This window comes from Carettochelys insculpta, chromosome 6, assembly GCF_033958435.1.
Source record: "Carettochelys insculpta isolate YL-2023 chromosome 6, ASM3395843v1, whole genome shotgun sequence".
Lineage (NCBI taxonomy): Eukaryota > Metazoa > Chordata > Testudines > Carettochelyidae > Carettochelys > Carettochelys insculpta.
In genome coordinates, this window is record NC_134142.1 from 84,878,089 (window position 1) to 85,022,267 (window position 144,179).

The 144,179-nt window shown below is 45.0% G+C and overlaps 1 protein-coding gene across 1 annotated transcript; it reads right to left on the reverse strand.

Annotated features, from left to right (window-relative positions):
* Nucleotides 1-4,548: 4,548 nt before the first annotated feature.
* LOC142015117 (uncharacterized) lies at nt 4,549-74,931 on the reverse strand. Its single transcript, XM_074998535.1, has 3 exons — nt 74,908-74,931; nt 71,660-71,795; nt 4,549-5,117 (listed from the first exon to the last, which is right to left on the reverse strand). Exons 1-3 carry the CDS (start codon nt 74,929-74,931, stop codon nt 4,549-4,551), a joined length of 729 nt encoding a protein of 242 aa, XP_074854636.1.
* Nucleotides 74,932-144,179: the final 69,248 nt, after the last annotated feature.

Below are 144,179 nucleotides of genomic sequence, written 5' to 3' on the forward strand. Positions count from 1 at the left end.
GCTGTGGAATTGCTGATGAGAGGCCATAGGTTCCAAGTGTCACGAGGACCAAAAAAAAAAAAAAAAAAATACAGCTGCAATAGGCCTCAAAACAACTGTCTCAAGGCTCAGTTCTAGCACAGATACTTTTCAGCCTCCTTCAAAAATTACATTCCCAGCATCACTGTCAGGCAGTTTGCTTGCACAGATGGCATCTGTCTGGCACAGCAGGACCAGGATTTCTGCCAGGTATAAGTTCTGAATGCTGACATACAATAAAAATAGAGACTTTAACCAAACAAAGAGTTTCCAACTGTTTCCTTCTATTCCACACCACAGCCAAACAATAGGATAATTCAGGACACTGGCTATACCGTGACCCACAACCTGTGTGTTCAGGTGTTATACTGAACTTCACCTTGACTTTCAAGGAACCTCATTTTTCTGAAAAATAAAGACAAGAAACAGCTTGCTTAGCAAACTACCTGGTGCTCCATGGGTAGCCAATGCACAGATGCAAAGAACTTCTTGCTTGCCTTGGGCTGTTCTGCAGCAGAATATCGCTCCCTAGTGTTGCTCAACCTTTTTACACACAGGATTAGCAGACATAAAGCCAAATGAAAATATCTGTATAGTACCATAGGATTGACTAACCTGGTCTGGCTTCAGGTCTTATTGAACATCACTCTGCTGACACCAGGTGATTGAGCATGTGACAGAATTTATTTCTTAAGGTGCTAGTCATGCCACATCTAATCCTGTTTAAAGATGTGTTTAACCTATTCAGCCACTATCTTGACACAGAGAACCCCTCTTGGATAATTCTCCTAAGAACCTTGCAACCACCTTAGAGTGGGAGACAGGTTGTCAAGAACAAGCCTCAAACATAGCCTTTTTTTTTTGTTTTTTTTAACCTTGTGGTAGAGCTAACTGTGAAGCTCTCTAGGTTTTGGTAAAGCTCAATCACTTCAGCTATTGAGCAGTGAGATGTGCTGCTAATGACTATAAGTGTGTCTCCTTTTTAGGATTTCTGGGACCCTTGCTAACTTGCACAATGCCCTTCCTTCTGCTGTTTGCTATATTTTTTTTTCATACTTGATCCTGCAAGCTGTATGATCAGCATACCAAAAAATTGTTCAGGACCTGAAAGCTCATATAACAACTTGTACATCATTTTGTCCCTGCCTCTCCTTATCTCTATTGCAAAAGACTTACCTAGATCTTTTTGTGTTTCCTGCCTAGACTAATCTCTGGCCTACTTTGCTTGCCCACTTCCATCATCCAGTCAATTTGCAATACTGACAACAAACCTATTGCCTCTATTAGCACTCAGATCATGTTGCCTTCTCACTGAGGCCTTTTGCTTGCTCATTATACAACCCACCCTATCATCACTTCATGACAATTAAAATCCTGCTCCCAACATACACTTCCAACATTTCCTGCATTTTCCCTTATTTATAGCCACACACGCTTACATTTAAAGCTTTATCACACCTGAGTCTTTCCAGGCCCCTTTTGTTTCCTACTCCTGGCATTGTCCCAGGACGTACCCTATCCATGGACTATGCGTTTTGATTCCACTTACGATACAAAGCTACCTCATCATTCTCTCACTCATGGGCCGTTTCTGCGCATGCCACTTTCTCTGAAAGTAGCATGTTAATAAATGGCCTGAAATACACTATTGAGGCATGGATGTAAATTCCTGGCACCTCATAAACATAAGGTCACATAATTTGAAGTCTGGAAGAAGCTCTTCCAGACTCTAAAACAGTGTGTAGAAGCGAGGCCTCTGGGGGAACTTCCAGAAGGACCTTCTGGAGGTCCCTTCGTCCAAAATTTTTGGGAAGAAGGGGCCTCTCAGAGCAGAATTTCCTTCCAGAAGATCTCCCAAGGGCTGAGCTTTTACATGCTGTTTTGGAATCCGGAAGACCTTTTTCCAGACTCCAAACCATGTGACCTTATGCTAATGAGGTGCTGGGAATTTACATCTGCAGCTTATTAGCATATTTCAGACCATTTATTAGCATGCTACTTTTGGAGAAAGTGGCATGTATAGAAATGGCCATGCTGGGCATAGGAGCTCAGCAAGGCAGGCTCCTTCATTAGACAGAAATCAAATGTGGTTCGAACAGGACTTAGGAACATCAGATTACAGTGGCCCCCTCCTGCAAACCACCATATCTAGTCTATTTCTGTCACTCCTGGGCTACGTCTACACGTGCAGCCAACATCGAAATAGTCTATTTCGACGAATAACGTCTACACGTCCTCCAGGGCTGGCAACGTCGATGTTCAACTTCGACGTTGCGCAGCCCGACATCGAAATAGGCGCAGTGCGGGAACGTCTACATGTCAAAGTACCACACATCGAAATAGGGATGCCAGGCACAGCTGCACACAGGGTCACAGGGCAGGCTAGCGCTTCCGGGGCAACAGCTAGCCGCTCCCTTAAAGGGCCCCTCCCACATACACTCAGCCTGCACAGCACGCGGTCTGACGAGCCAGATAGGCACACAGACCCCGAGCGCCGCAGCCATGGACCCCCAGCAGCAGCAGCAGCAGCAGCAGCTAGAGGTCCAGCCAGCCCTCCTGGCAGGAGCAGGGCTTGCCCTGGCTCTTGTCATGTTGGGGGCAGCTGAGCACCTTCCTGCCCCAGGGGAGGAGATGCCCCCGGGGCAGCAGGGCTCAGCCCCTCCCCCTGCAGCACCCCGCTCCACCCCCTGCCTCACACGCCGGCGGCTGTGGAGCCACCCCACCAGCACTGACTGGTGGGAGCGCCTGGTGCTTGGGGAGTGGGACGACGAGCACTGGGTCCGCAACTTCAGGATGACCCGACAGACATTCCTGGAGCTGTGCCAGTGGCTCAGCCCCGCACTCCGGCACCGGGACACTGCCATGCGGCGTGCCCTCAGTGTGGAGAAACGGGTCGGCATCGCTGTCTGGAAGCTGGCCACTCCGGACAGCTACCGATCCGTGGGGCAGCAGTTTGGCGTCGGAAAGGCCACCGTCGGGGCTGTGTTCATGGAGGTAAGAGAACCCACAGGGGGAGGCCAGGCCAGGCCAGGGGGGCCAGGGCAGAGCAGGGCAGGCCGGGGGGGCCAGGGGGGCCAGGGCAGAGCAGGGCAGGCCAGGGGGCCCAGGGGGGCCAGGGCAGGCCAGGGCAGAGCAGGGCAGGCCAGGGGGGCCAGGGGGGCCAGGGCAGGCCAGGGGGGCCAGGGCAGAGCAGGGCAGGCCAGGGGGGCCAGGGGGGCCAGGGCAGGCCAGGGGGGCCAGGGCAGGCCAGGGGGGCCAGGGGGGCCAGGGCAGGCCAGGGCAGGGCCATGCACACCCTGCTCACCCCTCATTGAGGCTGTCCCATGTGCTTTCCCTGCAGGTCGTGCGTGCCATCAACTCCATGCTCCTGCACAGACTCGTGAGGCTGGGGGACCCAGATGCCACCATCGCCGCCTTTGCCACCCTGGGCTTCCCCAACTGCTTCGGGGCTCTGGATGGGACCCACATCCCCATCCGCGCCCCGGACCACAGCGGAGGCCGATACGTGAACCGGAAGGGCTACCATTCAGTCGTCCTGCAGGCCTTGGTGGACAGCCGGGGATGGTTCCAGGACATTTACGTGGGCTGGCCTGGCAGCACCCACGACGCCCGGGTTTTCCGCAACTCGGGCCTGTGCCGCCGGCTGGAGGCGGGGACCTACATCCCCCAGCGGGAGATCCCTCTGGGGGACACCACCATGCCCTTCTGCATCATTGCGGATGTGGCCTACCCCCTCCGGCCGTGGCTTATGCGCCCCTACACGGGCCACCTCTCCGCCAGCCAGGAGCGCTTCAACGAGCGCCTGAACCGTGCGCGCCAGGTGGTGGAGCGCTCCTTCGGCCGCCTCAAGGGACGATGGAGATGTCTCCTCACCCGCCTGGATGCCAGCCCCAACAACATCCCCCAGATTGTGGGTGCCTGCTGCGCCCTGCACAACCTTGTCGAGAGCAAGGGGGAGACCTTCCTTCAGGGCTGGGCCGCCGAGGCCGGCAGGGCACACGTCCAGCCACCTGCTGCCCCCAGTCGGCAGGTGGACCCAGAGGGGACCCGGGTCCGGGAGGCCCTGCGGGCCCACTTCGACAACCAGGCCGCGGGGTGAACTCTGCCCAGGCCCCCGACTGCCTGCCCCTTCCTCCCCCACACTCCTGCCTCAACGCCCACACCACCATGGAGCACCCCACCGCCCCCCCCCCTTGTCCAGGAGAAACGACAGATCGAACTTGTGGGTGAACGTAAATGTTTTCTTTGGCTGAACCTTTTTTTTTTTTTAAATAGAAAAATATACACATGTGAAAGGGAAAGCAAAAAGGAGGGACAAACGTAACAAAAGCAAGATGGGCACAAATAAAACTATGTACAACAATAAAATCCAAGCAGGGTGCGCCATCCACAAAAGAAAACCAAAAAGCAGGGAGGAGAATGGGGAGAACTATTTACAGGGGGGACGGGGCAAGCAGGGGCAGCACCCACCCACCCAGTCCCCAAAGTCTGTCCATCGGGGTGGGGGCCACGTCCCGGGCCCCTCACCCCCTACAGGCCCCCAGTGGGCGTTCCCGGCCGGGAGCTCCGGCGGGCCTGCAGTCTGGTCCGCGGCTGGGTGGGAGCGGGCTCCACCGGAAGATATCGGCGCCGGCGAGTCTCGGGTGGCTCCAGGGGTCCCTCGGCGCGGTGGCCCTCGCAGGGAGGTGGTGGGGCGATGGCGGACGGGCCGGCGGCGGCTGGAGCAGCCGGTGGTGGGGCTGCAGGAGCGGCCATGGCGGGCGGTGGCACGGCCGGCGCGGCATGGGGGGCCAGGAAATCAACTAGACGGTTGACAGTGTCCAGAAGGCCCCCCCATGACTCTCGGCGCCAGGCCAGCGCCTGCTCCTGCAGCCGGAGGTGCTGCTCCGACACCTCCAGCTGCCGCTCCGACACCTCCAGCTGCCGGCGAAGGATGGCCAGCAGCTGGGGGTCTGTGGCCACCGCCGGTAGTAGGCGTGGAGTCCGCCGTCTTGCCCTCCGCGGGGCCGGTGGTTCCTCGGCCAAGGGGCTTCCCTGGAGCGAAGGTCCCGGAGGAGTCTCCGGGACGACCGACGCCTCGCCGGCGCTCTCTTCCGGTCCTTCGGATGGTGCCGGTGCAGGTGCAGGACACAGGAGAGGAGGGGGGAAAGAAGAATGGAGACAGGCGTTAGTGTGGTCCCCGAGCCGTGGCCTTTGTCCCCCCCGCCCTGTGCTGCAGGTTCCCCATCCCCATCCCCGGGAGATGCTGCTGTGATGGATGGGGTTCAGGGGTCCCCCTGCCCTGCAGCCCGTCCCCTGGTGGGAGCGACTCTCACTTCAGCCTGCAGGGTCTGAGAGCAGGAGAGGTTTCTTAGGCCACAGCTGGCCAGTTTCTGGCAGGAGTGACAGCACCAGCTGTCGGAAGAGACAGTCCTTCCAACTCGTCGTGGGGAGAAGACCCCAAGGGGGGGCCCCTCTGCGATGCAGCTTTCCCTCTACTCTGGCTGGCTGCCTATCAGCTCTCCCTTCCCCTAGCCTCTACCTGTGGCCCCCGCCCTCGCCCCCCAATTCCAAGCCAGCTCGGCTCCTCCCTCCTGTTTGTTCAGGGCAGAGGTGTCACCTGCCAGCTGTAGCGCCAGGATCCTCCTTTGGCCCTGGGAGCTCCTCGGCTCGGGTGGCTCATCTGTAGCCTGGGTCTCCCTTTGGCACTCCCCCCACTCCATCGCCTGCTGGTGCTGTGGGGTGTCCCACCCCCTCCGCCCGGGGGCCCCTCGAGGTTCCGCTCCCCCCTGGCCTGGGGATGGGGCATGGCACTGTCATGCAGGGTGGCGGGGGGCAGGGGCTGCTGGCTGCAGTGCTGTGAGGGCCCTGTCCCTGGTGTCCTTGGGGCCATGGCCATGTGAGCGTGTGGGGGGCCCTGGACACATCTCTGTTCCCCCCGCCCCTCCAGCCCCGGGGTATCCACCAGAGAGGGGTACCTACCTGTGGGTCCGCTCCCATGGTCCGGAGATCCCCGGGGGTCGGAGGCCCTGCTGCTGCTCCGGGATGGCAGGAGGAGGATCTGCAGGCTGGAATCGGTGGAGGAGGAGCCCCCCTCCTCCTCCTCCTCCTCCCCCTGCCGTGATGTCCCGGGGATGGCCTCCGGGGGGGGCCCCCGGGGTGCGGGGCTTACCTCCGGGCCGGAGCCCGGCTGCAGGGCCTGCTGGGGCTCGTCAGCCGAAGTGTCAAGGGTGGCCGGAGGCGGGGAGGTGTGCCGGGAGCCCAGGATGTCCCTGAGCTCCCTGTAAAAGGGGCAAGTGACTGGGGCGGCCCCAGATCGGTTGGCCGCATCCCGGGCCCGGGCGTAACCCTGCTGCAGCTCCTTCACCTTGCTGCGCACATGGTCAGGAGTGCGGGCAGGGTGACCCCGGGCAGCCAGGCCGTTGGCCAGCCGAGCGAACGCATCCGCGTTCCGTCTCTTGCTCCCCATTACCTGGAGCACCTCCTCCTCGCTCCAGAGCCCCAGCAGGTCCCGCATCTCGGCCTCCGTCCAAGAGGGGCCCCGCTGCCGCTTCCCAGACTGCTTGGTCCTCTGGCTCTGCTGGCTGCCCTGGCTGCCCTTGGGGGGGGTCCCCTGGGGGCGCTGGGGGGGCTGCTGGGCAGCCATGGCTGCAGAAGGGGCTGAGGGCTGGGCAGGCTCGCCACCGCGTGTGCAGGCAGGAGCCTGCACGTTCCCTCAGTCTCCTGCAGTCAGGGCGGGGGAGGGGCCCTTTAAGGGGCCGCTCCACGCGGCCACCAGTGAGCTGCGGGGCTGGAGAGAGCGTCTGTTAACCCCCCAGCTGATGGCCGCCATGGAGGACCCGTCAATTTCGACGTTGCGGGACGCGGATCGTCTACACTGTCCCTACTTCGACGTTGAACGTCAAAGTAGGGCGCTATTCCCATCCGCTCATGGGGTTAGCGACTTCGACGTCTCGCCGCCTAACGTCGAAGTTAAATTCGAAATAGCGCCCGACGCGTGTAGACGCGACGGGCGCTATTTCGAAGTTGGTGCCGCTACTTCGAAGTAGCGTGCACGTGTAGACGCAGCTCAGTGACCCAATTCTAACCCCATGCTAATTTATCCACATTGCTACATATTATCTTTCCCTGTATTAAATCATGTGTTATCAAACCTAGATTTTATAACCCTCAAGATAGGGACCATATGTTCATTCTTTCTAATGCTGTATTCACACCGATGGACGTATATAGAGAAGTAAAGAATAATCCTAATGATCCTGGTTTTCTGTAACATCATTTTTGTATAATTTTCTACAACTGTAGATTCATACAGTCTGTGGCTACACAAGCTCCCTCCTTTTGGAAGGAGCATGTTAATGAGGGAGTTTGAAAGATGCCAATGAGGTGCTGCCATGAATACCCAGTGCCTCATTAGCATAACGGCGGACGTGGTGATTCGAAAGTGCCACTTTGGAATTGCACACCGCCCATGTTGCTGGCTGCCTTTTGAAACAACACCCTAGTCTTTGAAAGCCCCTTCTTCCCAAAACAAATGGGAAGCAGGGGCTTTCAAAGACTTTGGGGGTCTATTTGAAAGGTCCCCGGCTACACGGACAGCACACAATTCAAAAGAGGCACTTTGGAATCGCCGCAGCCGCCATTATGCTAATGAGGCACGTCATATCCATGGCAGTACCTCATCAGCATCTTTCAAACTCCCTCACTAACATGCCCCTTCCAATAGGAGGTGGCTCATGTAGACACAGCCACAGAGTCTGCTAAAAAAACAGAGCAATATACTGCTATGAGTTTTCCAGACTCCAACGGCCAACTCTGCTAGTCTGTGAATAAAGTAGTGATTGTCAAGAAAAAAATATCCACAACAGACCTTGACCATTCATCTGCAGGTATTCCACTCTGGTCCTATGTACCAAAAAGCTTGAGCATCTACCACTTGAGCTAAAGAACTACTTCCCTTAGCTGTTAGCCACAGTTATGTTATGATTTTTCATAACAGACTCTTCTTCAGACCAGCAACTATAGGATGACAAAGTCCCAAACTGAGGAAATAAGGGTCAGATTTTTAAACCTAGGACGTGGCTTACAACAATTTGCAGGAGTTACATTTTCAAAAAAAAGAAAGACCTATAGCCTTAGAACAAAACAAAAAATTCAGAATTTGCTTTGACATTTTTTGTCATCTCCTCAACTCAGTGGCGGGGGAGGTGGGGGAGGAGTGGCTGTGCCTGCAGGCTTTACAGACTTTCAAAGTCCAGCTCTTCTACACAGGAGATGATCCATAGATTCATAAGACTAGGCATTTACAGTGAAATGCTACTAGCTATTTTATTAGAAAGCAAAAAGCAAAATCTATAGAAATCCATTCCATTTGCCTCTCTTGTTGTTAACATTCACCCTACAAAATTCTTTGTGAAAAGCATTTTGTTTCATGTGCTGGTTTGCCAGCTCATTAAGTGACTAGAAAAGGATAGTGGGAAAATACTATTTATCTCTGAGGATCAATCTATTATGGAAGAAAATATAAATATTACAGTAACTGAGCAATTATCGAGCAATTACAAAATATATACATTTTTCCACATTTATGCACATTTTTCCACATTTATTAATGTTTTGCAGTTATTGAATATGCCAAAATGGAATAATTTACTCCAAGTAAATTAAATATGCTGATAAATTCCTTGTCCATCATCTACTCATTTTTCACAATTAATTCATCATGTGAGCAAAATATTAAAATGAATCATTTATCTGTCCAAACAGCTGGTACAACTTAATTCTGCTGTGAACAATGGGAGAAATCAATGATGGGAGAAATCAATGCTGTCATACACTATTTTAAATTGCTCCCATTGATATGGCATGCTTATCGTTCTGATAATATTAGTGTATATTAAAGGACCAAGACCTGTGATCAGAAGGGTACAGCATTAAATAATGTTTATTACATTCTGAAGCTCTCTTCAAAATGAACTTGTAGGTTTTCCTATGAGTCTATCCCTGCTTACAATGTTAGACATTATGGCATGTTTGTGACAGTGCTGGCTGCTGAATATATAAGACAGATCTATACAGCAAATTCATTCTCATGTGGGCGATGAAGAAAGGGAACAAAAGGAACCATGCAGAATGCTGTGTGTGTTTTGTTAAGAAGGTCAAGGTGCTTGTTAGTAGATCAGAGCACGTTGTGATCAGGTATGTTGCAAGCTTCAGAGAAATCAAGTGGTATTTGTACAGAGGTATATTTCTTATTAGTTGCCATGAGGAAGTAGCCTATTAATTCTACTAGGGCAGTCTCTGCACTGTGCCTGGATTCGAAAAATGTTTCTGAAGCATTTAGTATGTTGGCCAATGGCACATGTTGGAGATTGGTTATCATTGCATTTTCATCAGGTTTCCCAGTGGAATGGGAGAGTGGAGAGGCACAGAGGTTTGTGCATCCAGTGTTGGCCTCTGAAGAATTAGATTACTACATATTTTTTCAGGGATTTTGGCATATATGTTTTCTGAGTCACATCTGAGTTTGGTGTCATGGTGAGGTGACTCTTGGGAGAACACCAACCTGATCTTTGTGTGAGATCAGAAACAGACCCATATTATATAGTAGAGCATGGTCCAATTCTCCAAGTTAGAATATGGTGTGAGTTTCACTGAAGATTGATGAGTCATTTATTTTGAAATATTGAGTTGAGACCTTTGTGAATTTATAGCAAACAACATTAAAATCACAAATTATTCTAATCCATTTAATATACAAATTATAATCCTGGTTATAGTGACACGCCAAATGAAGTTCTTCAGAAATAAATAGTAATAACTTCACTATGGCTGCATCTACACTACAAACTTACTTCACAGTTAACTTTGGAGTGAGGGGCTTCTTCGAAGTAGCCCACAGAGCGTCTACACACAATTTTCCTTACTTCGAAGTAAGGGAGGATAACTTCAAAGTCACTATTCCATTCCCAGGGTGGAGTAGCGGCTTACTTTGAAGTTAAGTGTGTGTAGACACTCTGTACTCCTTACTTCGAAGTAAGGAGTCCTCCAAGGAGACCCCCCCTACCCAGTGACGGAAACACCTTGGCCAGCCCAGGCAGGGTTCTATGGTCCCTGCCAACTGCTTTAAAGGAAGCAGCTCCTCAGCAGCTCCAGGCAGGAGTCTGAGAGTGTGCCACAAGCAGGGGCAGCATGCGCTCTCTCTCGGACTGCCCCTGCGTGGAGCACCAGCTGGCCTCAGCACCACCATGGTGGCACGGCAGGACTCCCTTGCCCCCTCAGAGGCCCCAAATGACAGGTCTGAGGGCTCACAGGGCCTGGGCAACAGCCGTGCCAGGAGGGGACCCTCCTGGACTGAGGAGGAACTGAAGGACCTTCTCATTCTGTGGGGCAAGGAGGAGGAAGAGGTCCTTTGACAAACAGATGGCCACCAGCATAATGCACAGCCTTGTGGCTGGCTGGACAGCAACCTCGCCACCCTAGGCCACTCCAACTGCGCGAGCAGCAGCATACGCATTAAGGTGAAGGAACTCTGCCAAACTTACATAAAGGCCTGCAATGCTGCCAGCTGGTCGGGAGCAGAGTCCATGCACTGCCCCCACTACAGGGAGTTGCACAGGCTCCTGGGGCCAAGGGAGGTGGCCCCCCTGAAGCATCTCATGGACACTGCTGGTCTCCCACCCTGCAGACAGCAGCAAGGAGGTGTGCCCCTCTGGCACCACCAGCCCCCCACACGGGGACCAGCCCACTGATGACTCTAGCGATGAGACCTTCATCATCGCTCTCCCCTCAGGGACACCCAGACAGGCGTCATCAAGCCAAGCCTTGCCCGAGCCCTGTGAGGTTGCAGCTGGTATGTTCAGGGCGAGCGGGACATTGCAAGGAATGGGGACAACCCCAGAACATCCCCACAGCCCACACGCCTGAGGATGGGGGAGGGAACACGGGCCAAGCCTCACTGAGCAGGAACCCCTGGACATCCTGGATGTCATGGGCCATCAGGTGGCAGGGGAGCAGGACAGAGGGCAAGGGAGCGGGGGCTCTGGCCCCCCAGGGTTGGGAGCCAGCACTCACAGGCTGTCCCTCTGTCCCCTTCTGTCTCCACAGGTCCCTCACCAGTCAGCCACCACTATACAGCTGAGTGGGCTGCGATCGAAGGGGGCCGAGAGGCCACCCCATTTTCCCAGCCCACATCCCCCTATGACCATGTCTGGACCTCCCACAGACGATGCTGGAGGGATGATGAGGCAGTTGCCAACCAGGCAGTTGTGTGGAAGGTGGCTGGGGTGGTCCACAACTGGCTGGAAATGGAGTGGGAGGTGTGGGTGAGGCTGGCTGGCAGCATGGACACTGTGGCCCAGGCCTTGGCTGCCATCTTGTCCAGCTTCCTACCCCATCACCTGCCCTTCCCACAGCTGCCCCTCCAGCATCCTTCCCTCCTGCAGCCTCCCCTCCAGCAGCTGCCCAATGTTTGGTGGACCTGTCACAAGACAAGCACCTCAAGCTGTCCTGGTGGTTGTTAGTGGAGGCAGGTGCACCTGGCCCAGCCCCAGTGCCCGCGCTGCACACCTTGTGGAGGCAGAGCCCGCAGCACCCCCACCACAGCCCTACCTCCCCTTGATCCCAGCCACATCACAGCCCCACAGGGGGGGCAGACCTGGGGCAGTAGGGGTGGCTGTGGCTGACGTGGCTCCCAGCTCCCCCACCCTTCAGGGTGACTGACTCTACTCCCATCCCAGCCCCCCCTCACAGTTCAGTCGCCACACCTGGGTCCCCTCCCACTTTGGTCCCCCCATCCCAGCTCCTCTCCCACTTCAGTCCAGCTTTTCATAAGACAAGTCTTATAACTTAGAGGAATTTATTTTATGTGTTATCTTAAATTAACCTCTGAATCATTTGAGGTCTGTCACATTTTTATCCCATCCTCTACCCAACACACTTACTGTAGCAATTACAACACCATCAATAGTAATAGCAGTTGCCTGGACTTCTGTATGATGGATTCATATTGTTTCACACAAATAGAGCCTTGCTTTTCCTTATAAGCCATGTCTACGTGTGCATGCTACTTCGAAGTAGCAGCACGAACTTCGAAATAGCGTTCGTCACAGCTACACGTGTTGGGCGCTATTTTGATGTTAACATCGACGTTAGGCGGCGAGACGTCGAAGCCGCTAACCCCATGAGGGGATGGGAATAGCGCCCTACTTCGACGTTCAATGTCGAAGTAGGGACCGTGTAGTCGTTGCGCGTCCTGCAACATCGAAATAGCGGGGTCTGCCATGGCAGCCATCAGCTGAGGGGTTGAGACACTCTCTCTCCAGCCCCTGCGGGGCTCTATGGTCACCGTGTGCAGCAGCCCTTAGCCCAGGGCTTCTGGCTGCTTCTGCGGCAGCTGGGGATCCATGCTGCATGACAGGGTCTGCAACCAGTTGTCGGCTCTGTGGATCTTGTGTTGTTTAGTGCAACTGTTTCTGGGAGGGGCCCTTTAAGGGAGCGGCTTGCTGTTGAGTCCGCCCTGTGACCCTGTCTGCAGCTGTGCCTGGCACCCTTATTTCGATGTGTGCTACTTTGGCGTGTAGACGTTCCCTCGCAGCGCCTATTTCTATGTGGTGCTGCGCAATGTCGATGTTGAACATCGACGTTGCCAGCCCTGGAGGATGTGTAGACGTTATTCATCGAAATAGCCTATTTCGATGTCACCACATCGAAATAAGCTACTTCGATGTAGGCTTCATGTGTAGACGTAGCCATAGACAGCTTTATAAAATAATTCAGTCTACTACATTCCCTTGTCTATAGAATCCTCTATTTGACAGTCAACTACATATTATGTAAATATGAATCTGAAGCATGGAAAATGTTAAGTGTGTCTTTGGCCCAATTTTTTGTCACCTTTAAGCAGGGTATTGTCTTCTAATACAGTAGCAAAATTTGAATGCAAAAACTGCACATATATATTCCTGCATTCAAATGTAGGTGTGTGTTAAACTGGGCAGATTCACTGTCTCATGTCTGAGTAGGATTTTGGGTTCAGCTCAGCTGAATGTGGGGAAGATACTTTAAAGGTAGAGTCCATGTAGCTTGACTTTCACCTCAGCTACTTACCCAGGCAATTCCCCTTTCTTTCCATTATTTCAGTTTTTTGACAAGCAAATAGAAATGAAAAGATAAAGGCTGACGGGCTCAATTTGTCTCAGGTCTGTAGCCAACAGTCACAGTGAAATGATAAATGCACTCCAATAAATCATACTGTGGACATCGAGCTCCAAGATGGGCTTTATTTGTTCTTTACCAACAGGCAGAGAAAAAGAAACAGTGAGTCTACCTAATCCTTCCCCCACCCCCCAAAAAATGATGTGACACTGTTTTCCAAATCGACACAAGACATGCAGATGTATTTACTGGCTAGTGATACGTTTCCATGCATGAAATGTCAAGTATATACCTTTTTCTCGGAGGCTTAGTGATAAGGTTTTAATCTTTGGGAAAGCCTCAAATTATATTACAAGTATGTTGTGAACAACAGCGTGACCACAGGAGAAGTGAGTGGACAGTTTTTAAGCACACCACACATGGACTTCTATTGCATTTGCTTTGTGGCACTATACAGCAATTCATATATTTATTAATAAGGGGCCCATCCAGGTACTTTTGACTTTTTTCCAGCCTGTTACCTGGGGCTATTAAAAAGATTGATTCAAGTGTTTCCTGAGAGTGGGAGTGTAGCATATTAGATTTTAAGATTTTTTTTTTGTTTTAGATTTAGATTTTTAGACTAGATTATGTGCCTGATTTTGGATTCCTTGTGACCAGCAGGCTTCCCCTCAAAACAGACTTGATTCCCATCACTATGTTGCTGTATCAAATCATCTGCATAACTGTTTTAGATAGTCAAGGTAACATTATTTTGTACTTTACTGCTGGTGAAGAAATGTTTCCTGTAGTAGCTTGTTTAATGGCCTTTCTAGTCTATTTTAAGTGTCTCTGGCTGGTTCTACACAGGCCACTTCCTTCAGAAGTGGCATGCTAATGCATGGAGGGAAATATGCTAATGAGGCACAGATGCAAATTCCCTGCGCCTCATTAGCATAACATCATGTGATTTGGAGTCCAGAAGACCGTTCTTCCAGATTCCAAAACGCTGTGTAGAAGCGTGGCCCCGAGGAAGAAGGGGCCTCCAGAGAAATGACTTCCTTCTGGAAGCCCCCTCGGGACCATGCTTCTGCACGGCTTTTTTTTCCAGACTCCAAATCATGTGACATTATGCTAATGAGGTGTAGGGAAGGTGCATCCATGCCTTATTAGCATCTTTTTGCTTCGGAAGTGGCCTGTGTGGAAACAGCCTCTAATACTAGATCTCCCACCATTTCCAGTTGGAAATAATTTCTCTTTCTAAGAGATCTTATTCTTTGGAAGTGTCCCCAATAATGGTTTAAATGTGCCTTTTACTCCTGCTACCTCTGTCAAAAAGACTTCTTCAACTTGAAGACCCTTTCCTGAGAAAAGAATGGTATATCTTGGTGTCAGGTTAGCCTTTAGTTAGTATTGTGAGTCTTTCCTGACTGATACAGAGGCCTATTGGTGGTTGTCTACTCTGTGTCAGCAACTCCTATCAGGCCTGGCAAAATCACCAAACCTAACATAGTTCTGTGATCATATTTACCTATAAGGAACATGACATGAACTGTTAGAAGGAAGCTTGTGTGGTATTGGTCATCATAAGCATTGCAAGATGTTTGTAAACAGGATATTCAGGAAGTTTTACTTATTGTGACATAGCTTCCAATTCTACACATAGTGGATCCTGCACTTTTGGGTATCAGTGGGCTGCATACTCTTGCTTCCCTTCTGGGGAAAATAGCAACCTCCAGTGTGACTGCCCATTTCTGTGCCTCAGTACAGATTACAGTTTAACCCCTTTGCTTTCTGGCAGCGGTGTCCAATAGGAATTCAAAGATGGCCACACTTATGTTTCCTGTGTTTCCATATTTGCCACATCACTCCCACTCCTTACTCTAAATAAATGCTCTCTCCCTCCCCTAGGGCCTGGCTGCCCCAGAGCCAGGCACCCCTAGCCTCCTCATTCTAATTCAATGCTGGTGACTCACCAGAGCCACCAGAGATGCTGCTGAGGGCGACGATGCTGCCACCATGCACTCCTCCCACTAAGCATTGGGGTGCCTTCATGGAGCAGCTGGATAGCACTCCCTGCATGCATCTTTCAGGTGGAGCCACATTTAAAGGCTCCAAAAACCGCATGTGACTCGAGAGTCGTATTTGCCACGGCAAGGTTTCCTATTTGCCACATGTGGCTAGTGGTGAATGCATTGGACACATCTGCTTTAGGGGCAAGCCATAGTCTCATTTACCCACTCTTGTCATTGGCTAGCAATGGGAAAAGTGCGGGGAGAAATCTTCTAGTCTCTAGTGGCAAAAGACTTGTCTCCATTGCATTTAGTGCACTCTAGTTAGCCTAGCTCTAGTGAGTAGGATCACACGACAATACACTGAAGGTGATTTAATTGGTAGAATGGAGCCATGGAACTAACAGTTGATGAACTGTAATTCAAGCTGGTCTCCATCACAGCGGCATTAGTAGCACAAGCATCAGTCTACACTCCCATATCTCCCCTTGGTCCAGTTATTTTGGGTTTACAGCACTAATTAGCATGAACTAGATATTTTTGTGAGTGGATAGTTGTCAAGTTGTGCCTGGAGTTAACAATACTGCCCAGAAAAGCCCACTGATAAAAGTATCAAATAGAAATTCATGCATTGTCTGAGGAAAATGAAACAAACCAAAGCCCACTCTGTTGGCTTTAGGGAGGAAAGTTTGAGAGACATGAAATTGAGAAAATATTCTTGATTTATAGAGTTTGCTCACTAAACACAGTTGCATCCCTTCACATGCTACCTGTAGACTCATTGAATAACTGTTATTTTCAAGCTTCAAATGTCACTTGGGGCTCAATCTGAGCCATCTGTGGCACCATTTAGTTGTTTTTCCAGTTGAGCAACCATGTGGAATAAAATGGACTGACCTGAATTTCACCTGGGTTGCGGGGAGAAACAATCAGCCAGTATCAAACAGGAGATTTTTAGAACATCTGATCCTCTTAACTGTCAGTAAGGGAATTTCAGAGACAATAGAGCAGATGAACTTGACTTGCATGTTTTTTCTCTTTCCTATTCCAAAATCTGCTTAGATGTTCAAAGTTTGTAATCAGCTACCACAAATGCCATACACAGAACTTTTGTTAAAGCATGTTATTAAAAATAATCCATCATCATCCACTAACAACTGAACACCTTAGCGGTGATAGCCAAACTGATGGCCCAAGTTTTATGGGAAGAGTGAAGGCAACAAATTCTAATTGTTATGCTTTCTTCCCCCAATTTTATTGGTTGTTGTTTGTTTTGTTTTGTTTTGTTTTTTTGCATGCCATTGGCAATGCATAGAAATATACATGTGCATGAATAAACGTGAAAACCTTTTGGTTAGGGGATGGAATGTTTTCTATACTCCTTGTTTCTAAATGATTATTCACTGTCTGGACTTCTGAAGTTTTTTATTTGCCATGGTTTCAGATAGAATTAAATGATTTCTTTATGCTTCTACAATACTATCCACAAAATTAATCCAATAAAAGAAAAAAATGGATAGCTCTGAGTTGAAAAACTTGTAAAAATCAAGACATTTTCAATGTTCATCCACTTAACCCTTACATTGAGAAAAATCCCTAAGTTTCACACTGTAAAATTGCTATGAAATCTATCACATTTTTCTGAAGTTAATAACATTTGTGTTTTAATCTGTATGTATAACCAGGTCTGTCTGAAACTCTTCACACATTCAGAAACTGTCATCTTCAAAAGTCAGGAGATATCAGAATCTGAATTTTCATTAAAAATAGTTTGCAACCCTCACAGTTGTGTAAAATTTTCAAAATACCATCCAAGTATAACCAATGCACTGATGCCTGCCTGAGTCTTCAGATAATCTGAAACAGTTGTTATAAAGCATGTGTTTTGTCCCAATTATTTATCTCAATGGGATGTTAACTCTGATGGCAATGGCCAGTACTATTCCAGAAGAAGATTGTTGGAGGCTCTTACTAATACTATCCTATTTTGGCAATGTTGAGGTAGAGTTGACATTTGTGCTACTCAAAAGATGCTGTTTGGTTGAATGACCCTACCAGATAGGTCTTATGTTCGTGGCTCTGGCCCCTCAAAGATGGGTGGGCAATGACTCAGTAGCAGAGCCACAAGAGTTTTGTGTGAGGGATTCCTGGGCCCAGTGATTTCATACTGGGAGTTCTTTAGACAGTTTAGTTATGAATCTGATAATCAAGTGTAATATTTTTAAATGATGAAGTGTTTCTAGGGTTTCAGGTTGGTGCTTCTGGATATTATCCTCACTGTTTCATCATGGTTGCAGTGTACATACTTGACCAAGTCATTTCAGATCACTGTATCTTAGTTTACCCAGCTATACAATCCTTACCTCTTCATTACAGCTGTTAAATAAATACTGCTTACCTTTGTCCACACGTGCACAATACATTGAAATAATCGGCCCTTTTTCAAAAGAGCAGGAGGAGTATCCACATGAGTAATGCCGTCTTTTGAAAGGAAATTGAAAGAATGGGGCACAGATGTCGAAATATGAACCCTGATCCCAGATCAGGAAAATTGGACCGTTTTGAAATCCTAAATCAAAAGAGTACACATGTAGATGCACCACAGTCCATTTTTTCAAAAAACAGGTCCACCATGGTGCCAGCCGGCAGCAGGGAGGCTCCATGGTCCCTGCCTCCAGCTGCCTTAAAGCCACACACATGCAGGAAACCTGTGACAGGAAGCTGAGAGCGTGCTAGGAGCAGCCTCTGCATGTACTCCAGCCCCATGCTCCAGCGCTGCAGCAAGGCCATCAGCCAGCCCCTGCCCCGTGAGCACCAAGCCCCCCCTCTGAGCCCCCACAGGGCTCCCAGGGGGAAAAAAAAAAGGGCCCCCTCCTTGGCCTGTGGAAGGAGGAGGATGTCCTGCACAAGATAGGGGTCAAGAGGCACAATGCCACTGCTTTCGACCGCCTGGCTCAGGGCATCCAGACCAGGGGCCACCCGGAGCATACTGTCTAGCAGGTATGGTCCAAGGTCAAGGAGCTGTGGCAGGGCTATGCCTGGGCTAGGGGCCAAGCCGGCTGCTCTGGGGCTGCTCCAGTCACATGCCCCTTCTTTCGGGAGCTCCAGGTCATCCTGGGGCCCCAGGACAGCTCCCCACCTCCATCATTCCTGGACACCTCAGCCGAGGAGCTGCAGCTGGAGGAAGAGAAACAGCACAGACCGGGGACCCAGGAGGACGAGGGGACCACAGAGTGGTTGAGTGAGGAGGGGGATCTCATCATCATCCTCCTCTCGTGCTCCTCCAGCTGGGCAACCAGGAGCCAGACATCCCCAGATGTTGCCAAGGGAACCTCCAGTACATACATGGGGGAACACTCACCTGTTTCACAGGGTGGGGGCAATGCTATGGCTAGTTGCCCACACACGGGACCAGTGGTCCTGGGCCACACATAGGTCACCCCCCCACATGGGTTGCGGCACCCTGCGGTGGCCCAACAGCAATGCCCAGCACCCACCTTCAGTGGACAGTGCCGCAAGCTGCATAGGGGCAGTGGCTGCTCAGTGCCAGACAGCACGTGGGGCATGCACACTGCAGGCCAGGAAGGGAAACCTGACTGAGAGACCCCTGGATGCACCCCCAGGCCAGGAGGCCCAGCCCACTGGTGATGGGTTGGTGACTCTTGGGGGGGGCAGGGGCCCCATGGGGTGGGCTTGGGCGGGTGGGACACCTGGGTCCCCTCCGTCCGGGGCATATTACTGATATGCTGCCCTCCTCTCCACGCAGCCACACCATCCATGGACCAGGAGAGCCCTGCACTGTCCCTCATCCCCAAGAGCTCCTCACAGCCCTCAGAGGCACCTGGATGCCACCCCGCATGGTGTGCCATTGGGGCCATGGCCAGAGGACCCCTACCGGGCCGAGGAGGACCCAGCCAGTCAGGGCCAGGCCGAGGTGGCTGAACAGCACCTGCAGCTCGCCCAGGCCGAGATGGAGTGGTGGAGGGCAGCCTGGGAGAAGCTGCTGACCACCCAGGAGGTCATTGGCCTTACCCTCCAGGACCATGCAGCCAATGTTGTCCGCCTCCTGGCTTTCCCAGCAGCTCCCCTCGCTGCGCCCTCGCCTTTTGCCCCCACTGAGTCTGCACCTTCTCCCCTACCTGAGCCTGCCCCCTCCTCCCCAACTGAGCCCACCCCGTACCCCCACTGAGCCCACCCCACCACCCCCACCGAGCCTGCACCCTCCACCCCCACCAGGCCCACTCACTGGCATTACCTGCCAGTGTTCCCCGCACGCTCTCTGCCCCACAAGGGACCCCGTACCCGGGGAGGCAAGGGCTCCAGGGGCCGACAGGGCTTGCAGCTCACCACCCCTGTCCCAGAATAAGCCACCTGCCCCCCTCCAAGTAAGGTTCCCCTGCGCCCCTCTGAGTTAGGTTTCCCCTGCCCCCCTCCAGTCAGGTTCCCACCCTCTATACACAGTTAACATGAACAGTGTAGATAAATGTTTATTTTAGTGTTCACCACTCTGTGCTGTGCTCCTCAGGGGGTTGGTGGATGTGTGGGTACGGTGCTGGTGGAGGTGGGGTGGGGGGGATGGTGGGTAGCAGATGTGCGTGGCATGTGGGTGGGCATATGGGTCAGAGGTGGCCATTGGCAAAGGCCTGCCTGAGGGCCTCCCTGATGCAGTGGCCGTCCCGGTGGGCCTGGTGGATGGGGGCAGTAGCCGCTGATAGCTGGTGCTGATAGCCGGCGCTGGCCGGATGGCCTCCCCACAGGGACATAGACATCCCCCTTTCCCTCCAAAAAATTGTGGAGGATGCAACAGAAACCCACCTCCTGGGGCACATTGAGGACCCCGACCTCCAACCACATGTGGAGGAACCTTCACCGCCCCTTTAGGCGCTCAAAGGCCCATTCCACAGCATTGCGGGCATGGTTGAGGCACTGATTGAAAGCCTCCTGGGTGGGGTCGAGGCGTCCCATGTACGGCCTCATGAGACATGGCTGTAGGGGGTATACCACATCTGCCACCATGCAGAACAGCTTGGTTATGTCTTCCGCCACTGGGATCTCCTGCTGGGGGACAAAAGTGCCAGCCCCCATGTGCCGGCAGAGGCTGGAGTTCCGGAAGACCCAGGCATCGGGGATGCAGCCAGCCCAGCCCAGCCCAGCTCACATAGATTTCGGTGAACTGGACCCTCACATCCACCAGGGCCTGGAGCACCACTGAATGGTAGCCCTTCCTGTTGATGTACTGGCCAGCGCTGTGTGGTGGGGTGCAGATGGGGATGTGCATGCCAGTCAAAGTGCCGATGAAATTGGAAAGCCCAGGTCCTGGAAGCTGGTGACAGTGTTGTCCAGATTCCCCAGGCAGACAACCCTTTGGAGCAACACCGCGTTGATGACTCTGACAACCTGCAGGAGCTGGACACATGCTTGGGCCCATTCTGCCCCCACTCCATCCAGCCCACTGCCCCTCCCATCCGGCCCCACCCCATCCAGCCCCCTTTCCCCCTCCCATCCGGCCCCTTGCAGCAGTGAATTCCCCTCACCCCAGGCCCCTCACCCACCTGTGGGGGATGCGTGACCCAACCCACCTTACCTCTCTAAATACAGCCCCAATGGTAGCCTTGCCCACGCTGAACTGTTGTCCCACAGAATGGTAGAAGTTCAAGGTGGCCAGCTTCCAAATGGCTATCGTGACCTATTTCTCCAGGGTGAGGGCTGGCTGTATGCAAATGTCCTGGTGCTGGAGTGTGGGGGTGAGCCAGTGGCAGATCTCGAAGGTCTGCCTTGACATGCGGAAGTTCCACAGACACCTTTCCTCACCCCATTCCCCCAGCACCAGGAGCTTCCAGCAGTTGGTGCTGCTGGGGTGGGTCCAGAGGTGTCGGGGCACTTGGGGACGTGCCCGGTGGTGCCCCAGGTGGGGGAGCCCCACATCCCCAGGGAAACTGCCCAGCCACCTGATGAGATCAGGTGCAGTTTTGGCGATGGTGCACAGCACTACCAGCACGGTGTCCACAATGAGGGCGTCCTTCTGCAGGAGCTGTTGTTGGTCCTCCATCGTGGGCACAGGTGGGCTCTGCTGGGCTGGGAAAGGCTGGGCAGCACTCAGCTCGTGCAGAGTGGAGGATGGAGGGAGAGGCCTGTTAAAGGCGGCAGCTGGCTGAGGCCCTGGAAGGGCTTGTTGGCCATGGGACCTTGTCCATGGCGTTTCCTGCCTCTCTTCTTTCAAAAGAGGACTTGGAGCCATGTGGACACTCTCTTTCGAAAGACCTGCGGCAGCACTTCAAAAGAGCAGATCAAAATGCCAATCCGATAATGGTGGCAGGTGCTCCCTTTTGATGGCTGCTATTTCGACCGCCGAACTTTGATTTTCGCCCTTTTGAAAGGGCACTCATGTGAAGACCCAGCTCTTGTGAAGTAGTTTTAGAATTCGAAAAAACCCCTAAAAGTACAACGCGGTATAAATGCATATATTTTATAACCACGTCTACACATGCTGGGTACTTCGAAGTAGCTGTGCCAACTTCGAAATAGCGCCCGCCATGTCTACACGGGGCGAGCGCTATTTCGAAGTTGACATCGACGTGAGGCGGAGAGACGTCGAAGTCGCTATCCCCATCAGGGGATGGGAATAGCGCCCTACTTCGGCATGTGTAGCCGATCCGTGTCCTGCAACATCAATAGAGCGGGGTCCGCCATGGCGGCCATCAGCTGAGGGGTTGAGAGACTCTCTCTCCACGTGCAGCGGCCCCTTAAAGCTCCCTGCCCCATGCTTTCCTGTGCAGGAAGCTGAGAGCGCGTGCAGGCAGCAGCATTGCCATGAGGCTAGCCTGCACATGCCTCTGCAGCCCCAAGCCACCACCCCGCTGTGATGGCTGCCCACCAGCCCCCCAAGCACCCCCAGGGCACCCCCCCAAGGGGAGCCAGGGCTCCCAGGCACCCAGCCAGCCTGGGAAAAGGCAGCGGTGCCCCTCCTGGATGGAGGCCAAGATCCAGGACCTGCTGGGGCTCTGGAGCAAGGAGGAGGTGCTCCAGGTAATGGGGAGCAAGAGGTGGAAAGTGGATGCGTTCACTTGGCTGGCCGAGGGCCTGGTCACCCGGGCTCACCCTGCTCGCACTCCTGACCACGTCAGGAGTAAGGTTTAGGAGCTGTGGCAGGGTTACGCCTGGGCCCGGGACACGGCCAGCCGATCTGAGGCCTCCCCCACCACTTGCCCCTTTTACAGGTCGCTCAGGTCCATCCTGGGCCCCTTGTACACCTCCTCCCCACCGGCCACTCTTGTCACCTCGGCCAACGAGTCCCAGCAGGCCCTGGAGGTGGAGTCCGCCCTGGAGGCAAGCCCCGCACCCCAGGGGCCCCCCTAGGAGAACACCCTTGGGATGCTGGAGGAGGAGGAGGGGGAATCCTCCTCCAGTGACGGGGGGCGGGGGGCGAGGCTGCACATCATCCTGCCGTCCCAGAGCTCCAGCAGGGCGTCTGCCCACCAGGTGTCCCCTGACCATGGGAGTGGACCGTCAGGTATGTACTCCCCCGGTGCACACCCCTGGGGTTGAGGGGTGGGGACAACAGACATGACCAGGGCCCTCCACATGCCCAGATGACCATGGCCCCAAGGACAGCAGTGGCATGTCCCTCAGAAGAGTGCATCAGCCCCTGCCCCCCAGCACGTCAGTGCCATGCCCCATCCCTGGGGATGGGGGGAGCGGAACCTAGGGTCCCCCGGGGGGAGGGGGTGGGACACCCATCATCAGCAGCAGCATCTCCCGGGGACAGGGATGGGGAACCAGCAGCAGAGGGGTGGGGGGACAAGGGCCATGGCTCGGAGGCCACACTAATGGCTGTCTCCACTCTTCTTCACTCCCTGTGTTCTGCAGCTGCACCATTGGAGGGCCTGGAGAGTGCCGGTGTGGTGTCTGTGGTCCCAGAGAGCCCACCAGGGCCATCGCTGCAGGCCAGCCCCTCAGCGGAACACCAACCAGCCCCAGGGCGGGGCCAACGGCAGAGCCACCACCACCAGAGGATGGTGACGGACCCCCAGCTGCTCGTAACCCTCCGGCATCAGCTGGAGGTGTCGGAGCGGCACCTGCAGGTGGACAAGTGGCAGCTGGAACTGCAAGGGCGGGCGCTGGCCTGGCACCAGGAGGCTTGGGGGGCCTTTATGCGCACTTTCGAGCGCATAGCGGACTACTGGGGCCCCCATGCCACACCGCCCACTGCTCTGCCCTCCCTGCCCGCCGCTTCACGTGCTGTTCCGACAGCCGTCCCACCGCCGTCCTCCACCCTGGGGCCTTCCGCCGAGGGGAACCTGGGGCCTGCTGACACCTGCTGGCCATACCTGCTGGTTCGCCTGCCCCCCAGCCAGCCTCAGCCAGGGCTGAGGCCGAGGTGAGGGTCGCGCCCGCCAAGACCGGGAGCCGGACAGTAGAGGGGTGCGGGGCCCAGGACGTGGCCCCCCTCCCCCTTTGTACATATCCCCCATCATATATTTGTGTATATAGTTTGTGTTAGACCCCTGTTCTTTTATGGTACCTGCCCCCCCATGTACATAGTTCCCCCCTTTTGTTCTTACTATATATATATATATATATATATATATATATATATATATATTGTTGGTATTAATATAAGAGAATTCACTGTTTTTTTGTTTGGTTTCAAAAACAACAGCTCCATTTTTATTTGCAAGAAAAGTGGAGGGGGGGTGCGCTCAGGTTCTCGGTGGTGTGGGCGTAGGGGCAGGGAGTGTTGTGGAGGATGGGGGGGTGCAGTGGGGGGGCCTGCCAGTGTTCACTCTGCGGCCTGGTCGAAATGGGCCCGCAGGGCCTCCTGGACCCGGATCCCCTCGGGGTCCACCTGGCGACTGGGGGCAGCGGGTGGCTGCATGTCAGCCCTGCCAGCCTCCACAGCCCAGCCCTGAAAGAAGGCCTCCCCCTTGCTCTCGACCAGGTTGTGGAGTGTGCTGCACGTGCCCACAATCTGGGGGATGTTGGTGGGGCCTGCATCAAGGCGGGTGAGAAGACACCTCCAGCGCCCTTTGAGGTGGCCAAAAGTGCGCTCAACCACCTGGCGCACATGGTTCAGGAGCATGTTGAAGCACTCCTGGCTGGCTGACAGATGGCCCGTATAAGGGTGCATGAGCCAGGGCCGGAGGGGGTATGCCGTGTCTGTGACGACGCAGAGGGGCATGGTGGTGTCCCCCACAGGGATCTCCCGCTGGGGGATGTAGGTCCCCGCCTCCAGCTAGTGACACAGGCCCGAATTCCTGAACACCCAGGCATCGTGGATGCTGCCAGGCCACCCAACATAAATATCTAGGAAGCAGCCCCGGCTGTCCACCAAGGTCTGGAGGACCACAGAATGGTAGCCCTTCCTGTTCAGGAAGCATCCTTCACTGTGCTCCAGAGCACGGATGGGGTTATGGGTCCCATCCAGAGCCCCAAAGCAATTTGGGAAGCCCAGGGTGGCAAACCCCGCGATGGCAGCATCCGGGTCCCCAAGCCACACGAGCCTGTGGAGGAGCAGGGCATTGATGGCGCGGACGACCTGCAGGGGAAGGACATGGGAGAGCACCAGTGAGGGGTGTGCAGGGTGTGTCTGGCCCTCCCCCCCCCACCCAGGGCTCCCTCCACCCCCAGGGCTGCCCTCCCCCCCCAGAGCTGCCCTCCCCCCAGGGCTCCCCCCCGCCCCCGTGGATCCTCTTACCTCCGTGAGGACAGCCCCGACGGTGGCCTTGCCCACGCCAAACTGCTGCCCCACAGATCGGTAGCTGTCTGGAGTGGCCAGTTTCCAGATAGTGATGCCGACCCGTTTCTCGATGCTGAGGGCATCCCGCATGAAGGTGTCCTGGTGCCTCAGTGCGGGGGTGAGCCACTGGCAGAGTTCCAGGAATGTCTGCCAGCTCATGCGAAAGTTCTGGAGCCAGCGCTCATTGTCCCACTCACCGAGCACCAGCCGTTCCCACCAGTCCGTGCTCGTGGGGTAGCTCCACAGCCGGCGGTGTGTGCGGTGGGGCAGGGCAGGGGGGCGCGGAGGCCATCAGGGTCTGGGGCTGCTTCCTCCTCCCCTGGGGGCAGCTCCTCTTCTGTGAATAAAAGGTGGTCAGCTGCCTCCTGCATAGCATTGAGCAGGGCAAGCACTGCTCCTGCAGGGGCGGGTGTGTGGACCTCTGGCTGCTGCTGCTGCTGCTGCTGCTGCTGCTGCTGCTGCTGGGGGTCCATACTGCTTCAACGAGGTGTGCGTGCCTTTGGCTCTGCAGACCGCATGCTATGTAGGCTGAGTGTGTCTGGGAGGGGCCCTTTAGGGGACCGGCTCACTGTTGCCCCAGAAGTGCTAATCCGCCCTGTGACCCTGTCTGCAGCTGTTCCTGGCACCCTTATTTCGATGTGTGCCGCTTTGGCGTGTAGATGCGTGTAGATGCTCCCCTGCAGCGCCTACTTTGATGTGGTGCTGCCCAACGTCGACGGCACCAACCCTGGAGGACGCGTAGATGATATTCATCGAAATAGCTTATTTCGATGTCGCTACATCAAAATAAGCTATTTCGACGTAGCATATACGTGTAGATGTAGCTCATAACTGTTAAAAAAAAAAGTAAGTGGGCCCAATCTGACAGCTCATGCCAAGTCCAAGCCTATTATTCATTTTAGTTTAATTTCTTTAGACAGTGTTGATTTTGTTTTTCCTCTTTTATAAGCCAAAAAGATGAAACCTCTTATTTAATATGCAATGAGTTCGTTTAATACTGACATAGCACGTGTGGCTTTGCTGCTGTTGGGAGGTGCTGAGCCAGTGTGCCTACAGCAACTTTTTTTTCCCTAATGTCTGTGAAGATTTTCTGAAATTTTGATCAGGCTGAAGAATTCACTCTGATTCTACCCTTTCCACCTACTTCACCAAGGGAACACTCATCCTAGTCACTTTGCAAAGCCAAGTATGATCTCACTGGCCAGTTGAACTGAAACAGTTCTTTTTTTTTCTTTTTTTCTAATTTTAAAGTTAACTCAGCAACAAACTGCTTAAGTGATAGGATGCTGTATCTGCACAGCCATATTGTGCTGTATTCGCTCAACCATAGCTACAGATGCAAAGTCTGCAGAAACAGAACTGGTTCTATAATCAGAGAATGTTCGTGACCTGCTATACCTGAAAAAGACACTTGGAAGTTTAGCTGACTAGTCCACATTCATGCCAATATACTCAGAGGTGGCATTTTGCACTTCTATACAAACCTACCTAATAGTTGCTTTACGCATAAACGTGTTATGCACAGTGATTACTCTCAGAATGGGAAACCTGAGATTAGGTAACAAGGTGAGGAAATACCAGATCAAAATATTTAGATTCCTAAATGAACTTACCCTGGCAACATTTGAGTCCATTTTGCACTCTTTCTGTGAGCCACCAGAGTTATTGTGTTTTCCTTGTGCAAATGTTTGTGGACAGCTAGCATCAATGTAGGAGGTATGACTTTTCACAGCAAATGAAATTGCAGCAAATTCATCCAATGAGGACCAGACACAATACAATTTGATTTATCTGCACAATCACAATGAACTCCCACAACTCAAACAGGAGTAATGAATTTCTGCTTCTCATAGGAACTGTTAAGTGGTCAATTCACAAAGTTAAAATTAGTCAAAATATCAAAACTGTAATAATGTTTTGGGAAGTGGAAATCCATTTGAGAAGATACTGCAAGCTGGAAGAGATATGCATTCGTTATGGACTGCTCTCTGAGCGCTAGTTACCAGGGACAAAAGTAGATCAATTTTCTTATTCCTTGTTTTCTGTATCTCTGCCTCTGAATCAAATTCAATACTGAAAATTCTGTTTATGGAGGAGAGGTTAAGAAAAGATACTTGGAGATATCTCAACATTCATTCTTCCCATGAAGGTCTTTCTTAAGAATTCTTAAGCAGAATATTGTCAAACTATCATATGAGCAAGTGTTCCAGCTAACTACAATTGACAGTAATGGTTTTTATATGTCAGGAAAGGCATTAGAAAATGACATGTGTTCCCTGTAGGTGACTTTGAATTCTGAAAATAGAGCCTGAGGTGCTGTCCAACCAATATTTTCCTAGAAATTATGACAGCTCAAGAAACTTTCCAAATATTGCCTATTCCAGGAAAAAGAGAGTACATTTGTTAAATGCATTCTGTTGTCTGCAGATTCTGAATGTGAGAACTTTGTGGGACAGTCACAGGAGAACCTATCCATATACATTTCTCATAACATTTTTAAGTCCTCAGAGTCCATTTGTCTGATAGGTATTATGAGCCTTTTACATCCATCATCCATCACTAGACACGGACATAGATGCTTTCTTTGAGATCCAGGGATTACACAGATTCTTGTAAATTATATCCTGAGTCAGTTGGGCCAACAACCACTGTGGGCTTGGGGTCAAGGTGGGAGGGGTCCAGAAAGGGTGGGGCTAAGGGAGGAAAGGGCACGGCTTAGGACAGTCAGAGCTGTTCCTCCCCCATACTCCCTCAGAGTTGCACATGGAGGCTGCGTCTACACGTGCACGCTACTTCGAAGTAGCGGCACTAACTTCGAAATAGCGCCCGTCACGTCTACACGTGTTGGGCGCTATTTCGAAGTTGAAATCGACGTTAGGCGGCGAGACGTCGAAGTCGCTAACCCCATGAGCGGATGGGAATAGCGCCCTACTTCGACGTTCAACATCGAAGTAGGGACGTGTAGACGATCCGCGTCCCGCAACATCGAAATAGCGGGGTCCTCCATGGCGGCCATCAGCTGGGGGGTTGAGAGATACTCTCTCTCCAGCCCTTGCGGGGCTCTGTGGTCACCGTGGGCAGCAGCCCTTAGCCCAGGGCTTCTGGCTGCTGCTGCTGCAGCTGGGGGTCCGTGCTTCATATACAGGGTCTGCAACTAGTTGTTGGCTCTGTGTATCTTGCACTGTTTAATGAAAGTGTGTCTGGGAGGGGCCCTTTAAGGGAGCGGCTTGCTGTTGAGTCCGCCCCGTGACCCTGTCTGCAGCTGTGCCTGGCTCCCTTATTTCGATGTGTGCTACTTTGCCGTGTAGACGTTCCCTCGTTGTGCCTATTTCGATGTTGGGCTGAGCAACGTCGAAGTTGAACATCGACGTTGCCAGCCCTGGAGGACGTGTAGACGTTATTCATCGAAATAGCCTATTTCGATGTCGCAACATCGAAATAAGCTATTTCGAAGTTGGGTGCACGTGTAGACGTAGCCGGAGTGGCATTTCAAAGGAGCCGAAAAGCTCCAACTGCCACCGTTGCTACTTCTTGAAATGCTGAGCCCTGGGGCAAATGATTATTCAACTTGCATAAACAAAGAAATCTAGCATTTAATGTGCTTACTTTTGTGAGCAGCCTATAACTGGGAATGGATAATAGATAATGTCAGCAATAGAACTGGTCATCAAAGTTTTATTTTTTTTTCAAATTAAAATGTGGTTTTTACAGAAAAAAATGTTGATTTTGTGACATTATTGTTCTCTGTTGGAAAAGTCTATAATGTATATTTTGTTTGGACTTGTGTTCACCCAAACTGAAATGTTTCTCTTTAGGTTAATTCAATATTAATGTGTGTCCATCTGTGTCATCATGGTGTGTCACAGGAGTTGCAGTTTGGGTGTCTCATGCCCATGTCTTTGCATAACCATTCTCCTCTACGTGTCAAGATGTGGGGCTGTGCTAAATATCCCGTAAGTGTGTAAGTGAAGAATTGCATTCGGATAATGAGTCATCTTTTCATTATCTGGAAGTACTGTGCTTAGCACAATGGGGGCATGAACACAATGTATTAGTGAGGAGAAATGCAAACTGAAATTAAAAGGGAAATACAGTTCATTTGTAAAATAACTAACTAATTAACTAAATAAATGAATAAAATCCTGAAGTCTTGAACCACAATTATTCCTATTTAAAGTAAGAGAAGGACTAATGAAATTCTACCTTGTTTTTGTGACAGGTTTTGCCCAACGTCTACAAGCTAAATTGATTTGAACATATTTCAGTTCAATGCTAATTGCAATTTGTTGTGAACCTCTATAAAAATCTTAAGAGGCTTACTTATACATCATAGTCATGCTGGGTTTTGTAGTAATGTGCCCCATCACAGCTGCTGATTAACTAATTACAGGCTTTTTTTTTGGATGAAAAGAAACTATTTTCTTTTCTGTTTTGAGCTGAGATATGTAGCTAGAGATTTTTTTTTTAAATCCCGATTCCCAGATCCTGACTTCACTACCTGAATTCTGTGTCTTTCAATACAACGTAAAATACACACAGAGGGAAAGGGCTCATGGGACCACAATTTAACAGCATGAGATTCTGAGCAGTAACTTGTGCTAGCAGCCATGCACTGCAGAGTAATTTCGCAGCTCCATCTGCCCCTCTGCTATTCAGATTACTTTCTTGGGATCTGAGGAAATTGTGCAGAAAAATACAGAAATGAAAAAAAAGTAAATTTGGTCTTCCTGTTATTTCTTGCTCAGTAAAATGTTAAAACGCTTAGGCTAATTTATCTTTTATATATTTTTATTTTATTTTCAATTATGAATGACAAGTTATTGCATAGGAATGGGCATTTTGGAATGATCTTATACACCGACCACTTGTTGCACCATGTTTAAACAGAACGGTGTGCTTTTCCTGTTTCCATGCATATGAGCAGTGAGACACAATGAGGTTTACATTTAGATGTATGTCAATACGCTTGTTAGACTCACTCCTCCAAGGCAGACTACATTACTATAGGAGCTGATGCATCAGAGCTGCCAATGACACTTTCTTTCTACAGCTCTCCGACTTTGAGCAGCCATCTCATAAGATGTGAGGTGCTAAGCAGAGCAGAAACAACGAGAAGTCCTGTGGCACCTTATGGACTTATAGATTTCTTGGAGCCTAACCTTTTGTGGGCAAAGACCTGCTTTGTCAGATACATCGCTATATGGCACACTGTTGTCTCTGATTCACCACAGCACTTGCACTTCCAGATGGTGCTGAGAGAAGCTTGGGTATTTGAACTTGTTCACACATCTCTAAAACTGATTAATTCACTGAGGCTACGTCTACACGTGCACCCAACTTCGAAATAGTTTATTTCGATGTTGCGACATCGAAATAGGCTATTTCGATGAATAACGTCTACACGTCCTCCAGGGCTGGCGACGTCGATGTTCAACTTCGACGTTGCTCAGCCCAACATCGAAATAGGCACAGCGAGGGAACGTCTACACGCCAAAGTAGCACACATCGAAATAAGGGAGCCATGCACAGCTGCAGACAGGGTCACGGGGCGGACTCAACAGCAAGTCGCTCCCTTAAAGGGCCCCTCCCAGACACACTTTCATTAAACAGTGCAAGATACACAGAGCCAACAACTAGTTGCAGACCCTGTATATGCAGCACGGACCCCCAGCTGCAGCAGCAGCAGCCAGAAGCCCTGGGCTAAGGGCTGCTGCCCACGGTGACCACAGAGCCCCGCAAGGGCTGGAGAGAGAGTATCTCTCAACCCCCCAGCTGATGGCCGCCATGGAGGACCCCTCTATTTCGATGTTGCGGGACGCGGATCGTCTACACGTCCCTACTTCGATGTTGAACGTCGAAGTAGGGCGCTATTCCCATCCCCTCATGGGGTTAGCGACTTCGACGTCTCGCCGCCTAACGTCGATTTCAACTTCGAAATAGCGCCCAACACGTGTAGACGTGACGGGCGCTATTTCGAAGTAGCGTGCACGTGTAGACGCAGCTGAAGGAGCAGGTAGTAATTTCAGCTGAGCCTCCTGAGCACTTTAATATTTAATTTATTCTCATAACGGCTTTGTCACTTGGCTTAATTATATCTATTTTCAAAGGAGACACACGATATCTATGAAAGAGGGAAGAAGAGAGCCAAGGAGTCCTGGTTCAGTCCTTTAGTAGAGTCATTAACTCTTCCTCTATTATTTGCCATCCTCTGTGGACAAGTATAAGGACCTAATCCTTGAATGTTGGGAGAGAAATATTTGTAAAACCTCCAATTCTTTCCCAAACTCTCTTAATTTTTTCTGCCAAATTAGACTTTAAATTACAGTGATGTTTTACAATCACTTGTGTACAATACATTCTTTATAGAAAAGAAACCCCATCCTCTTGCTAATCTCAATATGCAGGTTAGGTTTCCCCAGGACATTGGTTAACAGTTTGTACAAACTGTTATACTGCGGCTGGCACACTTGGCTCTGTTACTATTGCCTCTTTCTCTGCATGCCAGTCACAGTTGGAAGAAATTCTCTTTTTCAAGCATAGCTTAACATTCGTATTTAAAATTGTTATCTTAGGCAGTATCCAGCTGTGCTTCTGCCCGTGTACATGAGTGACCTCTCACCTGGCACCAAGTTTAATAGCCAGTTAATTATGCACCAGCTGACACTGCTGCAAAAGGAAACTCAAATTCCTTTGGCTAGGGCTACACTGAGCTGTAGTGCTGTCAGCTTGATGCAAATGAGTGGTCTTGAAAATGCAAATGGCTGCTTATTTGTACAGTCACATGCTAATTTGCATATTCACATGAGATCGCCCTGCCAACAGAGGCTGCTATTGGCAGAAAATAAGCAGTGTAGACATGATTCTGCTGGCAGAAAACCCCTTTGTTGGCAGCCCCTTATACCTGGAAAAAATGAGGGGATGAGGAACTGATGACAAAGTGGTTTTTGCCAGCAAAGCCACCTCTACACTGCTTGCTTTCTGCTGGCAGGGCAATTTTGTGTGAGCATGCAAATGAGCTGCGTGAATATGCAAATGAACAGCCATTTGCCTTTCAGAGAGTGCTCCTTCACATCAAGCTGCTGGCACTACAGCTCAATGTAGCCCTAGCCTTTGTGTTTCAAATATTTTAATAAATGTAAGATTATATTCCTTCAGTGGTGAGCCTGACCAAAATAGTGACCTAATCCAGTGTAATAAATCCTGTGCTTTCCTCTACATCATCCTCATTATTCTGATCCTTGGTGGGAAACCAGCAAGAAGAATGTGCCTACATTACAGGCTCTAAATTCTTTTGGAGAGTTAGAAAAGTACACTACAGGCTGAACCTCTGAAATCCAGAACTCTCTTGTCTGGCAACATCCATAGTTATCCAGATGGCTACTTAGCAGTGGTATGTCCAAGTTTCCTGTGGTCCTATAAAGTTTATTTACAACCACCAGTCCTGGCATTCAGTGTTCTGTGCTGTTATTTATGTGTAATTCACCCTTAAATGTATTTTAAGAGCCAAGTAAGTAGTGCAAGTATAAGTAATATGCTAGATAACATTGACCTCCCAAGGTTGGCAAATTCTCTTGTCAGGTCCTAAGAGTGCTGGATGAGAGAGGTTCAAACTGTAGTCGCAGTTGAACAAGTACTATTTATTTTTGCACCCTAATCTGTGAAGTTTTACTTAGATACTATGGTGCTTAGCACTAAATCAGTGCTTAATTTCAGTTAATTGTGAAAGCAATGAGACTGAAACTGTCTGAACATATATACCATGTTGCTTTACCTATTTGTAAGATGAAAGTATCTGACAGATATACGAGAATGTTCTCCAACAGTTGGAATGGATTTACAGGTTGGGGGTTAGGTAGTATTTGCTGGTCCTAAGGCATATGTTTTTCTCTCCACTGTCTCTGTTTTCACAGCACCTGAAGAATCAGACCAAGACATTTGATACAGTTTTGTGCAACGCCAATCTGAGATAAAACTGGAGTGGCGACAGGAACCTATCTGAGAGCTTTGATATGATGCCAAAGAGAGCTCACATCCTTTCTTGTCCATAAAGCCTCCAAATAGCAATTTTATTTGAAGTCAGTCCTTTTAAAAGAAAAATGCAAATTGCTTCTCATGGTATGTCAAATAAGGAATAAAATACTCAAGGGCATGGATGTTACCCGGAGACTAGCCAAACTCAGGTGCCAAAAAAGCCACAAGGCTGAAATTTAAATACCTCATATAGTGCTGTTTTGTAATGCTCACTCATATATTACAATAGGCAGTTCAGTTTGAAATGTTATTTCATACCAAAACACTTAAATGAAGTTAGTGCTGGTAAAAGATGCTGGATAAACCTCTCTGGCATATGAAGCTCTCTCTTTAGGTACTAAACCAGGACACCAAAGGCAGTGGCTGCACACACACAAACGTCTTCCATATTACCAACTGTGCAGGTGAAGACTGAGACACATCTCACTACTACAGAAGGAAGACTCCACATATTCCATTGATCCCTGACCTCTTTCCTGAGCCTGCCTCTATCTCTGCTCACTACTTCCTTCTATTACAAGAAGAGGAGCTAGTGATAGACAATTTTCTGAGGAGCTTTGGAATGAGATTCCATCCCTGGTTTTGCTGATTTTTCACGTTGACATTTTCAGAGGGAAGGGTCTGATGGGCATGATGTGTAAGATTGTTGGGAGTAAGTGAGGAGAAAGTTCTCTTCCTTTGAGTTTCAGGCTAGATAAACAGCTTTTAATTGGGTTGTTTTACATTCATCAAAAGGCACCAAGTAAGTGTAGGCATTTTTTTTTGTATCCTTGCCTGAGGATACTAATGAGTTTAATACTTTAAGCAATAAAATGTAAGATAACACAACACAGTCAGTTGTACTAGACAAACACACGTTACCACAAACAGAAATAAGTACATACCAATCTCTGGGAAACAAACCTGCAGCTCAACTCTGTTTCAATGAGTGTAAGCTCACTTCAGAATATATTTTAGCTACTCTGTTTACAACAAATAAAATATTTCACTGAATTGCTTATTAGTGCAAACTTTGCATCCATTGCTATATCTTCTTTTCTTATCTGTTTTTTAGGGAAGATAGAGTATTTTGAACAATTATCCCAGAATCTAGTCTAGAAACACTTGTACCAATAAGCTGTCTTATACATTATACATCTTGTAAAAACTCTATCAAGAATACACATTACTAGTTGGCAAGTCTTAAAACTCTGGCATGAAGCCTCTAAGAATTCCATGTCAGTCCCCAGCTTGGCTAAAGGAGGCAGATCGATCAGATGAGTGTTAATGCACTGATAGTAAAAACAACAATACAAATGAAATTTGATGCCAGTATGACTAAGTGATAAAAGACCTGGATAAAAAAGGTCTGCGACAACAATTGAGTTATTGGGGATGGATCGATAAGTTGGCTACTGAAAGAAAACTACAACTAACTACAACTAACACATATACTATCAACTGGAACATCCAAACACTGTGGGTAACTGGAAAGTTAGAGCTGCTTCAAGAGGAGAAGTAGAGCTAGTGTTGCAATATACTTGGACTGGTGGAGATGCATTAGATGGCATCAGGAGAGACGTATGGTTGTGAAGTCATTTTGTCAGGGAACTAAAAGAAACATGAGGCAGGAGTCAGACTCCTTTTTAGCAAAAATCTAGAGGAGCATTGTTAGGATACAAACTGGTGAGTGAGAGAACGATGGTAGTGAGATTCAAAGTGAAACTGTTCAGCGTCTCAGTTATTCAGGTGTATGGACACACATTGGATTGCACGGTGGAAGAGATTGAGCTATTCTATAAAGACCCGACAAAGATGCATGAGGAGATACCAAAAAGAGATGTGTTGATCATTGGAGGAGATTGGAAGGGGAAGGTTGGAACAGGTAACGAAGGTTGGGAGAGAGTCATGGGAAGGGTTGGATAGGGAGAAAGAAATGAATGAGGCGAGAAACTACTAGAGTTTGCTTTGGTACAAACGGTTAGCCAATGTCCTGGAGAAACCGCACCTGAAACACAAGATTCCAACAAAAAGACTGTAGGAAGTGGATGTGGTGACTGAATGATGGAAAGTAGATATAATCTTGATAAGAAAAAGATGGGTAACATCAGGACACCAATGCCAAACTTTCCTAGGAGCAGATATGGACTTGGACCACAGTATAGCGATTGTGAACATCAAAATGAAACTCAAGAGAAAGTACAAGACGCAGTTTAAGAAATGAAGAAACGTGGCAAGGCTAGGCAAGGAAGAAATAGGGAATGAATGCACAGCAGTACTCAAAAAGAAGATCAGGAATATGGGCCCAGAGAAGGACCTAAATAAGAGTTGAAGGGATAGGCATGGTGATAGAGGAGTCAACTGAGCAGATGGTTCCGGAAGAACAGGAGATCAATAGGAAGTAGATTACACAGTTGACATTGAAGTTGATCCAAAAGAAGATAGCGCTGAAGATTAAAAGGGATGTTTCTGAGAGGACAGAACAGCAATACAGAGTGAAATGCAATGAGGTAAGGAAAGTGGCCAGCATGTATAAAGGGAAATGATGATCAGAAATATTAATAGGAAGTGGCAGCCGAAGCAAAATGCAATCAAAGACAAGAGTAATCAGGTACTCTTGAACAAGGATAAAGTTGTGCAGTGATGGATGAGCTATTGCACCAATCTGTACAAAGCACAGTTGGACCCAAGTGTCTCAGAGAGACTGACGGAAGAATTGAAAATGATATCACCACTGACGTTTGACAGTGAAACTGATATTTTGAAGGAGGAAGTAGAAAGAGCAGTGAATGACTAAACAACAACAAGAGCCCTGGAAATGATAAGATCACAGGAGAGATGACCAAATATGGTGAAGAATATGATACTGGAAATACACTGACTATGTGATATAGTGTGGAAAGGAAGGAAAGCACATAAGGAATGGACAAGATCCATACTATTGACAATACACAAGAAAGGAAGCACATTGGAGTACAAGAACAACAGAATGATTGTCCTAATGAGTCTTCTAGGCAAGGTACTGATGATGATACTATGGAGAGACTGAGATTGCAGATAGAACATCTAGTGAATGAGCAAGTGGGATTCAGAAAAGATAGAAATACCATACAGCAGATATTGGCAATAAGACTGATAATAGAGAAAGCTTGACAAAAGAACAAGAACATCTACAATTGTGTAATTGATTTTCAGAAGACATTTGACAGCATAGATCAGAAAATGACTTGGGCAGTATTGGACCTGTATGGAGTGGATATTGAAGAATGATATGGATGTTGAAAGATAACAGTGACAACAAAGATGCAGCAGTGAGTATGTGTGGAGAGTTGGGAAGCTGGTTTTTAATGAGTAGAGGTCCGAGACAAGGAGATTCAATCTCTCTGAGTATCTTCGTCACACTCCTAGAAAGACCAATGGACAAAACCAAGAATGAGGTCGAAGGGATATCAGTACATGGGAAGAGAATTAGTAACTTGAGGTTTGTGGATGATATAGTTATCATCAAAGAAAATGAAGAGAAGCTAGTGAGAACTGTGCAGGTGCTAGGAAGCAGTATGGACTGATTATTAACATTAATAAAACAAAGACAATGATGTTTGGAGATAAGAAAATAGGAAGGAAGTTCGGTTTAAACGTGATTGAACTAGAGAATGTAGAGAAGTTCACGTATCTGGGGAGCAACATGACATATGATCTAGACTGTAAGAAGGAGATAGTGACTAGAATTGCAAAAGCAAGTGTGAGTTTGAAGGCGATGGACAAGATCTTGAAAAGAAAAGCAATTAGCTTTGGAACATATCTGAGCATCTTGAAAACGTATGCATTCAACAGCATGTTGTATGGGTATGAAACATGGGTGATAATGAAAGAACTGAAGAGAAGGATATTGTCATTAGAGAGGAGTTGTTATAGAAAGATCCCAAGAATAAGATGGATGTGGAAGGTGACCAATGAGAAATTAAACAGCAAGATACAGCCAAAAGAGAACCTACTACAGAAGGCCCTAGGTGACAGGCCTGTTCTTTCCTGCAGACAACCTCTCAAACTTATGAGGATTCTCACCAACAGCCATAGTCTATACCACAGGAACACCAGTCCTGGGACTTTTCCTTGCAACAAAGCCTGCTGCCAGCTGTGTCCACGTATCTATTCCGGGGATACCATCACTGGGCCTAACCAGGTTAGTCACAGAATCATGGGCATATACTCATGTTCCTCAACTAACATCGTACATGCCATCATGTGCCAACAATGCCCAGATGCTTTGTATATTGGACAGACTTCACACTCTCTTAGACAAACAGTTAATGGGCACAAAACAGACACAAAAACACTCCTGATCCACAAACCAGTCAGCTGACATTTTAATGGAGTGGGCCATTCTGTTAATGATGTAAGAGTTTGCATCTTCCTGAACAAGAATTTTCACACTACTTTGGAAACAGAAGCTGCTGAACTCTCTTGTGTATGCAAATTTGACACATTAACACGTGGTTTGAAGGGAGATGCAAATTTTCTGGGTCATTAGAGGGGCTCTTTTGCATACTTGGCTTAACCTAATTTTTGACCCCCCCGCTTTCTGATTTGCTGACCTTGATCATTTTTTCTTCTGATTTGTCAACCTTGATTACTATTTTTGGTTCTCTATGCCTTAAATATTGAGTCAGTTTTGGTATGGCTATGGTCTGAAGAAGTGGGTCTGTCCCACAAAAGCTCACCTAATATATTATTTTATTAGTCTTTAAAGTGCTATTTTACTGTTTTTTTTTGTTTTGATCGTATATAGACTAGCATAGCTTTCTCTCTGTAGCTACTACAGAAGGTTACACAATGGAAGCTACAGCTATTCGGGCATATTTGCCGAATGAATTATGTGTGAAAAGTCAAGAGCCTAATATTCAGCATAATGGACAGTTTGAATAGGAGAGGTAGACCCCACAGAGAATGGGCAGATGGTATAGTAGATTGGAGCAGAGCTAGTATGCTGCACAGAGAAAGATGGAAGGAAACAGTGAGGGAGGCACTGGACACCAATAGGCGCTGAGCTCATGGTTGTTGATGATGATGACGAAGAAGTCTTAACAAAACTTACATCTTGTTTCTGACAGTTCCTGTGTGTATGATATACTGGGGTTATGCAAAGTTCACTGTAAACCTGTCATTATTGAAAAGCATGTTAGGAGCCCTGGTTATAATTAGGATAAGCACAAATCCCTTTAGAAATGATATATCTTAACACTTGTAAAGCATTGGATTAGAAAGAAAATAAACTATATATTTGGGACTGGGTATCTGAATTTTGCTCACCTATGAAAGGAGAGATGCTATACTGAGCTGAGTTCGGTTTCCCTTACTAATGGTTTTGTAAGCCACATCCAAATAATAGCTCTGTACTCCCCAGCCATTCCTGGCTTTTGTTCCTAATGGACTTGACAATCAGGGATTCTTAGGAGGCATAAAGATATATAGGCTTAAATCAAGTTATCTAAATGCTTTCCTTGAACATTGTTATCTATTTAAATCCTGGCAGAAAATGAGAAAAGTTAGACTCAACTATCTTGCATTGCTATTTTCAGGTGCTAATCAAGCTCGTTATTTAAAAAAAAATAAATAAAACTCATTTCCTCTGCAAGTGTTCCTGCTGAAGATACTTTGCCAGAACACTCTGGTAATTAACAAATTGTCCTAACATCTCCTTTTCAATTCAAATTATGTTGCAAATTTTGCTGAAAGAAATGTTAAATCAAATAAATGGATATTTGGCACAGTTCTGTGATTGCAACAAACAAAATGAAAACCACCGGTGTTTTATTGTGCCTATACTATATAGTATCCACTTTTCATTTATCTCATAGCTGACAAGTATTGACATTTCTTCAAGCAGAATTTGGTCAAATGGTTCAGAAATGGCTGTGCTATTTTGTCAGTGAGTGACTCAGAGAAAGTATTCATTGCCAAAGCATGGGCAAATAAAGGACCCTAAAATTCTGCAGTCTGGATTTCTCCGTGTACAAAATGAAAATCACAGATGAAGGAAGACCTTTAATTAGTCTGAACTAATTCAGATAGGTTTAGATTTTTGTCATTCCTACTCTCTCAAAACAAAGTTTTGTAGGATGACGGAATGATGTAGCCAGTTAGTTAATTTTGTTGTCCATTTTGTGGTATGTGGTGTGATGGCCAACTCATATGCTTATTTGTTTATGATCAATGCATATTAAATAGATTTAAGTTGTAAGCGTATAGAACTGTAAGACTGGCAAGTATTTAGAAGTGTATATTAGGCATATAATCAAAGTATGACTTTAACACAAGCCCTCTTAGCTGAGGCTTTCAAAATTTTAGCTTAGCCAGGCAAGGCCATATGCTTTAGAATGGTTGACAAGAGTTCATGACTTAGATATAACCCTATGCCAGTGAGGTAAAAGATTGAAGCAAAGGACGTTGTATAAGGTGATGGTGCAGAGAAACGTGTTGTGAGAGACTTCAATATATTGTCCAAGATCATGAGACATCTGCCTGTAACATCTTTGAATGGTCTGTTCTGTCCACAGGCTACCATAGATACCCATTAGCTGCATCTATACTAGCAAGTTGTTTCAAAAGATTTTTTGAAAGAAGGGAGCTCTTTCGAAAAAGCCCATGGAGCGTCTACACAGAAAAAACAAATTCTTTCAAGAGTAAATCAAAAGAAATGTGGTGTTCCTTTCAAAAAATCACTCTTCCTTTCATGTTTTAAGAATGCTTCTTTTGAAAAGAAATGTGTGTAGACGCTCTGCACGGCCCTTCTTTTGAAAGAAAAGTCTTCATTTACGATCCCTGGTCTGCTCTTTCAAAAGAGTGGGGGCTGTGTGGATGCTCTCTTTCTAAAAAGCAGATCACTCTTTTGATCCGCTTTTTTATGTGTGGACACACTCTTTCGAAAGAAGGTCTTTTGGAAGCCATCTTCCAGAAGGCTTCTTTCAAAAGGTCTCTGTAGTGTAGACGCAGCTGTTATGTATAAATTGTAATGAGAATAAGTGGAACTAAGAAACAACCTATGAAAAACAGGACACAATAATATTTTTCAGGGGAAGGAAGCACAGCAAGGAAAAAGGTTGAAACCTTCATGCATATGAATTAGATATGGTCAGAACAACACTATACACAGAAAGAAAGTCCCCAGATGGGTAAAAGTGGGAAGACATAACTGATAACTCCATGGGATACTCCAGCAAGATTCATACCTTAATGGATGATTATCTGGTGAATGATCCATAAGAATCTAGGGTCTCTTGAGGATCTGAGTGTGATTACAATTAGAATTCTTGCATGGATTCTATTAGGATTTCTATGTGCATAAGTAATTGTAACTTTATGTATTGTTTTAATAAAACTTACGCTACAGATAAGAATTAGCACTTGTAATTTTGTTTGTGGCCACTATCCTGGGTCTTTGAGAGTTCCTAAAGTCTCCACATTGGAGAAAAGCATCAGAGGTCATTTTCCTCTTGAAACTGTAGCAACTGGAGCTCAATCCATAGAAGAATAATACATATATTCACCTTAAATGTATTAAAAAACCTGAAAATAATACTTGACAAGTAAACACAAATACAGAAATGGAATATTTCTAACCTCTTTTTCACTGTTTTGAATGTTTGCCTGGTTGAGACGTGGGTCTCAGTAAGACCTTAGACTGTCAGGTTTTGGAATAAATAAGGCCAGTAGAGAGTTACATTTATGCTGAGTAGATTATTCTAAGGATGTATTAGGCTGCTGGGAATTTAAATCTGGGAAGATGAGAGGAATGGAAGTGACAACTTGAAGTAGATATTTCCCCCTCCAAAGATGGGCTATCCTGTTTGAAAACAGAAGTTTAATAAAGGTGCATCCACTTGGCAAAAATATTTTGTCTTTATCCACTCTGGCCTCCTTCTATTTTCAACCCTATTGTATAATGCAGAAGGTGGTTGTATCAAGAGTGTATTTATTTGTTTTATTTTAAATCATTAACACCTAAATACTAGTAACAAGCCTTTTTATATGCCAGAAAGCTCATGATTCTGTATTTGTTGGTTAAAATAAGGACAATTTTTTTCACTTTTCATGGCTTAAGATGATCTCAGTGTGGGTCAAAATTATAATTTGTATTGAAATAACACCTACATAGGCCCCTCCATGAGCAGAACTGTACAAGAGAACAGGCTAGGTACCCAATAATTTGGCTTGCTGGAAGCATGAGTGCATTGCAGGAGGAAACAAAGCTGACTTTCTTTGTCAGTGATTTGATATGAGATGCTAAATACCAATTCTCCCCTCCTTCCCTGTAACCATTTTTTGTTCATGAAAGAAAAAGCTGTATTTTTGGAGAATAAATCTATTTTTCCTGATTTCTTGCATTTCTGTTGAAACAATTTCTGCAAAACACTGGAATTATTACTAAACTAGTGCATAGCTGCTATGCAACCATGAGAGAATTATGGCCTGCATACCCCCATAAAAAACATAGCAAACGCTGATCAATGGGGCTTTTGCCTTTATTCTACTCCAGCAAAAAAAGGAATGACCCTTTCACCTTTCATTATTTTTAGCCAGAGACTATTTTCTTTATCCCTTTCAGGACCTTGCATCAAAGTGTCAGCCTGTGATATTTCAGCAATCCCAGTGGCACAGTAAAGTACACACCCCCCCCCAGCTGTGAATGATAGCCTGCAGTAGCCAAATAACACTGTCTAGAAAGTTTGGATTAGGAGCTGGACTTTGTTTGGGTTATCAACACAACATCTGCCTCCTCAGAGTCCTGCCCTATCTCCTACTGGTGAATGAGAAATGTTTACAGAATTACCCATACCCTCAGTATTTCTATATCCCTGTTTTAGTGGGGGTAGAGTGGTCAGGAGGATGGAAATGAGGCAGAGGTTCTGATTTGCTAGCCCACAGTAAAAGAAAAATGTTCAGAAGACTCCATCACATTTCAGCATGAAAAGAGATGGCAGAATCAGTTCCTGACAGCAGGTCTACATCTCCCACAGTGTAAGAATGAGCAACTCATAAACTGGCTCAGGTTTTATTTGTATTATTCAAAAAATTGCAAATTCCATTAGCACAGTGCCTGGACACCAGCCTACTGGATCTCTTACAGCAGAGTAAAAATGGGATCTAAATAGCGGCCTGTCAGACAAAAGTAAACCTTTGCAATTTTCCTGCAGAACAGCCTCACATTCCTTCACTCCTGCATAAAGGAGATTCTCCTTCTTGCTCAAGTTCCATTTATAATACCCTTTAATGAGCTCATTACTACAAGTGGAGACTACTTGCCTTGCTTGAATGATTGTTAAAAAGGCTCCGCTGCTTTTCTAAAGATCTACATATACTTGGAAGGCATTTGTAAATCCTGGCCAGGACAATCAGGATTTGGTAACATCTTTTTTGGAAACATCTTTTTTTGGTCTCACTACCAGCCCATCGACATCCTTTGCACTAGTGGGATGGAAGTATAGCTTTGCAGAATGTAAAGAGGAGTAGGTGTAGCTCAATCCTAAAAGGGTTCACCTGCTCCATCCCAAAATGTCTGTACTCCCCAGAACTTTGTTACTGCAGCAACCTGGGCCTTGACTCACAAAAGGACTTACGCATTGCAGGACTCAGCTTTGCAAGACCTTTTAAGCTGTTTGAAAATCACCATACTTCACATACTCCGGGGTGTACTATTTATATACTAACATGGGGAGACAATGGGATCCACAGAAGCCAACACACTTGGCATTGAAACTATCTATTAAGAGGTGCCAATGGGAGGGGTGTGTGCTTGCCACTCTCAGGGAGTTAGGTGTCTTTTTGGGCTGGAGGAAGGTGCCTAGCTTTGCTTGCCATTTACATCTAGGATTCACGTGTGCCTAACTCTACATTACATGGCTCACTGGGGAGAAGTAGAGGTAAGTTCTCCTTAACATTTGGCCTAGTGGTTAGGGTACTCACCCAGGAGATGAGAAATCCCCATTCAGTTCCTTTTTCTGCCTGATGAAAAGAGATTTAAACATCACTTCTCAGGTGAGTGCCTTAAAAATTAGCTTATAGAATTACAGTCACTCTAGTCTTCCCCTTTGGCCCAGTACATATTTAATTTAGAGTGGAATAATTTATCATGAAAGACAGAGGTCTCTCCATCAGAATATGTTCTAATTCAGTGATTAGGATATACATCTATAAAGTGGGAAACTCGTATTCGTGTCTCTTCTCCTCATTAGGCACTGAGGCAAAGTTTCTTGGGATCTCCTATGTCCCAGTTGAGATTTGCTGCAGAACCAAGAAAAGAATGTAGATCTTCTGTCTCTCAGTTCATTTTGATACAAGTTCTGTTAATTATTCTGGAAAACTGTCATGGTGCATTTTGTAATAATTGTAATACGAGAACGAAAATCCCAGATCCATGCTCTTCTCCTGAGTCAGGTAGGCGGTGTATGTGTTTCAGAAAATTGCAACCAAATGTGTCTGCAAATCACTAATGACAAATTACACAGCATGGTTCAAAAAAGAAAGCAGTGATAGACATTTAGGTTTGCGAACTATTTAAATATAAATTCAAACAGTTACACGCTGACTCAAGTATTTCAAGTAACATTTGCAAACACTAAAAAATTGATGATAGAATTGAAGATTAAGGGACCAAAAAAAACAATCAGTTTTTCAAAATCTCTCTCTTTCTCACACACACACACACAGAAAAGATACAATAAATGAAGTTAAAAAAAAGGAAGAAAGTTGTCAAGTTTCTATCATGAAATGATGTGGAAAGTCATTTCACAATAGAAAGGACCAGTATTGATGTGAAGCTGCAGTCTGTAGGACCCTAAATCCAAATGAGCTGACTAAATTCCATTAGATCTGGTAGAAGAAGAAGAAGAGAAAGAAATGTGATCTGGATTTCAAGTACCCTTGAAAAGCTAGAGCACATGGTAAAAAGAAACTGTTTCCTTCATTATCTTTCAATAAAACATTTCTGAAATCTTGAAGGAACAGAAGTTTGACACCTGTAGGTTCAAGCACAAGGCCTTTATTACACACAGATAGTGGAGTGCCACTTTGCTTGTTAGGCCAGTAAGACTGACAAACAACTGCTTTCAATGAATTATATAGGGTGCCAATGTGTGGAAAGAAGAAAGAGGGTGGGAGTTCCTGGGTGCCTGGGTAGGTAGAAGATAGGTTAAATTCCAATTCCAGATCTTTATGAGTGCATGGTGGCACCTCCCAACAGGTTTTTCTGAAGGTATATTCCTATATGGTTTGGGAAAAAAAAATCAGTGTATACATTGGCAATAAAATACAGCTATCAAAGCCACCCCTTTCTGGGCTCAGATTGGCATCTGTGACAGGTAGACACCATCACTCATGCTGATATGTTAGTCCTTTTTCTGAACTTGGGCTGGTATTCAAGGGAGACTCACTGTTATCTCTCTCTGAACTGGGAAGCAGACTTTGAGGCCCCTCTTCAGTGAGTTATAGGTCTATAATTCAAAATAAGTCCCAATAACTGTTTTACACCCAGGGTTATGCTGTCTCAGCTCTTGTTGCATGCCTAGTTACATAAATAAAGGTTTGTTTTGCTTTCCGTGCCATGCTTTGCCTATTGTTCAATTAGGCGTCAGGCCTTCAGACCTGCTTTGTCTGGGCATATGTTAAAGATTCTGAACAAAGATCATGATCCCAAAGACCAGGGGAAGAACATCCATAATCTGGCACAATTTTAGTTAGCAGGATGACCACCTATTATGTGGCCAAGTGTCCCATACAGTTTGTTTCTCGCCACCAATCTAGCTTCTCTGTTCAGTGCTGTTATATCGTGGAGCAGAAACTGCAAGTACCTTCTCCACTATTGGCCAGTCTCTTAGGCTTCATCTACATGGCATCCTAAACTTGAAATAAGATATGCAATTTGTGCTGTGCAAATTGCATATCTTATTTCAAGTTTTTTTTTTTCGAAATAGCTTATTTTGGCATTTGGAACTATCTAAACAGCACCAAATGTCAAAATATTGTGCTATTTCGAAGCATCCCTTACTCCTCCTGCAATGAGGACCACAGGGTTGCTGAAATAGTGCACCCATTATTTTGAAAAAAGATTTCAAAATTATGGGCACTTTTCCCAGCCATGGAGTAGCTTTTTCAGGATATTGAGGTATCTTGAAATAGCTCTGCCATGTAGATATCATCTTAGGGACAAATCATCTGCCAACTACATTAATTTAAAATAAGCTAATTCTACATCTATACAAGGACTACAAATCATTGGGAACTGGTATGTAATGAAATCTTGGAATAACTTGCAGCAAAACAAAGTGAAGGAGGAAGCCATCTCTACAGGACGGTCTTCTTCATATAGTTTCATATAGCAGCATTAGCTCCTGCTTTGCATGCTATTAAACCTTTTGGAGGTGTCACAAAGTGCAATAGTAGGCTTACCAGACAGCATGGTTCAAGAGATGGTCTCAGAGCAGTGCAAAGGGATTGCCTCTCTTTGCAGCAAATTGACATCTTAGGGATTGGGGCATTGTCATTAAGAGCATATCTGTCCTTCCTGTCTGCTTCATGCTCCTCCTGTATGGTCCCAAAGACCAGGAGAAGAATATGTGTTAATACTTCCTTGTTACACTTCTATGGTGATTTAAAGTAACAATCAGACACAGGTGTGAAATCTATCAAATTCCCTACCCCATCTCACAGCTTTTTATAAAGCTCAGTTACTGACTTCAGGGTAGTTATGCTGATTTATATCAAATATGTATCTGGCCATTAATGTGTTTCTTAGCTATGTCTACATGCCTCCACTACCAGTACACAAAAGGGTCCTGCAGAAAACTTTTGTTTTACTAAATTATCTTTAACTTCCGAAGCTTTAAACAGACCTTTTAAATAAAAATATATATCTAAAAAGAGAGAAAAAAATGGGGTCTTGCAAATTGATAGGTCTAATTTCCTCCTACCCTTCCAGACTGAAGTCAAACTGCATTTTTCTTGCAATTTGTCTGCTGGATTGTTATAAACCATAAATTGTCACTTTGTCACTCCTCTGACTGACAGCCCATCCCACACTGAGCTGAAATATTCAGCTTTTTAAACTGACAGTATATTACCATCCAGCATCAGCAAGTCCCGATTGATTTGAGTTGTAAATTAAATGTCCTGATGGTTGTAATATGGTGATTTATCACTAGAGTCAGTGGAGGTTTTTCTTTACAGCAGATATAAGCATGTACAAAAAATAACAATTCTCGAGAGTCCCGCACAAACTGTGACTATTCCATAATTTTCAAGGAAACTACTGCGTGAAGACTGCCCACCAGGGAATTTCAGGAGAATAAAGTTATGAAACTAGAAGACATCAATTGTGTGCAGTGAAGAGCCTGTAAAAACCTCTATCTGAAAAGTCTCGTGTTTTTAAACTGTCAGCCTGATTCAAAGGTGGTTGTGTGCAACCCATAAAGAGTTCCTTTAAAATTGATTTTGGCTAGTAACTGAAGCAAGGGATACATGTAAGAAAAGCAACAAGAGGCATTTCTTCTTTTTAAAGGGATGCAAGCAGTTTACATATAATATATCTTTAAATGACACCAGAGGAATTCTGGCCTCATTGAAGTCAATGTCAGAATTCCAATTAATTTCAATAGCGGGGCAGTAGTTCACCCACATTTCTTTTTTGGTATTATTATTAAAACCTTATTTTTTTTTAAAGAAGACAACTGAAACATCACACCTAATTTGCAAACAAAAGATATATTGGTATGGTTTCTTTTATGAATAAAAATAAATATTTTTCTTGCATTGGATCTTGGGTATAGTAAAGCTCTTTCTGTTTGATTGTTTTTGGTCCCTCACTGTGGATAAAGGTCTGTGTTTCAGGCCTAAATGCTCCTGATATCATTCCTCTATGTTTTGACATTATTTTAATAGGCTCCAAAGTGTAACAAGAAAATGTATTAATTCCCCCCACACACACATACTCTGCGGCTAAATATAAACTCCACTATTTGTCTGGCTTTTTCTCACCTCATCATTTCTTACGCCAACTTAAAGATACAGTTCAATTTTTTATGAAGAAGGATTTCACAAGGAATAGAAAAAATAGCTCACCATTCATATAGAAAGCCATGATTTCAAATCTCCATGGGAAATCTCTAGTGCCATCAATCTCCTGTTTTCATTGGTGGTATGCTCCCTATGGAAAACAATGGCCTCCAGCTTTGTGATAGGCATATTTTATTGGGGAGAGAGGAAGGGAGGATGAGTGCCACTGGCAAAAACAGAGAGAACAACAATGGATCAGGGAAAGGGGCTGTTTATGAATGACCTCAGTTTGTCAGATTTTCATAAGCATGGGCTAACGATCATAAAACCATCAACCCTGCAACACAAGATCCAGGTTTGATTGGATTTGTGGTTCAATATGACAAATTCATTCACCTCTATTAATCATAATTAAGATTTAAACTGCATCTTCTGCTCAGCATTCAGGGTTGTATGAGCTTTTCTCTCCAGTATTACAGCACTTTCTGCTTACACTTACTATCTACCTAAGGACACAGGAATAATTTTTAGAGATGGGGTGCTGACAGCCATTATGTCAAAATTAAAGGAGTATATTTCAATTATTATAACTTTAGAACATATTTAAGATCTGTCTTTATATTCTGCATTCCGTTTTAGTTTCCCACAAAAGCCATCTAGGAGCTGGAAGGTGTGATTTATGATAAAAGATTAGCAAAGATAAATATGTGTAATTTAGCTAAGTGACAAGTAAAAGGGGTGGAGGGTGCAACAGCTTATGAAGTTTTGAAGGGCACTAATATCAAGGAAGGGTAACAATTATTTTGAGTGACATGAGTTATAAGTGGAAGTAATGGGAATAATTTAAGAATGGAAATATTTAGGCTGAATATAAGGATAAATTCCCTGACAATAAGAACTGTAAGGCAACAAAACAATCCATCAATGGATATGGCTCAAGTCCTATTGCATAGGATGGTGCAACCTGGAGTGATTAGTCACTGCCAACTTTCCCTGTACAGTGTGGATGGGGGTTCTGCTCTGCACCCCCAGAAAGAGTGGGGCAACAGCAGAAAGAATGGGCCCTAGGGCAGTCAGCCCTTACTGCCACTCAGATGATGGCATTGGCCCCTCACACTTACACCCCTAGCTATATTGAGTGGCAGAGCAGCCCTGCTGCAGCATTTCAGAGGGGGCTGGGGCTCCAGCTGCTGATGCTACCAAATGCCAGGCCCCTGTGCCAGTGCCTCCTTTACCCCACATCACTATCAGCTGGTCTGTCCCTGTAACCAGAGTGCAAACCCCACCACCACCAGGAGAGATTCAAATGCTGCCCGTCTTATTAGAGAGCTCCCACAACTGGCAGTAGGTGTTTCTGCTGGGGTTGTACATCTGTGCATACTTTAGTGCACCTAATAAAATTCACTCTGCACATGGATGGACAAAATTTAAAGGAAACACCCATCATTGGAAAATGTCAAAATGTCCATTGATGTCTAAAGTTGTATTTCTTGCTAAAGGTGTTGGGATGACTATAATAGACCCATGATTTATTTCCTCTAGGGCCTAACTTTCGTGAAAAAGGGGAGTCAGAAATTTGAGGAAAATAATCATCATCTCCTTCCAAAGAGATATTATGCCAATGCAGAGATCTCAAGAAAACAAGCAAGTAGAAATAAACAAGAGCAAAACTCATACCAGCCATGTATTCTGATAAACAATGCAAATGCGAAATCTATTGGCTCTTAAAAATAAATCAATACAGAAATAAAGCACAGAGTACAATATGCCTTATCAGAGCTTTGGGTCATTTACAATCTTCCTGGAATAGTTAAACTAACTGTACCTACTAAATGGCTTTACGGTTGAAAAAGGCTTAATTTATACAGGATCTGAACTATGCTATGGCATAGTTCACTAGTCATTTAGGGATCTTGGATCAAATACAGAGGCCCTAGAAATAGTGACACAAATTACACATCTGTAAAGCAATGTAAGCTAATGTTTCGTGGGTAGGAGTGTGAGGTTGTCATTGAAACGGTAACGTATGGAAAAGTGAAAGTTACAGTTCCTGCACCATACACATTATCCCTCTTTTATCGCCACACTGAAGAGACTTCTGAAGCCTCATGGATATCTGCAGGACTCCCAGACTTTCAGAATTAGAGGAACCTGGTCTCAACAGTGGGCACAATCACTCGACAACCCCCACTATCAACTGCAAAGAAGCAAAAAAGTTGACATAGATACATATTTGACACACAAAACATCCTGTCTTCTCAACTTGACAAAGATCTTTCTGTATCTGTCCCACTAACTGATAACACAATGCAAGAATACTGTGTCCATTTCTTTCCTTTTATGCTAGGACTTTTTAGCTACGTCTACACTGGGATGCTACATCGAAATAGCTTATTTCGAAATAAGCTATTTCAACGAATAGCGTCCACAAATCCTCCAGGGCTGGTGCCATCAACGTTCGACGTCAAGGTTGGACAGCACTACATTGAAATAGGCACTAAAGGGGAGCGTCTACACACCAAAGCAGCCCAAATCGAAATAAGGGTGCCAGGAACAGCTGCAGACAGGGCCACAGGGTGGACTAGCACTTCCAGGACAACAGCTAGCCACTCCCTTAAAGGGCCCCTCCCACACACACTCAGCCTGCACAGCACACGGTCTGCAAAGCCACAGGCACACACACCCCTTGAAGCACCATGGACCCGCAGCAGCCAGAGGCCCACTCACCCGCCCCTGCAGGAGCAGTGGCTGCCCTGCTCAGGGCCATGCAGGAGGCAGCTGACCATCTTTTATTTGAGGAAGATGAGCTGTCCTTAGGGGATGAGGAAGCAGCCCCAGACCTTGCTGCCCTCCCAGCGCCCCCCCCCGCCACACACGCCGCCGGCTGTGGAGATACCCCATGAGCACGGACTGGTGGGAGTGGTTGGTGCTCGGCGAGTGGGACAAGGACCGCTGGCTCTGGAACTTCCGAATGAGCCAGCAGACGTTCCTGGAGCTCTGCCAGTGGCTCACCCCTGCCTTATGGCATGAGGACACCCCCATGCGATATGCCCTTACTGTAGAGAACTGGGTCGGCATCGCTGTCTGGAAGCTGGCCACTCCAGACAGCTACCGATCCGTAGGGCAGCAGTTCAGCGTGGGCAAGGCCACCGTCGGGGCTGTCCTTATTGAGGTAAGAGGACCCAGGGGCAGGCGGGGAGCACAGGGGGGAGTCCTGGGGGGGGAGGGGAGGATCCCTGGGGGAAGTGGGGAGCCTGGGGGGCCCTGGGGGGGAGCCCTGGGGAGGATCCTGGGGGGAAGGGCCAGACACACCCTGCACACCCCTCACCGGTGCTCTCTCATGTCCTTCCCCTGCAGGTCATCTGCGCAATCAATGCCCTGCTACTCCACAGGCTCATGTGGCTTGGGGACCCAGATGCTGCCATCGCGGGGTTTGCCAGCCTGGGCTTCCCAAATTGCTTTGGGGCTCTGGATGGGACCCATATCACCATCTGTGCCCCGGAGCACAGCGGAGGACACTTCCTCAATAGGAAGGGATACCATTCTGTGGTCCTCCAGGCCTTGGTGGACAGCCGGGGCCGCCTCTTGGACATTTATGTTGGCTGGCCTGTCAGCACCCACGATGCCCGGGTGTTCAGAAATTCGGGCCTGTGCCGCTGGCCGGAGGTGGGGACCTACATCCCCAAGCAGGAGATCCCTGTGGGGGACACCACCATGCCCCTCTGCGTCGTCACAGACACGGCATACCCCCTCCGGCCCTGGCTCATGCACCCTTACATGGGCCATGTCACAGCCAGCCAGGAGCGGTTCAACACGCGCTTGAACCATGCGTGCCAGGTGGGCGAGCGCACTTTTGGCCGCCTCAAAGGCCGCTGGAGGTGTCTCCTCACCCACCTGGATGCAGGCCTCACCAACATCCCCCAGGTTGTGGGCAAGTGCAGCGCACTCCACAACCTGGTGGAGAGCAAGGAAGAGGCCTTCTTCCAGGGTTGGGCTGTGGAGGCTGGCAGGGCCTACATCCAGCCACCCGCTGCCCCGAGTCGCCAGGTCGACCCTGAGGGGATCTGGGTCTGGGAGGCCCTGTGGGCCCATTTTGCCCAAGCTGTGGGGTGAACACTGGCAGGGCCAGCTGCGGGTGAGCCACCCACCCCGCCCCCCGCCATCCTCCACAACATTCCCTGCCCCCACGTCCACACCACAGAGAACCCAAGAGCACCCCCCCACACACACTTCTGTACAATAAATAGAATTTTTTTAAAACAAAACTGTGCAACCTGTATTAACAGAAGAAGAAGGGGGAGAACTACGTATCTGGGAGGGGGGCAGGTGCAAAACAGGGGTAGAACAAAAACTATTTACAAAGATGGGGGGAATATGTCCAAAGGATGGGGCCTCAGGGGGCAAAGTCCTCGGCCACGCACCTCTATTGCCCTGTGCCTGGTGTTGGGGTGGGGGGGCGCAACCCATGTCTCGGCCGGAGGCCCGGTCGAGTCTGTGTGGGGGCAGGGAGAACCGGCAGATAGGGCCGGGTGGAGTCCAGAGGACCATGGTCCCCCTCAGTGGCAGGCCCCAGGATGGCTGATGGTGTAGGGACAGCAGGCGGAGCGGTGAGTGGAGCGGCGGATGGAGTGGTGGGCAGAGCGGCAGGGGAGGCCAAGTGCCGCAAGATGTCCTCGAAGATGCGCATGAAGGCCCCCCAAGCCTCCTGGCGCCAGGCCAGCGCTCACTTCTGGAGATGGAGCCGCTGCTCCTCCACCTGCTGACGCCGGAGGGTGGCGAGCAGCTGGGGATCCGTGGACACCCACAGATGGCTCCGCCACTGTTGGGCTCGTCCTGGGGCTGGTCCGTGCTCCGCCAAGGAGCTGGCCCGGTGGGATGGCCCCGGTGGGCTCTCCGGGACCGCAGACGGCGTGCCAGTGCTCTCCAGGCCCTCCGATGGTGCAGCTGTGGAACAGAGGGGGAAGAAGAGTGGAGACAGACGTTAGTCTGGGCCCTGACCTGTGGCCTTTGTCCCCCCCACCCCTCTGCTGCTGGTTCCCCATCCCCGTGCCCCAGAGATACTGTTGCTGATGATGATGGGTGTCCAACCCCCGTCCCCGGGGGACCCTAGGTTCCGCTCCCCCCATCCCCAGGGATGGGGCATGGCGCTCTCCTGCTGGGGGGCAGGGGCTGATGGACTCTTCTGACAGACATGCCACTTCTGTCCTCGGGGCCATGGTCATCTGGGTGTGTGGAGGGCCCTGGTCATGTCTCTTGTCCCCGCCCCTTAACCCCGGGGGTGTTTACCAGGGGGGTACATACCTGATGGTCCACTTTCACGGTCGAGGGACGCCCATTGGGCGAATGCCCTGCTGGAGCTGCGGGAGGTGAGGTCAATTTGGAGCCCCCCGTCACTGGAGGCCTCCTCCTCCTCCTCCTCTGGTGTCCCGGGGTGGGCTCCTGGGGGGCCTCTGGGGTGCAGGGCTGGCCTCCGGGGTGGACTCCATCTCCAGGGCCTGCTGGGGCTCGTCACCCCATGTGTCAAGGGTGACCGGGGGGGAGGAGGTGTACTGGGGGCCCAGGATGGCCCTGAGCTCCCTGTAAAAGGGGCAAGTGGCGGGGGCAGCCCCAGATCGGCTGGCCGTGTCCCGGGCCCAGGCGTAACCCTGCCACAGCTCCTTTACCTTACTCCTGATGTGGTCAGGAGCGCGGGCAGGGTGACCCTGGGGCAGCCAGGCCCTCGGCCAGCCGAGCGAACGCATCCGTGTTCCGCCTCTTGCCCCCCATTACCTGGAGCACCTCCTCCTTGCCGCAGAGCCCCAGCAGGTCCTGGATCTCGGCCTCCATCCAGGAGGGACCCCACTGCCTCTTCCCCCCGCTGGCTGGCAGGCTGGAAGCCCTGGGTCACCTTCCGGGGGGGGTGCCCTGTGGGCACATGGGGGGGCAAGCTGGCTGCCATTGGGTGCAGGGTGGTGGGTTGGGGCTTCTGAGGGACGTGCAGGCTGTGCACGTAGCTGTGCTGCTGCCTGCACGAGCTCTCAGCTTCCTGCACAGGAAATAAGGGGGCAGGGAGCTTTAAGGGGCTACTGCACGTGGCGACCATAGAGCTCAGGGGCTGGAGAGAGCGTCTCTCAACCCCTCAGCTGATGGCTGCCATGGAGGACCCCGCTATTTCGATGTTGTGGGATGTGGATGAGCTACATGTGCCCTACTTCGACGTTCAATGTCAAAGTAGGGTGCTATTCCCACCTCCTGATGAGGATAGCGACTTCGAAGTCTCACCACCTTACATCGATTTCAACTTTGAAATAGTGCTTGGCAAGTGTAGACGCGGCAGGAGCTATTTCAAAATTGGCACAGCTACTTCGAAATAGCCGGCTTGTGTAGACGCAGCTTTTGTGTGACTGTAATATTTATTTTCATTGTGTTTATATTGATTTATAACTAATGTAATGGAAACATTTAAAGCATTTTAGTGACAGAAAGCAACTTCTAAGTTTTAAATCCATTTTTGTAAAACATTTAGCATGTGTGCAGCATTTTATCAATATGTTATATTTGTATTTCTCTTGTCATAGTTCAATAGTATCAAACGTTGTGCCAGATGATGCTGCCATTCAAGTCAGTGCTTAAACTCCCATTGACTTTATTGTGTAATATTGTAACCCTTACCTGAGGCACTGGAATGTTAATGTATTCAGAGAATTGATTCCCCCTGTCATATGTGAAACAGGTAAAATAATTGGTTATAAATAGGTATGATTAATACATTTCCCCCAAGCTATTTGCACTTATGCTTGTTATAATAAGAATTTCTAACTGTTCTTTGCAAACAGGAGCACAATGGTGTGAGGTCCTCAGTTCCTCTTTTTAAACGCAAGTTTAGATGGTTTTAAATGCAAGTTTAGATGACCAAAAGTTTACAGGTTTCTTCAGAAAATAGAAAACCTCTGAGGCTCTAAATTTAATTAGAGACCGTAGGTATCCTGTCTTGCTAGGTTGATATGTAATATTCTGGGAGAAAAACTACCTTCTAATACACAGAAGTGTAATTCCTACACACATCAGTAGGAATCATGCATGCAGAGTGGCTCGCTAATCATGTTGGTGTGGGATTTGATATCTTTGATTTAATTCCTCCTTCCTGACATAGTATTAATATTTTCCCTTTATTATAATAAAAAGAGATTAGATGTTATTTAGTTTTTCTAGATGTTTGATTTGCAGCATGAAGAAGATCAGCTTGCAAAGCAGGGTGAAACAAAAGCCAGAGCACTGTGGAAGCTGACTTTCTTTGATGGAGTTTATGTGAATCCCCAAACAGAAATTCATAAAGTCCTATGCTATATTTTTACTCAGCACCTATGAAAATAACCCTCATCCTCAGAGCAACTTGGTAGTGAGCTTATTGGCCCAGAAGGCTTAATAAAGTCATCCTTTCTCTTTAATATCACTATAAGATTACTTAAAGAGCCTCTGCAATCCCATATATTAAAATTTATTTATCCTAAGGATATTCTTTGCTATTTATAGTACCTCATTTAAGTTTGGGAATTGGCAAGCTGCTTCTGTTTTGGCCCAAATCCTGTCTCTCTCTCTCTCTCTCGCTCTCTCTCTCTCTCTCTCTCTCTCTCTCTTTCAATATGGTCTCATGTTTTTTTGTTTTAAGCTGCACATATCTACAATGTCTTCAACTTCCCCCATCTAACCTCCCACTTACTGATATATATTTTTAATTCTTTCCATCAAGTTGTATCTTTTCTAGCATTTAATAGTCAGGAATGGTACAAGACTGTCAAATTAGTCCCAGCCTGCTCCAGCTGCCAGAAAACCATGAATGATTAAAAACAAAATACATTTGATTATGAGGTTAACCCCTGCTTCCATCAACTTGCAATTATTTAATACGTTTCTGCCTGTAAAACCTTCCCAGCTGATAATCTTTATGGAACAGCCATCTGTTTTTGAGGATTACAATGCTTTATCAAAATATTTATGACATGTTTCTCCTGAAGTATGTTATCTTCTTTATTTTTCAGTAGATTAATGTCTTAAGGGTAACTGCAAAAGCTAAGTGTACAGTGAGAAAATAAAGTTTAAGATTTATCTAATTCAGCAGCAAGTGACATAGCCTAGAGCCTTGGGCCCATTTTTTATTGTCAAAGGGAATATTAAACTAACATCAACACAACCAGAGCAGCTGTCGTTTTATTAAGAGATTTAAAGGCCATGTTAAATCAGAAATAAGCAGAATTTAAAAGTTAATTTAAGGTTGCAGCTTCCCTCCTCCTGATGTGGTAACAACTTGCCTCTGTTTCCATGCCATTTTTAAGGAAATTAGAGGATATTTCCTGTCAGGCATTCATTTTGAAGACACACAGACATTTTAGAACATGAAGGGACTTTTCCCATTCCTATCAGATAAGATTTACAATTATTAGGATTCGTTATTTATATTACAGTCATGACAAGGGCGCCAACTAAATCAAAGCCCAGTTGTGCTAGGCATTATATGCATATAAAGTAAAAAAATAATTTCTGCTTCTAAGTCTTTTCAGTCACAAAAACAAAAAAAAAGATGGATACAATGAAAATAAATCAGTGATGACATGAGTAGAAACAAGCATTTATTCACATAGACTAGATGTGTGCACAGTTTGAAGATGTAAGAAGAAAGTCAGTAGCAGGACTGCTCATTGTCTCTCTAGTCATTATCAGAGGAGTGCTTTTCTTGGGCACCTTGGTGGGAAAAGCTTTAGAGGTCAGATTGGCCATTACATATATATTTTAAAAGTCTTGTATTAACCTTATTGAGAGAGCTAAGCCTTCACTTGCTTTACTAATGTTTTCCACAGCAATCACTTTGCTTTGCCCTCCCTGTATAATACACATTTTAACAGATGTACATATTTGCGAGAGGTTGCTTTTTGTAGTTGTGTGTACGAGGAATATAAAAAAAATATTATCAAAGAAGACAAAATGAACTTTTGGGAACACACTATTTTTCTTAAATATCGTATATTTAAGTTATTTACAATGATTACTTTGTATTTTACTTGATTTCCCTCTTGTCTTGTCCCATCAACATGGAAAAACTGCCTTCCATATTGGCAGCCTCTAGAGATGCACAACAACCGGCTATTTCATTTGATGGGAAATTCCAAGATTGCAAAATTCCTTTAATTCCAAAAGGGTTTAAAACAAATACCAAACAAAAATATCAAAATTTCCTATGAAATAAAATTCTGAAAACAAAAAATCAAAAACATAGTTCTGAAAAAAAAGTCTAATATGAGTTCAACCTCTTTAAAATATATTTTAAAAAGTTTCATGTTTTAAAAATCATTTTGAAAGAGTGTTTCTGGGTGAAACAATTCTAACTTAAGTTAAAGTCATAACTTTAAGTTATTTTTGTTTAAAAGTATGAACACAGGATGTTTCAGAATTATCAAAGTGCATTCTTTTCCAAATAGAAAGTTGTTGAAACCAATACTTTTTTGAGATACTTAGATTTTCATGATGATGACATTTGAAAAACAAAATGTTTCAATGAACAATGCTGGGAAATGGAGCATTATTTACAAAGGCAAATACAAAAGCCCACAAATATAACGCTATCTGGGCATTTTATGCATTTCTATTATGAAACGAGCTACTGTAGAGGTGAAATTCCAGTGCACCAAAGTAAGTGGAAATCTTCCATTGACAAGAATGGAGCCAGAATATCATCCTGTATCTTTTAGTATCTCCTGTGCCAATCAACATCATGCAGTGGCAGATTATTTTATTTCTAAGATTCAGTCTCTGGTGAGCATCTTATTCACTCACTCATTCACACTCTTACAGTCTCAAATTCATGGAGATTTTATAGTACTTTCCATTTTGACATTGACTTTAATTAGGTGTATCTCAGGCTCACAAATTTGAAGAGCATTTCATAAAGGTAGGCTGTTTTTCCACCATATATTTCTTTCTAAGCTGTCACAACTTAGCTCTTGCTAGAACTAGAATATTATTTTTTGTCCTCTGGAATATAGAAATGAAAAACTACTGAAATCAGATTTTATGCATAGCTGCAAATGTGCTCATGTTCGCCACACATGTCAAAAGACTGACTGTGCAATATTATAATACTAAATGTTATGCAGTGCTTGAGTGTGAATTCAATAAACTGTTCAGCATCAAAACAGTCAGAATTTACAATTTTGATAATTAGGAAAAAACAGCAGGAAAGGTTAACCCTATTCCTGTTTCATGTGAATGCAGCAGTAATGACTGATTATTGTTATGGTGAAATCAAGTTAATTGGCGGTATTAGTGGGGGTTAAGTGACCTGCCCAGAACAAAAGCTCCTGAGAAGGTAAGAGCTTATGTGTATTTCAATGGGTAAAACTGTCATACTTCTGTTCTTCATGATGTGCAGATTTCATACAGCAATGTGCTTTTACTCATAAATGAATGGTTATACATTTATAAAGTAACTTAACTATCTTACGTGTATATGTTACTACTTTTTTGGATTTTGTCCACATGATACTTTATGTCTGCTCCATTCACTCTATAAACTATATATAAGAACCTGGATAGGCAGGGAAATTTATTATACAGACAGGCTATGTCTACACGTGCCCCAAACTTCGAAGCCCATGAGCTCATTGGAATAAGGGGACTTCGAAGTAGGCGACGTCCTTTCGAAAAGGAGCCCCGTCTGGACGCGCCGCGCGGCGGCAAGGAGTGTCAATTTCGAAGCGCGGCTGCCGCCCGCATGCTAATGAAGCGCTGAATATGCATTTCAGCGCTTCATTAGTAAACTTCGAAATGGCCATTTGCATGGCCATTTCGAAGTTTGGGGCACGTGTAGACACAGCCACAGAGTTCTTAATCCCATTTAATGCATCAGAGGTGTATGTGAGTGGGACTGGGATGAAGCAAATGTTTAAAAAAGTAAAGTTGGAATTATTTTGACATTTTTATTGTTATGTAAATGTAAGCCTTGCTACTGAGTGCTGCCAAATGGGTAATTCACATATCAGGCTACATTTATCCTCACAAAGTCAACTTATTGCTACCGCACTCAATTGGAAAAGATTGACTGTTGCAGCAGTGCATTGTGGGAACCTATCCCATAGGTCCCTGTAGAATTCTGGGTATTTTTGCTGGTATTTGACATCATCTTCCCACATTGCGTTGCCCTCATTACCTCCCTGTAGTAAGCCAACATCCATTTTTCCAGGTGGAAGGCAGGCAAACTAGTGCATCAACAAAGATTGCCAAATACACAGAAATATTTCCTCTATAACTGAATTTTTTTTTAAAACTGTAGCTGTAACTGGATTATGAAAGATTTCATAAAACTCATCGGGTGTGTGTCTTCTCAACTGGCTCGCCACCATTTTTCCCCACTCTCTTGATTACATCTGAACCCTGAAAAATATACAGGGACAATGAAAAGCATGAAGAAAGAGTAGATAGTAAAGATTTGGAAAAAGAGAGTTGCTGAGGGAAGTTTTTATAGCTTCCCAGTCCATTTTTACAGCTTCTGTGCATGGTCTGTGTTCTCAAATGGCCTCGACCCAGTCTTCCCTGCATGAAGGGATCCAAAGTTAGAAAAAGGAAAAGGCTAGAAAAAAAGATTTTGGGCTTCGCTCTTCACTATACAGACATGGCCAACATGGCCACATTTCATTGTCATTGTGGGGTGGTTTGGTATTTGGGAGGTTGAACGGCCAGTTGACATGGTCCCCAGCAATCTTTTTTTTGGCTGTGAGGCCTGTGGCTTGAGGCCAGTTTGAACCCTTCTTATATAGGCAGCAGCCAGGCCCTGCAATTCATAGCTGCTGGGGGAGATTTCCTCCCAGTGGCGGCTATCCCCCTGGGTCCCTGTTGGTGTGGGGGGGTTCTGTGGGCGAACAGTTGAAGTAGTCTCCCCGGCTGTCTGCAAGCTCCCAAAATTCATAGCCACTGGGGGGAGACTTCTCTTCTGTGGCAGAAAGGCTCCAAAATATTTTTGGTGGGGGACCAGTTGAGCAGTCCCCTCAGACAGCTGCAAGCCCCTGAAAATCTTAGAAACAGGGGGGAGACTTCTCCCTGGTGGCAGCAATGCCCTGAAATCTTTCCTGTCCTTGGAGTCCTAACCACGTGCAAGCCAGGACATGGTGCTGCCTGGCATCATGGTCAGCAACAAATGGCAGGCACGTCCGTGTATTGAGTCAGGGGCTAGCCACATGATGTTTTTGAGTGAGGAAAAGATGCCGACTGTGTGGCACCTGTGTGTGTGGTGGCGGGAGGGGGAGAATGCACACAAATGTAAACCACTGAGAACAAGAGGTGGCTGAGCGTGGGAAAGATCTCAACTGCGTAGCACCTGTGGTGGAGAGAGGGGGTTTTGCACGCTAATGTAAGCCACTGAGAAGTTTCTCAGACTCTTATGCAAGCACAACCCCCACAACAGCCTTGCTGACACGTGGTTTAGTGGGGCAGTGGCTGGCACCAGGCAGCGCAGAAAATAATACCAACTGTAGAGACAGAACCACAAACTCTGAGCTGGGGCTATTTGTAATGGGTAGATGTGCTTACAGCATGATATCAGAGAAAGAAAGAAGTTTCTCAGCCCCTCATGCAAACATGATCCCACATCCACAGGCTTCCTCATCTCAAATTGAAACTCATGGTTTTCCTGTTACCTAATTCCTGCAGACCTGGAGAGCAGCGGCCAGACTAGAACACTAAGGGGCATTGTGGGGTTACATACGGGATGCCTCTGGGGGGGTCAATAAATTTGATTTTAAGACATGGCGCTTCCACACTGGCCTTTATTTGAACTTTTAAATTCAAACTTGACACTATGCCAGGAGGTACTGACGATATTATATCTCCTGAAATCGAGCTAACGGTCTTTAGAGTGAAGACAGTCACATGGTAATAGCAAGCTAACTGCCTTAAATTCGAATTATTTTACAGTGAAGGCATTGCCTCAATCTCCATCTAACAATTAGAAGCAAAACAAGCTGTACAGATGCCAGAGGGTTTTTTTTTTTTTTTTTGCAAAGTAGAGATGACATTCCTATATACATTATAGTTTCATCCCATCTTCCTGAAGCACAGATTTTTTTTTTGAGGTTAAAAATATCTACCAGACTTGAATTTATTTTTCTTATGAAAACTGATGAGATCACAGCACAACTTATTGCAGTTGCCACAGTAAGGAAATAATACTATTTCAGTATCAACAAGACAACCATGATTTTAAATTTACTCCGGAAAAAAAAATGTTGCATTAGGTGTGCAATTCAGGCAGAAATAACGGACATGTGTTTAAACCCCTCTCATGTTTTCAGCAATTCTGGAGAACAAATCAAAAAAGCAAAATATATTGTATTGACACTACAAAAAGCACATACTGGCTACGTCTACACGTGCACCCAACTTCGAAATAGTTTATTTCGATGTTGCGATATCGAAATAGGCTATTTCGATGAATAACGTCTACACGTCCTCCAGGGCTGGCAACGTCGATGTTCAACTTCGACGTTGCTCAGCCCAACATCGAAATAGGCACAGCGAGGGAACGTCTACACGCCAAAGTAGCACACATCGAAATAAGGGAGCCAGGCACAGCTGCAGACAGGGTCACGGGGCGGACTCAACAGCAAGTCGCTCCCTTAAAGGGCCCCTCCCAGACACACTTTCATTAAACAGTGCAAGATACACAGAGCCAACAACTAGTTGCAGACCCTGTATATGCAGCACGGACCCCCAGCTGCAGCAGCAGCAGCCAGAAGCCCTGGGCTAAGGGCTGCTGCCCACGGTGACCACAGAGCCCCGCAAGGGCTGGAGAGAGAGTATCTCTCAACCCCCCAGCTGATGGCCGCCATGGAGGACCCCGCTATTTCGATGTTGCGGGACGCGGATCGTCTACACGTCCCTACTTCGATGTTGAACGTCGAAGTAGGGCGCTATTCCCATCCGCTCATGGGGTTAGCGACTTCGACGTCTCGCCGCCTAACGTCGATTTCAACTTCGAAATAGAGCCCAACACGTGTAGGCGTGACGGGCGCTATTTCGAAGTTACTGCTGCTACTTCGAAGTAGCGTGCACGTGTAGACGCAGCCACTATGTCTTAAGAGAAGCTTGTAATTTAGCTTGGTCATTGACTGTTTGAGTTTGACATGATATGCTGGCACACCAATACCCTTAGGATATAACTTATGGATTCATCAATATACTTTAAAAGTATTATTTTAAGGGCAATATATTCATTAGCAATATATGCTGCAAGGCAAAGTCCAATTTAAACATACAAGACCAAATATTTCTTCATCCCAATTGTAACTTAAATGTAGTTTATATAGTCATGATAAACTTTATCCCCCTCAAAGACCTTCTTTTTAGAGATAGACAGAAGTCATAAGAATTGGGATTTTCAAAGAAGCCTACAAAGATTGGGAAACTGACTCCAGTTGTTTAGGAACTGGTCACCCACATTTAATCCGTTGAAAATCCAAGCCAGGCACAGATCTGAATTTAATCACCTCAAACTATGGGGAATTTCGTATCATGAGTTTTTGTCCAATTCCATCAATAGGTGCTTCACACTAAACAAAAAAGCAATCATGTAGCACTTTAAATACTAACAAAATAATTTCTTAGATCTTAGTCATTAAAGCACTACATGACTGCTTTTTTGTTTTTCTAAGATACAGACTAACATGGCGACCTCTTGGTTGCTTTAAACTCTAGCTGTAGGAGATAGACAGCGAGGTGTATTATCTTCCAGGGTGAGACTTATCCATGCAATTTTTGTTAATGTGAATGGGATTCAAAACTACAATTCTCATACCTACAAGTAAAGACAATACTAGAATGAGTTTTCAAGTATGTCTAATAAGTTATCAAAGCAATCAATCCAAATTGTCTAATGGGCTACAAATTAGTTCCCAAATTGATCTGTGCAGTTCTGCAACTTCCCAAATAATAGAATATATGTGCAAAAAGGATCTGCTCACACAAAGTGGACAATTTTGGAACATGTTGCATTTCGAAATTCTAAGATTGGCTTGATAACCCTTCTCTACACACACACACATGCACATGCACACGCACACGCACACACAGAGTCTCTCTCTCTTTCTCTTTCCAGGTTTCTTGATTACAAAGAAATCATTTTCTTTTACATAAAATACAGAACAGATTTAATGAGAAAAAATGAAACCTCAGATCTGAATCACTTCAATATCACTGATTGATAGGTCCCTGGATTCTTAAATTCATGTGGACTGAGTTCTAGGCCAGCCTCAAAAAGAGAAGTCAGTGTTTAAATTTGGATAGAGACAAAATCGTAACAGAGGGGAGCAAAATGCAAGAGCTCTCACAAAAACAACCCACCAGATATTGGTGTCATTTTATCCTAAACAAAATCTGAGCCTCATCCCTGACTCATCCTTGGATTCTGATCCCAAATTCTTGCTTTAAAGCATGGATCTGAATGCATTTCTTCATTCGAATTCTAACCAAAAAGGATTCGCATAAGATGGAATGAGGAATGGATAATATATTTTGGACCCACTCTAGGAGAAATACCACAGAGACTGAAAAGGAAATCATAGCAGATGATAAATATCACAAGTCTAATATGTGATTGCAGAAAAACAAGGCAATACCATAATGGAATGTGTTAACAGGAGATTCCTCATAAATTAAACCTGGTAATTACATTAACTAGACCTCATTTAGAGCACTGCAATCAGTTTAGGATACCAAAAAAAAAATGGAAAAAGGTCAGAGAAGAATGACAAAAAAGAGGTAATGCTTTGGAAAATAAAACCTCTGAGAAAATGGTAATGAGGAACTGTAACAGTCTAAACATGAGACAATGAGGAGGTTTATAAATTGGGTTATCATGATAAGATGGTTCAATAGCAGAACTAGATGCTAAAGAAGACTCAGAATCTTTGGTAAGTTGGAGACTTTATGCCCATTTATAATATGATGGGTAATTATTATGACAGAACAAAATCTTTCCTGTTGTAATAAAAGGGGGGATAGACAAGATGAGCTATTTGAAGTATAATCCATCACAAATGATTTTGGTTGTGTCTCAAAGGGCCTATTAGATTTGTGTGAATGTATAAATTGCCAAGGTTACTTATGGCTTTTTACCAATAGAGAAATGTGATCTTCTGCCAATGGCACCAATGGGAGTAAGAAGGATATGTGTAAGTCATTAATTCAACCCTTATGGTTGGAATAAGAGTGAGGGGATTTAAATTTATTTTAGTATTTTATTAATATTATTTTTTCAGAAGAAGAAATGCTGACAAAGACATAGTATTCATGTTCACATGCAACATGTAAACTCGATCACGCTTGTAAAACAAAGGGAGCATTTTTCCTTCCTCATTTTAATTAAATTAAATGAACTTTAAGTTAAGATAAATCTACACAGGTGTAATTAAATTTGGATAAGTCCATCAGATGGAAGAATAACACTGAGTACATAAATAAATATTTGAGTGTCTTGGCTCAATGTCTACATCATAAATCTCATAAATACCTGGCTCAAGGAAGGAGAGCTAGCAATCCAACCAGTAAACCAAATTTGCTGATAAATCCTGGTCACATGTCACCTGAGGCATATTGTGATACACCAGGGAGAAGAGTAAAAGTTTTACTTTAGATCTGTTTGTGTTCAAGGTAAAGGGAAACATTGAAATTTAATACCTTTTGCAAGAGACAGAGTCACAGCAGCTGAGACTCAAAATGTAGTTCAAATAGTGATCATAGAATCATAGAATGCTTGGACTGGAAGGGGCTTTGAAAGGTTATCGAGTCCAGCACTCAGCCCTCATGGTAGGACCAAGTTCTGTCTAGACCTGATAGACATTAATCTAAGCTGTTGTTAAATATCTCCAGAGATGGGGATTCCACAACCTCCCTTGGCAATTTATTCCACTGTTTGACCACCCTGACAGTTAGGAACTTTTTCCTAATGTTCAACCTAAACCTCCCTTGCTGCAGTTTAAGCCTATTGCTTCTTGTTCTGTACTCAGAGGCCAAGAAGAACAAGTTTTCTCCCTCCCCCTTATGACACCCTTTTAGATACCTGAAAACCACTATCATGTCCCTCCTCAATCTTCTTTTTTCCAAACCAAACAAGCCCAGTTCTTTCAGCCTTTTTTCATAGGTCGCATTCTCTAGACCTTTGATTATTCTTGTTGCTCTTTTCTGGACACTTTCCAATTTCTCCACACCCTTCCCAAAATGCAACTCGTAGAACAAGACACAACACCCCAACCAAGGCCCAACCAGCACAGATCAGAGCAGAAGAACAAGCTCTCGTGTCTTGCTCACAACACACCTGTTAATACATCCCAGAATCATGTTTGGGTTTGTTTTTTTTTTGCAACAGTATCACACTGCCAACTCATATTTAACTTATGGTCCACTATAACCCCCAGATCTCCTATGGAAAACGAAAAATGAAAAAGGCTATATGAATTAATTTGGATCAAATTCTGATTTCAGCTACACTGGTGAAGTCCTGGTTGACTCTATTTAAGTGTGTGCTGATTGCTGCAGGTTGTACAAAGCCTTACACATGACAATTCATGCAATAAGACCTGACATGCTGTTAGCCGGTGCCCGGGTAATGTGCAGTGAGGTACTCCCCTGGGTCCTAAATAACCCAGGTTTTTTCACTGTTGGAGCAGGGAGCTCCTAGCACTCTCACCTACGGTCAGGCTGTGGTAACCAAACGGTTAAAGTTCTTTTTGTTGTGCCGGCTGTGTTTCAGTGGCAAAAGGGTTGACAGCAGTCAGGCTTAGATCTTAACTGGTTACAAGTTTATTAAGCTACAGTTATAAGCATGCGGTTACAAAAGGCTATTGTCTACTTCTTATATGCTAGCAAAGTACAGGTGTTAACAAGTTACGTTACAATCCAATACAAAGATATCTGTTACCATCTAACACAATGATATCTTGATACAACGACGTCTAGTTACAGAGCTCTAATTCTTTAGCTGTGCACAAAAAAAATGGAAACCTAGCATGGGTATATCTTACCCTCTCTGCGTCTCTCGATACCAGCGTAGCCAAGCCGGATCGGTCACTCAATTCCGCGGAAAGACGAATACGAGGTTGGGCGTCCCCAGTAGTGGACCTCGGGAGGCAATCACCTGACCCGACCAGCAGGTAGTTGGTGGAATGCACTCAGAGTTAAAGTTCTGCTGGGCCCACCTTTTATACCCCTTTTTGGGTTACATATTCTCTTTCTTATCTATGGTGCCAGATTGTACTGGTCTGTCTTTTGTGACGCCAGTTCGTTACAAGGGCAATTCTTACTTAATTTGCACTTGTAAGACAGGAGATAAGCAATTTAGGAGTACAGGACATTCTTCTTGTGTGGGCGGGGATTTCTCCTTCTGGGATGGTTGTGTGGTCATCAAATTCATCAATGCCAGCTGGGGTGATTTCTTGAGGGTCCCCCCCCCCCTTGTTGACAGTTTGGCCTGTTAGCCTTCTATCTGTACTTTCTGCTTCTCAGGGTCACGATAAGCTAGCACATCTGGGCCTCAATGAGGGCGTCAAAGATTGTGCTGTCAGCAGCCGTTTCCATGCCCTGTGTGCTTCTCAGTGGGGGGGGGGCAGCAAGCAAGCTGGCTTGTAAGGGGGAGACTGTGTCTGACTACACATGCACAGGTAGATTTCAATAAACCATATCCAACAGTGTTGTATTAGTACATTCAAACCAGGAAGTGAATCTGATTGGTGTTATTTAATTTCCAAGCTGAATAAATTTCAAAGTAAGTAAGTAAAGAACATTAATGACAAATATAAATCTGATCTTTATTAATTTTTTCATCTAAGAATCATGTGGAGTCTCTGTAAGCCACTTCTTTCTGATCCTTCTCTAAGAATTGGGCCTCGGATATACTGTACATTTGTTGCACTGTGGAAAAGGACCCAAACCTGTGTAATACTAGGCTATTCAGCCAAAAATATTTTCTTTGTCTCTTGTTCTCTAGAAAATCCAATTTGAACTAATATACATTAATGACTCCAGGGGAGGCTTCAAAGGGCTGATAACCAGGGAAATATTTGCACCCCTATCCCAGGGAAGATACACACATTCTCACAGGAACACTTACACAGTCATGGTTTTAATAACAATGGATCCCAAAGGTACTGAAATTAATTTAATTATATTTATCTCTGTTCAATAAGGTTTGTGCAGGATATATACACTACTGCCATATGTTACATTTTCGGAATGCGTAATTCCCATCAGATTATGGGAATAAGGGGACTTCAAAGTAGGTGGGGTCCTTTCAAAAAGGAGCCCCGTTGGGACGAGCCGCGCAGCGGCGAGGCGCGTCAATTTCGAAGTGCCGCGGCCGCCCGCATGCTAATGAAGTGCTGCATATGCATTTCAGCGCTTCATTAGTAAACTTCAAAATGGCCATTTGTGTGGCCATTTCAAAGTTTGGGGCTAGTGTGGACACGGCCAGTGACAGTTATAACTGGACTAGACCAGATATGTCAGACTTGCACCATCCCAATAACACATTAAATAGGTACAATTGTGTTGTAGCAGCTAAGAAGCAAAGTAAAAGGGGAGAAGAGGAAGAAGAATTTTACATGTCTACGATCCATATCTGTGTATGCACAAGTTGTAAACAGAGCAACTTCTAGAGTAGGTAACTTAGGGCAGATCCTACTGGCTTAGGCAGGAAAGTAACCTGGAAAAACTTGCTTCACATTGGTCAAGGATCCTGGTTTGAACGTACCTTTCAGAATTCAATTATTTTCCAAAAGTTTATATAGTACTGTATAATAGTGAGGGATACTCATGTAGACAAGATGAAAAGTAGATATGGGATTGCTATTGTTTTGTATGAGTAAAGTGGGCTCTGGTTTGATTTACAACAGTCTAATAAAATCCTAATGTCAATTGGCTGAAATTGCTCTTCTGGAATACCTTATTTTGAAATAAGGCTGCTGAGTAGACATACCCTACCATGTGACATCACTGACACTGACTGATTATTGCAATAAGAAAATGTCATCATTGTCATAAAATTAGGCTTGGAAAATTTTGATAATAGCAATATTTATAAACATTTTCTCTCAGTTATTGTTTTAAATTTTCAGAGTTGTGGGAAATTATGCAAAGGGTCACACAGTGGGGTGTTCTGGTCACATAAATGATTTAATGTAAGTAGATATAGAAATGCAGAAATTAAAACCTTTAAACCTTTAAAACTGTTCAAACACAAATTGTCAACATCATATGTCAAAATATAGGCAGTAAATATCCTTAAATGAAATTTTAAGTACTCAAGCACCATTGTTCTTTTTTCATTTGTGAATTTCAGTTATTACTGATGGATATTTTTATTGCAGTTTGTATGCACAGTGAAGTTGACATTTACTAACATTTACAAATAAAAGTGTGCAAAACAAATATTAAAGTAAATGTTAATTAAATATTACATATTAAATTATTTATTTTGTCTATTTATATTGCTTGTTTTAAATAACTGAAACATTAAATATTAAATCTACAAAGCAAATACTTTTCTTTTCAATCCCACCTTTGAGTACGATGTGTATGGGGACAAGAAAATAATTTAGATGATCTCCTGATAAGCTCATTAAGATGTTATGCAGATAAATGTGTCTACCATTACTCTTGCATGAGCAAAGACAGCAGAAAATAAAAAAATAGAAATCTCGACATGATGAATTTAAACTGGAAATCTAGCTTACCCTCCTTTACAGTGCTTTGCAACTGCTTCCAGTCCATTTGAATTCTATTTTATCCTACTCTATTCCATTATGATTCTTGTGTTATTGCTGTCACTGCTGAATATGGCTACGTCTACACGTGAAGCCAACATCGAAATAATCTATTTCGATGAATAACGTCTACACGTCCTCCGGGGCCGGCAACGTCGATGTTCAACTTCGACGTTGCTCAGCCCAACATCGAAATAGGCGCAGCGAGGGAACGTCTACACGTCAAAGTAGCACACATCGAAATAGGGATGCCAGGCACAGCTGCAGACAGGGTCACAGGGCAGACTCAACAGCCAGCCGCTCCCTTAAAGGGCCCCTCCCAGACACAGTTGCACTAAACAACACAAGATACACAGAGCTGACAACTGGTTGCAGACCCTGTGCCTGCAGCATAGATCCCCAGCTGCCGCAGAAGCAGCCAGAAGCCCTGGGCTAAGGGCTGCTGCCCACGGTGACCATAGAGCCCCGCAGGGGCTGGAGAGAGAGCATCTCTCAACCCCCCAGCTGATGGCCGCCATGGAGGACCCAGCACTTTCGACATTGCGGGACGCGGATCGTCTACACAGTCCCTACTTCGACGTTGAACGTCGAAGTAAGGCGCTATTCCGATCCCCTCAGTACGTCTACACGTGAAGCCAACATCGAAATAGGCTATTTCGATGAATAATGTCTACACGTCCTCCAGGGCTGGCAACGTCGATGTTCAACTTCGACATTGCGCGGCACCACATCGAAATAGGCGCTGCGAGGGTACGTCTACACGCCAAAGTAGCACACATCGAAATAAGGGTGCCAGGCACAGCTGCAGACAGGGTCAGAGGGCGGACTCAACAGCCAGCCGCTCCCTTAAAGGGCCCCTCCCAGACACAGTTGCACTAAACAACACAAGATACACAGAGCCTATAACTGGTTGCAGACCCTGTGCCTGCAGCATGGATCCCCAGCTGCCGCAGCAGCAGCCAGAAGCCCTGGGCTAAGGGCTGCTGCCCACGGTGACCATAGAGCCCCGCAGGGGCTGGAGAGAGAGCATCTCTCAACCCCCCAGCTGATGGCCGCCACAGAGGACCCGGCAATTTCGACGTTGCGGGACGCGGATCGTCTACACGGTCCCTACGAACGTCGAAGTAGGGCGCTATTCCGATACCCTCATGAGGTTAGCGACTTCGACGTCTCGCCGCCTAAATTCGAAGTTAACTTCGAAATAGCGCCCGACACGTGTAGCCACGACGGGCGCTATTTCGAAGTTGGTGCCTCTACTTCAAAGTAGCGTGCTCGTGTAGGCACACTTTATAAGTCCCTTTCTGGAACCAAGGACATGAAAATCGGAAAAAAGGAATGACGAGAGGAAATGTAGTTCAATAAACTTTCTCTCACCTCAAAACTTTCTGGCTGTGATTACACTACAGCTCCCTTTCAAAAAGACAGCTTTTGAAACTATATATTGAAAGACAGCCTTCTGAAAGGGAGCATCCACACAGGCAAATGGGGAGCACAGGTCTGACACTCCCTTTTAAATGGTCCTCACTGCACTTTTGAGAGTGTCCACATGGCCCAGGGTGTTCTTTCAAAAGTAAAAGGGCAGAAAGTGCTGTGGGCAGGGTTGCGTGGTGGACAAGCCCTTCCAGGGGTGCCACCTGCCATCCCTTTAAAGGGCACCCCATTCCAAGTTTTGGTCTGCACACACTGAAGGTCAGCCACCTGTCCCTAAGCAAGCAGGAAGGGAGTGAGCAGGAGGCACCCCAGGCCCCCATGGACTCTGAGCAGCTCCCTCTACTCCATCAAGGCTGCGGCTGGCACACTGGCTGCAGTCCTGGTCACTGTGCACCACCTAGTCTGGGCAGCCACCATACTAGCCACCCTCCTGGAGGCTGTCCTCAGGGCATGACACTCTCAACCTAGCCCCCTGGGTCACCTGCCACCTGTGGGGCTTCCCCACAAGCAGCAACTGGTGGGACTGGCTGGTGCTGGAGGACTGGGGAGACTACTGGTGGCTACAGAACTTCTGGATGACCAAGGGAATATTCCTGGAGCTCTGCCACTGGCTCTCCCCAGCCCTCCAGCACCATTATATGAGGCCAGCACTCCCTCTCCAGAAAAGTGTGGCCATTGCCTTCTGGAAACTGGCCACCCTGGACAGTCAACAATCTGTTGGCCACCAGTTTGGGGTGGGTAGGGCCACTGTAGGGGCCGTCCTCAATGAGGTAAGCCATGCATGGGTCACACCTAGACTACATGCAGAGGGCAGGTGAAATGGGGCACTCCAGCAAGGGGCACCATTGGGAACTGGGGATGGGGGGGTCAAGGGCAGAAAGGGGATGGATAGGCATGCAGGGGCCAGAGGGCAAGTGGGGATGGGAATGGGTGGGCATCCTGAACTCCACCCACACTTCATGAATTCATCCCCCGCCCCACACACACACCTTGAAGGTCATCCAGGCCATCAATAGGATACTCCTGCAACAGCTGGTCTGTGTTGGGGACCTGGATGATGCTCTGAGGACTTGGGCTTCCTGGGCTGCTTTGGGGCACTGGATGGCAAACACATCAACATCTGGACCCCAGAGCACAGCGGTGGGGCCTACATGAATCGAAAGGGCTACTACTCCATGGTACTGCAGGTGCTCGTTGATGCCAATGGTCACCTCCAGGACATCTGCATGGGCTGGTCCAGCTGTGCCCATGATGCCAAGGTGTTCTGGAACTCAGGTGTGGGCCGTTGCATGGCCAAGGAGACCTTCATCCCATGGTGGGAGCTCCCCATTGGGGACACAACGATGCCACCCTGCATCATGGCAGATGTGACCTACCCCCCCGCAGGCCTAGCTGCGGAGGCCATAATCAGGGCATGCACAGCCTAGCCTGGACATTTTTAATGAGCAGCTCAATTGTGCCCACAATATGGTTGAGCAGGCATTCATCCACTTGAAGGGGCGCTTTAGATGCTTGCTCACAAGGCTGGAGGTGGACCTCCACAGTGTACTGGCAGTGCTCAGGGACTGCTGTACCCTGCAAAACCTTGTGGAGGCAAAATGCCAAGAGTTCGCGTAGGGTTAGGCTGCCAATGTGGGGCCCCTGTGCAGCCACGCCCAGCAGGATGGGGTGCAGATATGGGAGGCCCTGCAACAGGCCTTGGAGCAGGGGACATGGTGACTCCCCCACCCTGCAAACACACATACACACACACACACACATATACACACACACATGCACAGGGGACATAGGGTTAAACAAACAATAAACAGTTTACTGAAGCATTGTAACTATCTGCCTCTGCATGATTAAGGGAACTATGTACAGGTGGGAGGGAGAACAGCTAACTGGGGTCTGGGGGGAACTGTGTACAGGCAGGAGGTGAAACAACTATTGGAGGGGCTGGGGGGAACTATGTACAGGGCCATAGTGGCCCTTGGCAGGCATCCTGTGAGTCCCAGGGGGCTGGAGGCCAGGTTGGGAGCTTTATCCCTCAACTAGGTTCGATGGTGTGGATCCCCATCACCCATGTCCGCCCCTTCCCTCCCCCATGTTCAGGGGTCCCATTGAGGTGGGGCTGGGCTGGGGCTGGTGAGACAGGGAGGTAGGGGCATGGCTGGGCCAAGGCCCCTGTGGCCTCACCAGGGTTGGCATGGAGGGAGCAGGGGTGCAGCCTCCTCCTGGTCAACCCTGGCCAGCAACACATGGGCCAGGTACACGAGGCTGACCAGTGGGTTGTGGGTTGGGACCTGGGAAGAGAGGGCAGTCTTGGGGGGGCACTGCAGAGGAGGTGGGGGGATCAGGATGGGGGAGAGGTCAGGGAAGTGGGGGACAGTGGGGTAGGGGGTGGGAGGGGCGGGTGCAGGCGTGGCATGCAATGGGGTGGCTGCCTGGGCCAGGTGGCCAACCACAGCCTGGGTCAGGGCATGCAGGTTAGCCACTACCTGGTCCCAGGCCTGCCACTCTATGTCCCCTACCTGACTTGGTGGTGAGGGTAGATGGCCCAGTGGTGGCCCCATGCTGTACCCAGTTGGGTCCGGGCTGCTCCCCCTCTCTCAGTGGTTGGGTTCCCAGGGCACATGACAGAGCTTGTCCAGTTGCCAGTTTCTGGAGCTGTGGAGACAGAGGAGGAGAGAGGAATGGGCTCTTTGTCCTGAGCAATGGCCCCTGCGAACCCCTTCCCCCCCATCCTGAGGGCCCTGTGGGGACTGCTTCCCAGGGTTTTCCATATGGGTGCCATGAGCATGCATTCCCCTACATCCCCCGGTCCCTCCATGGCCGGGAGGCCCCTGGTGCTCTTCTAGCTGTGTGGTGCTGAGTGATGCACATTGGCCCTCTGAGGCCAGGGGAGGAGAGCCATCCAGCCTGCATGTGCCCTGGGGCTGACGGCTGTGTGCATGGGCTACGGCATCCCCAGGCAGGACTGAGTACCCCCTCCATGAGCCCTGTATCAACCTGTATACATGGCATATACCTCTGGGTCCCTCCAAGAACTTGGGCAAGGCCTGGCTGGAGGGGGCCCGGCTGGATGGACCGGATGGGACGTCCATGATGACGGCCCCATAGCTTGAGCCCTCATCATCACTGATGGTCTGGAGTGGCCTGACTGTGCGGGCCAGGTGCTGGCCGCCAGTCCTGGGCGGTCCTCTCCATCCATTCATGTCTCGGGCTACAGGTCCTTGTCAGGGTCTGTGGTGTTGAGGATCACGACCAGAGGTCCTGCATCCTTAGGCCCAAGGAGGCAGTCCAGTTCTTTAAAGTAGGGGAAGCTGGTGTGTGTGGCCCCCAACTGCCTGGCTGTGTTTTGGGCCCTTCAATAGCCCTGCCAGAGCTCATTCACCTTGCACCTCACCTGGTCTGGGGTGCAGGTGGGGGTGGCCCCAGCCAGTGAGGCACTTGAACGCTGTGGCATTGAGGCACTGGACCCCTGTCTGGTGCAGGACCTCCTCATCTTCCCAGACGGCGAGGAGATCCCACAGCTAAGCCTCCATCCACAAGGGGGCCTGGCACTTCAGGGCCTGGCTCCCCTCCTGAGAGGACTCCCTGGTGTCCTTGGGGGGCTGCTGGCATAGGCAGGGGTCCGGGGTGCTGCCCATGGTGCTGTGGATCAAGGTGGCCTGGCTAGGACCTCACAGCTGGGAGCATGCTGGAGAGCAATGTGGGCTGCCTGCTGCCTGCACACTCTCATCTTCCTGCCTGGGGGTTTGTGGGAGCCTTCTTCCTTAAATGTCACCAGATGCCAGAGTCGTAGAGCTCCGCTTGTGCTGTGAACGGCGCAGCTGCTTACCCACTGATCTCTACTATGGAGGCCTCTCTCTTTTTACATAGCCAGCCATGGATCATCTACACTTGCTCTTTTTTGAAATAGTCTTTCAGAAGGGGGTGCTCTTCCCACTGTGGGGGCAGAGGACCAACTTGGATGGAATGGCCCAATTCTTTTGAAGTTAATTTTGAAAGATCACAGAGTGTGTGTATATGCTCCATGGGGTATTTCGAAAGAAGGCCATCTTTCGACCTCAATTTCGAATGTATTTGCTAGCGTAGACAGACCACTATGACAGAATTCATTCCTGGGCAGAATATGTGTGGTTTGGTCAGCTGGAATCCCAGTTGCTGTAATTCTCTGATCCACTATTTGGGACAAAGGCAAGTGGACTAATTTCAGCTTAAAACATCTAAACAATTGTTTTAATTATACAGGTTGCACTCCCTGGTCTGACTTGCTTGGAACCTGAGCAGTTGCAGAAAAGAGATTTGCTGGACCAGGATAGGACAACGCCCTTGGGGCTTCCCTCCTACTCAGCTCCCATGGCTCCCTGGCCATGCAGTTTCATGGTCTTGCTACTCCCTGGCCAGCTTCCTGGTCCTGCAGTTCTCTTTTTGGCTTCCCGGACACCTTCTCAGACCAATGGTTACCTTGATTCAGCTTCCCAGCTGACTTCACAGCCCCATGGTTGCCAAGTACCACTGCTCCCTGGCCAGCTCCCCATTCCTCAGGGACCCACTGGCTTCTCTTCCTCCTCCTGTGGGGGCTCAGTGGGGGCTCCAGCAGGGTTTCTGGCCCCAGTCCTGTGCTCAAGCAAGTGGCTCTGACCTCCTTCTCCCCTATTGCAGCAGGGAATGAAGAGGCTGTAGGACTGGCTCAAGGCAAACTGCCAACCACTGTTCTGACCCCAGACTCAGACAATGGATGTTGCTGGATGAGAGAGTACTGAATGTAAGAGATTGAACCTGTATTTGCCTTTTGTGCTTGTGAGAGTTAAAATAAAAGATGGTTATAGCATTTCTTTTAGTTGCTCCCCATTCTGAACTATTTCAAGTGAATGTTAAGCTGCTGAAAAACAATGATTTTGAGATAAACAAATAATAACTGCAGTCTAGTGAGTTGCCCTCCTAAAGATTCGTTGACAGGAAGAGCAATTGATTCGCTTGCTTTTTGTTTTATGGATGATAAGATATACAAAGGAGTGAGATAAAACAATATAAAATGTTGTTGCAAACTAAGTACAGTGTTGTGTCTGCACTCCATGTCTACTGGGGTACTTCTCCCACCTTTAATATCCTGCCCCAACTCATGAAGCTAACATAGTTTTGAGGTTAACTTTGGATAAGCCTCCACAAATTTAAGCTTCATGAGTCAAATTCTCATCGCAGTGGGCTGGATGCAGGAGGGCAGGTTAGTGGTGGAAAGTCCTCAATGCATGCAAGCATCTCTATGGAGACTGATTCTGTGGAAGCTACTTCAGTGAAATGACGTTGAAGAAGCAATGTGAGTGGAATATACAGCTCACTAAGTCACTATGGCTCTTTCTATACATGCCACTTTTTCTGGAAGCAGCATGATAAGGAGCAGCCTGGAAGATGCTAATGAGGTGCAGATGTAAATTTCTGGTGCCTCATTAGTATATAGGCATGTGATTCTGAGTCTGGAAGAAGCTCTTCCGGACACCAAAATAGCCATGTAGAAGCGCAGCCACAGGGATTCTCAGGAAGAAGGGGCTTCCAGAAGGAGGATTTCTGGCATGTGTAGAAATGGCTTGTAAAGAATAAACACTGGAGTCCTTGGCTATCTCCACCACTAATCTCACATTTGCTGCTGTGCAGGGAGCAATGCCACAGAACTGCTTTGCACTTGCAATGATTGAAAACTCTGCACTTGCATTGTAAATGCCAATGCCAGGTAGCTGTATGTGGCTGAAGAGGAGGGAATGTAATTTAACATTACCTGAAGCTCTCTGATCTGCAACATTTGGCTAGGAATTATGCAGGACCAGTTGCTTTTGGCATTTCTAGTGCTTTCTACTTCTAGACAGAAATACGAGGACAAACTTTCTGGTGAGATTTTAATTCCACACCATTTGAAACCAGGACGTGCATGGTTGTATGAAAATTATATATTTCAAAATTCTAAATATATTTCATTTCAGGTTAGGATATATTTTACAGGAGATGTTAACGATAATTTCACTTTATTTATCCAGAACAGATCACGTATTGTAAGAAAATGTCCTTTTCGGTCTGTTCTGTTTGAAGGTTTGTACTGACAGAAGCTAACACAGTGTCACTGGAAGGATTGTAATAGCAGAGAGTCTAGTCTCATGCAATATGGTGACACAGGTCAGTCTCCACTCTTCTGCAGTAGTTCCCCTGGCATCCAATTCCAGCCCCCAATGTGGGTGGCACTAACTGGGCTAGGATGCAGCACACCTCTACTGCAGGCTTTACCTATGGAAACAGTGTAGGAATCTTGAACATAAATCATGCTTGCCTGCCCTGGAGTAATGCCATGTGGAGGAAGGAATGGAAACAGTGCCTGGCTACCCATAGGTTGATCTGTCTGTACACAGAACCCTGGATTGATACAGAGAAATGCCATGCATATTGACCTCTCTCAGTAAGCGTGGACATGACCCATCAGTTGTGATGTAACATCCTTTGGGATGAAAGGTGTTTACACATATACAGGCATCACATTCTTATAATTTTCCCAGAAGCCAGTGGATTTACTTCTGTCTTCAATCAACAAATGGAAAACAAGGCAATCTGCTTTTCTTATATTGTTGCAGTCATTCCAATTTCAGACATTGGAAACACTACAGTAAACTTTTTCATATCCATCATTCTATCATCCAGAACTCTCAAATAACTGGCATTTTAACCATAAGTAAATTGTAGTTACTCTTTCCCATAAGTACAAAATAGTGAATGTAAATATAAATAAATACAGCAAACACAGTGTAAATTTACAGTGTACAATACCACTGTTGCTGGTAAATAAAGCACTCTGCATACCTTTTTGTTTGCTTCTTAATATCTAATCTTGTTCTTTAGTGTTATACATTGTTAGGTACACCTCTCTATAATCAAAAGTGTTTCACTATCTGGCAACCTCCCAGTCCCAAGGCTGCCAGATTTGAAAGTTTACTGTAAAGGCAATCAAACATCAGAATTTTCTTAGTCCCCACTTTCAGCCATTGAAACAACGGTGTTGTGATATATACTTTGGTATAACACAGCATACTACCAATTTTCTTAGGTGATTAAGATATAAATCCTCAAGACCTAGATGCCACCATTTCTATAATTCTGTAATTAGCAAATATTAACCTTTTCAGAATTCTGTATTTTAAACTCTCATGATTTGCTTATACGTTAACAGACAATCTTTTTCTTTTTTGTATCTAGTATCCTACATTTGTTGAAACGGAAAAGTTCTTTGTCCTTTAGTTGGACCTAGACGGTGAAGAAAAAATTAACTGAACAACGGAATGTTTGTAATCTTTTATGCTCCTTGGCCACTGATCTTCTGATGCAGTGTAGAAATCCAGGCAGAGAACCCTGGAAACTAATGAATGGATTCTACAGAAGCATGTTATAATAAACAAAACTGGGTAATTGATAAGAGGGTCCTGATTATCCAATTATACTTTGTCACTTATAAAGTTTATTTGCTACCAGTGATGTTTTTGGGACCAATGAAAGATGTTTTTAACTTATTACAGAGTAATTATTACCACATGCACTTTTAATAATAATTTTAAAATAGAAATCCAATTATATCACAAAAGAAATTTCATAACTAATGAGATAATAAGATAGCAAAAAAAAAAAAGTACACCTCTGGGAAAGCAATTCTTCTCACCCAAAAGAAATTTTTGTGCTTCTTCTCCTAGAGAGCCAAGATATTTGGGAGTTAGATTGGGAATTAAAATTATCTGGATTCTATCAGTTATGAAGACAGGATCCAGGTGCCAACTCCTCACCTTATACAAAGATCATCCTTTTCTATTTTTGTATTATTTACAATGCTGCATTAATTTTGATTGATAATCTTTGATTACATAATTTCATTTGAGCCTCCTATTTGACAAGCTTAACTAATTTTTACTTTTGCATAACATTTCTAACAAATTACTTACCTTTTATGATCACACTTATATATCGCTGAATAGTATTTATTTAATAACAGAAAGCTGTGTAATGTAATTACTTGACACAAACCACAACAATGTCCTGGATAATCTGGTGTTCCCTTGTACTACATATTATATTTACAGATTTAAAAAAATTCCCAAAATGTTGACTCAGAGAAAATTCTTGTTCTTTTCTGATCCAAAATGATGTTTTTCAGCTGCAGGTAATATAACTGAATTGGAAACTACAATCTCTCCTTCCAACACACCTTCCCTTCTACTTTGAATAAGAACTGATTTTATGACAATAAATTCCAATTATTGAGGCAATGGATCTGAGTAATTCTATTAAATATTTATTGCTTTTCCCAAAAGACTGCAGAAAGCTTTCAACATAAATTGAGTTGTTTCACCCTTCCCATTGCACAGAATCAAAGACACATGCATACACAAGAGTAGCCTGAAGCTAATTTTAGTCTTTGAAAAGACAAGAAAAATATATATTATGTCCATTTGCTCCAAAACATTTTGGCAAATCTTTTCAGAGAAAAACACCTCAGAACGTGTTATAAATGAGGACAAAAGATCAAACAGAAATCGCATGACTATTTTTATTCTCACAACTTCCCTAATCACAGGAAGAATCTTTTTCTTTTTTCAGCAACCCTTCTCTGGGGAGCTGAGTTCACTGAAGTCACGTACAGTACTATTACAGCCCACAAAGGACTCAAAGAGTGATTTGAGTTTTCCAGGACGAAGCATCCTAAAGATAGCACCTGTCACAGAATAGTTCCACCTGACAAAACAGCAAAGCGGCTGCTAGTCAGAGCAAATACCCTCCCTTATCTGCTTTATTTAAAAATATCAAGTCCACTATACTTAGAATAGCACTTAAAATATATATTTGTGCCATAGTTGTAAGAAGCAAGATTTAATTCTAATAGTAGCATGGAGGACTAAATAGTTATATATTAATAAAAATTATAAACCATAGTATGTGAATATGGCAGGGTAAATATAAAAGGTATCATAGAATCATAGAATTGTAGAAAAATAGAGCTGGAAAAAAACCTAAAAAAGCCATTAAAAAAAGCCACCTGCCACCTAGGCAGGACCAAACCCATCAGATCAGCCCTGCCAGGGCTTTGTCGAGGTGAGACTTAAACACCTCCAGGGATGGAGACTCCACTACCTCCCTGGGGAGACCATTCTAATGCTTCACCACCCTCCTAGTGAAAAAGATTTTCCTAATGTTCAACCTGGATCTTCCCAATCGCAACTTGAGACCATTGCTCCATGTTCTGCCATCCATGACCACTGTGAACAGCCTCTCTCCAACCTCTTTGCAGCCTCTCTTCAGCAAGTTGAAGGCTGTTATCAAGTCCCCCCAGTCATCTCTTCTGCAGACTAAACAGTCCCAATTTCCTCAACCTTTCTTCAATAGGTCATATGCTTCAGCCCCCTAATTATTTTGGTCACCCTCCACTGGACCCTCTTCAGTGTATCCACATTCTTCCTATAATTGGGGGCCCAGGACTGGACTCAATACTCCAGATGCGGCCTGACCAAAGCCGAATAAAGAGGAAGAATCACTTCTCTGGAGCTACTGGCAATGCTCCTCTTAATGCAACCTAATATGCCATTAGCCTTCTTGGTTACAACGGCACACTGTTGACTCATGTCCAGCTTCTTGTCCACTACAACTCCCAGGTCCTTTTCTGCAGAACTACTACTGAGCCAGTTGGACCTCAGCCTGTAACAATGCTCGGGATTCTTCCGGCCCAAGTGCAGGACTCTGCACTTGTCCTTATTGAACCTCATCAGATTTCTTGCAGCCCAGTCTTCCAATTTGTCTAAGTCACTCTGGACCCTACCCTGCCCTCCAGCATCTCTACCTCTCCCCCTAGCTTAGTGTCCCGCAAACTTGCTGAGGGTGCAATCCAACCCCTCATCCAGGTCATTGAAATATATGTTGACCAGAACAGGACCCAGAACCAAACCTTGGGGCACTCCACTAGAAACTGACTGCCATCCCGACATCGAGCTGTTGATCACTACCCACTGGCCTGGCCTTCTAGCCAGCTTTCTATCCATCTTACCCTCCATTAATCCAATCCACATTACTTTAACTTTCTGACAAGAATATTGCGGGAGACTGTACCAAAAGCTTTACCAAAGTCAAGATAAATCACATCCATTGATTTTCCCCTACGCACAGATCCAGTTATCTCATCATAGAAACTAATCAGGTTGGTCAGGCATGACTTGCCCTTCAGGAATCCATGCTGACTATTCCTGATCACTTTCCCCTCCTCCAAGTGCCTCAAAATGACTTTCTTGAGGAGCCCCTCCATGATTTTTCCATGATTTTTTCCACTGGCTCACAGGGACTGATGTAAGACTGACTGCCCTATAGTTCCCTGAATCATCCTTCTTCCCTTTTTTTAAAGATAGGCACTACACTTGTCTTTTTCCAATCATTTGGGATCTCTCCTGATCTCCATGACTTTTCAAAGATAATGTTTAAGGGCTCGTCAACGACATACGACAACTCCCTCATAACACTCGGATGAATTAGGTCCGGGCCCAGGTACTTTAAAGGCAAACAGCCAGAACCAAACTTGAGCACCTCCATGAATTGTAACTTCTAACACAGAGTCTAAATTTGCTCATATGCCATACATCCTGTTTCTAAGATGTAATAATCTAAAACAGACAAAAGGCATATGAGACAAATATATGAGGGAAGGGGAGACTGCAGAGACAGTAATAGTGAAAATGAGAAGAAAATCCCTGGAAGAGTGCTGGAGAGTGCTATGGTTGTTGTTGTGTTTTGTTTTCCAATGTCAGAGTGTAGTAGCAGAGCATAGAATGCAGCAAAAAAAGGAAAGGGAAAGCAGTGATTGTAACAGCACAGGTGTTTGTAAAATAATTTATGTCCCAGGGAATAGCCATTGCATATTCCCCCCATCCCCCTTTGGTTAGTCCTTGTAAATTGCAGAAGTCAGGCAAATTGCAGCAAAGTATAACAGGGAGGAAGGGGTGGGATGCCATGAGACACCAGAGGCCAGAAGAAGTGACACCTATTGGAATGTGATCTGAGTACCTTTTAGTGACAATAGTGTTACAGGGGTCTCTTCAGTCAGCTGTTTACATTCTAATTCACCACAAGAGCATCATGTGAAGTCTCTAATGGTCAAGAATATCATTGTGAAATTCATGTGCAGATGTTGGGAAAGGAATTATAAATCTACTAACGATTACATTTTTAAGGTTGGTGGCTAGTTACTGGTCGCCAGGAAAGGTGAAAAAGAGCTTCTTTTTCAGCCAAGATATGCTCTATTATAGGCATATTAAATATTCATTGGCTCAGAGTGGGGCTCCGCTCATCATTCTGGACCAAATACTATTGAAATATTGTGGAAATTTCAAAGAACAAAAAAGTAAAAACAAAGATGTGGAGACCCTATCTTGACATACATATGAAAGGTTTATTCTGGTGTCCTGGGGAGATAGAGGAAAGCAGCCTGCCATTCTTCACCTGAGAACTAAAGATGGCAAGTTTGTTTCATGAAACAGGGGTCTTAGTCAGGTCCAGATGAAAATGTGTATTCACATTAAATAAGCTTATTTAGACATGAGGATAATATGTTAGTTTAATTTCTAGAAAACTTTTTTTGATTTTTGTTTTATATATAACTATTTGTTTCCAAACCCTTTATCATTGTCACTCGAATCTCTGTTTTTAATAACAAACTTATTCTTGTTTGCTCTATAAGTATAGCTAAGTGCCATGTGATTAGAATACAGGCAGTCCAAGGGATAACTAATGAGCTGCTGTGCACTGTTCCGTTGGGAACAGAAGAGCTGATCATTCTGTGAGTGTCCCGTGGACAAGGGGCTAGACACACAATGAACCTGGATATCGATGTGGGTATAGGTGTTGGGTATTACTGACCTGTACAATGAGAACCAGACCTGCGGATACCTGGGTGGTAGTAGGTTTAACCTCTTTAATCCAGAACTGTGTCATCTGGCAACACGTAATTTGGCATGATTTTAGTTAGCTGGATGTCCACTTATCATGGGTGTGGCCAAGATTCCACACTCTCCCATAAAGTTTGTTTACAGCCACCAGTCCTGGCTCTCAGTGTTCTGTGCTGTTATTTAGCTGTAATTTACCCCTAAATGTCTTCCAAGAGCCCAGTAAACAGTGGAAGTGTTGGAAATGCTGAAAGACAATATTAACATCCCGTGGTCCGATAAAGTCCCTTGTTCGGCACCAGTCCAGGTTGCCAGGAGGCATGACAAGAGATGCTCAACCTGTACTTTCATTCCCAGAGGCTGTTGGTTTCAGGGAACTGAGACACAGCAGTTACATGCAAGACATCCTCAAGCTCAGAGGCCAAAGTAGCGAGATGTCTTAAAGCCCCGGGGAATGTCACGCTGCAGAACAAAAGCTGAAGTCATTTGAAAATAAATGTCTGGAAGAAACTGAGTATATCATCTAGCCCTGGAGTTAAATTGGTTGCAGTTGCAACACAGTTCTTCAACTGTGCTCCTGGTCACAGGAATGAACAATACATGCATGGCTTCTATCAGTAATACAATGAGCCTGAATATGTGATGACTAAACAAAACAAGATCTCATGGGTCCAAATGTCACCTTCAAGAACAATTTGCAGCAGCTGCAGACTGAAACCTTAGTAGATTTGTTTGTTTGTTTAAATAAATAAGAAAGGGAAAAAACACCCCGGTGACTCTTACATACAGGTCAGGTGGAAGTAGTTCAATCTGATTAGCCTTTTCATAGCCAATTGATTTTTTCCACAAGTTAGAATATTAAAATGTTTAAGGTGACCTGAATGTTATGCTGTTTTAGAGTTCTTCCACTGTGTTCCAGGTCAAAGGAATGAACAACTGAACAAATGGATCAAATGTAGAAAAGAGCAGTCTTCAGTTATTGGGAAATAAAGTGGCCTTTTTCCCACTCTGTAGTCAATTTTAAAGGGTTTCTGGGAAGGGGGGAAATAAAATATATTTTGGCTATATTAATCCTTAATTCTTTTTGATGCTATAAAATTATTTAAAAATAAATAATTGAGAGTTAACATGTAGCCAAAGCGGTGATTTTTTTTTAAAATTAAAGCTTATCAGGTTTTATGTAGTCCACCCCCCTCTGCCATTACAGAATTGTCCACATAGTATATTCTGCAGGACTTTGTGTGGTATTTTTAATGTCCCATCATAAGTCTTCCATTAATTCCATATACAGTGTTCCATAGATTTCAACAATAGGGAACATTCCTGATAATTGTGATAAGTTATTCTTTAGTCCTTTTCATCCCACTACTTAAACTACCCTATAGAACTACCCTATTGTTTACAATCCTCAAATGCTTATATATATTTATTGTGTCTCCTTCCACTCACAAGAACTTGGTAATCATTGAGACATAATTACCTCTTTTAGTACTTCCCGATAAAGAGGTAATTTCATTTTTGTTGCTCTGGTTTTGGCATGGACTTACAAGTGCTCTGAATGAAGCATAATTGTAGACATTTTCCGGGGTTTTCCCCATGATTTGAATCCTCCATAACCACAGACAATACAGCATTGCAGCATTTCCTACACTGTTATCCAGGACCTGCATATGCTCCCATGGAATTCTGGTATATCCTGTGTGTGAAACTATTTGATAATAGCAAAATCCAAAAGTTATTTTTTGTAGCATTCAAAGTCCACTAGTTACACTAAGATCAAAACTCAAAATGGGTACATTCAATGATAAAATAATTCACACATGATAAAAGGGTTTGAGAAAAAGTGACAAGAAATGTAATAGCAATGCAACAACTGCTAAAATACAATACAGCCATGAATTAAATGCTGGCATGTTTTCACATCAGAGTCTTCAGTGCCTGGCTAAACAGCAGCTACTTCATCTTCTAACCAACATTAATTTGAGAGATCTCACATATATTTTTGCTTTGCAATTTTCAGGCAACCATGTAAGCAGTAGGTCATGAATATGGTGCATAGAATTTTCTAAATTTACTTTTCTGTGCTTAGAATTCACAGTTTCATTGGAACTGTCAGAGAGCCATGAGGAATAGAACTATGTATCTTACTGAGAAGCAAAATGGGGAAAAACATGTTTTCCCTACAGAGACTTCAGACATTCACAGTGCATAATATGAATTCTGGAAGACAATCACTCAGCTGAGCCACATTTTTGCCTCTGAAAAGTACCAATGGGGCAGCCAGTTCAGGAATTATATGGGGAATCTGCCAAAATGGCATGGAACCTGTTTATACAACATACAGTGTGGATAAGAGCATGTCTTCACTACAGGCTTGCCTAAGGCCAGGCCTGATAACAATGATCTTAGAATTACACACTTGGAAGTTCCTTGTAGTCCCACCTGGCACTGAATAATGTATTTGACTATATCAATTCACTCTGTGAGGTAGATCACTATGTGAAAAGATACCCAGCAAGAGAGACTTGAAAGAGTAATTGTTTGGCTACACGTATTTAACCAGGAGAGAAGAGAGGGAGAGATGGTCTCACTGGACCAATGTGCAGCTGCTAGGGCACTATGCCATGAGGAAAAAAGAGAAACCAGAGGGGGCATTGATCTTTGTGATTTTATTCAGAGGGGAAGAACAAAATTATTCAGTGACATTCTACTCTGTAATTGTGGCACAGTGGGTAAATTTAGTGCTGGGATGGATTGTAGTCATGCTCCTTGCTTTGGTGATTTAGAACTAGGCTAGGATACAAAATGTGAATGGAGGACAGCTGGCTTGAATATGCCAATTACCTTTCTTTTCTGTCAGTGGTGGCTATGCTGCTGATGTTTTAATCCTGTCCTTTAAAATAGATATTTGCCTTTAAACAAATCAGGAAAAGAAGCATAGCTTGTGTGATGGGGTTCTGGGGTCCCCCAAGCTCTGCACCCTGTCCGCAGGCAGGAGAGTCTCTCACTCAGCAGGAGAACAGCGGGTTTATTATCCGACAGGACACAGCATCGTAGAGAGGAGTCAGTACAGCAGGCAGAGACAGCCAGTCCCATCCAAGTTGAGGAGAGGAGGCCCCGAGGGGCCCCCAGAGCTGGGGCCTGGCCCCCTCCTTTGCCTCGCTCTCCCTCAGCCCAGACTAACTGTTTCCAACTCCCAGTTCCAATTCAAACCCCTCAGGCTCCACCTCCTCCTTTGTCTGCAGTACAAAGGTGTTAGCTGGTCATCAAGGTTACCCTCAGCAGGAGCCCCACACCCTCTGTGAGCCACTCACACACACACAGGTATCCCCCACTCCATCACAGCTTGTGAGATGAAATGACACAATGACTCCAGTTCTCATTTATTGAATTCAGCTCCCTGTGCTGAAAAATAGGTTTATGGGGCAGCACTCACCCTTCTCTCTCACTGCTCCCTCCTACCCCTCGCAAATCAGGTTTGCTGGTGGGGGTTACAGCAGGATTGCAACTGCTAAATTCTCATCTTCTCCGAGTTGTTCGTTTTTCAACTGAGCTACCCTCTTGAGGAAGGAGTTTTGAAGCCATTGTGTCATCTATTATGAGTAATTGTTTTGCTTAGTAATCATTTTGGTTGATTGACAGAAAGTACAGCTGACTGCGTCTTACTCATAGCTGTGTAGTATTGACTAGCACCAGAAGCAGAAGTGTAAAAAACAGGAATGTGGGGAATTCTCACATTGTGGTTTTTCTAAATGCGATCTCCACCCCAATCTTGTAGATTCAAGAGATTCAAATATAGAGACATCTAAACTTAAGTGGCTAGAGTAACTGGACTGACCAGAGACCTGGAGGGACTGTCACATGAAGAATGAGTAAAAGAGTTAAACATGCATAGTTTAGCTTTACATATGAAGCTGATCATAAACTTTTAAGCTTTTATTTCTTTAATAACAGAGAGGAAGCCATGCTAGTCTATACACTATCAAAACAAAAAGCAGTCAAGTAGCACTTTAAAGACTAGCAAAATAGTTAAAGTGCTACTTGACTGTTTTTTTTTGTTTTTTATTTCTTTAAGGCTCTGTCTACACTAGCCCCAAACTTCGAAATGGCCATTACATGGCCGTGGCACTTCGAAATTGACGCGGCTCGTCCAGACGGGGCTCCTTTTCCAAAGGACTCTGCCTACTTCGAAATCCCCTTATTCCCATCTGCTCATAGGAATAAGGCGACTTCAAAGTAGGCGGGGCCCTTTCGAAAAGGAGCCACATCAGGATGAGCCGCGCAGTGGCGAGCTGCATCAATTTCGAAGTGCCGCGGCTGCCCACATGCTAATGAGGTGCTGAATATGTATTTCAGTGCTTCATTAGTAAACTTCGAAATGGCCATTTACACGGCCATTTCGAAGTTTGGGGCTAATTTAGACATGGCCTAAGTGTTGAAAAAAGGAAGGTTTTTTTTCACTATTTTATATTTGTGCTTCATTTGGCAAACAGTGCCATCAGATAAAGGAAATTAACACATTTATCAAAATAATTTTTCTGTTTCTCTGATATTTAAGGTTACATTATTCAGTGATATTCTGATTTCCCCCTTCACTTCAGCAATCGTAAAATTAAAAGCAAAAGTCTTCATGTATTACATGAATAAATGGCATATACATATACATATGATATAATATGAAGATTTTTTGAAACATAAAGACTATATATATATAACATTCGTATATTATATGAAGACTTTTTTTTAATATATCTCTATGAATATACAGATATCTAAAATCTTCATATTCTATATTTTATACTAGCAGATTTACCCAGCATTTCTCAGATCCTTAACTAGCTTTATGATTGTATATTGTTTAAAATAGTGCTATTTCATGGTGCTAATTTTTATTTCAGAGTTTTTCATAAAGAGAATGGTTAAAATTTTTTTTGGCTTATTTTTAGTATTTTTTAATGGGAATTTCATCAAGGCTGTGTCTACACTAGAAAAATAACTTTGAAGCCTGACTTCAAAGTTGAGCTTGTTACACACACCCTACTTCGAAGTGGGGCACTACTCCATTCCCAGGAATGGAGTAAGAACTTTGAAGTTGGGCTCCCTACTTCCCCACTTTGAAGTAAGGGAAAACATGTGTAGTCTCTCTGCAAGTTACTTCAAGGAAGCGCCTAACTTCAAAGCTAACTTCGAAGTTAGTTCCTAGTGTAGACACACCCCAAGTGTATTTTTAATTCATCCTTATAAACTTTTATTATTCACTGGCTACATCTATACTAGGGGAAAACTTCAAAATGGCCATGTTAATGGCCAAATCGGAAAATATTAATGAGGCACTAGAATGATTATTCAGCATTTCATTAACATGCTGCTGTCCACGGCACTTCAAAATGCCACATATCGCTCACGCACAGCTTGTCTACACAGGGTTCCATTTGAAAAGAGCCCTGCAAATGTCGAAATCCTCTTATTCCTATCAGCTTTCGAAACGCCATGGCTGGCAGCGTGCTAATGAGGCACTGAATATTCATTTCAGCAACTTATTAGTATTCTCTGATTTGGCCTTTAGCATGATCATTTCAAATTTTCCTCGGTGTAGACGTAGCCACTATCTTTTAACAAAAAAAGGGCTATACTCAGTTTGGTTCCCAATAACTTTTTTTCTGATTTTCAAAACTGAAGGTTTGATTTAGCTGTGACAATTTTATCTCTTTTCTGTTAATCGTATTTTTCTGGTTCATCCTAGTTCAGTCTCTTTAAAAATTCAATCAGTCATGTCAGTATTGAGGAATGTATTTAGTTTAATGATTATCTCTTTTCTTCTTGGTTTTAGGAGGAGCAAGCCCATTCCAGGGATATGCCATTTTCCTGGCATAATCAAACCAGCACTTTGTTTTATGTGATGATAAGAGGAAGCCTACTATTACTGAATTTGGTGGTCCCAGCTCTTCCCGTTTAGAAGTTCTTTATCAAACAGGTAAACTGTCTAAAACAGTCTAAGGCTGCATCTACCCTATGAAATAAATTCAAATTTAAGGCTGTTACCTTGACATTACCTTGTGACTGTCTTCACTTTAAATACGATAAGATCGATTTAGGGATCACTAATGTCGAGATTACAATATCATTGTTACCTGACTGGTACAGTGTCACACTCTAATTCAAAAGTTCAATTAAATACCAGTGTGGAAGTGCCACATCTTAGAACTGAATTTATTAGCCTCAGGAGGTGTCCCCTATGTAACCACAATGCCCCTCAGTGCTTCACTCTGGTTGCTGCTCTCCAGGTGCTCCAGATTTAGATAACAGGAAGACCATGATTTTCAAAGCAGGCACAGCAAGCCTGTGGTTGCAGGTTCATGTTTGTTTGAGAGCCTGAGAAATATCTTTCTTTCTTGGCTATTAGCACTTTGAGTGCATCTACACATTACAAATAACCCGATGCAGAGAGTTTGTGGTTCTGTCTCTACACTTTTTTTTTTTTTCTGAACTGCTTGGCGTCAGCCACTGCCCCACTGCACCATGTGTCATGCTTGCATAAGACTCTGAGAAACTGCTTCTCAGAGGTTTACATTTGTGCACTAACCCTCCGTCCACACCCCACAGGCACCACACAGTCAGGGTCTTTCCCGCACTCAGCTACATCATATGGGTACCCCCGATCCACTGAAAGGATTTACCTGCCATTCAGTGTTGACCATGCTGCCAGGCAGCAACATGTCCCAACTTTTGCATGTTTAGGGTTCCAAGGGCAGGAAAGAATTTCGGGGGTTTGCCGCCACCAGGGGGATGTCTTCCCAGCAACTAAGATATTTGTGGGCTTGCAGCCACTGGGGGGAAGTCTCTCCAGAAAGTAAAGATACTCGGGGTCTTGCTGCTGCTAGGGGGGAAATCTCCTATTTGAGGCTAAGATAGTTGGAGGGGACCACTTCTTCTGCCCCCTCACTGAACCCTCCCACATCCCTAGCAATGGATTAGTGATGCTTGCAGCTGCCGGGAGGAAGTGTCCCCTGGTGGCTAAGATACTCGGGGGGACTACTTCAGCTACTTCAACATTCCAAGTGGCTCTGCAGCTCCAGACCACCACACCCTATCCCCATCCCCCCAAATATTTTGGGAGCTTGCTGTTCATTGCAGATACCCACTGGGTTGATATTTCTATTATAAAATCTTTGTGCTAACATCTCCTATATGTCTTCGTGCTCTGACCCCTCAGAAACAAGGGAGAGGGAGCTAGTTGAGACTCCTGTTTCCATTATAAGTTCAGCGTTTGATCCTTCACTGCCATCACCCATGTTTGCAATGTCTGGGTAATGAAAAGGGAAGTCAAACATCTTTTTTCCTAGATTTTTCTGTCCTCTTTCTTCTAATTTTGACAATACAGTATGGATCCCTGTATTATTTTCAAGGATCACATACAATCGTGGGAGAGGGGACACTCAATGGATGGTCAGTTGAGAACAGAGCCCTTGCACAGAAGCCTTGTAGTGCACTGGACAGCCAAAGACTCTCCCCTCAGCAATTCTTTTTGAAAAACTTTCCTGTCTTCTTTTTCTTCAAGTTTTTCAGGGATATTTTACTGCCATCAACTTTGTTCACAATGTTTGTGTAATAAAGAGGGACATCAAAAATATTTTCCATGCTTTTCTATCCTCTTTCTTCTAAGGTTTAGAATACAGTCAGGGTTGCTGTATTATTTTCATGGATTGGATGCAGTCATGGGATGGGGGACACTCAGTGGATGGCTAGTTCAGAATTCAGCTACAGAAGAAAGAGATTTCTGTAAACTCTTTTGCCATCTCTGTGGATGCCCTATTTTCCTTCTTTCCGATGGGAGAAATTTACATTTGCTTACCACAGGAAAATGCAATGAGGGATGATGATGTCAAAGACTAGTGAGCATACCCAGAATGCTACAAGGATGAGGGAACTGTGGGATAAGTCCCCACAATGAACTACTGCAACAGGCTATGGTTGCCAATTGAGTATGGCAGCATTAAGTCAACTTTGTGAGGAGCATGTGAGGAGGTAAGGATGGTGAAATTTGTACTTATAAATTCCAGAATTACAAAATCAATATTAATAATTTCAAAATTATCTCTTAGTGTAGATGCAGCTTAAGTGATAAGAGAGTCGTGCTTGCATAGTTTATTTTGCTTCTAGGGCTTTATCCACAAGAAGATAACATGACCCCACAGATTTGACCAGGTATGTGATTCCATCTGATAAAGAATGGGCAATGTTTCAAATACACATACACAGACTGGTTTTTATTCTAAATAGCCTTGAACTAAGTACTCTGTTTAGTACCAGAATCCTCCCAAAATGTGGATTGAAACTTCATAAATTGGCTCTATGTCTACCACGGCTGAAACAGTCTTGGTTGAAATCATGGCCCATGGAAAACAATGGATGTTTCCAAATGACCTTAGGTGGATCCAGATTTTACCCATGGAATCTAAGCAATCTATAAAAGTTAGGGTTTGAATCTGATTACACTACTGAACTTCAGCATGACAGTCTAAAATTACATTGTAGGATTTGCTTTTCACTAATCTGCAAGCTTTATAACTTGAACCCTAAGAATCTCTGTATGTTCCCTGCTTCTCATTAAATATGTGATGGCAGAATGCTGCAGTGTGAGTTTGCAGTAGTTGTAAGGCATTATTATTTTCATAAATTACACTATAAAATATTTATTACTATATTATGAAGTTATTCTTGTACATCCCCCCCATTCGTCAGAATAATTGAACAAAGTACATTTTGTGATTCATCATCCCACATGTATGTTTCTTGGGCTCTTTCAATTGTTCAATAATGTAGAAAATTTCTGAATAGGTATCTGAGTCCACAGTGAATTGTCACTGTTTTCATTTATATACTTGTAGGCAAAATTTTCTTTCTGAAGTAGTCCCTCTTTCTCTCTTATTTTGTTACCTTCATTAACAAGACTTTGCGGAACTTCGCAATGGGCTTCTCAGCACAAAGGAAAGGGAATTCAAAGCTCTGTCCAATAAGCAATGTGTTTTGCAAAAGTGAGCACTTAATGTTATCCTTTAACAATCTGAAAGTAGTCAGACTTTGGGGAATACTGCTTTCCATTGGGATGGGAGTTAATAATTGGCATTCTTCAGTCTACATTTTAATAAGTAGGAAATAAACATCAAGCTCCTACTAGCACTCCTGCGTGTCACACCTTTATTGCAAAAGGACATTGATGCCTTTTGCACACAGGCCTGAACTGCTTGACGTCAGCATAGAAGGATGGAATGAGCCATGATCTGTAGGCATACCTGCAGAATCTCCAGCTATTAGCTGCAAGACCATCACATGGCAAGCCCACTACTTGCAAAAGCTAAGATCTAGCCCTTAGTTTATTGTCATTACCAGCACGGCACATCTCATTTATTATTTCCTTCATGCAAATGTAAGTCAAACTGCTAATAAAATATGAGCATATTGTTAAGTGCTCCATTGCTTTTATCCCCACTCTACCTTCTAGTCTTCTTCCCACAGGGATTGCTTTGGGCCATACTGTCACAAATTGTGGGAGACAAGGGATCCAAAGGTCACTGAGGTGTTTCTCAATTAACACGTCAAATTACAGTTTTGAGGCCTGAGCATCTCTGCTCTCCACTCAGTTGTCAGAATTGCAGGAAAAAAAGACTGTCAAGAAGCAGCCTTCAGAGAATCATCTGACCTTGGGTATCACTAAAGATGTAAATGCATGTAAAGGTCTTTAGAAAGAAAGAGAAATCTTTCTTAAAACTGTATTTCTATCTGATATCCATTAATCAGAATTAGTGTTCTGGGGGGGGTGGGGGGATTTGGGATCTGGTGGGTTTAGGCTGGCTTTTGTTTTGCTGCTCTTGTTTTTAACCACAAGGGATAGAAGCTGGGCTTTAGTGGTGCAAGCTGTCATCTGTCAGCAACAAAAATCATGGCAATATGCAGCAAAGCTACAACCACTCCCAATCCCTGGTGTGAAACATGTGGGGATTTAGTTTATCAGTTAAATATACTCATTCCAGCTTGTGTGTTTGAAAAGTGAAATGCTAAGATACCCTCTGTGGCACTGATATGTCATGTTTAAAAATACTGCAGGGGTGGAGTGTCAGTATACCACTAAGATGAGACCACATTTTGGTTATTTTATTTGTTTGCCGTTTGAGAAACTGACCAGTTAAAGCTTGACTGAACAAATGAAAAGGAAGGAATTCTATACTTCCTGAAAGATGTACTAGATAACCTAATTTTCCTCCCCTCCATCTCTGTAATTCTGTATTCAGTAATTTTGTAGTACTATGTGCTTTGAATTATATTCTTGAAAGACATGTGCTGAATGCTTCCTTGTATCAGAAGAAATGCTGCAAGGCATGGTCTAGGGGATTATGCCCTTGTTTGCGAATGAGGGTGCCTGGGTTTTGTTCCAACTCAATTGCAACTTGTTCTGACATTGTGCAAATCACCTTATCTCAATGCTTCAGTTGCACTATCTCTGCCAGTAAAAAAGCGTATCATAATACTCTCCCAAATTTATAAAACACTCTAAACTCTATGGAAGAAAAAAGAAGTGGGGTGGTGCATGCAGTCAGTGTATTATTAAATAACTAGACCTGGAATGACAATACTGAATTAAATTTTGCTTCCCCAATTATAACTCATAAAGTGCCAGAAAGAGTTTTTGACTTATTTGTGGGTAGATGGCTCAAGACAGGATGCATAGTCTATTATTGTTCTTGTTTCAAGTGTTTTGGGCCTTTTTGTGGTTAGCATTTATCTCTTTCTCTCTCTCTTTGTTCAGTTTATAGAGCCTGGCAGGGGCAATGTGTGGAGGCTTAGGAGTGAAGCATCCCTGATTGAGGGGCACAAGGCAGCAAACAAAACTGTACATCGGAGAGTATGAGTGGGAGTTTGTGCATGTGGGTGTGGTGAAGGGTTTTTCTTGTTTCTGTTTTGGTGCTTGTCTGGGTCTTTGGTGGGGTTTTTTTGTTGTTTTCTCCCTTGGCAGGAATTTATGACAGGTACACAGGCACTCTGTGGAAGAGACAATGACGATGACAGGATGTGGAAGCTGCAAAATGTACATACTCTAGATTGGGTGAATTTCATTTGTGCGAAGTGCCATTTGATAGAGTTGAAGCAAAAGATTATTTGAGATGGAAGTTAAAATAATGGTTGAGATGTGAAGTGGTTTCAATGAGTTGATGGACCAAAGGCAGGAGGATGCTGAAGGGAAAAGTCAAGACTTGTAGGTGCAAGCTGGGCTGAACTCACATTGGAGACTGCTGCATGAGGAAAGTGGTCAGTGGAATCATGAACCAGACAGAGGAAAATTGAAGCTAGTGAATGAAAAATACAGCTCACGAACAGGTTTGCTGTGTTGGATAATGGAGAAAGGGCACAGGAGGCTGCAGCTGAAGGCAGGAGGGAAAGGAAGAAGAGAGGAGTGGCTAGTTCTAAAATAAGAGGGGAAGAACTCATGGAAGTAAGCATAGATCAGAGCCCCAGAAGGATGTGCAGAAGACTGTAAGGAAGAATGGAAACTCTGAGGACTCACAGCCAGGGAAAAAAAAAAAAAAAGAGAAAAGCCAGAGACTCAGACCATTACTAGAAAATGGCCACTCTACATGACTGGAAATCTCCTACTAAGAACAATACATAGGCTCATCACCAGAGCTGACTCATAGAACAAAAGGGTGTGCTGTTTGCTGGGAGCTATGACAAAGGTTGTAAACTGGAGGCTGGAAAGAATCCTAATTGAAGCAGGAAAGAATACACTGATTATCCTTTGATTGTCCATACAGAAATAAATTGGAGACAAGATTATGATGATCAGTGGCTCAGGCCGTGGTGCTATAAGGAAGTCTTTAGGATGGTTGACAGTGTGAGAGGCATTCATGGGCAGAGGACAGTGCTCATGTGATGGACTCCACCTCAGTAAGGAAGATAATAGACTTCTGGGCTAGAAGTTGGCAGAAGTCATTACAAGAGCATCTTGAAACTCAGGTCAGAGGTTCTCAGGGTCTTCTGCAATCAGGACCAGGCTGTCCATGTAGGCCAGGACAAGTCTTTTAAACTATGATTTAAGGACTTAGGTAAATCAGTCAGAGGTTGGGGAGTATATTGCTGGAGGAAGCAAGGGCAAACTAGATGATCACAATTTGTTCCTCCTGACACAGAAGTCTGATTGACTGAGAATTTTTTTTAATTTGCTCATTCTGTCAGGGCTGTTTTATAAGAAACAGGTGTCTGGGGTTGTAATCCTGAAACTGTCATTGACTCACTTTTGTGACCTTGGGGAACTCATTTAATTTCTGTGTTTCTCAGTTTAATTTTTAAAATTATAGAATTTAAATCACATTGTACAACTCCCAGTATAACTCAGTGAAAACACCAAAACATTTACTTTGAGTTACAAACTAACAACTCAGACCAGAATGGTCTAAAAAGTTCAAAGAGTCAAGAAACTGGGATTGGTTTCATACGAACAAGGTGGTGTTTATGATTAGCAGACAGATCATGAGAAATATTTGGTTTAAACTGAGAAAATGTCTGCAAGAATCTGTGGTAAGAGAAATCATCATGTTTTGCTCAGCTCCAATAATTGAACTATGGAACTTCACAGAGGTATTATGAGTCTCAGCTTCTTAATGTATGTAGATTACTTTGAAATCCACAGCTGTAAAGTGATGTATAAAGTCCAAAAGGTTAGCTGATGTGAAAATTAAAACTTCAGATCATATGACTAGAGCATAGGTAATGTGACAATAGTGCATATGTTTTAAAAGTAGCAAAATTACATAACGGACATATTTACTGCCCATTGGATAAACATAGATTGATCTTGGAAAGTGGGGTATTTTTACGCAGCAACCTGCAAAAGGTCAAATTTCATTGCTATCTATTTAATTAATCTCACAAAATTGATATAGTTTTACCATTAGATTTTGTTGTGTCATCCACTTGTCTTTAGCTTAATCTCTCACTGGCAGATGTACCTGACATTGCTCAGCTCTTTAACTTAAGTATTTAAATTTGGGGGGCGGGGGAAGAAGTGTGCTTTTGAAAATGGGGCACCCTTTCACAGGAACCCTGGCTACATGGCTATTTGTAGTTCGAAATCAGCACTTTTGATGGGCTGGGTGGCTGTCATTATGCAAATAATGTACTGAATATTCATATCAACACTTCATTAGCAAAAGGCTGTAATTTACATGCCCCTCTCAAAAGGGGGCATAATTTATTTAAAGCTAAGGCTACACTGTATTTACTAGAGTTGGTTGGAAATTTTCAACACCATATTCTTCTGTTGGAAAATGGAGATTACTCAAAATTAAAATATTCTGTGGTGATTGACAAAACTTCTGTGGAAATCACCCAAGTTTCCATCTGAAATCTTCCTGGTCTTCTGCCAACTTGCTTAGTCCGATCCTCTGCAGTTTGCCTGATAGATTGACAAGCAGCTGAAAGCCTGGCACCTGGTTCAGACTCAGCAGCCTCTGTTTCCAGGTGGGCTGCCTTGCCTGGCAACCCTGCATCCCAGGCTCAAGAATAAAACCAGCAATTTAGAGTCTCCAGTCTTGCAGGTCTTTCCAGGAAGACTGTCACAGAGCTGGAGCTCCCAGTTTCAAACTTCCTTGCTTCCTAGAAGTCTTTGGAGTCCAGGCTTCCTCAAGATCTCAGCTCCTTATCTGGCAGGCTGGCAAAGTTTGGAACAGGTCAAAGGGCCTCAAAACATATTTTTTAAGGGTGAAAGAATTATTTATACTTTTCAAAACAAAAATTTTGAAATTCCTTTTCCATAGGAAATTTCAAACTTTTATTTTTGTTTAAGAACTTATTTTTCACTGAATTGCTGCAGAATGAGGATTCCAGTTTCCAGCCAAATTCATTGTATGTTATTACTTAAAATGTAAAGTGCAGATTGGCACAATATTCCAACTGTAGTGTTCATTTACTAGGGACTACACACTAGTATTCCCTGTAATTTGAGCACTTGGGCAGATGCCCTGGAGAGATTCAAATGCCACCTAGTGATTAGCATAGCTCCCAAAGTACCCTGGCAGCATGTGTTTCTATTGGTGATACAGATCCACCCATATCTCACTGCACATGACAAAATTTATTTCACAAATATATTGAAAAAAAATAGAAGGACCATTGCTATACACTGAAGATCACACTACTGAAAACAGAAAGAACAGAATGGTGTATTTCATTCCACTAATGTCTCAGGACAGACTTGAACCTGGTACTCCTGGCACCACATTCTCTGCCTTAACCAATAAAAACAAGACAGACAGCTTGCATTTATTCTGAGACACCTTTGATTTTTACTTAAATCTAACCACTTAAATAGTTCTATGCTAGAATCTTTTCTGCTTCCAATAATGCTTCAAATGAATTTACTTAGCGTGTCCCTAAAACCTAGCCTGACTCTCAGTGCCGGGATGTTGATATATTTAAAAACCTTTAGATAGCATACCAATCTATTATTTTATACGGTCTTTTTATCAACCCACCATCTAGAGAAAAGTGATGTATGGTTCATACAATGGTTTGGTAGCTGACTCTGACGGCACTAATTAGGTCTCCTTTGAAAGTGTATGTATTTATTTATTTAAATGGTCTTTCTGCAAACCAAGATTGTTTTGGAATGGGGGGCCTATCAGAGGATATGGAAATTTGAGTAAACTTAAAACAAAATAAGTGACATGGAATAAAAAGAATTTATAACTTCAAACATGAAACTAGATAATAGCATTTATAAGCCTATAAATTTTAAAGCTCCCAGGCTAATTTAAAAGCAGTACAGTGCTGCTGCTGAATGAGAAGAACATAAACAGACGGTTCCTCTGATTATCTGAATGTTTTCTTCTGAAAATTAGAACACAGCCATTTGTCAGAGCGTGTCTCAAGGCTATAATCAGTTAAAGATATTCAGGAAGAGAAGTAATTTAGTATGCAGAATGTCAATCAAGCTGGAGCAAAACATGAAGCAAAGTGCTAATGTAAAGGTGAAATATGCATCTGCTAAGGTAACATGAAGGAGCAAGTGATAATCAAATACCTGATGTGTTACCGTCCTTTTAGCACACATTCATGTATGTGTGAACTCCACGGCTGCCCCTGCAGCTTATTATGAAAATATGTGTACTATTAGTTTAGCAAAATATTAATTTGATTTCATAATGGCAATGTCTTCAGTGATGCCAGAGATTACTAGTATGTCGCAACATTTTCAAATATTAAATGAAAAAGGGGAAGGAGGGAAAACCCGCTCCATGCAGAATCCTTTATTCGACCCCCCAAGTATTCTTCATCTTCCAAGGAACAATTTGGCTGAAGGTGAGAATAGGTGAAACCACAGCAGCGTGACTCCCTTCGTGCAAAGAGGAAACTATAGAGCACTGGCAAAACTGTTTGTTTTTTAACATGAAAATACATCAGACGTGACTTATTTTGCCTCCCTCCTTACCTGTGTCTGTGAAGGCTTAATTTCCTTTTGGAAACAGGACAAGCAATGCAGAGTGGAGAGGGATATCACATAAGCATGAATATATAAAGATGGACTATCAGTGTACACACTGAGCTACGGAATCACAGCACATTAACCCAATGTCTCAGCTTCATAAGTGTTATGTTCATCTTTTAAGAGTTGTGTTTGAAAGCAGAGAGGAAAGCAGGAACTAAAATTCACTGTAGGAGCATGAGGGGGATGGAGGGATGTAGGTAGTCCGTTGTGTCTGACGATGACGTCTTGAGCTTGCACAGGCTCGTTGGTTGTGGACTCACATGTGGTGAGGAGTCCAAGCTTTGAACGGCATGGGCATACACAGTGGGGGCAAGGGAATTGTCCTGGCTCTGTTGGTATGGCTGCTGCTGTTGCTTTCTTCCTCTCACGGGCATCAATGAGGTGTACTTGTCACTGCTCTTCAAAGTTGTCATGCACGTGTTGTACAAGAGCACGCTAGCCTGGTCAGTCTTTTGCATGCTGCTCTAGCTGATCTGGTTTTAAACCAGCATGAGCAATGTTGGCCTTCACACAGTCTTTATATCTCTTGTGGGGCCTACCTAAGTCAATAACAGTGGATTATTAATGCAAATCCCTAGGCTGATAAACAAGTCTGGACAGGAGTTTCACCCGTGGCGGGGAGAATTGAATATCCTGCTTTGACCTCATTAAGGAAGGTTACCCAGACAAAGAAGATAAGAACTGTGTAAAGTGCCAATCTGATATTGAGGAAGGGCTACTTTGACCTCATCCAAACAGATATGACATTAAGACCTATAGATAAGAACTCTAAAGATCTGAGCCCAAGCACATGTACTAAGTGGTAGAATGGTATTACCAGGTACATTTAAGCAGTGAGTTGTTTATTATTCTATGTGTTTCCTCTGTAATACATTTGTTCTAAATAAATACTTTGCTTTATGAAGCTCCTGGATGGTTAATCTTGTCATTGTCCCCAACAGAACTGAATTGCTGTGCTGAACTAAACAAAAATGACAGCGAATTGTATCCTAATATCTGGGCATGGAGGGAGAAGAACTCTTTAAAAAAAAAGTCACCATAAAAATAAAAGTGAATACTAGAGGCCCAGTACCTAAGTGAGGCCACAAAGGGGTGAAGTCCAAATGCCAGTCAATTCTGTGAAAGAAATGAACCCAGGTCTCCATGGCTACGTCTACACGTGCCCCAAACTTCGAAATGGCCATGCAAATGGCCATTTCGAAGTTTACTAATGAAGCGCTGAAATGCATATTCAGCGCTTCATTAGCATGCGGGCGGCAGCCGCGCTTCAAAATTGACGCTCCTTGCCGCCGCGCGGCGCATCCAGAAGGGGCTCCTTTTCGAAAGGATGCTGCCTACTTCGAAGTCCCCCTGAGCTCATGGGAATAAGGCACGTGTAGACACGGCCTATAAGTGTTGAGTTTTTTCTTCTCTGTGAAGGTTTTCCCCACATGGATATCAGGTGAAGCGTTGATAGCAATGATCAATAATAATTCATTTCTTTGAGACACAAGGGCTGTGTCTACATGGGCACAAATCTTTGAAATAGCCATATTTCGAAGATTAATAATGAGGCGCTGAATTGAATATTCAGGGCCTCATTAGCATTAGGACGCTTCCAGCCCCAGCACTTTGAAAGCGCCACTTTTGAAAGCACACGGCTTGGCGCAGCTACACGGGGGTTCTTTTTGAAAGGACCCCATACATTTTGATATCCCCTTATTCTGATCAGTGAGCAGGATAATGGGATTTTGAAAGGTGTGGGGTCCTTTTGAAAAGGATCCCTGTGTAGCCTCACTGAGCCATGCGCTTTTGAAACCAGCGCTTTCGAAGTGCCTTGTCCAGAAGCTTCCTAATGCTAATGAGGCACTGAATATTCAGTTCAGTGCCTCATTAGTAATCTTCGAAATGGCCATTAGCATGTCTATTTCAAAGATTTGTGCCCATGTAGACACATCCAAGGGGCTTGTCTACACTAGCTCCCAACTTCGAATGGAGCATGGTAAGTAGGGTGTTGGGAGTTTATTAATTAAGTGCTGCGGTGCATATGCAGCACTTCATTAAGCAAATTCCCCCCCTGCAGCAACTCTGAGGTGTTCAACTTCCAAGTGCCGGCTCGTGTCTACCCACGAATCACCCACTGGTACTTTAAAGTCCCTTTACTCCTCGGAGCACTTCATTAATAAACTCCTAACACCCTACTTACCATGCTCCCTTTGAAGTAGGGAGCTAGTGTAGACAAAACCAAGATGTTTTGAGAAATGTGTTTGTGAAAAACACTCGTGAAAAGGGCATCTTCGCTGCTATCACCCCTTATTCACAGGTACTTGGACTACGAAACTTGTCCCTCTTGCGGGGTGGACAAGAGAATTGTCAGGATCCTGGGCAAGGTGTGTGTGGGGGGACCGTTCCATCCTCCCAAAAGGGGAGCCTTGGGTAGAGGGGGCAGAACTGGGCCCAGCCAGCCCTCAGCATCCCATGCTTTCTGTCCTTGTTAGCTCTTATCACCACCCAGAAAGCTTGTTTTGGGGCTTCAGCAGCAATTTGAAAGGCCTGGGACTCTGGACACTGCCACAGTAATGATAGTGGCATCTGGGAGTCCAGGGTCCTTATGAATCACTCTGTCCCCTTCTCCTACCTAGCAGGACTGGGCCGTCTCATGTATTGGCCCATACATACTTGCCTCCACCCTTCTGGGCATGTAACAGTTCATAAACATTGTGGTGCTATTGGTTCAGTGCAGTCCTTCAGTCCTCTCCTGAGCCAACATCTCAGGGGCTTGACTCTTGTCTTCAGAACCTTCTTTCACCTCACTTTCAGACACATGTCACATGGTGAACTATGTGACATCATAGAGAGAAAGCCGTGGTAGTCTATATACTATCAAAACACAAAAGCAGTCAAGTAACACTTAAAAGACTAACAAAATAATTTATTAAGTGATCTTTTGTGGGACAGACCCACTTCTTCAGACCATAGCCATACGAGAACAGACTCAATATTTAAGGCACAGACAACACGTGTGTGACATAAGTTGTCCTGTCTGATTCCATGGAGAGAGAAGACTGGAAGTAATTTATGAGGACTGTTTGTCAGTACTGCTTTCCAAATTGAAAACACCAAATACAGGTCTCTTTCTATGTATGGATCAAGCAATCTATGTGATACTGTCCAGCTATCTCTGTTTATAAGATTTTTAAAATGGAAGTGTACACACAAGTGAGATAATTTTTGAATAGGTAAAAGGTGTTTTTGGGGAAAAAATGAATAAGATCTGTAGAAAGTAACCTCAGTTGTTACGGATGGAGGTCCCTCCGCAACAAAGTTGGAGAAGGGCTTTGCTTCATGTTTGGCAGTGACACACACTTCGTTAAGTACACTTTACTGCATCATCACTCCTCTGCATAAGTTGTCTGGGGACTTGAAAACAGCAAAAAGTATTGTGATATGATTAGTGAACTACATAGTGCTCAATTTCTAGCTTGCAACATTGTCTTTTTAAAAGTATTTTACAAGATGTTTCAGCGGAATAGAGCGACCTGTTGCAATACAATGACATTCACTAATTAAGTAGAGTATGCATGTTAGAGGGTTTGTAAAAGAAGAGATAATAGAATGACCTGCAAACCACAAAATGAAAAAGTACTGTGTGTTCCTGGAATTTATGAATTATGTCTTTTCTGTATCACCAGAAACTTTTCTGTGTTACATTGTCACTTGAATCCCCTCAACTTGCACCTCCAATGATGTGCATCCATGTTGGGGATCTGGTTGAAAAGCTTGTGTCATTGAGGAATCTTGAAATCTTTCACACAGACTTAACAGGAATCATGCTACACTTTCCCACATTCAACATTTTTGCTATGATGATATTTTGATGAAAGAATCCTAAAAAAAAACCTGACTGAAAAATTTTAAATGTGATCTGAACATTTTAAAATTCCAAAGGAATTTACTTGTATTTGTTGTTCTCTCTGCCAAGGGACTTCGCTCTTTTGAAATAAAGAACATTCTTGATTAAGTTAATGAAGGTTTTTTTCACTGTAAGGTTCCAGCGATCTTGAAGAGAAAACTCAGAGAAATATATTTTTGTGATTTCTGGATTCAATATCCTGACTGATTTCAGAATTTCAAGAATGTAGTCATCTATGTTTTAGTGATGTTCAGATGAAGGGAGCTCTGTGAGTCTGTATTTTCTACCATGAACGTTTACAAAAAAAAACCACCAACAACAAACAAAAGCCAACATTGCAACCACATGACAGCTGAACATCTCAACTAGTGCATGCACCTTAAACTTGCAAACCACTCTTCATAAAACGTAACTGAAATGATTGGTTTCCTTTCCCATTAACAATTGCTTGAAAAGACAGGTAATAGTATTTATTTGTAAATTTTGTTAAAATAAATAGTAATATTTATGATCTGATCAAGGTCAATATTTATGGGCAGCTTAAAGTTTTGTTTTTCATTTTGACAGCTTTCTGCACAAATGGCCCTTCCTTTGTCATAAAGTTCTCAAATGGGTCTGAAGGTAGATCTAATTATCACTGTAGTAGATGGAACATATGAAAGCTGTATTAACTGATTTGGAAAGAACTAACATGTCTGACCAGAAATTTAGTCTGTTTTTTGGATTCAGTCATTAGAATGGATAAAGATTTTCTATATTTTGGATTATTATCTTTCATTTTTACGCATTTTTACACACTTTGATTAAAGGCTAAAAGTGTGAAATGATTCAATAGAAGAGTCCTACATAAATTTGATAGGAAATGATGTTGTCTATACAATTTTTTAATCATCCTATACAATTTAACAAAGAATTGTATTCCCAGCACTATATTTTATATAACAAAAACTACTCTGTGCAATACTGTAAATGTTTTCAGAATAATATCTATAAAGCCTTGTAGTTCTGAATAATGTGCTAAAGACAAAAAAGTATCTTGCTTCAAGGCATAAAAAGATCATTCAAGTTTTATCTATGGGCACTACTGCAAAATTGACTATGAAGTTTTTTTCCATCTTCAGAAACATCAGAGATAAAAATAATGGAGGTAAGACATTGTTTTTGACCAACTGTCTAAATCTGATCCTATTCAAAAATAATCTAATCTTTTATGTTCCAGTAATTATGTTCTTACGTCAAATACCCAAAAGCTTTATTTTTACTTCTTTCCTCTCTGGATGATATGTCATTAATCATTTAAGTTCTGTAGATATGCTGAGCTGAAGACGGAAGAGAAAGACCTTTCTATATATAATTCACCAGAAAAACAAAGCAACCTATTCAGTGAAATAATTTTTAGTAAAATAATCCTAAATACAAAGCTAATTTAGGCTTCAACTGCTTAGATTATTTAATCTTCTCTTGTACACTCAAACTTATTGTATTGGACATACAAATAATATTAAGACTCAACTTCTATCCAACTGAAAGCACAAATGCTACTCTTCATTCTACAGATTGTTTGATTCAGATTGTCTTCTCTCATGCTACTTTTCTTAAAGAAAATGAAAGAATAAAGAGAAAGGGAAACAAATAATGGAATGGGCTGTTCTTGCTGAAGTAAATATTATTTTTACTTTAATGCAGCCTAGTCCCAATCTTTGCACAATAATTACTTTCAGGGTTTGTCAACACTAGCCCCCTTCTTCAAAGGGGGAATGTAATCAGCTCAAGTGGGAAATAGCAATGAGGTGCTGCAGTGCATATGCAGATCCTCGTTAGGCTAATTTTTGCTGCAGGAACTCTGAGGTTAGCAACTTTGAAGCACCAACAAGCAGTGTAGACCTGCACAAGGCCTGGCAAAACTTTTTGGGAGTAAGGACACTTTAGAAGTTGAGTGGGTGCTTCAAAGGCCCTGCAGCTGCACAGCTTGATATGCTACACAGCTTATTCAGTTGATAGCTTTCTTCCAACTCAGGATTCAAACAAAGCTGGTGTTAGGGGATGCAATGAAAAATGTGTCCTGAAATGAAAGTTCTTACCATACAGTGATAGTGATATATTATCTAATGGATCTTTTTCTAAGAATTAGTCTTAACCTTGCCAGATCCAAGACATATTGCATCTTGGGTAATGATATTTTGCCTACCTTACAAACTGTTCCTGTGGTTTCTCATGGATGTGACCCTATTCTTTTCTGAACTGCTGTTGTCATGCTTTATTGTATTGTTAAATACCTACTGGGTTTTGCCTCCAAGTAGGCCACAATTTCAGTAGGACATGAGGTGATCCATGTATGTATAGGACTTGATCATGTACCATCTGAACTCCATGGGCTTAGGACCAGGACTATAGTTTATAACATACTATAGGATCTTTTTGAGACAAGTATATTATAATTCATTATTATTTTTCTCATGGCCCATTGAGAGGTATCAAAATTGTTGAGACTCCTACAAATATTATTATTTTGCAACGAGTTAGTTGAAGTTCAGTAGGTACCACTGCTTATCATGGAGCCATTGATTGATTAACAAAGGACTCAGGACACATCTGAGAATTACAGCGCAATCATTTTAAATTTCACTTGTGGGAAAAGTCTTACAAAGTCCTTTCAAGAGATCAAAACAGCAAAGGCGCTTAGAAATACACAGTGTGAGCAAAGCCTGATGACCTCTAAGAAAGAAAAGTCATACCTCACCATCTACTTGTATTTCTTTGAGGATAAGCTTACTATAGGAGACAAAAGTGGGATGCAGTGGGCATCACATCCTCAGATATCCAGAAAGGAATTGACAAAGGTCCAGCTCAGAGGTTACTTTGCTTTAGTGTAAAGTTGCTCAGAAGCATTTGGGTTAGCTCCCTGTTAGGGTTGTCTCTCTGTTCAAAGAAAGTGGAGATACGGGGGAGGAGCAGGCCAGGCAGCAGGGGCAACTGGTTATATTAAGTGCTGTGAAATATCATACATTAATGTTTCACATGGCGACTTGAGCTCCATTTATCTCTGTCACTGCCACTTTCCACAGTAGCTGCTGAATTATCTTCTGAAGTGCTGCTTTTCCATTGGAACATAAGTCTTTCAAACTGAGGCAACTTGCATGGCACTTGAGGTTCATTTTTCTCTGAATATGGTGGGAGGCATTTCAGCCTGAGTGTGGCTCTAGACCATGGTCCAAAAGATTGAAGGGGAAAAAAAGTTTTTTCATCATGACAGAATTTACATATTTTCACTATGACAGAATTTACATTGCACAATCCAGCTGTAGAGTTTTGTGCACGTTAGCACAATGCAAAATCCAATTATCCGGACCAGGAGGATAAAGGAAGTTAATTTTGAATCAAGGCCTCATTTAAAGCCCAATGAACTCCACAGAATGACTCTCATTGACTTCAGAGATACGAAGCTGGGATCATCATGATCATCTAATCTGACTTCCTAGATTACACAAGTAATAGAACTGTCCCCAAATAAATTCTAGAGCATATGTTTTTGGAAAAATATCTAATAATGGCTTCCATCAGTAAATTGTGCCAATGGTAGTCACTTTACTGTTAAAAATAAGCCTTATTTACAGTTTGATTTGTCTAGCTTAAACTTTTAGACATTAGATCATATTTTAAAGCTTTGCCAACTTGATGGAAGAGGCTGTTATCAAATATTTGTTCCTCATATACGCATACTCTGTGACTGTGTTTTTTCTTAGGATTGTCTGTTACAATAAAGCGATTGAGCTATTTGGGATTTGTGAGTATAAGGCAGATTTTCTAACCCTTTGACCATTCTTCATGGCTCTTCTTTTAATCCCTTTCCATTTTATTAATATCCTTCTTGAATTACAGATGCCAGAACTGGACACAGTGTTTCAGAAGCAACAGATAAGGTAGGTCCATTCTTCAAAGGAGGTGGGGCAGGGGGAAAAACAACATGACATGGGGAAATGGCAGAAGAGCTAAATGGTTTCGTTGTTTCAGTTTCATAAAAAGGTTAATAGCAACTGCAACTGGATGGCTATCGTAGTGAATGCTCGTGAAAATGAGGTAGGATCAGAGGCTAAAGTAGGGAAAGAACACATTAAAGTATACTTAGACAAGTTAGAGGTCTTCTACTCAACTTCAATCTGTCCCTTTGGCTTATTTCAATTTTACTGCTGTCAGACAGTTACTGTCACAGAGGGTATGTCTGCATCATGAAATAAAGTTGAATTTATCAAAGTCAAATTTGTAGCACTAGATTTTATAAAGTTGAAGTTGAGTGTTCGCTCCTGCCCAAAGTCAACTTAGAGCGTCCCCACTAATCGCCAAAGTTCATTGTGGGAACCTATCTCAGTTCCCTGAGCCCCATTGCATTCTCGGCTTTTTCACTGCTGCATTACAGGAAAAAATTCCCCAGAAGTGATTGTCACAGTGGGATATCATCCCCCAGTGCATTACCCTAAAAACATATGGACATTTTTCAGAAGTCTCTCTCCCCAATGAGATATTGCTTGAGTCATCTGTATCACAAACCTTTCAACCAAATGTGCTGTGATAGCAGCCACTTTCATCTTCTCAGACTGCATTGCCCTCATTCCCTTCCCTTTGAAGCCAAACAACCAATTTTCAGAAGGAAATTAGGAAAAGTGGGGAAAGCCAGAAGGCGTTAGTGTACAGTGCTTAGCATCAGGCAGAAGAAAAAGAGAAGGAAAGAGAGAGTGCCGCGATTCCTGTTGGTTAGTCTCTCTTCCTCTGTTGAAAATCACTGTTCCTCTGGGGAAAGAACACCTAGAGAAATGTGTACAGCAGCCAAGAGGATTGGTAAAGTGGTTCAGCCTACAAAAATCTATGAGCCTTTCCCTGTTCTGACTGTGCCATGCTAACAGGAACCTCACTGGTCTCCTGGGGGAAGAACAGCAATGTGCACAGCAGTGAAAAGCATTGGCAAAGTTAATTAGGCTATAATTATCTCTCAGCATTTATGCAGCAAACAAGGCACCACAGGAACTGTGTGGTCCCCTGAGCCACAGGCTTTGGGAAGCATGAGGGTGGGAGACTAACCCACAATTCTGCACTGGCCATGGCCAGTCTCTCCAATCCTGTGAAGCCAAGGGAGTGCTAGGAAATTATGAGGCTCCTGGTAGCATGGAGCAGGCACCAGCCCACAATTCACCATTGGTCAGGGCCCCAACCAACAGCGAGCCAGCTCTCCCCTGAAATCTTTGCTGCAGGGGGAGAATACCACATCGACAGCCAGCCAGCGACTCCCTGAAATTTTTACCATGGGGCAAGACTCCCCCCAGCAATAACCAGCCCCCAAATCTTTCCTACCTTTGACGCCTGCACTGCGTGCAAGCTGCAACATGGTGCTGTCTGGAGCCATGGACTGCCCAGCACAGCAGGCACATGTTTTTACTGGGGGAGGGGCTAGCCACATGGTGTAGTTGTCAGGGGATAACCCCCCAACTGCATGACTCCTGTAAGGGAGGAGAGCTGCCCCCATACAAATGTGGTACACAGAAAAAGAAGTTTCTCAGCCTCTCCTATACACATGACCCTCACAGCCAAGCCACAACATGCTGTGTTGGCAGGGACTAGCCTGCAAGACAAAATGAGTCCCTGGCTCTCCGGATGGCTCCATGCTGGAGCTCTGTAAAGTAGCTACATGCTATTTCCACATTGATCATAAACAAATTAATTCTAAATGCTTGACTTCCTGTTTCCTACCTCCTGCTCACCTAAAGTAATGACATCAGAGGACACCTCAAGGGGCATGGTGGGACAGTTTCCAGGGCTAATAAAATCAATTTTAACCTTGGTTAATCTACACTCTTTTAGCTTAACTTTGCAAATTTGATTTTTCAAGTATCTTTGTTGGGAAATTGTCAGTACAGAAGTCAGAATTATAGCAGCTTAGAATCGACTTATTGAGCACTGGAGTATAGACAGAGAGCTTATAAAATTGACCATAGAGACTTATATTTGACTTTATCTCTTAGTGTAGACTAGTCCAGAGAGAAATTCTAGTAGACCCATCCATTGTGTGACAGACTAAACTCGATACAAACATATAGCATAGATATTAACCTTCTTTCCAAAAGAATCAGCTACAACATTCATTTAGCCAAGGCAGTTCCTTCACCTCACCTGTGAACTGACTTAAAGTTTGCAACAGCAATTATTTAAGGCTCAAAAGCCTTAGAGAGTCTTGAAATCATAAGTTAGACTATGTCTACACTACATTTTATGTCAGCAAAACTTACACTGTGTAAAGGTGTCAGTCTGGGTTTTTTTCATACCCCTGATGGCTGGAGTTTCAGAGACATATGCAGTAGTTTGCACATTGCTGTGTCAGTCGGAGAGTTTCTCCTGCTATGTAGCTTCTACTGTTTGTTGAGATAGTTTTATTAAGTCAATAGGAAAGCTCTGCTTTGTCAGCATAGACATGATAAATAAGTGATCATATAGAGGTGCAGCTGCATTGGTACAGCTTTGCAACTATAAGTTTGCCATTCTAGACATAGCTTTAGAAACTCATATGAGCCAAATGATGCAAGTCACTGATGACAAAAGGTATAAAAGGACCTTGGGAGAATTTTGAATGAAGTGTGCCACTCTTTCTCTCAGAGAATGGTTAAACGTTTAGTCTTGTTCCATAGTCTTACATGGTCACTTGCGGAAACTGTTAGCTGGTAATGAGAAATCTGAAAACTGATCTGAAATTCAATTCATAGAAGGAAACTTCAAAATGTTTAAAAGTTACACGCCTCTCCCTGGTCTCCTTAGAAAGTGATTTCCATGAAGGAATCACTTTGATTTAGCAAGAGTCTCAGAACTGGTTTCTATTCAGAGCACTTTAAAGGGGCCACTTCAGTGGTTGATTGCCATCAGCCTTTTTGCACAAGTATTATGCACTATTAAGACACAACATAACAGAGTTTTTGGTGGTCTTATACTGAGGTGATCACTAATTCATAGATCATGGAGACAGTTAAATGAGTTCTTGCACACTTTAGTCTATATGCAAAGAAAGGGCAACAGCTGGAAGTACACAATGACACCATTGTGCTATGATTTGCTGGGAATGTTATTTCTGATGCGCGTTATGTCTGGAGTCCTTTTTATATAAGGAAATAAATGAATGAACAGCTAATAACAACACCAGCACTATTAATACATAAATTACATGTATGTAGATCTGATCCTGCAGATACTTAAGCTTATATTTAATATTAAACACAAAAATTTCCATTTATGAATCAAGGCCTTAAAGTTGTAAGCCCTCCAGACAGGCAATGCGCAAACAGAAGGCAAAATTAAAGCAAACCTTAGCTTGGAGAGCTGATAATGTTAAGGCCCTGATCTTTCTTGTAGCCTCTGGATTCTGCAATATTATTTTGTGCAGTACAGTAAGTAACTAGTATTGGGGTATGCCTGGTGTGATGGGTTTGGTCAGTGAGATCCCCTTGAAACTGTCACCTGATATGCTCATCATACCACTGAACCCACCTTATTACCCAGTACGGTGGCCTTCCACTTTGCCCTGCTGAGGCCAAGTGACACACACACTCACACTGAGATCTACTTAGCTCTGGGAAGGCTCAGTCAAGGATCTGATACAGCACCCAAGTGGACAGCCCCAGTGGATCCAAAACCCCCAGATAAATCTCTTAAACTATGCAAATAGTTTAAACAGAATGAGCTCATGAGCTGTTCACCCCCTTTACCAATAAAATTGAGATATGCACAACTATTGTCCCCTGACCAACTGTAAGAATTATTTACACTGTATTTGAGGATTATTTACACTGGATTTATTAATAAACAAAAGTGATTTAATTAGGTGTACAAATTTAGATTTAAGTGACTGCAAGTAATAGCAGACAGACAAAAGTAACGAAGAAAAATAAAATAAAACATCAGCTAAGCTTACTACTCTAAAAAAACTTGTCACATGCAACTTCTTACCCCAACAATTAGTTTCAATCATCTTTTCTCACAAGCTAGGCAGCTTCCCAGCTTGAACCTGATCTCTGACCCTGTTCAGCCTTAGATATTCCCAGCAGTCATCTTAGGTGGTATCCAGGCGTTTGGCTCCCCAGGCAAATTATTTACATTCAGTTCAAACTTTTCTCATCTTGAATAGAAATGTACAGCATCTAAAATGGTTTCCAGCATCAGGTGGCTTGATCATATGTCTTTGAAGGAAAAACAATAGTGCACAGTCAAAGCCCAGAGAAAAAGCAAGGCCATTCATAGCTCTTTGTCCCATATACAAGGCCATTAAATACCACAAATGGCTCTCACTTAGCTCATCTGCAGTAAAGTTTTGTTCATTATAATAGCTATTACTGTGGTTATGCATGGGTCTTATTAAAAGAGCACATGGGAATGGAAAGAATATTCTTTTGTCCCCAGAAGTAAATGAGATACTTAGATGTATTTTAAATTCCCATTAAGCACTTGTCTGGATTATTAGGCCCCTTTGTAAATCTGGTCCATAGGTTTTATCTATAAGCTCCTATGTTTCTTACAAAAAATTGAAGATGAGTTCATATGTCATTGACATAATTTTCAAAATTTTGTCCTCAGACTTGAAAAAATATAGTAAGTCTTATGAGGATCAACATAAAAAAAATCAAAAACTCCACAAATATTTGAAAAATATTCTTGTTTTATACATTTTCTTATGAAAGTACATTGTAGTTGCCCAGAAATGTTTTTTTTTTACTTAATTGATAAGACAATTAGTGCTAAAATATAGTCAGAATTCACTAGAATTAGGTTTTGTGATAAAGTATTTGCATTGACTAAACAGCTACTGTCGTTTAACCTTCTGTTGTTGGATGTACTCATATTAAAAATTACATAACCTCCTTCCCCCTATTTCCCCCCCCTGGAAGCCTGATGGATCTATGAAACCTGGGCTATATATAGACAAGATTAATCTGTGACTGTGCGACATTTTGCAAAAATCTGCATACTAAGGTGATTACCCTCCTCCCGAGAAACTAAATTATATTTTCCTAATGAATATACATGTTATTACTGAGACTTCTCAAAAAATCTCTTAACAGTATTAACCCAGCATGCCTTAGCAAGTCCCCAGATAATGACTGCTATTGGAGAAAAGGAAATAAAATGTCTGTCATGCTATTCTAGAGCTGAATTGATAGAACAGAAAGTTTTCCATGAACTTTTCTTCAAACTTAAAAGCAAATGCTAGATCATTTTCTGACCCCCTTATTAGTGATTAACACCTTATTCCAGGAACGGTTTTATGGAGTTCACAATTATCTCTCATGAAACAATGTTTTATTAAGCCTGAGAGTAAAGGTAAGATTTTCATAACCCTTTTATGTTTGCTTTCCACAAACATTTGAACCCTAAAACTTGAATAGTGAAAATACTCAAGAAAGCAATTTTCAGTTAAAAAATTGAATTTTATATGTAATTTTTAACATAATAGCCCACCATTACTGTCACTTTTCTTAGTTATATATGTCTCGTGTTCTGTTCCTTTTTCGTGACTTTCATCCTCACAGAGTGAGCATTCAACTCTGAGTTTCCACAAATTTACTGTTCACAAACAATCTATTATGAAAATTAATTCAATGGAGAAGTTTGTAAATCACTTTGAACAGTGACTACATTAAAAAATTTTGCAAACTTCAGGGAAGATTCACAAACAGGAACAAAAAATAAAACAAGAGGCAAAACACATCAGATGCATGATTCATTGCAAATTATTCACTCAAGTAAATTGACAAAAGAAAAAAACCCTGATAATATATATTAACAAATCTTTTTATACTGGCTATAATAAACCTTCCAAGGTGGCAAAACAGCCTCTCTTATATTTGAAAGTTCAAGGCTTACAAGAATTTTTATCTTCAGTTCCCATCCCAAATCTCTGTGATTCAGGCAATAGACAGAGTAATAAAATTACATGAATGGGAGTTATAGTAGCTCAACATTTAAAAAAAAAATCAAGCCAGGAATAAAACATCAGCTGTTTATGTATGTATACATACCCACCCACACCTATCAGAGTTTGTATTGAATGACCTCACTTTAGAATTGATCCAACTTCTGCTATATTTGTCTGAACCTGACATAGCCTAGTTACCATTGACTTCACTGGAATTATTCTAGATCTACGACAACATAAATAAAAATCTAGTCCATCACTTAAAATGTCGTATTATAAAATTCCATCAGATAAAATACTTTTTGATAGCATTTTTCAATGGTTACTGTTAATCAGAAGAGACATTTGAAGCAAATGTATGGGGTTGGTAACAATACAAAAAGAATATTGGGCTGGATTCTTATGTTGGAGCAAGTCTATCATTGCAGCTCTCATAATTTGAATGGAATTAAATTTGATTTACTTCATTGAGAGATTTGAACCAGGTCTCTTGTTATTAATAAATCTGATAGCATAAGAAATTTGGAAATTTTACTGAGAGCTTTATCATGTCCTCAGTGTGGTTTAATTTAAACTCATAGTGGCTGTCATGGATTTATATATTTCCCCCCACATATTTCTTTTGAAAGCTCTAGGATGATTATACAGGGCATGATATAGCCTGTCAGTTAGGTGCTCTGCCATGTACTAAATTTAGAATACTTTCAGGGTACCAAGATAAAACCCCCTTCCAATACTTCATCAGTTGGGTTAGGACAGAAATAAAAGTAAAACATGAAAACTCTTATAGTTTGTATTTTTAAACCCTGATCATCTTATTTTAATAGAAGTTATATCTGGATGAGTTTTAAAAAGATTATCCTCTTTTAGAAGTCGATGTTCCTCTTGACTTATATTCTAACATGGTCCCTTAATGGGAGTTTTGCCTTTACTTCAGTGAGAGTAAGTTTGAGCACAAAGTTTAGATATTCAATAAGCTGCAAGCTTATTCAATTTAGCTGGCACAAATCAGATCACACCACTGATTTCAAGGTATTAATGTTAATTTATACCTACTAAGAATCTGGGCCAGTCAGTTCAAAGAAAGATAGCATTAATACAGAAATCTTTTGGGTGTTTATTCTGTCAGACGTCTGCAGCCCCTGAGGTTTGTTAATTACCAATGTAGTTAGTTACTTTAAACTGTGCTCATATACATGATGTTTTGCACATTTATTTTTAATTTCATGAGAAATCTGACTAAGACGAAAGTCCTGACTGTAAACACTCATGAATCATCATGGTGTGATGTGGCATTCCTTATGATTTATGAAAGTATGCTTATGATATAAATATAGAGTAAATGAGATGATTTATGAAAGATACCTCATGTAAAGTATCATTAGAAAGGTTACAATTTTACTTTATAAGATTATCCCATTTGTCCAACTTTGTATTACTTTCTTAATTAATCAGACTTGTGCTTGCTACCTCTTTAACCACTTAAATACACAAGTTCACAGTTAAACTTACTTCTGAATTATAATACAACCCAGTTTATGTAACTTATAAGAGGTGGAGAGAAGCTGTGTATCTTCCTTTATATTGGGGAAGGAGGCAAACTTGAGTTTGTGCCCCAATGAGGAGGAGAGGAACATCTGAGTGCTGAAATAAATCTTTTAAGTTAGGTCCTGCCAGAACTGAACTCAGTGTCTATATTTCCAGTTGAGTGTGGCCTTGCTGAGGGATTTTGCTAGAAGAGACTGAGGAGCCTGGCTCGGCAAGAACAAGAAAAAGGGGTCCAGGATGGCAAAGAAGGCGGTAGGGGAGGAGGAGAGTCAGTGGTGCCTTGCCACCCCGGGGGACATTCCAAGGTCCTGACCCATCAGTCATGAATTAACTGGTACAGAGCTAAATCATTTACATGAGAATGAGGAACCCAATTCATTCATCCCAGAGTGTTCTAAGTAAATGGATTTCAGTGAAGATACTTATGGATAACTAAAGCTCACATCATCTGCAGGTAGAAGGGAACCAAGCTTCTGAGACTGTTTACATATCATGAGCCAGATTAGTCAGCACATTTACATTACATTTACATCCCGTGACAAAAATTAGCTCTACATCTTCTTTAATAGTCCAGCTAAATTTACCAGAGAATCTGGTAGGTTACGTTACGACTACATAGATAGAGAGATAGGTTAAAGTGAGTTTGCTGATTTGTGGTTTGATACAAAGTTGCCTTAGAAGGGATTAGTTTAAGCAGTGTATCTTGCTTGATGTTTCCCACCATTGGCACCATAACCTCGCTCTGATTGAGCAGTGCACCTTTAATATGGGCATAATAATCTATGTTGTGAAATTCAGTTATTGCTTGTAAAATATATTAAAGGAGGAACAACACAATGCTATAGCTCCATTTCGTAATGTCCTTTAATGTTCTCAGATACAACATACAAATTTAGTAGAATAAAATTAATAAGCCTTGAAATTCTTCTTAAATTCTCCTTTTCTTTTTGTGCTACTTTATCTGGGTGCACATTACTATTCCTTTATAAATTAAGTTAAAAATATTAGAAAGGCAAGCAAACAGAAACCTCTCATTTAGTGGAGGTAATGGTGCAACAATGTAGCACTGAGTGTATGAGGCACCAGTACCTCTGTACTGAAATACATTTTAGTGGTTTTCTCAGTTGGCTTGACAGTCCTTTCCTGTCTGACAGTGGTTGTCTCTCTGTTTATCGGTAACTCTCACACTACCAAGCTCTTCAATTCTCACATATACGAAGAGTAATCGAAACGGAAAATCATATCTTGAAGACAGATTTTCTTTAAAGACACAGACTGGGATGACAACTCCTTATCTATAAACCATTTGCCCTAACATGCTGTTTGTTAAATTATGGGACTGAATCTAAGATCATTCCCATCAATGGGAGTCTTCCAAGTTACTGGTATATGCTGCACGTCCGGTCCTAAAACCCTGAGAAATTTGGGAGCAGTAGTCTCTTTAGAGCTTCTTAATTAGGAGACAATTATCTATACCTAACTCTTATAAAAATATTTCTGTATTCAACAGTAATAGCCCTTTCTGTAGTAACTATTATATATTTTCTAATGGACCGTGTTACATGTGGCATAAATATGTTAGTACAAAGGGAACATAATCAAGGAATGAAAGGCACACAGAATAATTTGATAGATTTAAATTACAGCAAGAAGTAAGAATGAGGAATGTAAAGGATTTCTGTGGTAAGGAATGATGTACTCAATAAGCACTATATATCAGACTAGCAGATTTACCCAGCATTGCTCAGGTGCTTAACTCATTTAGTTTTTTTTGGAAAATAAAAGAAAAACAAACATGCTTTATTTAAATGATTGAATTTTTCAAAACTACAGGCTTTTTTCAGAGTTCATGAGAAAAGGATTGTTAATTTTTAAGTATTTTAAATGGGGATTGTTTCAAGTGTATTTTTCTATCAGCTGTATAAACTTCTCATTTGTTCTGTGTTAACAAAAAAAAAGGCTTATCATATTGAGGTTATTTCCCCACTAATATTTTTTTTTATTTTAAATTTTGCCAGGATACTTTGGAGGGAATGAAGTCTGTTCAGGAAAGCGAATATCTATAGGAGTCAGGATGACTGGGTTCCATGCCTAACTCTGCTACTGCCTTATTGGACGCAGCAAACAGAACCCCATAGAAGCAAGTCACAGAATTTGGGTCTCAAACTTGGGCTTGTGAAATTTGTATTACCAAACTAAAAATAGCAATGCAGACACTCTGGGGCTCAGAAGCAAAGGGAGATGCTCTCCAGGCTCAAGTCAAAGGTCTGTTTTTAACAACCATAGTGTGAGCCCTCCAAACTCAATTCCATAGCCCTGGGATTTGAGAATTGCAACCACAGGTTTTTGCTAGTTTTGTAGGTTTACTGTGTTAATGTTCTTGAACTGTATTCCCTGCTGTATACATGTATTACCAGGTCCTAAATCAATCAAAAGTTTTTGATAGTACCATAAATAAAAAGTGAAAAGCTTGAGCAGTTTATAATAGCATCAGAAGCACATGAGAAGACTATGACTATACTATAAAGTTATTTCAAGATAGCATCACTTGAAATAACTTTGCGGTCATCTAAACTATGCATCTGCTATTTTGAAATAACTTCGAAACAGCAACTTTGTTCATTCAAAATCTGTAATTCTCATTCCGCAAGGAATAATGGTTACCTTGAAATAGATATTTTGAACTAAGTTTTGTTATTTCAGGGAACGGGTTATTTTGAGTTAAGGGGCCTCCAAGCTTCCAGGGTGCCCTCCACAGGCCACCACATGAGGGAGGCAGGAGGCAGTGAAATGCATACACACTCAGCAGTCCCGCACATGGCATACAGGCATGCCTGCAGCCCTGTGCCAGCCCCGACTCCCAGGCACACCAGAGGACAGTGGCATGAGTATACATGGCCTGGCTCCCTGCATGATGCTCTGGTGGAGCTGGGCACTGTCATTCTCAGCTCACTCATGGGAACAAATCTCCATGTACCATGGAATGACTGACCACCCATCCTTGTTCTCCACAGCCAGAGCAGCTCCAATGAGAGTGTGCCTCACAACACTCAGACCAACCACCTTGGACCCATGGACATAACCTTCAGATGGCCAGCGTAGGAGTTCATCAGCCATGGCATGAGGGGATAGACAGCATCCCCCAGGAGGCAGACAGGCAAGCCTATGTCTCTGACCCTGATTGTGCAGTCAGGGAAGAAGGTCCTGGCATGCAGCTGTTCATATACACAGGAGTTCCAGAACACATGGGCATCATGCACCTTCCCCAGCCACCAGATGCTGACATCCATGAACACATTGGTCATGGACCGCAAGATGACTGAAAAATATCCCTTGCAGTTGATGTAAGTGGACACCCGGTGTTCTGGCGCACAAGTGCAGAAGTGTATCCTCTCAGTGGTCTCCCCTGCAGCTGGGGAAACCCAGGGCACTGAATACCAAAATAACAGCATCCATATGTGCCATTGATAGCCCTGATCACTAGTGAGGCAGAGTTGGACATCACAGGGATGTCAGGGCACCTGCATGCTTTCCTTTCTTGGTCCTCCTCCCCGCATCACTGGGAGCAAGCCCCAGCAGACGTACCCACAACTGGCCAGGTTTCATGAGGGCAGGACAGAGGGAACCCTCCTGGAGCAGGGGCTCGCAACAACCCTAACTCACTCCACCTGTTCTCCAGAGCCACCCATCCCATCCTACCCTTCCCCTTGTGTGGCCTTAAGGGCCAGAAGTGCCCTACCTGCACAAGCAGGTCCCTGGTGGTTGACTTTCCCCCGCTGAACTGGTTCCTGTCAGATCAATAGCTCTCCAGCATGGTGAGTTTCCATGGTGCAGTGGCTGCCTGATTCTGGAGGGAGGTGAAGGGCTTCATGTGTAAGTTTCATTGCTGAAAGGTAGGGGCAAGTCAATTGCAGAGCTCCAGGAAGGTGACCTTCTTCATTATCAAGTTCTGTAGCCATTGCTGGTCTCCTCACCACAGAATCACAGGGCTGGAAGGGACCTCAGGAGGTCATCTAGTCCAGCCCCCGGCTTCAGGCAGGATCAAGCCCCACTAAATCATCCTAGCCAGGACCTTGTCAAGCCAGAACTTAAAAAGCTCACAGGATGGATAATCCATCACCTTTCTAGGCAAGGCATTCCAATGCTTCACCACCCTCCTGGTGGAGTAGCTTTTCCTAATATCTAACCTACACCTCTCCCTCTTCAACTTCAGACCAGTACTCCTTGTTCTGCCATCTGACAACAATAAGAACAGTTTCTCACCATCCTCTTTAGAGCTCCCCTTCAGGAAGTTGAAGGCTGCTATTAAATCACCCCTCAGTCTTCTCTTCTGTAAATTGAACAAGCCCACATCCCTCAGCCTATCCTCATAGGTCTTGTGATCCAGCCCCTTAATAATTTTTGTTACCCTCTGCTGTACCTGCTCCAGCAAATCCACATCCTTTTTACACTGGGGGGGCCCAAAACTGGATACAATATTCTAGATGTGGCCTCATCAGTGCCAAATAGAGGGGAATAACTTCTTCTCTAGGTCTGCTCAAATTGCTCCTCTTAATACACCCTAGTATGCTGTCAGCCTTCTTGGCTACAAGGGCACACTGGATACTCTCATATCCAGCCTTTCATCCACCATAACCCCTAGGTCTCTTTCCGTAGTATTGCTGCTAAGCCAGTCGGCCCCCAGCCTACAACAACGCTTGGGATTCTTCTGCCCCAGGTGCAGGACTCTACACTTCTCCTTGTTGAACCGCATCAGATTTCTTTTGGCCCAGTCCTCCAATTTATCCAGGTCACTCTGGATTCTCTCTCCACTCTCCAATGTATCTACCTCTCCCCCTAGTATAGTGTCATCCACAAACTTGCTGAGGGTGCAATCCAGTCCCTCATCCAAGTCATTAATAAAGATGTTGAATAACACCAGCTCCAGAACCGAGCCTTGCGACACTTGAAACCAACCATCCTGCAGATATTGGGCCATTGACCCCTATCTGTTGGGCCTGACCGTCATGCCAACTTTCTATCCATTTTATAGTCCAAGATCCAATCCATATTTCCTTAACTTATGGACAAGAATGTCGTGGGAGACCATATCAAAAGCTTTAGTGAATTCAGGGTATATCGCATTCACTGACTGCCCCATGTCCATACAGCCTCTTACCTCATCATAGTAGCTAATCAGATTGGTCAGGCAGGACTTGCCCATGGTGAATCCATGTTTGCTACTTTTGATCACTTTCCCCTCTTCCAAGTGCTTCCAAATGGATTCCTTGAGGATTCCCTCCATTATTTTCCCAGGGATTGAGGTAGGGCTGACCAATCTATACTTCCCTTGATTGTCCTTCTTTCCTTTTTTAAAAATGGGCACTACGTTTGTCTTTTTCCAGTCATCCGGTATCTCCCCTTATCTTCAAGAGTCTTCAAAGATAATGCCCAAAAGTTCAGCAATGAACTTTGCTAATTCCCTCAGTACCCTTGGGTGCATTAAATCCAGACTCATGGATTTATGTACATCTAGTTTTTCTAGATGGCTCAGAACTTGTTCCTTCCCCGCAGATGGCTTCCCTCCACCATCCCATACAACATGACTGTCATGCGGAAGTTGACTTTGGCCGTGAAGACTGAGGCAAAAAAAGCATTGAGTACTTCAGCTTTTCCAGCATCATCTGTCACTAGGTTACCTCCCTCATCCAGTAATGGCCCCACACATTCTCTGATATTGTTAACATGCCTATATAAATCCTTCTTGTCACTCTTCACATCCCTTGCCAGCTGCAGTTTCAATTGTGCTTTTGCTTTCCTGATTACTCCCCGACATTCTCCAGCCGTATGTTTATACTCCTCCTTAGTCAACTGTCCATGTTTCCATTTCTTTTATGCATCCTTTTTGACTTTAAGCTGACTAAGGATTTTCCTGTTAAGCCAAGCTGGTTGCCTACCATGTTTGCATTTCTTACTGTGCAGCGGGATGGTTTGTTCCTGTGCTTTCAGTAAGACTGCTTTAAAATATTGCTAGTTCTCTTGGACTCTTCCCCTTCATCTTCATTTCCCAAGGAATCCTGCTCATCAGTTCTCTCAGGGAGTCAAAGTCTGCTCTTTTTGAAATCAAGGGTCTGTGTGTTACTGTTCCCCTTTCTTCCTTTTGTCCGTACCCTGAAATCTACGATCTCATGGTCACTGCAGCCCAGGTTTCCACCCGCTTCTATTTCTTCTTCTTGTTCTTCCCTGTTTGTGAGCAGCAGCTCAAGTTGTCATGGCCCCTGGTTGGTTTCTTCAGAACTTGTACCAAGAAGTTATCCCCAACATTCTCCAAAAACTTCCTGGATTGTCTGTGTGCTGATGTATTGGTCTCTCAACAAATGTCTGGATGATTAAAGTCTCCTATGAGAACCAGGGCTGGTGATTTGGAAGCTTCACTTAGCTGCCTGAAGAAAGCCTCACCTATCTCATCTCCCTGATATGGCGATCTATAGCAGACACCACCTACAACATCACCTCTGTTACTTCCACCTCTAAGCTTAACTCAAAGACACTCATTTGGATTTTCTCCCTCCTTATACTGGCGCTCTGAGAAATCATACTGCTCCCTCACATAGAGCACAACTCCTCCTCCTTTTCTCCCCTGTCTGTCCTTCATAAACAGCTTATAACTTTCCATGACTGTGCTGCACTTATGTGAATCGTCCCACCAAGTCTCCGTTATTCCAACCACCTCATACTTTGACTGTGCCAGGGCCTCTAATTCTTCCTGTTTGTTCCATAGGCTTCTGGCATTAGTGTTCCAGCATCTTAGAGAAGGGGGTGATTGGCCCACTTTCTACTCTTCACCCAGGAAACCCACTTGATTGTTCCCTCCTCCCTCCCCACTTACCACAGGGCTTGTGTCACCTTCCCCCAACGAACCTAATTTAAAGCACTCCTCACTAGGTTTGCAAGCTTGCCCACAAAGATGCTTTTCCTCTCTTCGTTAGGTGGATCCCACCTCTTCCCAGCAATCCCTGTTCACGAAAGAGAATCCCATGGTCAGAGAAACCTAATCCTTCCCTGCTACACCCTGTACAGAACTACACAACCTGGCATTAGAAAAGGTTCAGAAAAAGGCGACTAAGATGATTAGGGGCTTGGAACGGGTCCTTGGACTGGGACTTTTCAGTTTGGAAAAGAGGCGATTGAGGGGCGATATGATAGAGGTATATAAAATCATGAATGGTGTGGAGAAAGTGAATATAGAAAAATTATTTACCTTTTCCCATAATACAAGAACTAGGGGACACCAAATGAAATTGATGGGTAGTAGGTTCAAAACTAATAAAAGGAAATTTTTCTTCACACAGCGCACAGTCAACCTGTGGAACTCCTTGCCCGAGGAGGCTGTGAAGGCCAGGACTCTATTAGGGTTTAAAAAAGAGCTTGATAAATTTTTGCAGGTTAGGTCCATAAATGGCTATTAGCCAGGGATAAAGTATGGTGCCCTAGCCTTCAGAACAAGGGCAGAAGATGGATGGCAGGAGATAAATCACTTGATCGTTGTCTTCTGTTCTCCTTCTCTGGGGCACCTGGCATTGGCCACCGTCGGCAGATGGGATGCTGGGCTGGATGGACCTTTGGTCTGACCCAGTATGGCCATTCTTATGTTCTTATGTTCTTATGCATTTACCTCTGTGGTTCGATGATCCCTACACGAACCCCTTCCTTCCATTGGAAGAATAGACAAGAATACCACTTGGGCACCATATTCCTTGGTATTCCATCCTAGGGTTATGTAATCCACTGTGATCTCTTCAAAGTTGTGTTTAACTGTATCATTGGTTCCTACATGGAGAAGTAGGAAGAGGTAATAGTCTACAGGTTTAACAATTTTTGGCAGGGACTCTGTAATATCCCAGTTTCTAGCTGCAGGCAGGCAGCAAACTTGCCAGGATTCTAGGTCCGAATTGCAGATGGATGACTCTGTCCCTCTTGGGAGGGAGCTCCTGACCACCACCACCCGTCTTTTTCTCTTAGGGCTGGTGTTCATAGAACTCCCATCCCTAGGACTGCACATTCCATGTCTTAGAAACTGGGGGGACTCCTTCAGATCCAATCCCTGTGAGGTATCAGCCCCAATTATCTCTGCCATATCACCTGTGGAGAGAGGCTGAAAGGAACCACTCCAGGTATGTGTAGTGGGGCTCATGAACCGATTCCTGGAAGGTAGCCTCCAGCTGGTGGATCAGCTCCTGCAGCTGGGAGAGGAAGGTCCGCTACATGGGCTCAACATGGAGAGGGGAAGAGCCAGGATAGAGTAGGCTGCTATGCTGTTCTGGGGCAGGGCAACCACAGCAAGTGGTGTGAATGCTCCGCTATTCCTTGAGAAGGTAGGCAAGCCAGCAGAAGAATGTGAGGAGCAGCTGTCCAGGGTGGTCTTTCTAAGAACAAGCCTCAGAGACCCTCAAGCAGCAGTCATAAGAAGGAACTGCTAGTCCGATGCCCTTCCTGAACTGCTTCTGGGTGGCCTTTTATGCAAGTTAGTGTCCAACAGGTGTGGACACTATATTTCTCAAAGGAAAGATGTTATTTTGAGATAACTTTCAGGTGTGGAAGCATTATTTCAAAATAAGTTATTTTGAATTGACATGTCAGAAATAAGGCTGTAGTTTAGCCATAATCATAATGAACAGCCAGCAGAGAATCTCTCCTGTGGTCGTTACTCTGTGCTGCACATCTCCTGATACAGGAGAAAGGGTGTTTTTTTTTTTGTATAAATGAAGAGCTGTCATGGCTTCTTACCTCCTCCCACCCTCACTAGGTTCCTGCGGCTGGGGTTGCTGAAGAGGCAGTGGGGGATCCAGTTCCTGGTCCTTGCTTCTGTGGGGCAAGCAGAGGCTCTGGCTCTGGCTCCTGGCCGTGTGCTGTTGCAGGGCTGGCAGGGTCTCTGGCTCTCAGCCCCACATGGATTCCGCGGCTCATGCCCCGCACTGCTGCAGGACTGGTGGGGAGTTTGGCTTGTGGAGGCTCCAGTTCTGTCACCGCACTGCTGTAGAACTGGTGGGGCTCTGGCAGTCCTGCAGCTGGAGCCAGGAGGGACGATGAGCCCTGCTGGCAGCTCCAGTGATGGTAGCCCTGGCAAGGAAGTGCCAGTACGCAGTACTGGCACATACTAGTGGGAAAAAGGTTTTGAGGTGAACACGCTGGAGTAAGTATCCACAGAGGACTCTGTAGTGAAAATGAATTTAGGCCCTGAGATGAGTGAACATTTTGCATTATGTTAAAAATAAATAGAACAATTGGCCAACAAATAAAAGACTAAAATAATGATAAAATCCTTATTTCCTATCTTACACCACTATAGAATAGACAGATATATAATGCTGGTATTTTTGTACATTATTTTGTAAATGAGTGAAAAAGATCACCCATTAAATCATTTTTATCAATGTGAGACTTGATTTGTCTTTCACTGAAATATTGTACTGGTATTTATTTCGGTAGATTTACTCCAGGTTTGTTAAGCTAAGCAAGAGATAAGACAGGCTTATTAGTTCTAATTTTTCAGAAATGTGGATGAGATCTTCTGTTACTCACATATAAAACTGATTTCAGAGAAAGAACAACTAATCCAGAATGGATGTGCCAATTGACTTAACATTTGATTGAACTTCTAATGACCTGTGTTAACATTGTTTCTACATTTTGAAGATTTTGTCTTGGAGAAAGAAAGAAAGAAAGCAAGAAAGAAAGAAAGACTTGAGTAAATCAAAATCAACAATCAAATCCTTGTCTCCTCCTCCCTGCCATCCTGGGAACTTGTGTTCACCACACTTTTCCAAGAAACCTTAAGGATTTTACCATATCAGGTTCTTGAAATCAACTCATGAAAAATCAAAGTAATTGGCTACAGTTACACTACAGCACTCTGTCAACAGAAGTCACTGTCTGAAGAGATTTCCCCACAAAGCTTCTGTCGACAGAGTACAGCCACACACAAAAGCCAATTGGAAGAGCACTCCGCTCTGTTGACAGACCAGCTGTATTGCCCTTCTGCTAAATTTTTTGGGAAGAAGGGGCCTCCAGAAGAAGGACTTCCTTCTGGAAGACCCCCCGGGGGTCGCGCTTCTAAACAGCATTTTGGAGTCCAGAAGAACAGTCTTCTGGTCTCCAAATCACGTGACCATATGCTAATGAGGCACAGGGAATTTGCATCTGTGCCTCATTAGCATATTTTGGGCTGTGTATTACCATGACACTTTCAAAGAAAGTGGCCTGTGTAGAAACGGCCCATGAGTTTTGTTGACAAAACTCACTAGTGTAATCACAGAAATTGCGTACGTTTTCTTCTTCTAGCAGACCTCAAAAGCCATTTTCATGACTAAGTATTATGAAGTATAATAAAAGAAGAAAAAAGAAGTAAAAGCATCATCTGTAGGGATTTATGCTGGAAAACTGCATGAGATTTTGGAAGTCAAAGTTACAGGCAACTCAGGGTTAGAAGTGCAGCTTTATTAATATTTGCTTGTTCGTATTAGTGCATATTGCAGAGAGACCTCTATGAACATAAGGTTAGAGAAACATATCTGTGAGTGCAGTAGTTATCAGAAGACATTAAATTTCTGTTTTATGAGATAGACATTGCTGGCTACAACCATTTACAGGAATGGACTTAAATGATTTTCAGAAATGATGACAACAAATGTCTATCTCATTCCTTTGAAAGCAAAAGTCCAGTTCAGGGGAAAAATCATTAGACCTCAGCCAAACTTAGTCAGACTAGCTTCTAAAACAGCCCTAAACAATCCTAATAAAATAACAGCACAGGGCTGGAACCAGAGATCAAGACTACACTAACAATGTACTGTCATTGTCTAAGAAATAACAATGTAATTGAATCTACTGCAGGTGCTGCTGTGAGTGATGTGGTGTCCAAGGCTCCTCCATGTACCTGCTAGTGTGCTCAGGGCACCACAAGCCCAGAGGGAAGTGCTGTAGATGCTCCAAAGGCTGGGCTATACAGGCTCTAGCCAACAGTATTATGACTTGCAAACCCCAGAGTTAGCAGAGGAATGCTTTAATAGGGTTACCATAAAGTAAAAGGTGCAACTAGCTGATGACCAATTAATGTAACCCGTACAGTAGAAGGTCAACCAAGTAGTTTCAATCCCACTCCTACTGAAAGTCCATATGAAGTAAAAGTTACTATACCTCATTGAGCTCCTAAGGCCTAGTTCTTCAGGGGTAGACAATAAGCAGCTTGCAGGCTAGATGCAGTGCACCAGTTTTAATCCCTGTCAGGATGACAAACACTTTATTTACCTGAGTGTCCACAGGTACAGCCACTCTCTGCTCCCATTGGCCATGGTTGTCTATTCTTGGCCAACGGGAGCTATGGATGCTCAGGTAAATAAATCATCTGGCATCCTCACCAGGGCTAATCCTGGTGACCTACATCTGGCCTGTAGTTCCGTTATTGGCTACTCCTGTAGGAGACATTCCTTCTGGTATACTTCTCTTCAAGAAGTAATGGAACATGGGCCTGTCAACGCTAATCAGAAATCTTTTCCTAGGTCTCATCGGAGCTCAGTCAAGTTTCCATCTTCTTTTCACTCTCTGCAGTTAGTGCTCATGGAACTTGAGGGGAAGAAAAGTGACCTAGCTTTGTTTCTGTCTGTTGCATCCTCAGATCTCTGTTTACAGAAGCAGGCCTCTACTGGGTATCACACACACACTCACTCTCTATTTCACATGTTCATTGGCCTGCTAAACCCAGGGTTGTGAGTTCAATTATTGAGGGGGCCATTTAGGGATCTGGAGCAAATAGGAGGGGGATGGTGTTTAGTCCTGCCAAGAGGGCCAGAGACTGGACTCAATGACCTCCCACGGTCCCTTCTAGTTCTATGAGATGTGTGCATGTAATATAATAACAACCACCATTGTAGGCTGAAAGCACACTTTCTGATTCTTGTATCTTGCAACTTGACTTATTCAATATATTTTCTAACCAGTTTTCCAGGCCCATGAATCGTGGATAGTTCAGGTAAACTATGGATAAACAATGAAACTTGAAACTTCATATCCAAAGTGATCTCCTTTCTGTAATGTACACCCACCACTATTTAGCAGAAAATGGATTAGTATTTGGAGATGTAGTATCTTTTGAAAACAACACTGTACCTCACTATCAGTTGAATTTTATATCCACTGCTACTGCACCTTCAATGCCATCTTTTTAAGAATGTGTTTTTTTTTTCCATCATCACACTCTATTTCATCACTTGATACTTGACATCAAACATTTTCTGGTGGACCATGTCCTAAAGTCCATCATCTCCCTGCCTTCCCTTCTGAATACCTGCTCTTTAGCCCCTGCTGCAAATTGATTCCTCAGAAGCCTCTCTGATCCTCAAACCATGCCAAATTCTTTTGAGGCTTTACAGTGGATTTAAGGCCTCAGAATTAAATTGAAGTGCCAGCTAAGAAATAAATAAAGTGAAAATGTAACACCATGGATGAACCCATGTCAAAACTCTTTCTTCTTTTCATGCATTATAATTGCAATAAAATCTCAACCAAGTCTAAACCACAATAGACATACTTTTCTGCCATTATGTTTGAAAGAAAAGTGCTAACAACCAACAAACATTCAGGATTTGCTTTCCTACAGACAAGCTAACTTTCTATAGACCATAGTTATAGATGGGAAATTACTTTCTTTCTGAAATTTTCTCCCGTAATAGCTATCTGTAAAGTACCCCCTCCTTTTCCCTCTTACTTGAAAGATGAGATGGTAGGAAAATAGGCTAATGAAAAAAACACAACAAACTACACTTGAAATAAAAGAACTTGAAGTGCCACAAACCATATAAAGCGGAAAAGAGTCGCACTTGTAGGCTTCCTAATGGTTTCATTTTTGATAATTCTGTAAACATGAGGAAAAGAATATTGGCATTTTAAGCAACCCACTGCATTGCAATGTCTAAGAAGCAGAGTGATATTTTAGACAGGACTTCATGGAAGTTTTTGGACCATACAATGTAGTCATAACTTTCATAAGATAAAACACCTCTATACAGAGAACATTACTCTTAGACCAAACTCAATGAAAGATAATGCCACCAAAATAAATTGACCTGAGACCGCATGATTTGCTTTAAGTATAAGGATCTTTCTCAAAGGAATAGAACCTTCAGAATGGAAAAATGTTTCTAAGTGCAATATTCATCCCCAAAATATAGCACTGCACATACAGAGATCAAAGCTGGTATCCAGCTAAAGACTGGTGTCCTTCTGACCACACACAACACAACAGCTAGAGTTTATCTAATCCTTTGTCTGATTTGGTCTTAAGGTGGAAATCCAAGCAGATTGAAGGCTGTATTAAGTTGTATGATTGATAATAGACCTTTATGTACCAAAGTTTGACTGGAAATAACAACTCCATGGCCAGTTCCCCATTTCTCAACTGTGCCTCCTGGGACAGAAAGGGGAAATGAATTGGCCAAGTTACACAATCTGTGGTAGAGCTGGGAGTAGCATACAGGACATCCTGGCCGTAAGCCTATTGTCAGAACACTAAACCACTCCTGGCCCAATTTCTTGACTAACATAAAAAATATTTTGTCATCTGACAAAAATCCAAATTTTTAAAATTTACTCATTGGCTATGCCTACACTAAAGAATTTTGTCAACAAAAATAGCATGTTGTCAACAAAACCTGTGGAGCATCCACATTACCAAGGCATTCTGTCAACAGCATTTCGCAGCTCCCTATGAGGCAGAACACCTCTGTCAACAGATTCTGTCAACAGGAAGCCAGTTTGGACATTCCAGGGTTCCCTCTGTTGACAGACAGCACTTCTGGGTTACTGGGCAGCCCTGTCTGCCATGATTCAGGTTGGCCATCTTGTTAAGAGAGCAGCCAGGCAATTTGGCCACTCTCTGTCAACAGAGCAGATCACTCCTTCAATCTGCTTGGCAGTCTACCTGTGATCTGTCAACAGAAGTTTTGTCAGAAGATATCTTCTGAGAGAAACTTTTATCAACAGATTACTCTAGTGTAGACATAGCCAATGAAATAATACTATATAAAATCACACTGTTGGAGGCAGAGGAAAGAATACCAAAAGGCCTTCTAGCATAGCTAGAGAAAAAATATGTACCTTTCTGGCTTCAAAATATATATGAAAAGTGACTCATTAATTTTAATTAGAGCACAAGTGCTTCTTCCACTGTCAAATCAATGTTTTATGCTTAGGAAGGAAAGCATAGGATTATATATAGGACAAGGTAACAGGATGAAACTATTTAATGTTCTGAGATCTAAAACTAACCTGAGCTATATGAAAAGTTCATCATATATTGATTATTAAAGAGACTCTGTGGGACTGATGACTGGAACATTTTTTGTTGACAGCCTTGAGGAAAATGGATAAAAGTCTCATTAATAGTGATGATAAAAGTTTTAGACCACTGGTGGTTGTGCTAAAATGATGATTGTGCTAAATGATGACTGTATTCCAGTTCACTAACCACCACACTGAAGTAAAAGCCAGCACCAAAATTATTTGATATTTATAGCAGTACTGCGGAAAGGTAATGAGGATCTGTGATGATTTCCTACTAACCGTGGTAGCTGAAACAAACTAGGGAAATGGCTAGCAAAACAATAGTGTACAGCAGACATGGGACATGAACAAATAATTAATGATCAACTATTTATTCAAGGCATTTAGCTTTTTTCTCTGCTTATTAATTCTTCACAGAGAGATTGTGATTATTTCAAATTTATTAGTTTCAGAGAATTAATATGTAGCTTTACAAATAACAAGCAGACCTGTAGCACCTTTGAGACTAACAAACATTAGGTGATGAGCTTTCATGGGTAAGACCTACTTCCTCACATTTTTATTTGCCAAATATTTTCTATGGATAATTCCTTATCTGTAATTTATTCCAAGAAATAAATTAATTCTCAATATTTGACATTCAAAATTCCAAGCTCTTTTGATTGGACATATATGTAAATTTGGGTTCCATGGCTGGACAAATGTAGTATAGTCCTCAAAATCAAGCTCTCCATGTGAATACTCAGTGTTCATATATTCAAAACTCAGACTGTTCTTCAAAACTAGCTTATGATATGCTGCTTCAGCAAGAGCACCAGTCAGCTTGTTTACTACTTATGAAAATGAACTCAAATGGCATGTATACAATTGAAGTTCATTTTAAAATGTGAACAAATAACTGTGGATAAGTTTTGATTGTGGCCAGATACTATACTGATGGGCAACAGTACAAAAGCCTGAAACAGAAAGAATTGTCTAGTTCAGAGGGCTGCAACCAAAATAGTGAGAAAAGCCATTTTTTCAGATTCTGTTAAAAATCAATAATTCAAAAGCCACAATAAATATGAATACAAGACAGTCCTTAATAAATAACATTAAGCAATATTTTTAACCCCTATTTTAAGAACAGTGCACACACAATGGTTTGTTTACTGCAGGACTGTCACAAATTTTTTACATATTCCATTTCCTCACACTTTATGGCTATGTCTACACTAACTCAAATCTTCAAAATGGCCATTTCGAAGATTACTAATGAGGCGTTGGAATGCATATTCAGCACCTCATTAGCATGCCAGCAGCCACGGCTCTTTGAAATTGCCACTTTCGCTACCGTGCGGCTCGTCTAGACCATGGGTACTTTTCGAAAGGACCCCTTCAACTTCAAAATCCCCTTATTCCATATTATTTGACAGTGAGAAGCAGATGACATCTAGTATCCTCTAGAGAGAGAGAAGGTTCAGGAGCAAAAGTCAGGAAGACAGTGGTACAAATACACACATAGGCTATGTGGTACATACGAATCAGGGGATTTTGAAGTTGGCGGGATCCTCTAGAAAAGGACCCGCTGTCTGGATGAGCTGCACAGCAGCAAAAAACGGCAACTTCAAAGAGCCATGGCCGGCGGCATGCTAATGAGGCACTGAATACGCATTTCAGGGCCTCATTAGTAATCTTCGAAATGGCCATTTGCATGGCCGTTTCAAAGATTTGGGCTAGTGTAGACATGGCCTATGTGTGTGTTTGTACCGCCGTCCTCCTGACTTTCGCTCTTGAACCGTCTCTCTCTAGAGGATGGTAGATGTCAGAACCCTCTGCTTCTGCCTGTCAAATACAGTGAGCATGTAGAGACAACAATTATGTTTTTTTCCCAAACAAATATATTGTTAATGTGAATTCATATAAATGAAATGGGTCATTTAATTCTTTTCAGCATCCTAAGTATACTCATAAAAAGTTTTCAGCTTATCCATATTTTCAAAAATACACACAACTAATGTGAATGCATATCAACGAAATGGGACATTAAATTATTTTCTGCATCCTAACTATACTGCTTACTGATATTTTAGTGTGATTTCTGTTGCAGGGTTTCTTTGGAGAGTCATTCAGTGTTTGAAGAGGAGGTTGTCATTTTCATTTTTGAGCAGGACTATAGACTTTCATTATTCAGTTGGTTTCTCAGTTTGCTTTTTATGAAATTCATATTTGAAAATGCTTGCACAGGTAAGTAGATCCAAAGATAAACAGGATACTGGATGCTTCTCTCTTCACGTTACTTTATGGTGCTCTAAATACCAAAAAGGCAGTAACAACAAGGGAGAAAAGTGCCTAAAACAGCTGCTCTGTATGTAGGTTCAGAAGAAAAAAGAAGGAATATTGCTGCCACTGAGACAGTAAGAGAATATCTGAAAGAGGAAATGCAGGGAAGGAGAGCAAAAGCAGCTAAAGAGAATAACCATGATAAAAGCCAAATGCTTCAAATTAAACATGATGGAAACATTAAGAAAGGAAGTCAAGAAGCAGTGAAGATCTGAGGGACTGACAATGGAAACATATTCAGTTTTAAAACCAAAAACCAGGTCAGGGAGCTTGAACAAAGAAGGAAAATCCCACCCCCCGACCCCCCCGTAAATTCAGTGAAGAACAGAATAAGAAAAAAGAAGACAGAAAACTCACACCCTAAAAATCACAATTAGGGATATAAAATAGAAAAAAGGAATTTTCTGTGATGGATGAAGTTAATTTTCTCGCATTGAGGCAAATGCTCTTTTCAGAGCTGTTACAAGGGTGCGGCAAGTGGCGAGTGAGGCACTTGCCTTGGACACACAGCTGAGCAGACAGAGTTAAGAAGGAAGTGGTGCCATTTTTCAAAGCCAGCTGAGTGCCTCCATCCCAGCCATAAATAGCTCTTTAAAGGAGACATTTGCAGCTCCAGATTCTACCATCTCTTCCTGACTCCTCCTCCACTTGGCTCCCTGACTTGCCTTGCTGCACTGAAATGGAACTCAATTTAATTGGTTTAACAGCTGGCCATAAAACCAATTAAAATGAGTTCCACTAGTTTAGCATGGCAAGGTAGGGACTCCCCATGTGGCAGGCAGGGGTGTGGAGAGCCAAATGGAGAAGGCTGTGGCCGTGGCCTGTAAAAGGAGCAGCAGCAGCGGAAATGCACCAAAGCTTACCTGCTCTTGTGAGGTAGGGTTGGAGGTTGAGGGGGAGGGGACAGTTTGGGGCTGAGTAAATGGGGTTTTAGCCAGGAGGTATGGGGGGAGTGGTTTGGAGCTGCGAGGGGTTTAAGCCTGTGGACAGTAGGCAGGGGGTTGGGCTATTTTGTGTTTGGTCCCTGGAACATGACAATAATTGCTATTTGGCCTCTGATGAAAAAAGGTTGGCTTCCCCTGTTCTAGGGCCCGGGAAATCTAAGCAGAAAGCTTCATAAACTCACTTTATTCAGGTGTTCCCAGAACAAGGTATTTAAGGTAAAATAATCCAACTTTTCGTTTGGTTGTGAATTTAGTGTGTATGGAAAAATGATAAATATTTCCGGTGTGGTTGGCCCTATTAGGATGGGTTTTAGGTGAGGGAGGTGTTGACCCGGGTGAAAGGTACCAAGATATGTAGCGTGACAAAGTCCCTTGTCAGCCTCTGTGGGTCCCCGCACTTCCTGGCAGATCTGTACTGCCTCAGAGACTCACTGAGGCCCCCCTTTTGCCCAGGCCCTTCCAAAGGCAGGGGTCTCCGCATAGCGAGCCATCCTCATCAGAGGCAGGACTAGTACAGGGAGAATAATACCAGTCCCCTTGCAGGCCTGTGCCTGCTCCAGTAAAGTGATCCTTCGGGGAAAGGGTGGGGGGAGTCCAGACCCACCCTGTACCCTGGACTCCAGCCCAGCGTCCCTATGAGAACAAGAAGCAAACAGCAGGACCTTTACCCCTGCCCCATAGTAGTAGCCACGCCCTGGGCCACTTCGCCCACCACTTCCCCGTGGTACCTTTTCGCTGTGCTCCTGCTCCTGCTCCTGCTCCTGCTCCTCCCAAAACCTTCCCCCCTGCTACCAGATGGGGAGCCTTTTATAGGGAGCACAGGGCCTATCTGACCAATGAAGGTCTGGGCCTAGACAGGGAACAGAGACGCATTGCCCCACCACCCAGTGTCTCCTCTTTCTGGGGGTCTCCTGCAGCCTGTCTCCATGGGCTGGGGAGCTGCTACACAGAGCCCGCTTAGGGCCCCTGAGGCTGGGAGGTCAGGTGGTGGGAGGTGGGTAGCCTTGGCTGCTGGCTTTGCCCCCCCGCGCTTGGGGCTGCTTTTGGCCCCTTCTTTTGGGCCAGCTTTCTTCCCTGCCCTAGGCAGGCAGCTTCCTTCTCCCCCCCCACTCCACCCCTCCTAGCTAGTTTTTCCTAGAACTGCTGGGTGTGTGGTGTGTGGGGAGACTCCTGCTGCCCTGCCTTTTGGCAGGGAGAAGGTACCCCCCTTTTCCATCTTCTGGGGGGGAATCTGCTGGCCCCTACTTTAGGCCCACCTTACCATCTGCTGGCTGCTGCATCCCTACTGCTTCACAGGAGGTAAGGGGCTTTCTTGGGCGGTGGCTGGGCTTCCCCTCCACAGCTTGCTGTGGTGTGGCTTGGGGGAGGGGTGAGTTCGGGTGGGGCCCCTCCCCACCGGGGCTCCACAGGGGTGGCTGCGTAATTGGGGGTGGGGTGTAAGGGTGTGGTCCCTGCCCCACCCCTGCAGCCACTGCCTCCTTCCCCAGCTCCCCTGCCCACACACCCAGCTGCCGCTGGGGCCCTCCCCATCTCGGCCCCACCCAAACCATCTGCCCCTTCCTCCTCCCCCCCCCGCTCTTGTGGGGCTCTGCAGCAGCAGCTGCTGTGGGCCCACCCTCAGGCACCCGTGGGCACACTCTTCCCTCCAACCCCCCTGCTTTGGCTGGTTCTTCCCCCCTTCCTTTTTTTGTGCCCACGCCCCCCCTTTATTTTTCTGTTAGGTGCCTGAGCCCCTCCCCTTCCACTCACTCACCTCCCCACATTTACACACTTACATATATTGTACCCCCCGACACATCCCAGTGCAGTAGCAGGAGCCGCTTACCATCTTATGCTAGGAGTCATGGCCTTCCTGCACCTCCCTTTCCTCCCTCTCTTCTCCTGCCCCACCCCCACCTGGCCGGGTCCTCAGCCTGGCCAGTGGGGGTGGGGTAGGCATCCACTTCCTCCCTCCCTTCTCCTCCCCTCCCCCACTCTCTCATAAAGTGCCCCACCCCAATAAAATTCCCTCACCCTTGCACCCCTCATCATGGCCTCTACAGCCAGCGGGGGGTCATCTGGTGATGCCCCCCTCCCTCCTCCCTCCACTGGCACCCCCTCCACCCCCAAAATGGCGGCCTCCTCGTCCAGGACCACCGGAGTCACAGCTTTTTTATTAGCCGAGGGCGCGGGCGCAGGGTCTGGGGCTCCTGCCACCCCTGCTGTGGCGTCCTCCGGCAACCCTGCCCTGAACCCAACCCCCTAAAAGGGTAGGAAGGGCCAGGCGAAAAAGAAAGGCAAGAGCCCTGCCCGGAAGGCCAAACGTCCCATGGCGGGGGCTCTTACCCCAGCTGCTGCAACATCTGGTGCAGCTCCCCCTTCTCCCTGCCCCACTGTTCCCACCACCGCGCCTGGGAGCTCCTATTCTTTGGCCCCCAGGTCGTACACCCAGGAGGCGGCTGCCGCCTTGCACCCTGCTCCTTCCGCCTCTGCCAGGACTACCACCCCCAACGGTCGCGGCCCCTTCCCCACACTCACCAGGAGGCATGGAGTCTGCTGCCTCCTGGTGGCTGCCTCGCCCCACATGGAAACCTACGTGCGGGCATTGGCACGGGTGGTGGGGCCTGCGGCTGTGGTGATGGCCTCCCGGATGTTTGGGAAGATTGTCTTCTTCCTGGCTTTGGAGGCCGCCACCCAGGAGGTGGTGGAGAGGGGCTTGGCAGTAGGGGGCGTGCATGTGCCCCTAGAGCCGCTGGAAAACCTGGGCGTGCGAGTGGTGTTCTCCTCCATCCCTCCCTTCCTCCCCAACTCCGCCCTTCTGCCGTTCCTCACCACCCTGGGCCGGCCTATGTCGGTCCTGAGCCCTCTCCTCCTAGGCTGCAAGGACCCCGCCCTTCGTCATGTGCTTTCTTTCCGCCGGCAGGCCCGAGTACAACTGTTGCCAGCGGCAGCACAGGGAAGGGTAGCCCAGGAGGGGGCTATACTGGTGCCCTACCAAGGGGCCCAGTACCAGGTGTTTTATACCCTGGGGAAGGCCCGGTGTTTCGTGTGCCGGGCAGTGGGGCATGTCCGGAGGGATTGCCCCCTGGACCAGCCTGAAAAAGAGCCCGGGACCTCCTCCGACCCCGGGGGGCACCAGCCACGAGACCAGCGGCGCCCCGACCACGACAGGCCCTGGGACCGCCCCTCCTCCTCTCGGCCCGGATGGATCCATCGCTGCTCTGGCATCGGAGGGCGCCCAAACCGGTGGTGCCGGACAAGAAGAAGCAGGCGCCAGCGCCTGAGCGGGCACAACGGCCGGGTCCATGGAGGAGAGGGAGGCAGTGCCAATGGCAGGACCTGGGCAGGACCCACCCCAGGGTGGGCTGTCCCTTCCCCCTGCTGCCCCGGCCCCTCTTTCCCTCCCTCCCTCCTTGCTGCCTCAGCCCCCTGGCCCTTCCCCCTCTGCTGCCCAGCCCCGCTCCTCAGAGGACTGGGTGCTGGTGGGGGGGAAAAGGGAAAAAAAGGAGTGCACACGCCCAGCACCCCACCCCGTCGGAGGACGGGGTGGGCATGCCCTGCAAGGCACCAAAAAGAGCCACCAGCCCCAGTCTACCCACCGAACCCCCGGCCACTGACCACCTGCCAGGGGTGGCCGGGGTTGCCGCAGCGGCCATAAAGGACACCCCCCCCCCCTTCTGCCCCAGAGCCAGAGCCTCAAAAAACGGAGACTGCCTCCGTCATCCCCTCGCCCTCCTCCGATGCCCCTCCGGCCGTTGCCCAGCTTGCCCCTGTGGAGCATCCAGAGGAGGTGAGCCTCGGGCTCGCCCTCCTCTCTCAGGAGGTCAAGGCCCTGGGTCTTACCCCGGCGGCCTTTGGCATCGATGGCCTTTCATTGGAGGCCTGTGGGCTGTCCCTCTACTCCCCACCCCCCTCGATCCCCCTCTCCCTGTCCACCAGCACCCCTTTAACTGCCTCCCCTTCCCTGCTCCAGGACGTTGTGGGGTGCGGCCCCCCTGTCAATAGGGAAGACCTGCCGGTGGGGGTTGGCCAGCCCCCGGATGCCCTAGGAGAACTGGTGTTCCCATTATGCCCTCCCTCCCCTCTTGGACCCAAAGACCCTACCACCATTCTTGCCACTCCGTCAGTGCCCGCCGCCGACAGCGTGGGCACCTTGCCCATAACCCCAACTCCCATTCCACCGCCTGTGGAAGTTCCCCCTCCCGAGATCCCCTCCGATCCCATCCCAGACCCTACTCCCACCCTGCCCCCCCAACCCCTACCCCTGCTCCCCTCTCCAATCAATGCCCCATCCAAAAACCTGTAACCCTCCCCCCCGGCCCTCCCCTTCCCCCTCTTCTGCCACTCCTTCCCCTTCCTCCACCCTCTTCAGACCCTTCCCCTCCAAACCTCATCCTCCCCACCATCCCCCCTCCCCCTTCCCTCAACATTTGCCCACCCACGTCTGCCCCCAAGACTGTGTTCACCCAGGAGGCCTTTGCTGTACCACCCACTCCCAGCACCTCCAGGGCTGCTCTCCTTCCGCCGCCCCCATCCCTCCCAAACTTAGACCCCACTCCCCACTTTGACCTTTTTTCCGGCCATGGGGCCCACAAGAAAACAGGGCTGATGGATCCCCGGCACCCTGAAACCCCAGCACCCCACGCGCTGACAGGCAAGATACACCAGTTCTTGGACAACGTCCGTGGGTCCAAGAACAAGGTCGCTCTCGCCCTCCAGTGCTGGGGTGACTTCCACGGCATCCTAGAGTCCATGAGGGCCCTTTTAAAAGAGGGCAAGGGGACCAGGAGGAGGGACGCCATGGCCTACCAACGGGCCCACAGCTTCCGTAACGCCTTAATTACCTTCAGCGTCGGTCACAGCTTGCTGCGTGGCCGCACGGGGGCCGTCGGTGCTCCCTCTGGCAAGGATCCTCCCCAGCCCTCCAAATGGCACCGATCATCTTTGCCTCATTAAATGCCAGGGGCTGCGGGTCGGGTCTCCGCAGGTGCCGAGTACTCTCCTTCCTCCAGGAGGGGGGGTACTCTGTCACCTTCTTGCAGGAGACCCACACTACTCTGGCCACCGAAGCCAGTTGGCAGCTGGAGTGGGGAGACGGGGTCCATTTTAGTCACCTCTCAGCCTATCGGGCTGGGGTAGCAACCCTGTTCTCCCCAGACCTGCAGCCCAAGGTGCTGGGGAGCATCGAGGTCGTGCCAGGCCGCCTGCTGTATCTCCAGGTACGGATAGAGGGGCTGCCCCTCCACCTCCTCAATGTCTACGCCCCAACATCCGGCCCAGAGAGAACATCCTTCTTCCAGCAGGCGGTGGCCTTCCTTGACTCCATCAATCCTCGCGAGTGCCTGGTCCTTGGCGGGGATTTCAATTGCACCCTTGAGGAATGGGACCCTACGGGAACTGAGCAGTGCCAGGTCACTGCAGACATCCTCAGGGAGCTCATCAACCATTGGTCCCTGGTGGACATATGGAGCAGCCACCACCCGGACGAGGATACCGTCTTTACCTACGTCCGAGTGGTGGGCCATAAATCTGTACACTCCCGGTTGGACTACATCGATATCACTCGGCAGCACCTTTCCAGGGCCCACTCCTCCAGCGTGCAGCTGGCACCCTTCTCAGACCACCACCTGGTGGCTGTGAAGGCTTCCCTTTCACTGGGGAAGCAGGGGTCGGCCTACTGGCATTTTAATAATAGCCTGCTGGGGGATGTGGGCTTCGTGGCGTCCTTCCAGGAGTTCTGGCTGGCCTGGCGCGGGCAACGGTGCGCCTTTCCCTCGGTGCAGCGGTTAGTGGCATCTGGGAAAGGTGCTTAAGTGGCTCTTCTGCCGCGACTATACCCAGGGGTCCAGCTGGCGGCGGGATGCGTTGATAGGACAGCTAGAGTGGGAGGTTCTTGAGCTGGAGAGGCGCCTGGCCACCAGCCCCGGGAATCAACCCCTCTGCGGCACGTACCGGGAGAAGTGGGACAAGCTCAGGGCCCTCGACACCCTTCAGGCACAGGGGGCCTTTGTGAGGTCGTGGATCCAGCTCCTTCGGGAGATGGACCACGGCTCCCGCTTCTTCTACGCCCTGGAGAAAAAGAGGGGTGCCAAGAAATATATCCTCTGCCTCCTTGCGGAGGATGGCACCCCTCTTACGGATCCAGCAGAGATGCGCGAGAGGGCTTGCACCTTCTACGTCACCCTTTTCTCCCTGGATCCAACCGACGCCGACGCCTGCAGAGTGCTCTGGGACCAACTCCCTTTGGTCAGCATGTGCGACCAGGACCGGCTGGAGCTTCCTCTCACTCTGGCCGAGCTCTTGGAAGCCCTCCGTCTCATGCCCACCAACAAATCCCTGGGTATGGATGGGCTGACCGTGGAATTCTACCACGTGTTTTGGGACGTCCTCAGTCCAGACCTGCTCAGCATCTGGGCCGAGTCCTTGCAGAGCAGGGTCCTCCCCCTGTCTTGCAGGCGGGCCGTCCTCACCCTGCTGCCCAAAAAGAGGGACTGGCATCCCTTGTCACTCCTTGGCACAGAGTACAAGATAATCGCCAAAGCCATCTCCCGTCACTTGGGGTCCGTGCTGCAGGACATGGTCCACCCCTACCAGACCTACCCCGTCCCGGGCCATACCATCTTTGATAACCTCTGTCTGGTCAGGGATCTCTTGGAGCTCAGGTGTAGGGATGGTCTGTCATTCACCCTCCTGTCCTTGGATCAGGAGAAGGCGTTCGACAGTGTGGACAACGAGCATCTCCTGGGCACTTTGCGGGCCTTCAGCTTCGGACCCCATTTCATCGGGTTTCTCCAAGTGCTGTATGCTGCCTCAGAGTGTCTGGTCAAGCTCAACTGGACCCTGACCGCTCCGGTCAGCTTCGGGCGAGGGGTGTGTCAGGGCTGCCCGCTGTCAGGCCAGCTCTATGCTCTGGCCATCGAGCCCTTCCTCTGTCTCCTTTGGAGAAGATTGATGGGGTTGGTGCTCCATGAGCCAGAGCTATGGCTGGTCCTGTCAGCATATGCCGATGACGTACTCCTCGTGGTCCAGGACCTGGGAGACCTGGTGCGGTTGGAGGCCTGCCAAGCCATCTACTCGGCGGCCTCCTCTGCCTAGGTCAACTGGGTCAAGAGATCTGGCCTGGTGGTTGGGGCTGGGTGGCAGGCGGGCTGCCTCCCTCCCGCGCTTCAGGCCATTCGGTGGAGCGCGGGTCTGCTGTCCTAGCTGGGCGTCTTCCTATCTGCCACACATCCCTCTCTGCCAGAAAACTGGCAGGGTTTAGAGGGCAGGGTGGCTGAGCGGTTGTGGAGGCGGGCGGGGCTGCTCCAGTGCCTCTCCCTATAGGGGAGGGCACGGGTGCTTAATTAATTAGTCCTGCCCATGCTCTGGCACCGTCTCAGCACCCTTGTCCCACCCACGGGTTTCCTGGCCGCCCTCCAGAAGGTAGTTCTGGAGTTCTTCTGGCCAGGACTTCACTGGGTCCCTGCAGGGGTTCTCCATCTCCCCCCAGAGGAGGGAGGACAGGGCCTGACATGCCTCCGCACTCAGGTCCATGTCTTCCGCCTCCAGGCCCTGCAGGGACTCCTCAACAGCAATAGTGCAGATAGTCCGGTGTGGAGCACGCTGGCGCACGCTTTCCTCTGTCACTTCTGAGGGCTCCGATACGACCAGCAGCTCCTTTATCTGCCTTTGAGAGGCCATCAGCGAGACCTCTAGGAGCTGCTGGCCTTCCACCAGGACCTCCTCTGCACCTGGCAGCTGCTTGCATTCTCCAGGTCCTTAGGGGCTGCTGCGGGGGAAGACCTCTTTGCGGAGCCCCTGCTACACAACCCCTACCTCCGTGTGCAGGTGGCGGGGTCTCCTGCGGTGTGCCAGAGGCTGGTCCTCGGTGGAATCACCAGGGTTAGAGACCTCCTGGACTACGACCAGGGAGACTGGATGGAGTCCCCGGAGCTCACCCAGCACATGGGGCTCTCCACCCTTCGTTCTCCCCAGCACATACTCGAGGAGGTGAAGGCTGCCTTGCCACCCGCTGCTCACGTCTACCTATGCCAGGTCCTGCAAGAGGGTGCACCCTGTCCCCTCTTATTCCTCGCCCTCCGGACCTCTCTGTGGGACCCCGGCTTCTCGAGCCTTCCCGCCCCCCCCTCCTCTGCATCATCCCAGCTGGCTGCACACCTTACAGCCGGTCCCCTTCTGAACTGCATCCCAACGTCATCTGTACACGCTCATGCTTCACATGCTCCACTTCCCCACCCTCACGTCCTGCCCAGATCACAAGTAGCAGGACCTTCTACCACCTTCGGAGGGTGGGGAGCCCCGGTGGGCCAGCCTTTATTCCATCTTGGTCCCACGGCCCGCCGGGGGCATTGGCTGGAGAATCTTCCATGGGGCAGTGATCATGGGCGTGTACCTGGCGTGGTTCACCCCCCTCCCCAACACCTGCTTCTTTTGCGGCATGAGGGAGACCCTGGCACACATTTACATTGAGTGCACCAGGTTGCAGCCTCTCTTCCGGCTCCTCCAGAATCTTCTATTGAAATTCTGGCTGCAATTTTCCCCGCACCTTCTTATCCTGACACACCCCATCCGTGGCCCCACTAAGTAGTGGGACCCCCTCGTCAGCCTCCTCCTGGCCACGGCCAAGGTGGCCATTTACAACACCCGGGAGAGGAGGCTGGCCAGGGGGTAGGCCTGAGACTGTGGGGCCTATTTCCGCTCCGCTCTCCGCTCATGAATCCGGGCAGAGTTCCTTTGGGCAGCGTCCACTGGCTCTCTCGACACCTTCAAGGGGCAGTGGGCGCTGTCGGGGGTTCTCTGCTCGGTGTCCCTTTCTGGTTCCCTAGTTTTAAACCTTGGACCTCCCCTCCGATCCCTGTTTTTTTCTTCAGTTGTCCCCCGCACTTTGTTGGGGCCATGTCTTTTAATGGGCTCCCTCTCCCTTTAAGAGGGGCCTTTTAGTCGTGGGCGGGCTGCCCAGTAGGACCCAGTATACTGTCCTTCTAGAAGGGTCCAGAAGCTTCCAGGTAAGGGTCTACCACTGGGTTTACCACAGTAGGTATATAAATTTGGGAAGGCTCGCCAATCTGACTTAAAGATGAAGATTATAGGTTTGCACCTCCCCCCAGTTAACGTTGAGATCTGAGGCAAAGCCTCAGGCCAAAGCCAGAGGTGAGTTTTTGGGATTACCGGTCACAACACAGACAATGATCTTAACAATACCTATGCTTTATTTAATAATACAATAATACATATGAAGCACTTAGCCAAGACACTACAATAAAAATATATTGCAGTTAGTACTTAGATTACAATCAAAGATCTTACTTAACAATATTACTAAGCAATATCTATTGTTTTACTGATTAATGTTATGGTTTTATCCTATGTCTAGCAAACAGGATGCAATACTCACTGACTTCTTTTGAACTCTTTAGAAGCAGAGACCAGCTCGCTTCCACCTGTCAAAAGGGAGTTATTGCAGTGGTTCAGAAAAGGAAGAAGTTAGCTAAGAGTTCTGAGAAATAACAAGAGTAGAATATAACAAGAAGAGAGAGACAGAGAGAGAGAGTTGGGGTGATAGGTACCCCGTTGATGCAGATCTGTCTGGCACAGCTTCACACGTGTCGCGTTGGGCATTCATTATGCGCCTTTCTATTCTCCCAAAGGATTGTTTTATACCCTTTTTCCTTCATGTTGACTAAATTAGGGTCTGACATAATCGAATCATGAATACCTATGGAGACCCCCGTATGTATGATGACCTATTCTATTCAACCTGTTTTTCTCAAAACAGAGTTTAAAAGGGAAATTCTCATCTTAGCCCTTTTACCTGAATATATTGGATAACCTTTTATTCTTTCCCGTAAGTGAGAGAAGGTTTGGGCGTATTTTGCTGTTTTAGAGGTGTTTTTAGATGGCACAGACTGAAATGACACACCATTACTGACCTGACCTTAAACCTACTTATAAAAAGATAATTTGCCCAAGCTTTCCCCTCTCATTCCCTACTTACTGGGCAGGCCCCTTGTGTTTCTGCTGACAGGAAAGAAGATAAGCATAGATTCTGCTAGGCCTCAATTAACCAAACTATCATGGCTTCTGTATATCTACCCTAGTTCTAATACTATAAGCTAAGCACAGGCAACAGAGGGCTTTAATAAATTGTAAACTGTTTCTATTCCCTCTCCCCCTTTGTTCATTGGTTGATTTTCTTGCCTTCAGAAAGCTTGTTCTGTAAAGCAGTTGGATCAAAACAAAAGGAACATATTCTCTCTTTTTCCATAAAAAGCACAGATATATTTTAAAGAAATATTTCTGGTGTCCTAAGATCTATTAGCTACATTATTTTGTAGCTTATGAAAAAGAGACAAACTTTTGTCTTCAAAATGTGTGTGTCACTTAAAATTCTTGGTGATAGGTCTGTAGGTTGAAAGACACAAGCCATTTTTTTTAATTGATCACAGTGCATACTTTTCTGGGAGGCATTTTTAAAAATATGACTCAGTGTAAGATACAGTTTTAAAAATCATAGAATCATGGAAGATTTGGGTTGGAAGAAGGTTGAAAAGTCCCCCAAGTCAGGTTGGAGCAATTCCAGGCTTGGAGCAGCTGGTCATGGAGTCCAAACCTCTGCTCAGAAAACAGGACCAACTTCAACTAAATCATCCCAGCCAGGGCTGTGTTAAAAGTGGCCTTAAAAAAACCTTGAGGATGGAGATTCTACCACCTCTCTAGGTAATCCCTTCCAGTGCTTCACCCCCCCCCCAATGAAATATTTTCTCTAATACCCAACCTAGTTTCTACCCCACTGTAACTTGAGAACATGGCTCTGTCATCTGCCCTCACTGGGAATAGCCTAGTTCCCTCTGTGGAAGCCCCCTTCAAGGAGTTGAAGGTTGCTATCAACCTCGCTCCCCTCACCCTTCTCATCTGCAGACTAAATAAGCTCAAATCCCTCAGCCTCTTCTCCTAAACCACGTGCGTCAGCCCTCTCAACATTTTTGTCACCCTCATCTCGGCTTTCTCCAATGTGTCCACATGCTTTCTGTAACAGGGAGGCCAACAGTGGATTCCCGGTGTGGCCTCACCAGTGCTGAATAGAGGAGAATAATCACCTCCCTCAATCTGCTGGCGGTGTTCCTACTAATGCAGCCCAGTATGCCATTAGCCTTCTTAGCTGCCAGGGCACACCATCGGCTCACATCCTGTTTCTCATCCACTGTAATCCCCAGGTCCGTTTCTGCAGAATTGCTGCTTAGTCAGTTGGTTTCCAACCTGCAGCAGTGTTTGGGGTTGCTCCATCCTAAGTACAGGACTCTGCATTTGTCCTTCTTGAACCTCTTCAGAGGCAGCACAGAAAAATATTATAGAAAATTACTTATTTTAAGACAGCTATAAAGCTATCTTTGCTCATGCCTCATGCCAGCTCAGCACCCCTACCCACGCTGAGGGCAGTCAACTTCAACAGCTCCTCAGGGAGCCATTTCTTTAAGGGCACATCTTTTTCATACTGATATAGTAAAATAATATGCTTTGCAACAAAGATTTTGTCTGATTTCTAGAAAATATGTTTCCTTTATGAGGTCCATATTAACAACAGTGTGGCAATCCCTTAAACATATGTTTCCATTTTTCTGGATAATTATTTAATCAGGAGTGTGAGCCATATAAAGGCTATTGTATTTAAGTTTAATAATTGAAGCGGGAAAAAGTTAACTCCTTTATGAGTTTATTGCATAGTCAAGTCAATGTGGCCACCCCTTGAACATATGTTTCAAATTTGCAAGATAACTATTTTCAGTAGATTTAAGCTTTAAAGATGACAGTGATTTGAAAGTCTTGAAAATTTCATTGAAGGTTCAGAGTTTTAAACATCAGGCTTTACACTGTTGCCCAATGTTTCATCTGCGACTACTGCAGGCTTTCTACAGATAATGCATGAATATAATCCGGCCAAAACTTATGCAAATTTGGAAATCATCCCGTGAATGTTTCTTTGCTTGCAGTGACTGTGGCTTCTTGCAAAAGCAGTTTTAGTAAATTAAAATTAATTAAAAATACCTTTGAGCATCATTGAGTCAGGATGGATTATCAAATATGTCAATCTTATCAATAGAATATGAGGTAGCAAATAATATTAATTTCAACACAATTATTGATGAGTTTGCCTCATTTAAAGTGCGCTAAGTACAATTATAAACAAATACCTAATTGTACTTGTCATGGTGATATTTTATAATTATATTTATTAATATATAGATTAGCTGTATATATTATATTATAATTATATGTATTATATGTATTTTCCCTTTTTCTATGAAATAGCTACTATGAATAGATAAACATGAGAGGGAACAATTTTACATTCTTACCTCATTCACAAAAGTAACTAGTTAGGCACTGCTGTTTTGGTTTTTTCCCTAGACGAGATTTGTGAGTGACAGACATCCATAAAATGCATGTGTACATTTCTACAGTGTTTATCAAGTCAGGGAATGATACCAAAAGAAGCAGGAATTCTTATAAGGTACAATAAATAAATTAAAAGTTACCAATGTGAAAAAGGTATATATGTAAACCAAAATGAATGGCTACATCACTGTTTCTCCCAGGTGACTTTGGGTATTACATAGTGTATTGTTTAGAATCTTAATCTTTACTAACTCAGACTATTTAGAAAGATTCCAAAGAATACTCCTCTCAAAGGAGTACAACATTATAAGAATTTAATCTACCTGAAGTGTGAATTTCAACTTAATCTTGACTAGAGAGTTTACTCTGATGCCAGCTGAGAGCAAAGCCAGTAAAATATTACAATAATTAAATGTACGGCCACTTCCTATTTTAATTTATATAATCTGTCTGTCCCCCCACCATGCCTCCCCATCATTCCCTGCCCCTACCTTTCATGACTTTGGAATCAAGAATTTTTATCGTGAAACCATTTTCATAGGCTAAATTTTATCCTAGTAAATTCCTTTCTTTTTGGTCATTGCCCTGTTTGCATTGCTGACAATAAACTTCAATTGGAAGTCATTGTTTTTACCACCTGACATCAATCTTTTCTTTGCTGATACCAAGGTATTAGTTTTCTCACAAGACAGGCTCACAGCTGTCACACATTCTTTTTCTAGTATCCACTTCAAGTGGACAACTCTGTGCTGATGCCTTCCACAGGGACAGAATTCCTCTTAGTAGGCTGCCTCTAGGCATGAGAAGGAGGAGGAATTGTCAGTGTTGGCCAGCCCCACCTCTTCTGTTGCCTTGCTGACCTCTGCCCTGCTCAGTCAGAGAAGAGGAGGAGGAGGAAGAATCAAATGCTGGCCAGTCTTGAGAGGGGAGCTTTTGTTTCAGCTGGCATGGGGAGGGGTCATTCTAGCATATGGAGCCAGAAAGGGGTCCTTAAAGAGATGCATGCATCTCCAGAGTTGCAGGTTGCCAACCCCGGCCTAGTTGCAGAAGTCATGTACATGTTTATAGAGCATGGACTGGACAATCACTTTGAGAATACATGTGGGGGGGATTAATTAACAGATTAATTATGGATATAGTCTTCACCTTTCAGGTTATTGACTCAGGTCCTGTTTTGTAATGGTCATATGTAGTTCTTTTTTCCCTTTTGGATGCAGATCTAGTTTCTATTATCCATGCTTTTCTTACCTCAGCACTAGATCATGAAAATGTGCTCTACATGCTCTATAGTTTAGAATTATTCTGAAGCAGGCAGTGATACAGAATGTTTATTGAGCAGGGCATCTCAGGAGATCATATGACAAGAGTGCTCTGGATTCTGCATGAGCTGCTTACTGACTTCTAGGGGAAGACAAACGTGTTGATTCTATAACCTATACAGTCCTACCTGGCCTGTCTTACCCGAGGAATGGCATATCTTCCAATACCACAGTTAGTAAGCAGGGCCCTAGACCTGTGGGTGTCCCCTACATTATGAAATAGAGTAAGCATCTGGCAGGGTGTTCTCTATGAGTAAAACACCTGTGGCTGGCCTGAACAGCTATCTTGGCATTGTGGACTGAGAAGCTGTAAAATTGTAGTGTAGATATTTAAGCTTGGGACTCTGTGTGGAGGGATTGTCCAAAACCTGACCTCCAGCCCAAGCCTGGCTCTCTATACCACAATCTGACAGCTCAGCAGGCCAAGTTCTACAAGCCCAAGTCAGCTGCCCTGGGAAAGCTTTGGTTATTTAACTGATATGTAGCTATGTTCTAGGACTCCAGAACTTTTACTTGTCCCCCTCTCCACAAAATAGCCTGAATTTGATGACTTTTTGGGGATGCTCTGAGATATACCTGTTTGATCGGGGTTTTGAAGAGAGCTGAGATTGTCTCTGTACAATGATGTGGAGCGGAGGGGTGGGAGGAGAAAGAATGTGCTTCGGTAGGTATTTAGCTGTCTGAGTTCCCCTTAGAATTATTATATCAGTGGCGTTCAGATTTCATTCTATTGTACAATTAGGGAAGCTGTTACGGTATGTAGAGCCTTGGATAAGTATCTTTTTATAGATTTAAATCTTAATGAAGTAATTAATTATGCATGTAATTAATTTTCTATGAATAGGCATTTGCAACCTGATGACAATCCCTTCATTTGGCATTTGGCATTTACTGACACCCTTGGCA

Coding starts and splice junctions, on each gene's coding strand:
- LOC142015117 (XM_074998535.1), bottom strand. CDS start 74,931: ATGTTGCAGATCAGAGAGCTTCAG. Junction 71,796..74,907: donor TGCAGATCAGAGAGCTTCAG/GTAATGTTAAAT, acceptor CTGTCTCCACAG/CTCCAGAAACTGGCAACTGG. Junction 5,118..71,659: donor TACCCTCACCACCAAGTCAG/GTAGGGGACATA, acceptor CACCATCCGAAG/GACCGGAAGAGAGCGCCGGC.